This window comes from Athene noctua, chromosome 20 (assembly GCF_965140245.1).
Source record: "Athene noctua chromosome 20, bAthNoc1.hap1.1, whole genome shotgun sequence".
Taxonomy (NCBI): domain Eukaryota; kingdom Metazoa; phylum Chordata; class Aves; order Strigiformes; family Strigidae; genus Athene; species Athene noctua.
The window spans coordinates 6,436,051-6,556,967 of NC_134056.1; the positions used below are offsets into that span (position 1 = coordinate 6,436,051).

General features: G+C 52.0%; 4 protein-coding genes across 8 annotated transcripts; 2 read left to right on the forward strand and 2 right to left on the reverse strand.

Annotated features, from left to right (window-relative positions):
• Positions 1-44,104: 44,104 nt before the first annotated feature.
• Positions 44,105-45,478, forward strand: IER5L (immediate early response 5 like). The gene has a single exon (XM_074923713.1). The coding sequence runs from the start codon at positions 44,449-44,451 to the stop codon at positions 45,451-45,453; it is 1,005 nt and encodes a 334-aa protein (XP_074779814.1). The 5' UTR covers positions 44,105-44,448; the 3' UTR covers positions 45,454-45,478.
• A 10,094-nt stretch (positions 45,479-55,572) lies between these two features.
• On the reverse strand, positions 55,573-83,953 carry PTPA (protein phosphatase 2 phosphatase activator). The gene is made up of 10 exons (XM_074923548.1): positions 83,832-83,953; positions 81,263-81,363; positions 79,869-79,955; positions 74,990-75,115; positions 74,118-74,235; positions 72,488-72,587; positions 71,194-71,318; positions 70,587-70,687; positions 65,989-66,096; positions 55,573-60,312 (listed from the first exon to the last, which is right to left on the reverse strand). Exons 1-10 carry the CDS (start codon positions 83,854-83,856, stop codon positions 60,238-60,240), a joined length of 966 nt encoding a protein of 321 aa, XP_074779649.1. The 5' UTR covers positions 83,857-83,953; the 3' UTR covers positions 55,573-60,237.
• A 229-nt stretch (positions 83,954-84,182) lies between these two features.
• On the forward strand, positions 84,183-98,745 carry CRAT (carnitine O-acetyltransferase). Of its 4 annotated transcripts, XM_074923327.1 has the most exons (15): positions 84,183-84,409; positions 86,703-86,805; positions 88,211-88,474; positions 88,980-89,098; positions 91,327-91,380; positions 92,392-92,557; positions 93,137-93,311; positions 93,803-93,981; positions 95,015-95,115; positions 95,579-95,698; positions 96,174-96,296; positions 96,640-96,775; positions 97,247-97,309; positions 97,828-97,965; positions 98,530-98,745. In XM_074923327.1, the coding sequence occupies exons 2-15, from the start codon at positions 86,776-86,778 to the stop codon at positions 98,743-98,745; spliced, it is 1,884 nt and encodes a 627-aa protein (XP_074779428.1). In that variant the 5' UTR covers positions 84,183-84,409; positions 86,703-86,775. The 4 variants fall into 4 exon arrangements, with proteins under 4 accessions (XP_074779428.1, XP_074779425.1, XP_074779426.1 ...); XM_074923324.1 differs by lacking the exon at positions 86,703-86,805 and having other exon boundaries at positions 84,302-84,409; XM_074923325.1 differs by lacking the exon at positions 86,703-86,805 and having other exon boundaries at positions 84,302-84,409; positions 97,828-97,893.
• Positions 98,746-104,723: 5,978 nt separating this feature from the next.
• DOLPP1 (dolichyldiphosphatase 1) lies at positions 104,724-118,526 on the reverse strand. Of its 2 annotated transcripts, XM_074923328.1 has the most exons (8): positions 118,437-118,526; positions 110,713-110,813; positions 108,986-109,070; positions 108,617-108,716; positions 107,670-107,768; positions 106,189-106,317; positions 105,336-105,425; positions 104,724-104,855 (listed from the first exon to the last, which is right to left on the reverse strand). In XM_074923328.1, the coding sequence occupies exons 1-8, from the start codon at positions 118,510-118,512 to the stop codon at positions 104,819-104,821; spliced, it is 717 nt and encodes a 238-aa protein (XP_074779429.1). In that variant the 5' UTR covers positions 118,513-118,526; the 3' UTR covers positions 104,724-104,818. The 2 variants fall into 2 exon arrangements, with proteins under 2 accessions (XP_074779429.1, XP_074779430.1); XM_074923329.1 differs by lacking the exon at positions 106,189-106,317.
• Between the last annotated feature and the right edge of the window lie 2,391 nt (positions 118,527-120,917).

Sequence of the window (120,917 nt, forward strand, 5' to 3'; positions counted from 1 at the left end):
CCAGCTGGCTCCACCACACTGTTTCTACTTTCAGCTTCTGCTACAAGGCACAGAAGGGCAGCCAGCTTGAGCCAAGCAATGGCATCGATACAGTGGACAAAATTGTCCCCAAGTGATAGGGAAGAAGGCAGAATTTTTGGAAACATGCATTGCCTGGTCATCACAGCTAGCAAAGAGGCTGGAAAATTTGGGATTCTCCAAATCACACCCACACTTCAAGGCAGCACAGTGACAACAGAAGGCAAGGTGTCACCACGGGCTTCAAAGCCTCATGTTTTCCAGCCTGCTTCCCCTCCACCCTCAGCTTGACTCAGCTGTTCATACCTGCATCCCACAGCAGCAGCAGCTCTAGTGGTTGTGCCAGCTGGGAACAAGAAACACACCGATGGGCATCTCCATCTCCAGTCCTGGGGGGGTCCTCCTCCTCCCATCACTACACACCCCCAGACTGCCCCTGCCCTACTCTGCTGCCTGACCTGCGGGTGATGGGCAGTGGCAAGAGCAGGGTCTCCTGGAGGCCAGGAGCATCAGGAACATTTGTGGGAGCATACAGGCATGGTTTTGATTCCTCTGTGTGTTTTTCATTGGCCCAGTTCTGCACTCACAGTGTTAGGCACTGCACACCCACAATCACGCACAAAGGGACCATCTTTGCTCTAATCCATATGATTCCAGCACTGAATAGTGCCTGCAGAGTTCTGCACACAGAGCTCAGGCCCTAGGCACTCTACAAAACCTCCATCCCTGCAACCACATTCCCTCCCTGGCCCTCCCAGCTGGGAGCCAGGGAGCAGCACAGCTGGATTTCACCTGAACCCACCACCCAACCCCCCAGCATCCCCTAGGACAGGTCCCTTAGCCCAAATTCCTTCAACCCCTTTGGAGACTGCCAACTCAAAAGATGCTAAAAAAGGAGGCACATGGACCACAAAAAGGCACAGCTCCTCTCCCCAGTCAGGTTGAATCCCCAAACGAGGGAGGAGAGCCACGCATGCCAAACTTGCTTCCAAAGCATCTCCCTCCTCCAGGAGCCAGGGCACGGGGGCAGCAAGACACTCTGTGCCGTGAAGTGACACACACCAAAGTAACATGTGGCACAGTCACAGCAACTCTATTAATTTAAGTTAATTTCCTGTAGTTCTGTCTTAGTTTTCCAGCAGATTCAGGACTTAAAGGTTAAAGCGTAACCTTGTCTCAGTAGCTTGCTATTCGCTCCATGCAAATGTCTACCTACAGCCTGGTAATTACATGCATTTCCAAAGAGCCAATCCGCCGTCAGCCTGACAGATACTGATCTTCCCGTTTTATTTTTAGCTCTGTGCTTCCCCCTCTAGATGCAAAAAAAAATTCTGTTTGTTCCATCTTTTGCTGCAGCCTCTTTTTTCCCTGGCTCACCAGCCAGCTCCCGTCTCACCCGGGCTGGAGCAGGGAGCAGCGCGGGGCGACAGGCTGGGCAGGCACTGGGCTCCTGGTGGGAGTCCTGCACAGGTCCCCACCACGGTGAAAGTGGGCAGCCAGCTCCTTTGGGGCCACCCAGGGAATATGTCTCCTCTAGCAGAAAAGGGTGTTTAAATGGGAAATTCAAGTGAGACATGAAGAGCTACGCACCCCTTTGCAGGGGAGCTGGATACTTTCTCCTGGGGACATCTCCAGGTCGCACACATCCAGCCAAGTCCCAGCCAAGTGAAAAGGGGCCAAATTTGGTAAAATGCAGCCACATGCTAGTGGATCTGAAAATCCAGGATTTGTCATCTCGCAGAGGTGGGTGGCTTCCCCAGTTAGCCAAGCAAGGCCACCCAGAAAGAGGAGGCAAAGCCAGGAGGGTGGGCAGTGGAGGAAGGTCAGCCATGCAAAGAGAAAGCTCAGATGACTCTTCCAACCCCTAAAATGGGCACGTCAGACCGAGTGTGTGTGGTGCCACTGAGGCCAACAGGCTGTCCTCCTCCATGAGCTGCTCTGGTGGCTTCGAGGAGGAGGCAAGGTGTGCAAATCACTAGGAATTTGTATCCTCTGGAAGTTTAGCCTCATGGGGCAGCCCACCACCTAAGGGCAGGCCAAAAGGCTGGTTTGTAAATCACGAAACTTGGAAGAAACAGGGATCAGGTTCTTCTTCTTTGCCTTTCCTTTTGGAAGGAGTCTGGGAGTGGGGATGTGTTGGGCTTTGAGGGGTGAGGTCTGCATGCCTCTCTCCCCCTCTCTCTCTCAAATGCATATTTTAGATTTAAACCAGAACAGATTCAAACTTTAGTCACATGATGGGGAAAAAAAGACACTCAGCCTCAGAAGCGACATGTGAGGAAAGGGCTGGTTGTCGGCAGTACAGCATGGGGGCCAAACTCACCACGGGCAACGCCGACTGTGGGCCACAGGGTGCAGCTTGGGGACATGAAGGAGGTGAAAAATGCACAGAGCAGAGAAATGAAACCTGCATGCAGGGAAGTCACATAATAAAATACAATAGCTGAAGAGAAAGAGGAAAGAGGAGCAGGATTGGGATAAAGCAGAGGGAAGGATTGAGTGTGGCAGTTGCAACCTCTATGAGACTCCAGTAAAAGCCAGCGGATGTGGGGCTAATGCATCTGCCCAACACTACAGACACCTCTCTAGTGCTCACCCCTGCACTGGCTACCCTGGCTCCAGCCCCGGCCACATCGGAATCATAATTATGTCTCATATCTGCAGAGAAAGGATTGCTTGTTATAATTCTAATCATCCTCCTAGTCACAATGGCATTAAAACAAATAATCAAGAAATTATCCCTACACAGTTTTACATTTCCAAGGGAATCTCACCAGCGATTCCTTTCCTTGAAATTTCAACAGGTGGGTTTAGGCAGTTAGTAGGAACAAGGATTTTACAGAGATCTGGGCTCCATTGTCCTAGTTTTCTCCTCCCACAGCTCCCACCCTGAAGATCAAACACATGACCACAGGAGCAGAAGCCATCCCAGCAACTGGAGCAGTCACTGGATGAGACCATGGGATGACAGAGCAGAGAGTGGAGGGGCAGGTGATTATCCCTGTTACAGAGCCGGGAGAGCTGAGGAACAGAGATTTTGCTGTTTACTTAACAGCCCACAAGCTAGGAATCAAGCTCAGATCCCAAAACCCCATCCTTCTGCACCAAAATAAATAAATAAACCAACCAACCAACCTGCCTCCCATTGAGGAGGAGCTGGGGAACTCCAAGGGAGCTTTTCCACCCTCCACACAGACACAAGCCATGGCTGAGCTCTGCGAGAACCAATTCCTCTGATGCCAACAAGTTTAGTCAAAGGAATTCAGGGCAAGCAATGAGAAAAGGCTGGTGCAAACCTACCCCTTCAGCACGCTCCTGCAAAGCATCTTTAAATCCAAGAGCTTCGCATAATTGTGTTTTAAACAATTCAAACCTGGCACTGCCAGCCTTTCGTTTGAGAGTTGCTTTCTTGCTGCTGGCTCATTTGGTGGTGTGTGTTGTTTTGTTGGTTTTTTTTTTAACCATTATTCAGTCTCCATTCTCCTTTGTGTGATTTGATCCCATCGTTCCCACCTTAGCTTGAAATTTTAAGGGCTGGGCACCCCCAAGACTCTTTCCTTGTGTTTACACCCTTCTTTTATAGAGTACAACAAGAGTTTCTGCCACACATCATTTAACCGAGGACTGCACCCAGGGCTGCAGGTGTTCTCTTGCATCCTGGACACCCCGGCAAAGCAACCAGCAGAATCCAAGGTCTTAACTCCCTTAACCTCTCCTCCCACACTTGTCCCTCAGGCTCCATGTCATTGCAGCGTTTTGCTCCAAATCCCTTCCCAGTGGGTTTACACTCGAATGTCATTGCATTGCCCAGGCTTGGGCACTGGAAAACAGTGCTGTGAGAACAAGCAAGAGAGAAAGAACTAGGGTAGTGTCTCCAGGGCTGTCTGACACGTGGCCTCTGCATCTGTTGCCCAAAAAATATCAAAAGGCAGATCTTGCACTCACACAAGACATGCGCAACAGAAGGGTTTATCCTTTCTGTGACCACAGCCAGCTTCAGACCTGGGTCCCCACCAAGACCATTTTGACCAGTGCTCTCCAGTCCTGTGGTGACATTTATTCCAAGTCTTCCCGCTTTTCAGCTGTTCCACAAGAAGCTCTCTCCCTCTGCATAGCTGTTGCAGTTACATCCACTTGCCATTTTCCAGGTTGCATGGTTATTTCTGCCCTCTTACAGCTAACTTTCCCAGTCTTTCTCTGTATTTCTTTCCTCCTTGGCTTCTCTGCCTTTCTGCATCTAATGAACATGCTCACCATGATCTGGGAGAGGGCTGTAAAAAATTACATGGAACGTACTGAACAAAATCCCACAATGGAGGACATGACCTGATAGATGAAGCTGGACTGGGCCTGCAGTTAGACCCTTGAACGGGTGCTGGGTGCTCCCTGTCACTCAGCCTGTGCCTGCTCATCTATATCTTCCATTTATAGCATCTCACGGCAGCATTTCGACCCGTGGCTGCCTCCATCTCCAGCAAGACATCTGGAGGCACTGGGTAGAACTGGCCATGGAGTGTTGCATCCATTGAGTTCTCTTGGGCTGCTCCAACCCCTGATAAGCCTTGCTTGAGTGCCATGCCATGCTCCTTCCCACGGCCCTGCCATCTCCTACAGCACCAGCTCAGACACCACAGGAGCAAATGTTTAACTGCAGGTGCATTTCTGGGAGCCATTAAACACCGCCTCTCTCCCAGCGCCAGTGCCATTCCTTCGCTAGAATCTCCTACAGCATCATCAGATGGAAATTGCCCAGATCAACCTATTTTTCTCATTCCATGCCCCCTAGCCCCAGGCTCTTCAACCCCAACCCACATTTCTGCTATTGCCCAGGCGAGATGTGAGCTCCCACCCAGTGATGGGGACATCTCCAATCTGCCAGCACAACGTCCCAGGATCAGACACGTGGAGTCAACAGGAGCCTTTCCATTGACTTCAACAACCAGTGGCTTCATTCCCTGATTCCTCTTGGGCTCTCTGTTCCCTCACGGGCTGCTTTTCTATTTGGGAGCCCATGATTGTATCTGACAGGGTCTCCTAATTGTCTCCACTGATTTTACTGGAGACTGATTTTAAAAGCAGCTCAGTAACTTAGTCACTTCAATATCATTGAATAGCAGCTTTGCTGCACACATTAAATATCTCCATTACTTTATTAACAAGCAGTGTTGGAATTTTATTGGAGATAGTTTGGGTTATTTACCTTATAAAGTAAGCCACGAAAATAAGGTATTTACTACCTTCTCCTTAAGTCGGTATGTCCACAAACCAGGTGAACACAAGACCACGAAAACAAAACCCCATGTGCTACATGTTCTTTCTTTTATGAGAAGTAGGGTGGAAGGGGAAGAGGGGAGACCAGCAGTTAGCCTGGCACCAACCCCATCACGTGTTTACACTCAGGAGGAATTTGGATGGGCAATTTGCAAACAGCAATCCCAGCCTGCTTTTATAGCCACAGCAATGACCAGCAAGTGTGAAGCACCACTCATACAGCTAGAAAAAGGTTTTGGGGTGCCACTTCCTCCCAGCCCAAATCCAGAGGTGACAGGAAAGGGGAAATAAAAAAAAATAAAAATAAAAAAAAAACCACAACAAAACAACTAAAACCAAAAAACACAGAAGCAGTTTCCAAGAGGGAATTTTCCATTTTCAATATTTTCATCAGCTTCTCAAAGATGATTCAAACGATGTGCTAAACTGTCAGTAACATTATAATAATCAGAACCACTTAGCAATGTGATCAAAAAAACCCGCTTCCAAAAGTCTTTAAAAGAATTAAAAGAATCTGGATAAATCAAGTCAGTCCTGATGAGAGACCAGCTTCCTAATTCTACAGGCTGGACTTTTATTTATCTGCCTTTCAAATGCTGCCTCAAAGACTCCACAACCTGGGCACCCAGAGACCAGCTCCAGTTCCCTACAGAAAGAACTGGTAAAACACAGGAGATCACTTTAAAAATCTGGTCTGGGGTCCTGTCCCCAGATCTCAGTGTTACAGCTCCCTTAGGCCCCGGTACAAAGTGGATTCCATGGGAGCAGCAATGGGGCTGGGTAAGACCAGCTTAGGCAAGTGTGTTTTGGAGCTGCAGGGTATCTGTGCTGGAGGCCCCAAGCAGAAATTCACAGCATTTGCCTTCCCGATTTAAAGCTGGGGTGGGGAAAAGGGAAAAAAAAGGGATTTATCTCAGAAAACAGAGCAGCACTTAAGCCTCATCAGGACAAGGCTGAGCCCACATCCCAAGCACCTGCTGCCATCACCTCCTGCAAGCCGTCATGATGGTGAGCCATCGCCCTATTTACTTGCTCCCTTCCCCGCTCTCAGCGGACACTGCCCTCCCACATGCCACTGCTATGGAACTGAAGGAGAAAATGCCAAGGGAGAAGCCAAAAACAGGCACTTGGGACACAACGTCTGCCTTGGTTTCCCCTTCTCCAGCCAGCACTAGTCCCCAGAGGGACCGAGAGACAAGAGAGTGGCTGGCACAAGGTGGCCTTTGCTGGACAAAACCCTTCCCCAGAGCTAAGGGAGTGGTGTGGCAATAGGATGAGCTGGAGGAGGAAGGATGGGAAAGAGGGAAAATCCCACCTCTGCCAGGAGCACAACAGTTGGGCAGGGAAGGAGGCAGGCAGCATGTCTGCAGGGTGAAATCCTGCCCAGCACCACAGCGATGGGCAATCTGGGGTGGGCTCAGGTCACTCCCAACAAGGCTGAGGTGATGCGTGATAATGACGGGTGATAACACTGTCCCTGGCTTCGCCCCTGCAAACACTTCCCACCTACTTTTGGGGGGCACAAAACCAGGGGAGTCCAGACTTTCCCCATCACCCTCCGCCTCACTCCCTTCCTTAAATGCAAAACTTCCCATCACCACCTATTTTTAAACCCAGCCCAGTCCAAGCAGGGGCTGAGATCCTCTTTTATTTTTTCCTGGGGGCTGCAATTTTGATTTTAGGCAGCAACAGGGAGGCAGAAGCACCTGCTGCCAGCCGCCCAGAGCTGCGCGCGAGGCTGCCCGCAGACCGCGGTGCAGGCAGCGAAGGAGAGGGAGGGCGGGCGAGCAGGCTCCCCTTGCAAAGTCTGTCCTGTGCTGTCTAATAACACAAGGTGTCATTGTATACCCAAATCAGTGCCTAGAGCTTTATTTATAACAACTGAAACACAAAACCCAGCAGGCCAGAAACGGGGAAGGGAGCGAGAGACTGAGGAGGGCAGGAAAACAGCCGGGCAAAATCTCCCTATTTAGCAGGATTTGCCTTGAGATTTTCAAGCTGGATTGAGGCGGGGGGAGGACTCAGGGGGCCACGGGAGGAGGAAACCGAGATGAAAGGGAGGGAAGAGGGAGCTGGCAGAGCAGCGATGCCTCCCTGGCTGCGGCAAGGCAATGATGCCATCTCCACCACGGAGCCCTGCGTGGAGCAATGGGGGTGCTTCGCTCGCAGCCCCCCGCCAGCCAGCAAAGAGAGGTGGGGGGAGGCTCCAGCTCCCCTGGGACTCTTTGAATTTTACAGCTACTCCTTTTTAAAGGCTGTTTGTGGCTTTTTAGCCACCCCCTCCATCCCAGGAAGAGCTTTGCAGCTCAACAGCTGGCTCCAGTGGACTCCCTCTTGCATTGGAATAGGCTGTATCTGCAAACTTGGCAGGAGCCATCCCAAAGGGACTTGCCCAGCCTGACAGGCAACACTCCCGGCGCACTCCCTCAGGTGCAACTCCTATCAAACCCAGCGCCGGCGGCTTGCACGACCCTGCTCCTGCGAGAGGCTGAGCACCCTGAACTCTTGCTGAACTCAGTGGGAGCAGAGGCGGCTCAGCAGCAAAAGGTCCCAACCCTGCACTTACAGCATCAGGAGATGTGCTCTCCTCGGGTGGGTCCAGATGTTATCACCACCGCTGCCACCCCCGGCAGCTCGTTCATCTGCTCCCTTATGCCGGAGGCTCCTGGTGCGGCATCAGTGGAACAGCTCTCGGGCTCTCCTCCATAGCTCCTGGGCAAAGGCTGGCAGCTTTGCCTAAACCCCCTTTCCCCAGCAGCTGGAAGGAAGCTGCTGCCAGACTTTGTACTGAAGCGGCTGAGGTGGGAGCATTCATGTCCCATTCTTCTGACTCACCGTGGAGGTGGTAGGCAGCAGCAGGAGGGAAATAATAAACAGCTGGAGGGGGTAAAGGGGGAGGTAACGTCTTAAGGAGTTGCAGGTAGGGATGCCGTTTGGTGTTCACCTCCCCTGCAGACAGATATTTAAATCTCCAGGTGCAAAAGCCACTGAAAGTTCAGGCTGAGTCAGAGCTCCAAAATTTGACCCATTAACACGCAACAGAATGGGCCTATTAAGAGATAAAGCTGAATCCTGAGTCTGTCTTGCATCAAGGGCTGCTTTGGTCCAGCTTTGCTTCTGCTGAAGACAGTGGGAGCCAAACCATGCCCCCTGCAAACAAACCAGAACCAGGCTAGAAAAGCAAATCCATAATCCATAAAGGAAAATACTCCCATTAACCTGACCAGGACTTTAAAATCTCCCTTTCCTCCCACTCTATCCCGCTATTGGTCTCAGATGTTTTCTGACTCTTCATTTGAAGAGGGAAAACAAAGCAACACCAAACCCACAAGGCTCAGGGGGAAGCGGCTTTCGTGCTCCTTCGCTAGCAAGCGTTCACCCAGCGCCAACCCAGCTGCACCCGCCACCCTCGGCCCCCCAAAGCCTACCTGCAGAATTACATTTGGAAAACTGTTGCCCAGGAAATGTGCAACTAAAATCTGTGAAATAAGCATGCCTGGAATCAGACTTTCCCACTGTAGTTAAACGACCGTGCCTTGAAATCTGCCTCTACGTTTAGCCACGCTGCCATGTACAGAGCTACAAAACAAAACGCTCGGCTTGTTTCACATCCTGGCCTCGGCACCAAGACTCTTGTTGCCTGCAAACAGGGAGCCCAAACTCCTTCCCCTGAGGGGTTTAGGAGTGTGGCAGCAAGAGGAACCGCAAGATCAGGACCCTACACTCATGTACAAAATCAGTGCAAAGGCTCAAAGCACAGGGTATTGTCTGTGCAACGAGCTGCAGCCGCTCAGGAAATAAAACCCCGGCTGTCCCCATGCAGAGGAAATAGAGAACTAAGACACTGGAGTTCCCCATCTCTTCCACCACACGTGCCTTTTCGCAAGGGGCAGAGTCAGTGAGGACAACATGACCCCAGCCACCTTGTTTCAGCACGATGAAAACAAGAGCTTTCTTGGGGAATGGTGGGACCCCAGGAAATGTCCACCGAGGTTTGCCCAGCTAAAGATGAAGCCTTCAGGGCAAACAAACCATGTCGGTCCCACACAGAGCATCCAGGAGGGGAAACTTGGGTCCCCTCCGCCCACAGAAGGGCTAGAGATGCTGTCACTGATTATTCCAGAACAGGGCTTGGAAAGCCTGAGCCCCACTGGAAATTTCTGACAGGTTATTTCAGAAGGGTTTGTCCTATGCAGTAGGAAGGCAGGATTTTTCTTTTGGTTTTTTTTCCTTTTAAGAATTTTGTGGACAGGAAAACAACTCTCCTTCCCCTCTCTGAGCTTGCCATTCCAATCTCACATCCCCCTACAGTAAATCACAGGCCTTCCCACTCGCCTCTTTTCCCAGCAGCAAACAAGTTATTACACCATTTTTCCTTCCTGGGGAGACTGAGCTGCATAGGAAGGTGGGCAGCAGAAAGGCAGGTCCCCCCGTGAAACCACAGCTCTGCTTCAGCCCCCAAGCCACTCGCTCAGATCCCCAGCATTGCAGGGGAGAGCTCAGGGTCGGGAGCCCCCTCTGAGCTCAGCTGCTTCCCAGGTTTCACAGAGTACCTACACCTGCGAGGAGACACCACATGATCCAGAGGGTGTTGCCTCCCCAAGACAATTAGGTTGTGTTCAAACCACGACCTCGAGGAATCGGATTAATTACAGTGATGTTGAGCATGACTTCGTCTACAGGGACAAGTCATGTTTGACATCCCTGCCAGCTGGTTAGAGGGCTGGAGGATAAGAGAAACCTGAACGGTCCCTCCCCAGACTTGTTCATAGGCACGTGTTCAGCGACAGTGCAGGTTTTGGGGAGAAGAGCCTGTGTGAAAGCCTCAGCAAGCAAAACCTTATGCCAGAGCATCCACACACTGGTCAGATTAGAAGCCACATAGCAGTGTCACGCTGACACACACAATTTGAAATGATGGCCAGGTAGAAAACCAGAAGCTTCCAGCAAGCAATGGCCAAGTTTTATGGAGCATCCAAGACAGGGGTGACTTAAACTGTTGTTTTAGCACACAGATCAGGAGGTGTCGTCAGGGAAATCCATGGGTCTTGCACGTGAAATGGCATGTTCCCCCAGCCTGATCCATGGGTTTTAGCTAGCATGGAAATATCTGATATTATTTCTCACCTGCTGATGGGTCCTGACCATGGGAGAATTACACAGTCAATCCCAAAGTCACAGACAGACCTACAGGCTGGAAAAGCTCTCCCCAAAGGGTCAGTGTCTCCCTTCCCAGCCACCCTGACTGCACCACCCTCACGCTGGAGCTGCCCACCTCCTCCCGCCAGGCAAGACTCTGCCTCAAGAAGTCTAAACCAGTAACAACAAAAAGAAAACCCACCCCAAGCTGATCTTTGAGGCCAAAAAAGGGTTTTAAAGCAAAGGGGAAGGGGGGGAGGTGGGAAAGGAATCTGAAGTTGCATCACTTGGAAATACCCGAGTGCTTTGGAGATGTATGTACATGTTTAGCTTCCTACTGTTTCTCCAGGAACCTACTTGGGAACAGCAAAGTGACACCAAGAGGAGCCCAATGTCATTTGCCTGAAGCAAATAAAAACAGCCTTGAATTTAAACCAAATTAGCCCACATGTAAAATATTCCCTTCCTTGGAGCTAAGCACTTTGGGGGTTTGGAGCTCCAGGCAGATGAGTGGGGTGAGAGATGTTTGAAATATAAATCAATCAAGAACTTTTGCCCTTTGGCTGGGCTCAAAACCAATCCAGAGATGTTCTCCATGGTATTTCAAACATTCCTCAGAACATGGAACTAAAACTAGGATTCGCTTCCTTCGACAGAAGTCACCATGGCTCCTTCATGACAAGGAAAATAAATTGGAGGGGAAAGTCTTTTTTTTCAGTAAAAGTTTTGTTCTTTCAGAAAACCAGGCTACTTTCCAGGCAGCTTTCCTGCAGACGGAAGAACTGCACCCAGCTCCGAGGGGTTGCTCCTGCTGCTGCCTGCACAGGCACACTGACACCCAAAGAAAGCATGTGGACAGCGTTGCAGGCATGATCCCATTCGAGGAACATGATGCCCTCTGGGGAGGCCAGTGTCAATGTCAAGCCAGGTTGGTGACCAGTCTGAGTCCGGCTCAGCTGAGGAGACACGAGCCATTTGACACACTGGGCCAGGAGCAGACCTGGCTCTTCTCACCCAGCCCCAGTGATGCAAAAGGCGCAGGCAGGTCTGCCTGCTATCCCCCACTCCCAGGCAGAGCCAGTTCTCCAGGGGCTCCCTTCTGCAAGGTGTAAGGGAGGAGGAAGGGAAATATAAAAATTATGGGCCTGATGCTCCATTTCCAAAGGCCACTGTGAGCCACCGATCCAGACTGGGAGTGGCCTGACTTGACGCCTGCAGCCGCAGGAAGAAGATCCTCATGGGGGCCATTCCCTCTCCCCGAAGCATCCCCTGGCCCCTGCTCCCACACATCTCCTGGCGAGCTGCCCAGCACTGCTGCAGCGCTGCTCCGGCCTGCCTGCCTGCCCAAAATGGTTAATACGGCAGGCGGGCCAGGTGGCTCAGGTGTGCGTGCCAAGCAGCTCCCGTCTCACCTGCAGCAACTTGTCGAGGGGGAGCTGCATCTGCCCTTTCTTGTCTGGCTTTAATCTGCCTGGGGAAAAGGGAGAAAAGGGATCGGGGAAGGGTAAACACAGCTTAGGCAGCTGCAAGTCCCAGCAACCAAAGGACTAAGCAGGTGATTCAGAGAGCTGGGGGCCTGCAGACACCCTGTCCTCTGCCTCCTGCCGACATCTCCAGTGACGGCAGCAGCCTGGGAATTGCTGAGGGGAACGTGCTGGCTGCCGGGGCCACACGTCCATTGCTAGCCTGGCAAAGGTAGGACGGGGAGTCTGCGCTGCAGGACCTGGGATAAATTCCTGCCTTTTGCTCTGCTTCACCTCCTCCCTGCCACGACTGCTCCCACTCAAAGGACACAGGGCCCAAGACGAGCAAGACAGCAGCTCCTGTACCAGCAAAGCATCCAGCACTGCCGCAAACGCTCTGACCTCCCCTCAGACACCTCCACGGCCTTGCCCCTATAGAAACACAGATGTCCCATTGCCCCAGCCATGGCTCCGGCTTCTTGGGCGTTACTCTGCTCCATAGGACCACACCACCTGTGAGCCTCTCTGCTCGACAGCCTTTGCCACTCACACATCCTCACCTTTGGCAGAAAAAAAGAGACTAGGCTCAATCAGGTTGAAGCTCATTTCTGCCTTTGCTTCCATCAGCCTTTCCACAACCCCCAAAAAATCCCAGTGAATGAAGAAAAAAAGACCGTTTTGCCCCAAAATGTAACTGAAGGCTTTTGGTATGTGAGCTGATGCCTTTTGACAGGGGGTTCTCACACAGTGCCTGGCTCTGTCAGAGATATCACCTCCAGATCCTCTGCTGGGATGCAGGAACCCCCAAGATGGAGCTGACCCCCACTGCATCCAGCCTGGGGTTTACACAGGCTCCAGGCAGAAAGGCTGAGGACCACGGGCATTTGGTCCTCATCAAGCTGCAGAGACAGATGTTCTTGAGAGGAGGGAGCCTTTCCAACTGCAACCACACCACTGAAGAAGCATCCCCAACCTTGCCCAAGACCTGGGAACCCAACCAGCCAACCAGTCAGGCATATTCTGCCCGGGTGAATCAGGTCTCACACCAGTGAGGAGCCCCAGCATAGGGCAGGAATTCAAGTGGCAACAGGAACGCATGGGGTGGGCGAGGGGAAAGGGCCAGACGGGCCAGTAAGGGCAGTGACTCCCTCAAAACTAGGCCACAGCTTGGGAGAAGTCGTGTGACATCTCCCCAGGCACTGCTGCCTCTCCCCTCGGCAGGGAGGGCAAGGAGCTGGGCTGGCCCTGCGTGAGAAAGAGACTTGCCACCCCTGCGGTCCTGGGAGCCACTGGCCCCACACACGATGCAGGCAGGGCCAGGCAGAGCTGCTTTGGGGCAGTGAGAGTCCTTGGTGCAAACCCTGGAGAGCTGTTCAGCTCATGCTTGTGCTCCATCCTTTCTCCACCCTGGAGACTCAGCATCACAGACACCCTGGTGTGCAAGGCAGGGTGCAGTTTCCTGGTGTATACAGGGATTTTTTTTTTTTTTTTTTCAGTTTGCCAACCCTGGAAACAGCCGGAACCCTGAAAATCCTTCCCCTCCCTGCCTGCTCTCTCCTCTCTGAGTCAGGGATAGCTGTAACCCATTGCAACCCCTTGCCTGACAGAGCCGCAGCACTCGGAGCTGCCCCAGGGAGACGGCAGAGCCAGTCTGACTGGCTTGGGGCTCATGAGAGCTCCCTGGGCAAGCAGCCTTCCTAACCTGGGAAGCACTGGGAGACCCAAGCTCCCAGTTACCTCCCAAGCAGGTCAGGACGAGGGCCCTTCATCGCCGGAGCCTTTGGCCTAATTACTTTCATTCCTGTCCCCACACCCTGCCCATAACAGCAGGGATCAAGATGCCTATTACAGCACACGCATTTCAGAGGCGCTGCCCTGTCTGCCAGCAGTTTAGAGGAGGCAAAGTGGCCAAGCCGGAAAGAAAGGGCTTTGTAAGTCCAGCCCAGAAGGTGGAATCCAATTTGGTAGACATCGTATGTATTTGGGGAGAGACAGATGAGAGGGTGAGACGGGGGTCCCTGACTGCAGATATAAACACCCAACTGGGTTTGCACCCATGCATGCCAGCGCACCGGGCAGACGGCTCAGGGCTCACATCCATCAGCAGGACACCAGCACCGCCACAGCAGCAAGGCTGCAGCGGGGAAAACTCTGCCAAAAAAGTCCAATCAATTCACAAGTGGCACCAACACTGCATGTGGTGATAAATGTGCCTTAAACTTTTAGCCTAATGAATGAGAGGGGGATATATAGATATGGGGAGGAAACGTGTGTGTAGGGAGGGAAATATCAGCATAAAAAACCCTAAAAAAATGAAATAAGAGGAAAGAAGGGCTGGGAGAAAACAAATGTGGGTAGAATAGTCAGGCTCTGGCAGCAGTTAAAACTTCCATGTGTTTAGATCCCTGAATCGACGGTTAGAGATGCTACAACAAATGTCACCTTCATGTGAGCACCAGAACTGCAATTCTGTCATCATCCTTTTTATTTTTTTTCCCCCACCCTTTTTGTTCCTGTTTGAAGCCTGTTCAGAGGATAACCTGTTGGGGGCAACCCCGGTACCCAGCAGACGCTGGGTTTTTCTCCTGGGTTCCCTCTCTCCCCCTCTCTTTGTCCTGCGCTCTGTCGCTCCCGCACACACCGACTCCCTGTCAAGTTTCTGGCTGATCCAGAGGGAGACGTCGGTCCTGCCAGCTCCAGCATCCAACTGCTATTCCCGGGCCCGGGAGCTGCAGTAACCATAGAAACTGCATCCAACGCGCAGGCTCTGCTGGGGGGGGGGGCGATAGGATGCTCAGACACATGCACAGGCAGGTAGGGACCAGCCAAGGCTCTGCCAAACCACCTTCAAATGATGCCCAGGTCAGGGAGAAGGGTGAGACAGAGCGGGGACAATCGAGGCTTTTCTCCCCAAAACCTTGCAGAGCAGCTCAGCAGCTCGGAGCAGCGTCAGGAGGTGTTTCGTCTCCGGGCTGAGCGCTGGCTAGCCGGTTGCAGAGCTGACGGTGCATTTTACAGCACGCGGGGAGATCGGTGAGGTAATTGGGAGGATTCTGTTGCAAAGCTTTGTCTTGGTCTGTCCTGCATTTTATCTGCAGACTAGATGGGTACCCAGGGCTCCCGCTGGCCCAAGAAGTAATCAGTCATTAATCCTTCGGTCCTTTTTGCACCGTGAATATAAACAGGCCAAATCCTATCCCCGGCTGTGCTGGGGAGAGTCTTTATGTTGATGGCTCTGGCAGCAACACACATGCCTCCAAGGGCAAGATTTGGACCGGCACAGTTAGTTAATGAGCTGATCCAAACATTGCATTAATTTTACACCCCTCCCAACACAGACATAACCCCCGCTTTCAGCAGCACGACTCAGAACAGGCTCGAACCACAACCACCTCTTCAGATACCTCACGTCAAGCCCTTAAATCCACACACGGCTACGGAAGAGGTGCGATTTTCGGAGTCACTGGGCACAGCAGATGCTTGGTGTCTACAAGAGCCAGACAGCATCCATTTCAGTGCCAGGAAAGTGGATCAGAGGGGGTCTGGTGAGGGAGGACAGGGAAGTGCTATCTGCAGACACCCACACACGCCCCACGGGGCAGGAGGTGGCTCTGGCAGCCACAGAGGAACCCGAGACTAGTGACCGAGATGGCACATGGCGATGGGCAAACATGTACAACGGGGACAGTGCAGTGGCTTCACCAGCTGTGATGGGATCTCTCTGTCCCTCTGACACACCACAGTCAAGGGCTTTGGGGAGTGCTGTGACCCCACCATGGGGATTTCCTCCTCTCTGCCCCTCATCCCCATCACCCAACCATTGCGGCAGCCAGCGGAGCAAACCTCTCCCTCTTGCACCGGGACAGCGGTGCCCGGCTTGTGAGGAAGCGTAAGCACCTACGGGAAGGTGTGGGGCGGGGATAAAAATACCGGCAGTCCTGCCTTTTTAACACCAAAAAACAAACAAAAATAAGTTCACACAACTGCCAGGCTCTCTCCTTCCTTCCCCCCCTCCAAACCATAAATACTCCACAAAACCCCACACACAAACAAGCCGCAGCCTCCGGACAGAGGCCCAGACTCCGAATGGCCACCAGGCACATATTTTGGGCTGTAACTTGGCCAGGGTGGAACAAGTGGGCTCAGCTGTCCTCCCCATCCGCAGCCCGCAGCCAGGCCAGCCGGGCCTCACCCCCAGCTCCAGCCCCTCAATGGCCTCATTGTTCGGGGCCGGGAGCTCAGCTGCGACGGCCGGGGCGGCCCGTCTGGCTCCCTGACATCCGGCAAGGTACGGGGCCCACAGCGGGCTGGGGGCCTCCGTCATGGCCGGGGAGACACCAGCCCCTGGCTTGAGGCACCCCACAGCCCCCCAGAAGGGAGGGAGAGGAGGGGGCTGTGTCCTGGTGAGGCAGAGCTGGGTCTGGGTCTCCTCCCTCCCCAGGGCTGTCACAGGGAGCATGCAGGGCGAGACACGGCTCCCACTTCCTTGCATGGATTTTAGGGGCTTTTTTGGGGGAGGAAGGGGGGGATATGACAAAGTGAGACACATAGGAGTCGAGCTTTCCTCTCCCACACCAGAGACATGGCTTAAAATTTGCCAGCTCCCCTTGTCTCGCTCCCCCACACCGAACCATGGGTGAAAGCAATCCCACAGGCAGCTCCTGTCTCCAAAATGGGGCAAGGGATTACAGGGCAGGCACACACACAAACCCTCTGAGCCGCCAAGAGCAGACCCAAGCACAGGCTGGCGTCGGGGCGGACACACTTCAGCGGATCCCAGATCTGCAGGAGATACCAGCACCCACGGAGCCTTGCCGTGGCTCGGCGCCCCGCCAGCCTGGCGCTGCCGAAAATCAGAGCCCTCAAGCTACAGCATGGAGAGGCCTCAGCACCCTCCACCCAGCCAGAGGCTTCAAGGGCTCTGCTCAACACCGGACACCTTCACCGGGAGTTGAAATTTTCCAAAAGGAAGGTCAGTGTCGACATTTCTTTTTAAACTCCCAGGAGTTTCCTCCTGAAAGATGCAAGCAAAGGTCTGAAAAAAATCCCTTCCTTGTGCAGTGCGAGGGCAGCATCCTCAGCAAGCTTCAAACACCACCCAAGGAAAAATGTTAAAGAGACAAAAACAGCCAAAAAAGCAGCCCAAGGCATCTCTATGCTATTGTTCTTTCTGGGCCAAAAGGGGTGAAGATGCCTTGGGAGCAGCAGTGGGACATCACTTTTAACACCAGCATGACACACGAGGGACTGTGTCCTCTACTGTGTCACATCACAGTGTCTCACTCTGTTCCAGTTGCAAGTGACCGCTGCAGCATCCCGCCCAGGACCGGTCATACCGAGTTAGCCACAGCAGCCAGGGCAATTCTCTTATCAATACCAGCACAGTCCAAAGGGTCACCCACATCAAACACAGCCCCATATCAAACCTACCGAGCCAGCCCTGTGCAGCAGTACCACCACGTACTGGTTGAACTGGCAGGCGATGCCTATCAATACGAGACGTGCCTTCTTTTTGCACAGCTCATTTCTCTCTGCTGAATGAGAATAGCTTTCCTGGCAGCGACGGTAGCCCACGCGCAGGAACAGCTTGCTGTTTGTGCTCAAAGCAGCAGAGCAGCCCAGCACAGGCAAACCCTGCTTTAGCTTTACTTACTGCTTGAGACAACGTTATTGATGTTTAAGTGACCATTGTCCTGGCACAAGGCTGGCAGACCTGAGCAGGGACCAGTGATGGTTTGGATTTTCTCTCAAACACATGTCCCCATGGGGGCAGGGAGGCGCAGCCTGTGCTGATTTATTGGAGGAGATACGATTTAAACCCACTCCCCCTCCCAGTTAATTCTAGAGCTTTTCAAACCGAGCATCTGCAACTCTCATGCTGTCCACACGGACTGTCTCAAATGATCCCAAATGAAGAATGCAGCCAAGCAATCCCCAGGACCAGCTACAGCTGACACATGGTTCCCCAAAACAAGGGAGAGGGGCATCAGGTACCTCTTCCTTTCAGCATGTGTCCAGACCAGACTTAGAAAAAGACAACGCATCACCACAGCATCATGAAGGCTGCACACTCCTGTCCCTCCCATCATGCTCTTCTTGCAATATAAGAGAGTCTTTATACATCTGTACCCCACTTTGGAAGAGTCTCTGTGATATAGTAAAGGAAAAAGCCAAGTAAAAAAATCTAACTGGACCATCTCCTTTGTAGGCTTTCCTCATAAGATTTCTCTCATAAGGGCCTGACACCTCCCTGTGCCACACAGGCTCTTCAACATCTTTCATGAAGGTCATTTAGCAATTGGTTCTTTCCCCTGTATTGGCCTCTTATGTTTTTGGCTGCCAGTGACCTACCTCTCAGCTCACAGAGAAGGATTCACTGAAACAACCACATGTTGCTGAAGACCTGGAAGAGCTCTTCAATGAGCCTTGCAAATTCAGGAGATGCATTTGTGAAGCAAGTTTTGTGGGCTGGTTGCCCCTAAGCCCCACTGGAGACAACAGCAGCAGAGCACGTTCTTGCCAAAACCACCTTGGTTGTCCCTTCCCCTGTAAACCCCAGCTCTGGATGCTCAGGCCATCCCAGAAGGGTTTTGTTTGCTGTTGCTGAATCCAAGCATCCAGGAAACAGAGCTTTAGTAGCAGAGAGCTGGATGATGCTATTTATGTGTCTTCTTCAAGTAGTTTTGCCCAAATAGCACAGAAGCAATGTCACCTCCAGCAGCTAGTCAGACACAGCGATAACCCCGTGCCAGATCTCTGCTCTGACAGCTCCAGAAGATGATTCACCGAAGAAATATTCAACCCAGGGTCTCCCCGTCCAGAGGGAATACCCAGTGATCTGATCTCTCAGGCACTGTATTTTACTCAGCATTTAACACTGGCAAAACACTTGATAGGACCCAGAGGGATTTCTGCATCTGCTGATCCTCTGCCTCTTCTTGCCGTTCCTCTCCAAGTTTTCATTGTTGCTTTAAATTTGACTTCAGCCTGCTACTTTTATGGTATGATGCTGATACGATCACAACATATCTCCCCAGAACTTTTAAACCTACTGACCCACTTCCAGCCAAGTTTATCAGGGCAGGTGGAGACCTCAGAGATAACATTCCTGCAGCCACAGAGAGTAATCGTGGGATGGGCTGGGGTGCAAACTCTGCTTAGACATCGTACAATGCACACAGAGCAAGACACTGATTTCTTTTCCCCTAACCACAGGGAAACAAAACAGAACAAGCTTCAGAATTAGAGCTCGCGGTTTAAAACCCAACTGCTAGACAAAGCCAGAGGAATCGGGCTTTGCAGGCTCCAACCCCTGCAAAGCACCACATCCAAAGCCTTTCATCTACAAGGCCAGGAGTGGGGTGAGACCCTGGGCTTCAGGTGTTTGCTGGAGGAGCTGTTTCAGAAATGGTCACGTTGCAGCAGCCACCACTCTCCCAGCAAAGCAGCCACAGTACTAGATAGATTTAGTAGCAGAGAGATGGGTGATGCTATAATGACTGTGGATACATACCCCACCCCAGAACACCTGCCCCCTGCCCTGCTCACCACCACACACTTTCCCAGGCACTGTCAAATGAAAAACAACCAAGGAGCCCAGTGAATGAGCCACAGGTACAGAGCAGGAGAGATCAAGGACATTGTAAACATCTCATGTTCCTGCGAGAGCAGGGTAAAATTCCCTGGGGATCCTGGGGAAGGGATCATGCCCCATGCTACAGAACGGGTTGCCTGCCAGCATAGCCAGACTCCGGATCAGAAAGCTCAAGTCTCAGGACAACAACCCCACAAACAGGCATCCTGGAGATTTAACATCCCTAAGGTGCATCAGCACGTCCTTCCCTTTATAGCACACCTCTTGCTGTGCCCAATCTCCCTATTCAGAAGACAGAAGAAATGGTTTCAGGTGCTGGCTTGATACACCAAGGGCTTCAAAGAAAAAAATTCCTTTCTGGCAGGAAGCCTGTAAGCATGGGCTTAACATCCAAGATCACCCCAAATTCTTCTCCCTCTTCAGCTCCTCTGGCCCCTATCCTGCACACCAGCTCCTGCATTAGCCCCCGCCCAGGAAATAAGGTGGGAGAGGGGCACAGACTCATGCTAGATCTCCTGGCCTGGAAGGACAGTGCCTGGCCCATACCCCATCCCAGCAACCAGGCCATCTTTGCCACCAATCTGTTACTGGACATCCCGTTTTATTAGGGACAAGTCATCAGCCCGCCGGCTCACACAGCCTCGCCCAGCTGGCTGCCCAATTTACTCCACCTGCCCCAACTCAGGGACACGAATCTATGTCAGACGATCTGAAGTTATTATCTGATTAGCCTATTTGATATTGCAGTACCTGATTCAATACCCATTGAAATCAAAGGCCTCTTGATCTCAACAGGCACTAAATCAAGCCCTGGTTCCCTCCAGCCGAGCGCAACCATCCTGTCTTCACCTGTTACTCTAGCAGCCTAGGCCACCACTACATAATTAGAGGGCATAATGCTGGGTTTAACCTAGTGCACCAACATGGCTTTTCTTATCAGTTGTGAATTTCCCCTTGCTTTGGACTTCCGTTCCAGAGGAGTTAAGTGCTATTAAAAGCTTCTGTAACCACTCGCATCTGAGGATCTCAAAGCACTGCAGAGACACCAGTGAGTTATGTTAGCAACTCTCCTAGGAGAGTTTGAGCAGGGTTTAATACAAGGCAGAAATGGAAGTACCAGGAGATTAAATTGGGTCTATCCCAAAATGTCCCTGGGCCCAATTATCATCTTACTTTCATTGCAGATGTAAGTCAGAAGTAACTACCCCGAGTCGCAGAGCTGGAAAGAGAGCAGAAATCTGGCCCATTGCACACAAGCTGCAATTTGAGATGCTATTTATTTTTCTTTTGCTCATTCAGGAGCAGAGCTGCCTGTGTTAGCAGCCACGTCAGTTCTTGGCTCCAGAGGCTGAAAGACAAAGCAGCAAAGGGAAAAGCAAACCGGAGACCACTCCACGCTGTGTAAACGAGTCCGGGATCGTTTCTGGGAACCTGACGCTTGTGAATGACGCATTCTGGAGCAAAAGGGGACACAAGATCCCAGACTTGCCACCCCCTGGAGACGTGTTCCTCAGTTTAGCCTTTTGCAAAATGTATTTGAGGCAGCAGGAAGACATCGACCAGGATCTGGCCACATATCACTGAGCCTTGAAGTCTGTCAGATCCCAGGAACCCCATAGAGTGGTAACAGGGCATAAAAGGGAGACTCAGAGCTCCCCTCCAGCAACATCCCCCCCATCCCCACCTCCCAGGCTGTCCTAGAGCAAGGGCTGGGAGGCAGCACAAGAAGGGAGTGCTCCTGTCTCCAGCACAAGATATTCAGCATTTGCTGCTCCAGCAACAGCAGCTGAGACAGTAAAAACTGTTTCATGAGCAGGAAGGAGAAAGGGACGGAGCTGGGCAGCGAGCAGGATACAGCCTCCCTTGCTAGAGCAATCACTTCCCGTTCCACTCTGCCAAGAGCAGGAAAATCCCTTCCATAAATAAAACAAACAAATAAATTAAATAAAACCCCGGGGTTGAGGGAAAGGAGACAAACCCATCACTAAACCCAGGCAGCGCATTGGCTGAGTCCTGCCAGTCAGAAGCACGGCTGAGCAGCAGGAGCAGCAAACTGGAGTTCACAGCAATGGGCACTGGGAGCTGTGGGGCAGGTGGTTTATCAGCCAAGAAGTGGCTTTATAAAACTGGATCTTTAAATATTTGCTCTGACGTGTCTTAAGTCCCATCTGCTGTGGCGGTTAAACGCTCCCGGTCCTCACACGCGTCCACCTCCCACAGCAATTTGGGAAGAGGGGCTGCAGCACAGCAGCAAGTCCCTGCCCCTGCCCAGACCCGGGGTCTCCAAGCACAACGCTGACTTTTCCATGCAAACCCAGCCCCTTCCCTCCCAAGCTATAGAGGAAACAGACGTGAAAACCAGTTAATCCTTTCTCACGTCTCAAAGAGGAATGATAATATGAAGTCAGCCAAAAATCCCAGATCTTCTCATTTTGGTGATGATGGAAACATCTCCATCTGAACCAGTCACTTCAGAATTAAGAATTGGGGGATCGCGAATTGAACAAGCAACATCACAAGAGCCAACACTGTTGTCTGCTTCGGGGGTCTGCAGCCTGGACACAAGGACACTCCAGGCCACCTACGGCCACTCGTGGCCCTGGGCAAGCCTGAACGTCAGGTCTCCAAAGGGCAGCAGGGAAAAACGGTTCCTGCATGGCAGATCTGGCATGACCAGCTTCCCAACTGACTTCCAGCACAGCAAAAAGAAACTTGAGAAGACTGAATTCCTCCAGTGCCAGGCCGGATGCCTTTGGGCTTCACAGAGTCCTGTTGAAACCCCACAATCCTTTCAAGCAGCTCCAACAGGCTCAGACAAGGCAGGAGGAGACCTCTGCCTCCCCAGGCAGAAGGGGAGAATTTAAGCCTGGGCACTGAGAAGAAGCTGGAGGCACAGAATAGAGATCCCAAAACACAGGGGATGCAGGTTAGCATTTGTGTTCCTGCCAAAGAAGGGGCAAAGAGCAAGGATTCAGGCAGAACAGGACAGGCAGCACAGGAGCAACAGGAGGCAACGGGAAGAGGGGCAGAGGGATGTACAGAAGCCCGTCCCCTGCATGCCTCTGAACCAGCAGGCCTCAAGGCTCTAGATCAGACCCTTGATGCTCTGTCCAAGCCCACCAGTCCATCCCCTTCCTGGGGGAAGTGTCCAGGCACCTATGTGCAAATATCCTGTATTCGTGGCCCTAGCACTGCTCGAAAGGGCGGTCGCTTGCACCATGTCCCCAGGCTGCTATGGGGCAGAAGAGCCCCATTTCTCACAGGTGATCAGTCACTGCCACAGCTCCATTCCTGGGCTGAAGGGCAAGGGGACCTTTTCCCTGCAAACAGGGCTCAGCCCTGCCTGTGCCACAGCCAGTACAGGCAAGGCTGTGGGCTGTGAACTCCAGAGGAGACAGAAAACTTTCAGAAAAGTTTGCTGCACGAGTGGTGCCTTTTCCACAGGTAACATCCATGGCAGGCAACATCCAGCACCCCAAGCTGCTCAGCACAAGCTGCAGGTCTGGAAACCACGTGTCACCATGCAAGGGAAGCACGCAGCCTGACAGAAGAGCTCATGCACCAGTCATTGTTACTGACTCCTTAGCAAAGGCTTTTTGCTGGATTTTCCACCTGCAAGCTCCATCCTTTCCCATGCTCGGGGACTCCACTCTTCCCCAGCACAGAAACTCCCCCAGTTCTTTCACAAAAGCAGCAGCTGCCGGCATTGGAGAGTCCCAGGATGTCCCTGCGTGGGACTTTGGAGTGGCCAAAGACACTGTCTCCACAGCTGCCCACAGCTCATCTTGTCCAAGGACAGCATTCAGGATTTTGCCTGCATGGGGCTGGGAGGAGGTGCCTGAGCAAGCCCTTGTGGGGCACCAGTCTGCGCAGAAACCTCGCCTTGACGCCTGGAGCAGGTAGGTTGTGCATGCAAGAGGGTCACAGTCCCCTCCCAGGAATGGCTCTGCACCAGGCAGGGAGCAAAGGAGCACAATTCAGGCACAATTTCTGGCTCAGAAATGGCCTGAGCCTGCCCACATCCGAGCTCTTTCGCGAGCTCAAATCACGGGGTTTCTGAAGCTCCTTCGCTCTGGGAGAAGCAAACAGCTGCAGCAAGCTGGATGTCTGACCATGCTGCTGTAAGGCCTTCGTTTCCCAACAACTGCCTGTCTCCGACTGAGAAATGCAGGCTGACCTTCCCCACACAGCACCCAGGCTCACCTGTGCCAAGCTGCCTTCTCTCCCCAGCACCCTTCTGCCTCCTCCACCCTTTCTGCGGCCCCCCCAGGGGTCTAACACGCATATTCGCTCATGAAGAGCCTGAAGGTGCATCTACAGCACAGGGGAGCAGCATCCAGGCTGCTTCATTTTCTGCTCTTTTCCTCCTCCAGCTCTTTGCTGAAGCACGAGAGCCTTCTCCGCACCCCGTGCCGCTGAGCAGCCTCCACCTCCCCAGCTCCAGAAGTCTTTCCTCTCCCTCCCTTTGCACTGGGTCTGCTGAGCAGCTCGGAAGCAGCCTGCATGAAAGGTACTGACAAAATAAAGTTGGATTGTACTGCATTATTGAAAAAGTGACCTCCAGTGGTCAATAAAGCCTTTGCCCACCGTTTCCAGGCAGCGGTGCCTGTTGTCAAGCTCTGCCTCGGTTCAGCAGGACGACGGTTCGTCTCTCCCAGTCCCAGCTCCCATGGGTGGCTCGTTAAAACTCAGAGTCTGCACTTTGGTAACGAGGAGCTCAAAGCACTTTAATGCACAGATGCAATCATGAATGCAAACAGGCTGCAGGCGAGAGAGCAGTGTAACAGTCTGTTCCCCCCATCTCCATCCTTACAGCTCCTGGCTTTAGGGGAAAGCATGGGGTCTGATAAGAGAAGTTGGCAGAAGGCACAGTTCTAGGACAAGGCATTTTTTGGTTTTGCTGCAAACTCTCAGCCACGCTGCGTGGGGAGAGGGAGGGTTCAAGGGACACCATTCCCTGCGTGTCAGCAGCGTTGAGCTCAGCGTCTGGACCAGGAGGGGGCTGATGGACTCAGCACAGGTAGCACACAGGCTCCCCTTGAAGATGCCCTCTTCTGCACTGCTGCATTCCCACCCCTTTCACATTTGATTTCTATGAACAATCGCACAACCGGCTTCCTCCTTCCCTCCCCTACCCCAGCTGCAGAAGGCAGCTCTGCCCCAGCCGTGTGAGACACCACTGGAGGAGGTTAACCCCAGCATGGAGGGGGAGCAGCCCACCGGCAGCACCCCTCTCCCAGGCACCCTGTCCTCCACACCGGAGCCTGAAGGACAGCCCCGCCTGGAGAGAGCAGAGCTGGTTTCCCTTCTCATTACACACAGAGAGGGATGGGTGCCCCACTACATGCTCGCACACGCAGCCCCACGCCGCTGGGAGCAACACGTGCTGGAGACGGCGACGGCCCGTTTGCAGGCTCAGCGGTTCCCGCACACGCAGCAGCTCGCTTAGCGAGCCTGGGTTCTCCCTTATCCATGGATCCAGTCCCCTTTTCCTTCCCTCTCTCTTTTTACAGCCTCAGCAAGGGAAGCAGTGTCCCACAAGGCCAGCTGGGAGCTCTAGGTGAGAGGTTTTTTTACTCTTGTTGGGACTAGCTTCAGACAGAGCCCAACTGCAATAAGCTGAACCTTCTCAGGACATTAGGCGAGGACAGAGGAGAACCAGCATCCCCCAGAGCAATGGAGGGAAGGCCCTAAGGCAGTCCAGCTCTTAAGGATCCCGCTTCATCTCCCAGTGCCACCACAGAGAGGGATGCCTCCCTCCCTCCCACTTTCAAGAGAAGCACAGCAGTGGCTGTCCCCTCCAGGTCCTGCACCATCTCAGGACTAACGCTGCTCAGGAACAATGTCCTCCCACCTTGTCTGGGATCTGGGCCCAGGGAACAGCCCCAACACCTTCACAAGCCAGGCCAGGCTGGGAAGAGCTCCTCACACCTTGGCAGACACTCGTGATGGGAGCTGGAGTCTTTGCAGCATCACCTCCCCTTCCCGCCAGGGAAATCTGTACAGGGCAGATAACAAGCTTCACAGACACATTGCAGAGGGGGTCACCAGCCAGCGGGGTCCAGGAAACACGGGCAGTGAGGAGCGGGGGGAGAAGGGGCTAATTAACCATCTCGTTCCCCAAGGGGATTGGTTTAGACAGCATGAAAGATTAAAGGTCTCCAGGATGCAAGGGGAGGCGGAGGGGAAGAATCTCCTCCCATGCATGGACACAGATAGGCACCACAGCGATCGTAGGGACAGTCAGGACCAGGCTATGAGCCATGGACATGATCTAGTGCACCAGGCAAGGAGATAACCAACAAAATGGTGTCTTCCTAAATTTAGCAGACACCATGCATATCATCTCCCAACCCTTCACCCCCACAGCCCACCCCCAGAGCTGTGCAAGGCTAATTTCCATCAAGGGCTGTCTTGGAAGAGACTTTTTCCATTTCAACCCATCTGCCAAGTGCAGGCAGCCTTCCCCAGATCAGCTCCCTTCTTCTGCAGCATGCCAGCAGCACGGACCAGGCTCCCCTCCCCGAAAGCAATGCACAGAGACAGCAGTTGCCTACATACCACCTGCAAAGCAGCCTCCCCTCACATGGAAATGTGCAAAGCATGGGTGTTTAACAGCAGGATTCCAGCACATTTATTGTACCCCGTTGGTGGAACCGTTACCTCCCTCTGTTATTCTGTGGTTCACAGCCCCAGGATTGAGAGCGAGGGCAAAGCTTGCCGTTCCCCTCTGGTAGGCATCCCAGCAGCTCTCTCCTTCGGCTGTGCACTCACATGGCTCTTGCAGCCAGCAACTGGTACATGGCATCCCTCCCATGAGGGTAGGAGCAGGCAGCTCCAGCTGAAATAGTGATTTCAGTGCTGCTCTCCAGACCTCAGCATCTGGCACGGCTGTGGCGCCAAGGGCAGGACGCCTTCAGACAGAGCCAGGCGACTGCTCTGTTCTGCAGCAGGTTACAAGTTCCCAAAGGAGAAGTGGACCATGACATTCAGAGGGCCAAAGTCATGAGGCTGAACCCTACTGTCTGCAACAAGGGTCTTGTGATGGCCATGCATGGCCAGGAAGGAGGGAAGATTAAGGGACCCAAGCTTTTGGGGACACAGCGCAGCCAAGCCCCAGCCACCTCTAGAGTACAAAGGACCTCTCCTCCTGCCATGGATGGGTGAGCTCACCTCACCAAGTGATGACTGCCCAGACACAAAGCTTGGCATGGTCCTGACACCACTGCAGTGGGCGATGGCCCAGCCATTTGTCCTCCCGAGGAATAGAAAACATCAGCAGTTCCTTGCAGCTCCAGGAGGTGCAAGTATTCTCTGTGACACCCCACAGAGCTTAACCTTACAGGGTGACCACAGAAAGGTGGCTGTTTCGAGGTGCTGTGAGGTCCCACTGGGAAATCTCACACCATCTGATCACAAATCCTCTCCTCTTCCACATGCTGCCGGCATTCAGCCCCTTCTCCTGGTAGGATCACTTGCGGCGAGAGCAGCTCTGACAAGAGCACTTTCCCCTCCCACCCTCCAGAACAGGCTAAAGGATGGTGTCGGGGACTTTTTGCCTCTTTTCATGGCACTGAAGGACAAGATGGACCAAACGTCACTTCGCACGGGTGCAGGCATTGCTCCAGGCTCTGATGGGGTCCAGCAGATCCTCCATTGCTGGAAGGACCTGTCTGGCCACACTCAGAAACACAAAACATTCACTTTTCTCCAGAGAGATGAGGATACACCACACCCTTTGTGCAAGTCAAGCCTGGGTTTTGGGATGTCAAAGGCAGCCAGCTTCAACCTCCTAAAGCTTTCACTTCAAACCTAAAGCTGAGGCTTACAGCTGGGTAGAGGTGAGGGATGGGGTGGGATCCTGTCGCTGCCTTTGCAGGTCTTGTTTGGAGCTGCACCAGCACAACCCACCACAAACAGGCATCACATCCAACTTCATGTCCACCGCTCCATCCCTGGCAGATCGGGTCTGTCAGGTGAATCTGGGCCCAAGTTACAGCTTTGCAGCTTCAAGCTTCAGAAGTTTTAAATAATAATAAGTCACAGCCACGCATCTCAGATCAAGCTCCCTTTTGGATCATCCAAGCCCCAGCTGGGAGTGCTAAACCAGACAGGCAGGACCAGAAAACGTTCCCATCCTACCTCTGCAAAGAGAAGCCTCCACTCCACACCCTTCCAGTCTGCCCCTGGGGTAACCGTCTGACAGGTGGAGCAAGGCTTTGTTGTTTAAGGCAGCCTAATCCTGCAACCTTTACATCAGTGGGGCCAGATCCTGGCTCTCTTGATGCACCCAAGGTTGGGATGAAGCTGGGAAGCGGGGAAGACCGACTGCAAGGGACAAGAGAGGGGACACAATTCAGGGCCATCACACACCAAGCAGGCGAGCACAAGCCACAGTAGCTCTTTGCTTTCCTCCTCTTCTCTCCTGTCTCTGCAAACCCCTCTCGGCTGCGCCTGGAGAGTGAGGCTCAACCTGAAACCAGGCTGCAGCAGGGTTGTACCTGCACGTGTTGGTGAGTCAGAGCTGGCCGGCCAGATAGACACGCACCAAGCCCTCCCCCACAGCCCCTTTTAACTTCTTCCTCCTTGACATGTCCTCACCAGCAGTTTAAAGAGGGCTTCCCCCCCGACACCCCCTTTTTCTTTTCTGCTCTTTTGTGTCTTCAGTCCTGCTAGTGGGTGGGGAAAATCCCGGGTGTCAAACTTCAAAAGGGAAGCCTGAGTTCACATCGCATTCATGTCCAATGCGCTGCCTAACCACAGGCTCCTGCCCGCACCCACACCCAGGGCTGGCAGGATTTCGCGTGGGGCCTTACAAGTCGGGCACTCGCAAAGGATGCAGCAACGCTGCTGCCTCCCCTCCCCGCAGCCCAGCTCGGCTGGGGATGTCCGTTTGTCCATCCATGGCTCAGTGCACCAGCTAAACCAGAGGTGAGAGGAGGGTTTGGATGTGGAACCCTGCTCAGGGGGGTTGCGGGGCTGGGATTCAGCCCCCTGACAACAAGCCCACCCCAAAAGCAAAGCTCCTGGAAATCAGCTCTGCTGGAAGGAGAGCCTTGGGAGGAGAAGCCCCTTGCCTTCTCCTCCCTGCTCAGCACCATGTCCTCAGCAGCTTTGTGGCACAATACGACCCTGCCACACGCCCCATGAGACATCATGATGGCACAGGACAGCCCTAGGATGCTTCACACCAAATATTTTGCTTTGTGCATTTGAATTTCACTCTCAATCTGGGTGATTTTTGCCAGCAACTGTGCCCAGCTGAACAGAGTAGCCAGACCAAGGAAGAAACAGAGCACAGACCAGCACAGAGGCACAAAACGTGCTCCGGGCTGTACAGCCAAAAACCAGGAGGCATGAGGAGGCAGCATGTCCTCTGCAAGGGCTTTGGTGGGGATGAACGGCTGGATGAAGCCATCCACACCAAACCCGCTCTGGAGCGCGGAGTTCAGGTGCTCCCTGCACACTGCAGAGCCACCAACCTCAGCCTCACATTGTTCCTGCCTACAGCAGCCCTGGTCCACACAAGCCACCTCCTTCACATCTCCTGGTTTCCAGATTAACAGAGTAGGGCAGTTTGGACCTGGTGCTTTCATAACAAACCTATTTTCTTTCCCCCAGTCACCTGCAACAAAGAAAACCAGGCACACAGAAAGTCGAAGGAGATGTAGCATCTATTTGATTTTCTATTGTACTCCTGAATAGTAAGTTAAAGTCTATTCACAGCTGATTTGGTTCTGTTTTCGGTGACATTTGAGACCCTCGGGCTTCATGGGGAGATGAGCTCTCCCACAGAAGAGCTGGCAGGAGCCAGCCTTGCAGAGTTAGGAGCCAGGTCGGTCCTGGGAGGTGAGTCAGAAACCCCACACAGAGAGGAAAAGGGAGATGCTCGGAGTAGGAGAGGCCAGACCTGCGACCCTACACCAGGAGCCCCACAGCTAAAGATTGGAAACAGCTTCACTCCCTGCCAGGAGCAGAGAGAAACGTCAGAGCGGCATTTTGTTGAAAGGGGATGAGCAGGAGTGTGGGAGGATGTGTTGATGTTCCCTCCCTGGAGGAAAGGGCACAGTTTTCAGTGAGAAAATGCTGTCCTGGCTTGGTCGCTGTGCCAGGGAGGATGGAGAGTACTGGACGGGCAGCACTGCAGCCTCCCCCTGATACCCAGGGATATGTCAGGGCCACCCTGACACCCAGATCAACCCACAGCATCTCTGGAAACTCCCCTCTGCCAGCCATTGCCTTCCAAGTACACATGCCATGATTTTAGTCCCGCTCTCCCTGTTGGACACCCGGCGTGTTTGGATGCAGTGTCCTGAGCCCTGGCAGTGAGCACTGCCTGGGAACAGGCTTTTACCCCACCTGCACCACCAGGCACACAGGCTCTGGAGCATCCATATGGAGCATAGGATCAGATATCAGGATATACAGGACACCAGTCTACTAAAAACATCAAATAGTCTACTAAAAGCATCAAATAATGATTCCTGAATACAGCAAGGCAACGTGGTTGGGCACCCACTCCCACCACAGATGCCTGCTCTCAAAATACTTCTTGCAGGCTTGGCTCCAGCAAGGTGCTTACCTCCAACGGCTCGCAGAGCCAGCTGCGCGCTGAGAAACAAGCAGTCACGCTTTTCCATGAAGCCCACAATGCCCAGCAAATATTCAGCCTGTGTCTAACCTGGTGAAAAGCCCTTTTTGATTGCATTTGCCCTCTGCTCCCCCCTCCAGGTAAGCAGGTACCCTAGAGCACCCCAACATGCACATGCGGGAAGGATGTTTTGAGCTGCAGCCTGTTGCAATGGAATAAGCCACTGCTCCAGGATTGCTGGGACAAATCTTGATTTTAAGAAAGGGTTCAAACATCCTGGAGTTGCAAGGAGGCTCGAGAGGAGGGACATTCTTGCAGTGAGGCAGCCAAATAGCAGCACCCACATTTCCCACCGTGAGCCCTTCCCAAGGAAAGGCAGGGCAGGAGGTCCCCCGCATCGCCCCAGGGCTGCCCCCAGCAAACCCTTCAGCGCCCGCAATGCCCCTCCAAAGGGGTTTCCACTACAGGGCGCGGGCAGGAGGCCAGGAGCCGAGGGAAGGGGATTGCCATTCCTCCAGCCGGCGAGCCAAGGGGGACGCACGTGACTAGGTGTTGGCTTGGATTTCCAAGCCCTGCAACAGCACCAGCTGCTCCTGCCCATCCCTCTCCCCCCAGAGAGGCCCACAGATCGGGTTTCCCAGGCCGCTACGTCCAGGTGAGTCCCCACAGACCTGGCCGACGTTCCCTTCTCTGCAGCCATTCCAGAGAGATACCAGACCAGCCCATCAGCAGGTGAGCACCGGAGCATCCCCGCCGGCTCCAGCTGACACATGGGCGAGGGAAGCCAGTGCGTCTCACCTCCCACAAGCCCAGGGGATGCAAGAGCTGTGCTGGGCAGGGACTTGCCCCAGCAGAAACCAGATCTGGGCTGCTCCAGAACCAAAAATAACCTGCCAGCTGCCTGGGAAGAGAGGAGAGCCAAGCGTGCACAGATCACGCACATGTCAGGAGGGGAGTCATCTGCATCCATCTTCAGGGATAACGGGGGGAGCATGGGTTTTGGTGCAATTCAATGGATAACAGCAGAGCAGCAGTTCAAAACAACCTCCAGGCTTTTTTGGGCAGCAAAGCAGCAGACGGTCAATACCCCCAGGGCCCCTTCCTCCATCTGGGGAAGAGCTGCCATGCCTGGGAGCTGCAGAGAGCCCAGTGCAGCTGTGCCAGGAGCAGAGACCCCTGCTCGGTCCCTCCTCTCTTCCCCCGAGGGACAGCAGCAGCCAGAGCAGCTGGGAGCCCAGAGAACTTGCAAACTCGTGCCGGGTGGGCGGGCGTTCTTCCACCCGCGGTCACTCCAGCAGCAATCACCCAGAAATGCTCTCTCAGCGTGAGCAGGGGTGAGCGGTGCTTGGAGCTGGCTGGAGAAGCAGGAAAGAAAATCCAGAAGTACAAACCAGAGTAAGGAGGCACCAATGTCTGTTCACATCTCATGCTAGCCTCCTGCCAGAGGCTCTTGGTGCAGCCACACCTTGTGTTTTCAAGGAGCAGCAAGAGCCCTGGATCCTCACAGATTTTGGAGAGGAGGATAAGATAGAGCTTATTGTCCCTTGATGGCCACCCAGGTCTTAGGACTGATGGGGACAGCTAATACAGAGCTGCCTTTGGGGTGAATGCGGGCAGTTGCACCTCCAGGAACAACAGCCCTCTGAGCAGACCCAGTCTGCATCAGAAAAATATGTTTTTCCAGTTTCCATAATTAGACACCAGTCACTACCAGGACTGGGGCATAGGGTTAGGCCGAACTAGAGGAAGCAGCAGGTAACAATTCTGCATCAACCCATACTTCGAGGAGTAACTTTTCCCTGATCTTTCACGAATCTTCCACTTTTCTTACTTCATTCTGTTAGCGAGGCACTCACAACTTGATGTATTTCAGGACCTGTCACCTCAAAGCAGGTCGACAGCTGCCCCAAAACCAAAGCAAGGAGCAGAAAGACCTGGCGCAAGTCACTCGGTGCCCCAACTTCATCAGCCTCCTGGAGGCAGAGGCATTGCTCATCTCCAAGCACCGTTACCACAGCCCAAGGGAGGGCATTCGCAGGGCACACCTGGTGGAAAAGCTCTATGAAACAGGGCCACACCCTCAGCAGGTACAAGCTTACTCGGAGAGCAGAGTTGCAGTGGAGCTGACCTCAAGGGGAAGGCAGGAGCGTTTCCAGCCAGACTTGGGAGGGAAGCTGGCAAGAGCAGTGCGAGTGCGCAGCGTTGCAGGATGCCAGCGCTCACGTTCACTCGCTGCCTCCTGGGGTTGTGCATGGGATTGGAGCTGCTCGTGCTTTCCCCGAGCCAGCCTCAGGCAGGAGGAGACAAGCAGGAGCTGGGTGCTCCTGGAGCCGCCATCCTCCCTGCTCCAGCAGCGGGAGAAGAAAGCAGCATTGAACAAGTCTTGGGCTGTCGGCTTCTCAGCACCCTCGGCAGTGCTGTCCATGCCAGCACGGGGCTCCTCCACCTCCTTCCCTCCTTGGCATTGCTGCGTCTGCAGAGAGAGAAGCAGTGGCTCTGCTTCCCAGCCCAGGGTGACAGCAGCTGGGGAAGGATGGAGCCAATTCCTCCCCGTTTCCCAACCCCAGGGCACAGCACCAGCCAGAGGGGAGCATCTCCTTCCTGCTGCAACAAGAGCCATGGAGGAAACCCACACACAGGGCTGCTACTTCCCCAGGAAAGGTTCATCCACACAGGATGGAAGAGGAGGCTCCTGCTATGAGCGTGAAACCAGGAGGCCCTGGCGCTTCCCAGCTCCATCACTGGCTCCCTGCAATGGTTTGGGCACAGCTGCTCTGTCCAGGTCTTCCTGCCCCTTGCTGGAGGGGTAAAGACACTGGCCCATCTCCCATGCCCAGACTCTGCTCACTATCCTTCACCAGGAAAGCCTCTATGCAGTTTTGCACCAGAGTCTCCAGCTGCCATCAATAAGCCTTCTGGGCAGGAGGTTTCAGAGCCTGACACTGCTCACTCTGCCCAACCAATTTTACTGGCATGGAGAAAAATCCTTAATTCTGCTCTCCAGTGTGGGTTCTCAAAGCACCCACCGGGGATTAAGACCTTGCTGTCCTGACCCTCGGCATCCTGAAGGACTGAGTGCTAACTCAGACACACAAAGAAAGCAGAAGCTCCACACTGGTGCTCTGCACCATCTAAAAGCCTTTTATTTCATTTCACTTGCGCTCTCATTTTAAGCTAGCCGCCAATACCTTGGGAAACACAGGCTAGAGAGACTTAGGATTTATTTTTGAGAGCTTAACATCCATTATGCTCTTAAAAAATTTATGCCCTTAAGCATCTCCACAGTGGCTGCTGAACACCCATTAAAAAAATTTCATCCATTGCTTAAGCCTGACAAGTCTCACCTTCGAGAGATACCCGTAAAGACCTGGCAAGACACTCAGCTTGAGCCCTGGGCTCCTAAGGCCTGACCATAGCACAAACAGCCCTGGGAAAGAAGTTTTCCCCCCAAGAGAGCGAGACACCAGAGGTGACGTTTATATCCTGGAGCAACCACTACGCGCAGGCTTTGCTGCAGACGATCGTGGCAGGACAGCTTGATGTGTCAGTTGGAAATGCAATTAACTTCGATGCGTAAGGGGGTAAAGGGAAGAACTGAGGTTCCTATGGATGCAGTTGCTTGGCTCTTAATTCCTCTAGCAATGCTATCTTAGCGATATTATCCACATTTCATTTCTAGCCTTTCCAGAGCAGAAAAAGTTCCCTTCAGCCTTGGGAATGCCTGCACAAGCAGGAAAGTCATACAGCGCGTAAAGCAGCACTGCACCCAGGAGCTGTTTGCAAACTGCTTCACCTCCAGGACGCTGCTCCCTCCAGCAGCTGCATTTCACCCTTTGGGGCTTCTGCTCCAACATCAGAGCAGGAAGAATCCAGGGTTGGTCTGGGTCTGAGCAGGACTGCGTCAGAAGCAATCAGCTCTGGGGACGCGGAGGGGTGCGCACCTCAGCAGCCTCAGCGCAGGGCTCCTCCAAGGCACCTGGTGCAACACAACCACTGTAATACCTTAGGCAGCTGTGAGGAGCCTGGTATGAGCAGGCACTGGATGAAAAAGCAAAAAAGAACAAGCAACAGATCTAGACAGGCCCACAGGAGAGTTTTTCTGTGACCTCCTGCACCAGAGAGTTCCACCAGGTCCCTGTGCAGAGCATGAACCCCCCCCAAATACTGCATCAAGGTGCACGCTGCTGGGTCCTCGCTGGGCCAGGCACCGGCACACGAACAGGAGCTGCTTGGGAGACAGCAAGTGTCAACATCGCAGCACGGAGGAGCGCAGAGAGCACAGGGAGTAAGTGACTGGACCAAGGTCAGGCAGTGTGGCTGCGGGTTGAGCAGTGCAGCCCATCGCACAGCACACACCACCTCACCCAGCCCCTGAGCAGCCCCCCGAGAGCAGCCAGGTACAGCCAGAGGTGTTAGACTGAGCCCCTTCCCTCTCCTCTCCATCCAGGCAAGACAAATTTGTTCATTCCTACATGATCATCTCCATTCACACCTCGCTATAAAGGATGTACTGGTCACTCTGTACTCCCACACACTGCTGTAGGCTGGTCACAGCCTGGGAAGGACCCCCAGGCCACTTATTTCAGCATCCACGAGGCAGCAGGGTGGCTGGCCCCACAGCACAGAAGCAGCATGAGCTCCCTGCACCCCAGGTTCCTCACTGGATGCAGCAGCCAGCAGCTCACTGCAGGCAGCCTCTCCCACTTCACTGCTTCCTTCTGCACAGAAAATGACCTGGTGCAGATTCCGCTGCAGCCCAGAAGGGTTTTCTGCTGCCCTCGATGCACCCAGGAGGTCACAGCTACAGGCACTGTGATCCAGCACCCAACCCCACGAGTCCCTGCATGCAGGGCAGCCGGGTCCTGGCACTGCAGGTGCCTCCACAGCCACCAGCTCTGATGGGCTTCAGCCCTTCTGCTCCCATCATGTCACTCATGCACCAGGAGCTTTCCGCACCCCAGGGAAGACTTCCTCTGCTCTGGGTATGAATTTCACCCAGACAACCCCAAATCCAAGCAAAACCATCAGTTCTGCCTGCTGCTAGCCATGCTGGGCCAGGCACCATGCTGGAAGCAGCATGGACATGAGCCTGAACTCACGGCATGGACCAGCTGGAGCCCAGTCCCAGGCAGGACCAGGCATGCCCAATGCTCTAACACCTGCACCCAGGAGGGAAAAAGGATTGAGCGCAGCCCCTCGGCAGGCAAGCACCCAACCCCAGAGCTGTGAGGAGGCTGAGCAGCACCCAACAGCACAGGAGAGAAAGGCTTGGCCAATAGCACCGGGCTCAGCCCTGCCACCCAAGCCCTCCCCTTGCCTCCACGCTGACAACACCTCACGGGTGAGCTGCAGCGTGCGACCCTGGGCAGCACAGCAGGCCCGGGCTGCCTGCCCCAGAGCATCACCCAGCGCCAGCCAGCTCAGCTACCCGCTCCCTGCAGCTTCACAGCCTTACCCACCAGTTACGTTTTTGTGGTTACTCCTGCTTTTCCAGTCAGCAAGGTTCCCGTGCTGTGCTCCAGCAGCCCCTCTCCAGCACATTTGCCTGCCAGAGGGATTTCATCCCCCTCCACCGAGGCTCAGAGGGGCACAGAGGCAAGGACTGCCAGGACAGGGCAGCAGGGACAAAGCAATTTGAGGTAGCCAGGTGCCAGCCCGTGGCTGGCTGGCTCTGCTGATGTTTCACAGACACCCTCATCATGCTCCCAGCGCAGGGTCACGCACCCAGCTGTGGCTCCCACCATGCACCCAAGCCAGCCCCGAGTGCCTCACAGTAGGCAGGAGCTGCCGGGGGCTGGATGCTTCGCTATCATCTCCCTCCAGGTTTGCACAAGCTCTCTAGAGGTAGCTGCTGGCAGGGGGCCAGGCAAGCCGCGGTGGCTTTGATGTGGGTGTCTGCTGGGCACATGCCAGGGCCAGGCCAGGGTGTTCGGCTGGAGGCACCGGGTGCCAGACTGAATTATGCCGGGGGGGTAGGGGGGGAAGAAATCTCCAGGTCACGGCTGTGCCACAGTGGCATGAGAAATCAGCATCGCTGCCCACGCCGTCACCGCTCCGCGCTTCACTCCAGAGCTCTTTATCTGCAGGGCTCACGGACGGGGATGTCTCCTCTGCGAGGAAACAGCCGCGGCGCTGATTTTCCTCGGCGTGGAGAGCGCCGGACGGTTTGGCACCCACCTCCTGGCAGCACCAGGCTCTCAGCCGTAGGGTGCCGGGAGGAGGATGCTCTGGAGGGGATGCAGGACCAGAGGTGTCCGGCGTCGCACACGCAGCCCCGCGGCGAGGCAGGCCCATCGCCGTGCCGGGCTGGCGATGCCCAGGCGCCGAAGGAGTTACTGAGAGCGGGAGATGTCATTAATAACGAAGGCCACACGAGTGATTTTTATCTTTAAAAAGCCCACAGCCCAGGTTGTGCGGCTCCGCTAGGGAGCTCGCTCGGGCACAGCCACTGCTCCTTTAAGGTATTTAACAACAAAGTGGGTGAACACGCTGGCTCCTCCCCGAGACTGCACATTCCCTCCGGGTCCCCCAGCCCCAGCCACGAGTGGCAGCGGGGACCCCCACGCCAGGCCCCGGACTACTAGTCCCGTCATCCCCCGGGGGTTTGCTCCCTGCCGGGGATTGTAGTCCTGCCGCCGCTGTCCATCCGTCTGTCCATCCGTGGGGCATCACAAGGCCGCGCTCCTCCCCGGCTGGAAGGGCTCTGCTCGGGGGTAGCTGCAGTCTCTCCTGAAGGCAGGCAACAATTAACCATTTCGAAGCTCCGCGTCAGCTGGCAGCACTCAATGCACACGCCTTGGGTCACTTTTAGAGAGGAAGGGGATCCCCAGCGTGCCTGCGGCCAGGAGCCCAGGCAGGTCCCATGCACCATCCCAGTGTTCATTCTCCCCCGTGCCACAGCTCCAGCTTTAATACAATTTTTGCCCTGCCGACGGACTTGGCAAGCACAGGGAACAGGGAAGGATTTGCTGCTTTGATTGCTCTCAGTGCCAAGCATCACTGTGAGCTCACCCTGGGCAGGTGGCCGCAAGCCCTGGGAAGGTGGTCTCACTGGAGATGGGCAATTCCTATCGCAGGAGTTGCCAAAGGGCTGCCAGCACCAGATGCTGTCTGCGTGGTAAGACAGGCCCTGCCCTGCGCAGATAAACATCTAGAAACCATAGGACAGGGTAGGTGGGAGGGGAAACAGAGGCAGAGAGACACGATTAGCCCTAGATCACAGGCGCCTGGTCTCCATGCCCTCCCAGCACTGTATAACACCTTGCTACCTGGGCTCCTCCAAGAGCCCGCTGGTCCCATCGCTGGTAGGGAGCACAGCTACAAATCCTGCTCGGTCTCCAGCAAGTCCCATCCTGCTCCACCTGGGACAGATGGGAAAGGGATCTGCAGGTAACAGCCCTCATTCAGGCTGGTGCTGGAGACAGACTTTCCAGTCTGGATGAGGACCAAGCCCAGGGACCAACCCTTGGCTACACAGCATAAAGACTTTGGGATACTTGACCTAGCAATTAAACAGGGTCTCTATCAGATACCACAGCCCAGGCTGCCCAGGGCATCTCATCCCACCTGGAAGTGGTGTTCTGGGGCGGCAGGAGTGAGACCCCAAAGCAGCTCCAGAGAGCCAGCTGCCACCAGCTCCTGGGGGAGCCCCCAGCACAGATCTGCTTTCTCCAAGGAGGTGGTGGTTGTTACATCCACAGCCTCCAACAAAACCCACCCCAGGGACCTGGCACCAAATGCAGCGAACAACTTGGGGCCTTTCTCTTGATTTCTTCCCAGGACAATCCACCAACATGCCAAACACCAGCACAGAGAGGCAGCCTGACTGCTCAGCACAGCCAGACCATGGAGACAAAAGCTTATTTCCCAGGTGGGGACAGAGCTCAAAGCTGTCCTTTAGCCTGGTGCTCACCTCTCCGTGGACTCTAAGTGCTATTTGTTCCCGTCCCTAACCCAAGAGCCACCACAGGTCAAAGCATCCTCCCAGGGGCGACTCCACAAGCCGTGGTCACAAGTCCCCTGGGTGAGGGACCTACCCTGACCCCCCTGCAGTCCCAATCTCCAGCTCTGTCTAGCCAAGAGCTAGTGCTGAGCACAGCTGGGTTTCACGAGCAGAAGCCCCCCAGATTTTCTAGCACTTTGGCGCAGGTCCTACACATCAGCCAGGAAATCACCCAGGCAGCTGAGCCCAGCCTGGAGCTGTGCAGCCCTGCAGCCAGGCACGAGCTTTGGTGCCATCACCATGGCAAGCTGCTGGGCTCGGATCACCTGCAAGTCACTACCAAGCAGAGCAGAGGCTGTGGGTACTTTTACCACTGCAGCAGCTCAGAAAATGTCAGGGGAGCTGCGGGGATGCTGCTGCAACAAGTTCCTGGGTGACAGGGTCCAGGGAAGCACCCAGTCCAAGGTGTGACAAACTCAATTGCTGGAGGGAGTGGACACCAGCTTCATCCCCTCTTCCCAAAAAAGCAGCTCCTAAGCTTGTCACACCCAGTCTATCTTGCATCTTTAGCACCCTGCAATGGTTTTGCAGGAAATCCATGTCCTCCAAATGCCAGAAACAAGGAGACAAGGCACCAGCAGAGATCAGCACAGGAGGACAGGCTTGCTAGAGACCTGGGGAAACACCTGTACCAGCAGCTTTACAGTGCTGCCGCTGCAGAGCACCACACCAGTGGCTCTGGGTGCCAGGTGAGCCAAGCAAATCACACCAAGACCAACCGGGATGCTGCAGCCTCCCCATGAACACCCACAGCTCTGCTCACACCATCAGCGACTCGTTTCCCCCCAGCTCTAGCAAGGAACAGATCTGCTACTGCAAACAGATCTATGAGCACAGCAAGCCAGCAGCCAAAGTATGCATGGGCTAAAAAACACCGACACAAGCAGAGGCCCCCTTCTCCTTTGGGTCACATCACCAGCTGACTGACACAGCCAGCATTCGCCCACTCACGGCAGGAGGAGCAGAGCCCATTGCAGAGAGGATCATCAATAAGATCCTGGTAGCAATTACCTCCCCAGTTCTACCCTCCCAGCATTAGTCAAAGCAAGAGTCACGCAATTCCCATCCAAGGGGACCTCCCAACCCTTCGGTAGGAGCACAGAAAGCACGGGGTGAGTTTGTAAGCACCACTTAGGGCACAGGGATGGGGTTAGGCTGTGCTTGGCCATGCAGCAGAGAGAGGCCATGAAGCAACAGCACAGAAGCTTACAGGTTGCACCCATACCCTGCACAGCAGTGCCCAGGGTGCAAGAAATATATGAGATGAGTCGGTGAATTTAGTTAGGAACAGACCAGATCAAAGTACCGAGCACTTCATACATGCCTTGTGCCACAGTGATGCAATGGAGGCGTTACACAGCTCCCCAGCTAAAAGCACAGATGAATAATAATTAAATGAATGAATTTTCAATACGGTTTCATCCTTGTTTTCTCTAGGATTTTGTACAAAGTGACTGCAGTACCAGAGCTGTGAGAAAGAGCTAACAGCTACGACAGTGGGGTGACAGCCTTACCCACAGCCTGCTCGATCAATACGGATGGATGTGCTGCTCCGAGGGCTGCCAGCTTCTGGAGCCAACGTGCCCCGTCCCCCACACACACTGCAGCAGACCATGCGGGTCCATGCTACAGGTCCCCCCAAACCGGGGAGCAAAGCAACATTGTGCCTGCCCAGCACAGAGGAGGGGGTGGCAGAGGCTAGCCCTGCTCCCAAAGCTCAGCCTGAAAACCTTGTTCTGGCTAGTTTTCCCACTAGCTTTGGGTGCCTGACTTGTAATAAGTAAGCCTGAAAAGCAGGCTCCTTTTCAGACATGCCAGGCACCCACAGCTCCAACTCGTAGACGCGTCTCCAGGGAGTCAAGTTCCAGGTGCACCCAAAAAACCTCATGTTTCAGCCAATACCCAAATGCCTCTGCTTCCTTGTCTGAGAAAAGCTGGGCAATGCCCAGGCCCAGGACTCCGAGGCTCAGGGGGAAATTGCTCTATAGCAGCCAGTCTAATTGCACTGAAATTACGAGATCAAGCAGTAAATTCACGTCTGTGTTCGTTGCTCTGGGTGGCAAAGCCCCACTGGCAAGTGCCTGATCTCCAATTGTTGCAACTTCACGTTTCATTGGAAAGGGAAGGAGGGGGTTAATGAAGGAAAGCATTGCCAGTTGGAAGTGCTACCTAAAAAGGGTTTCTCCTACTAGCTGAAGCAAAATGGTTTCTCTTGCCAGCTTGTTTACTCTGCAGCTGAGAGCAGCGGACCGCCAGGTTTTGCTGCTGGAGCCTGCTGCAGGATCGACGGCTACAAAACCGGCCCTGGCACCAGGACATCAGCAGGGCTGGACCGACTGTGGTACAGCTGCACCGTCCCCAGTGCAGGGCCAGCCCCACGGCGCCCGCGCCGCAGCCAGGCCCCCAGGACCAGCAGTGTGGACACTGGGAAACGTGGAGCTCCAACCCTCCAGACAGCAGATCCTGGGCCCATCCTCCTTTCCTTTGGGGAAATAATGGTACTCGCCACTTAACGGCCAGTTAAAAGCTGCAATTACGTTTAACCGAGATGGTTTTAGACCAAGTGTCCCCTACGGCAGTAGGGTCCTCAGGGCCCTTTCCCATGGGAAGGGCACGCAAACCCCAGCAGAGTCCAGGGAATAGGGATGCTGGACAGGACATAGAGATTTGCCTGGGAAAGGCAAGCACCAAATCATCCTGCCCCAGCTTGCTTCTGCAGAGACAGAAAATGGACAGGACTCGTTATCCTCTTAGAAAAGCAGAGCCTACAGTCTTGTGCCAAGACAGGTATCAGCCAGATTCCTGTCTCCAGGAGATTTTGGAGTCCACAGGCCAAACTGAAGCAGCACAGCTTTCGCAGCACACAGCCCATCCCGGCTCTAGGATTAAAGCCATCGTATCTGCAAACAAAACACTCGCACTCTCCAGGAGAGCCAGCCGGGGAGGAGAGAGAACCTGCAGCCACCGCCAGCCTCACCAGCTGCAACGCGGTGCCCGGCAGTCAGCGTGAGGATCAGGCCCATGTTTTATAGCCTTTATATTAATTACCCGGAGTCTAAATAAGATTAAAGCTTTAATTCTGTCTTCATCTCCTAGAGGCTCACGCTGTGCTCTTGGGTTTTCCTGGTGCCACGAAGCTTCTCAGGCAGCTACAGCAGAGGGCACTTCTCCGACAGCCAGAGACAGCAGCATCTCCCACAGCAGGGTTGCCCCACGATGCCCAAACAGCCTCGAGGACACGCCACCCTCTGCAAGACCCTCTGCACCTCCATAAACCCAGCACTGCTGCAGGCAGGGCCCTGTAAAGTCCACCTGATCCTTCACTTAAAGCCACGACCCGAGGCCAGCGGGGCCATGTGATGATTAAAGAGCAGAGGGCGAGTGCTGGGCAGTGTCCCGAGGCCACGCTGCAAGTCCGAGCCGAGGCGGAGGATGTCTGCCAGGGTGATGTTTTGTGGCTGGCACCATCCGCACTGCCCAAGACACCTTGTAGCAGCCGGCCGATGGGCAATTCAGGTTCTTAGCCTGGACCACCTAGGCTCAAGTTTTACAGCTGGAGATGGGCCAGGGAGCAGCGAATGCCAGCTGAGCAAGAGAGGCAATCGCTGCCTGTGCTGGTTGGGTGGAAGGTATGTCATGGGCTGGCAGCATCACTGCTTGTTGCCCTGGTTCCCAGGTGCCCAGGAGGCCACAGAAAACACTGCAGAACCACAGCTGGGGCTCAGCCCACCAACACCCTATGAAGGCAGAGCCTTTCATCTCACTGAGTGGGAGCAAGGCCTGGCTCCAGCCACCAAGGCACCCAAAGCTCAGCACTGGTCTGTGCAATGTGCCCCAAACCCCAGCCCTGCTGCACCCCATATTATCTGCACAGAGCAGCTCCGGGTATCACCTCCCGGATCTCCAGCTGCAGCACTGCCACAGCCATGGAAAAGCCAGCCTGCAGCCAGGAAGGATCACAAGGGAAAGGGACTGGGAGAGGAGAGGAAGGACAGAGCACAGTCCCCCATCTCCAATGCTGCCCATACCCACCACCTTGAGCTACAGACACCCTCTAGGACAGAGCTGTGATCATTTTCCACACTACAAACAAGGAAAGCGGGTCAAGAGAATCCTACAAGAGCTTGGGAATACACAGAGGGTCATTTGCCCCAGTCTGCATGGCTGAGAGCAGATTGTGGAGAAGGCTGCTCCACAAACAAGGTTGCACAAGCGAGGACTTAGCCAGCTGCCACTCAGGGGGCAATGAGCTGCTGTCCCACTGTCCCAAGTGCTCTTCCACAGGGAGAAAATCCTTTGTGGCACTGGGCCTGCTCCCATTCCCTTGGGTGAAGGACATGGGTCAGCTGAACCAGCAGAGTCCAGCCAGGCCAGGAAGCAAGCAAAGCCCTAGTCCTTTGAGCATGCCCCCATAGACACCACCCCCCCCCAAAAGTTGATGAGCCCAGTGACCACCTCGTGCAACTGCCCCTGTGGTTTGAAGGTTGGGCTGCACTGGTGGAAGTGAGGGCTTTGGAGGTTTTGTCTCTCCAGTGGGCTCCTCACAACCCGCAGACTGAAGGCTGCCTGCACTCGCCACCACGGTACGCACACCAGCACGTCCCCAGGCAGGGACTCAGCATGGGGAACCTCCGCAGGCAGGGGGGAAACCCCCCTCCTCTCTCCTACCTTCTGCTTTTGACGGAAGAGGCCATTTCAGAAGCAGCTCTGCAGCTCCCGTGGCCCCAGCACGGCAGTCCCTCCCAGGCTCCCCAAATCACGGCCTCTTTTTTCACCAAGACGTTGCAGCCCCCAGCTCTTACCTGCTGGCCAAGGGCCGCTCCTCTGTGGTGACACCGGCTTTCCTGAGTGCTGCTGCTCCCCGGGCAGACGGCTGGGTCCCTCCGTATTCGGGTCCTTTAAAGCATCATCATCCCCTCCTGCACCCCCCGACCCCCTCCCTCACACAAGGGCCTGCCCAGACCTGCCCCCCCCGCCATCCATACACCCTGTGAGGGGGCACCCATCGGAGCAGGGGGGCCACTGCCCTGCAGATTCACAACCGCTGCGTGTGACAAGGTGGGATGGGAGCCCTCGATTAGCCACAACCCGCGCGCTGGCCTGCTCCCACTTAGGGGGAAAACCAGGTGTGATTGGGGCACTCTCCGAGCAGGGGCTGATGCACAGTCCCGCTCCCGTGTGGGGGGAAACATCTGAGCGCTCTCCACCAAGCGTGGGGTGAGGGTGGGTGCTTGCAAGGCAGGACAAGGGGTGTCCCTGCCGGGGGCTGCTCAGGGTCGGGGTGCGGGGGGACCCCGCAGTGCTGGGGTGTCGCCAGCCCTTCCTGACCTTTGACGCGCCAGGACTGGGGCAGCCCAAAGCGGAGCGGGGAGCGCCGGGGTCTGCAGAGGGGGGCAAGGGGGGACCCCCAGAGGATGCCGGTACCACCAAGGGTGCTGGGGAAAGGCGGAGCCCCGGGGTGTCACGCACGGAGGGGTGCGGGGGGGCCGGTGTCCCCAGAGAGCAGAGCGGGGCGGCCTCGGGGCGTGCCCCCGCCCTCACGGCTGCTCGGGGCCGCCCAGCGGGGCGGGAGCCGCTCCCCGCCCGCTCCGCTCACCTGTGTGAGGGGAGCGGCGCAGAGAGGCGGCGCCCCGGCCCCCCGCCGCCGGCGGCCCCCCGCCGTTCCCCCCTCCCAGGCCCGTCCCGGCCGGGCCGAGCCCCCACCGCGTCCCCGCCGCCCTCCCGGGCCGCGCCGCGCCTGTCAGCGTTTGAACAGCGCCAGGGGCCCGCCTCACCCTTATTGGCCGCCGCGCCCGCCCGTCAGGCCGCCCGCCGCCGCCCCGTTGGCCGCGCTCTCCGGGGGGGGCGGGGCGTGGCCGGCGCGGCGCTATAAAAGGCGGGGGCTGGGCGGGCGGGCGCTCAGTGCCGCTGCGCGACAGGTACCGGCTGGCTGGGGGGGGCGGGGTGCGGGGGGGCGTGGCGCGAAGGGGGCGGGGCAGGCGGGTGCGCGCGCGGGGAGGGCGGGCGGGGGCGGCGCGCGGGGCGGGCGGGGGCGCGCGCGGCGCTGCCTGCGCTGCCTGCACGCGCCGTGCCTGCTCGGAGCGCGGCGGCGGCAGCAGCGGGAGCCACCGGCGCGCACGGCGATGCCCGCTCTGCTCCCGCCGCTGGCCGTCCCCTGAAGACACCCCTCTCTATTCCCCCACCCCTTCTCCAGCGACCTCAGGCTCTTTCCCCCCCTTTCCCCTTTCCCCCCCCTTTCTATTTCCCTCCCCCCCTTCCCCCCCCCCCCCCCTACGCCTCTTTATCCTCCTTTTTTTGCGACCCTCCGCACCCTCCCGGCTGCCGTGTGGATGCGGCCCGGGGTGCCTGGCTGCGCGGGTGGCGAGAGCAGATGCTGAGGGGCCGGAGGAGGATGGAGTGCACCCTCGATGCGCAGAGTTTGATCAGTATTTCCCTGCGGAAGATCCACAGCTCCCGCACGCAGCGAGGCGGCATCAAGCTCCACAAGAACCTGCTCGTCTCCTATGTGCTCCGCAACGCCCGGCAGCTCTACCTGAGCGAGCGCTACGCCGAGCTCTACCGCCGCCAGCAGCACTACCCCGACGGCGCCCCGCTCCTCGCCATGCCCGCCTGCCCGCCGCCCGCCGCCGCCCCGCCGGAGCTGGCGGCTCTCCCGTTACCCGCCGACACGCAGGACCGCGAAGCTCGGAGCTGCGCGGCGGTGCGGGGCGGTGCGGAGCTGCTGGAGGTGCCGGTGTGCGCGGCGCCCCCGGAGCTGCAGCGAGCGCCTTGCAGAGACTCCTCGCCGGGTTTTTACCGGGCGGCCGGCAGCGCCGGTCCCGGTGGTGGTGGAGGCGGCGGCGGCGGCGGCAGCGCGGCCCCAGGGCTGCTCTACGCCGCCGGCTGTGACTTCGGGAGCGGCGGGGCGCCGCACTGTAGCAGCCGCACCACCGTGCTGGATTTGGACACTCACGTCGTGACCACGGTGGAGAACGGGTACTTGCACCAGGACTGCTGCTCGCAGTGCCCCTGCTGCTGCCAACCGGCACCGGGGCTCGCCTCCCCACCGCCCGCACCGGGCACCAAGCGCAAGTATTACCCGGGGCAGGAGGAGGAAGAGGAGGGGGTGGAGGAAGGGGAACCGGGGGGAGGCGGGGTGGCGGGCGGCCCCCCCTTCGCCCCGTGCACCAAACGCGCCCGTTTCGAGGAGTACAGCGCCGAGCACCCCCAGGACTCTTCCAACATCTCCAACTTGATCTCCATCTTCGGCTCCGGTTTCACGGGGCTGGTGAGCCGGCAGCAGGCGGACTCGGAGCAGCCCCTCAACGGGCAGCTGTGCGGCAAGCAGGCGCTGGCGAGCCTGGGAGCCTGGACTCGGGCCATCGTCGCGTTTTAGAGAGGAGCGGGGAGCAAAAGGGGGAGCGGGGAGGGAGAGGAGGGGGGTGGGGGGCGGCGTGGGGGGGCGGGGGGGTGTTTGCAAACCCCGGGGGTGCGATCCGAGGGACAGCGGCTCCGGAGGGGGGGACCCTGAAACAAAGGCGGGGAGAGGGGGGGTGGGGGTGGGGGGGGGTTGGGGAGAAGGGAAGAGGGGGGGTGGGGGGGTGCCGAGGGGTTCGCAGGGGAGGTGGGAGGGCAGAGCCACGCTAGTGTTTTATAAATTGTACAATAAAGAGAAAAAAATCTAAGATCTTGGGACTTTATTTTTGCAGAGATGGGGGGGGGGAGGAAACAAAACAACAACAACAAAAAAAGCAAACAAACGAAAACAAAACAAAACAGCCCCCGCCGAAGCACCTATTTCAGTAATCCTCTTTGTGTCCGCCCGGGTTCGCCGGGGAAGCGCCACGTGAGAACCGGCCCCGCCGCACCGGCCCCGGGACCCCGCGGCGGCGGGAGCGGCCCCGGCCCGGCGGCCCCGGCGGGGACCCTCCGCCCGCGGCTCGGGCGGCTTTGGGGTGCGGGGAGGGGGGGGTGGGGGGAGAGCAGCGGCTGCCGGTTCGCTTTTGTGCGAAAAAAAAAAAAAACCAAACCCACATTTCAACTTTCCTCCCAGAAGAAACGTGTGCGCTGTGACTTCTCCCCGCCGCCTGTGCCGGGGGAACGCTGGAGGGTGACGAGCGCTCAATTTGGGGGGGTGGGTTAAAGCAGGGGCCGGGGGTCCCTCCGGGCTGCCCCCCGCCGCACCGGGGAGGGGACAGCCGCCCCCGGCAGCCCGGAGCCGCCGCCGCGGGGTGCGATGCCGCAGGTAACCGGTAACGCCGCTCATGCCTCCGGGGTGCTCTGCCGGGTCTCTCTCTTTTTTTTTTTTCTTCCGTTTTTTTTTTTTTTTTTTCTTCTTAAGTTCAACTGTTCTGCTTTCAGGCTTCCAAAATCATAAAACCAGCACTGTTTGCCCTTGTGAAGAGATCTGTCTCCTGTAGAGTCTCTTGATTATTTTTTTTATATTATTCTTTTTTAAACAAGAAAAACCTTTTGTTGTAAAAAGGTGGCTTTTCTGGTCGTCCCCCCCCTCTTTGTTTTTTTTGCAGCCTGCCCACTCCCAACTTCACGGTATCAGCACTATGTGTAACTGAGGATGCTTTGCCAAACGGTCTGTTGGGGTCTTTTTTTTTTCCCCCCCCCCCTTTCCTTTCCTCCTTTTTTCTTTGTTTGTAAGCCTGTATTTTTGTGCATATGGAATTGTATATCACCGGGTAAAACTGTTCGGATTTGTTTAAATTTATAATCTTAATAAAAAGTCGATTATAAAGTTGCTGTGCCCTCGCTTTCCTTCACCCCGCAGCCCGCGGAAGCCCCTCGCCCGAGCCGCCGCTTCCCCCTCGGCACCGGGGAGTCTTTGCGGAGTCTCCGACCCCCACCCCGTGCACCCCCCCGGGCCCGGCAAACACCCCCCCCCCCCCTTTGTCCCCTCCCCAACATCACCCGGCTTCACCCCCCAAGCCCGCCCCCCCCTCCACCGGCTGCCAGGAGGCGACACCCCCCCACACCCCCTCCGTGGGGCTGGAGGTGCCACGCAAAGCGAGTCCCAGGTGGGGAAGGGGCCGGGGCTTGTGTCCTTCCCTCGGCGGGGGGAGCCGGCGGGACCCCCCCGGCCCTGCCCCTACCTGCGCGGGGCTGCGCGGCCCGGCCGCCCCCAGCACCTGGGCAGCGCCGCCGCCTCCGCGGCCCCGCGATGCGCTCGGGAAGTTTTTTTTAAGTTGGAGTTTGTTATCACCGCGCGGGGCCGCTTGGTGGTGCGTGCGGGTTTTTCTTTTTTTTTTTTTTCCTCCCCTTTTTGTGTGTATTTTTTTTCCCCTCCCCTCCTTTACACCAAATGAGCGAAGCCGGGGGCGCTCCTCGCCCACCCCCCGGCCGACCTCAGGAGGGGACAATTTTATTTTTATTTTTTTTTTTTAAATCCCGTGCAAAACGCGCAGTTTCCAGCATCCAGTGCAAATCCCGCAGCTGGAGCCGCTCCTTTTCCCCCCCAGCGCCTCAGCACCCCCCCGGGATCTCCCAGCCCAGCCCAACCCCCGGACAAAACCCCCTCCCCAGCTTCGCGCATCACCGCGGGAGCGCAACCTTCCCCTTTCCCGGAGAGGAGAGAGAGGGGGGGACACCACCACCACCCCTAAAAAAAAAAAATAGTATTGCGGGGAGCGGGGGGGGAGGCTCCGCAAGTGTGTTACAGCCGCAGAAGAGCCGAAGCGCGGAGCGCTCCCCCCACCCCGCTCCGCGCCCCGCGCCCCGCTCCGCGCCCACAGCGCCCCCTGGCGCCCGCCTCGGGAGCCGCAGCGCCCATGGGGGGACGGGGGGGGGAGGGACCCCACGTCGGGGCAAAGGAAGGGGCTGGAGGGGGGCTGCGCTGTGTCCCCCCCCGCCCCGGTGCTGCTGCCCCCGGGCAGCCCCGTCCTGCTCTGGAAACGGGACCCGGCTGCGGGGGGGGGAGGGGGGCGGCTGAGCCATGCTCCCCTCTGCCGCTGCTCCTCCAAATAGCCCCAGAAAAATTAAAATTCAAAAAATATAAAACCTCGAAAAGCCCTGCCCGGGTGCAGCAGCGGTGGCAGGAGTGCTGCTGAACGCACAAGCGCTCGGCGAAACCCGGGAGCTGGATGCTTTGACCTGGGGAGATTCACCCTCCCTGTGCCCCCCAACCCCGCACCAGGCCCTGGGGCTGGGACCCCGCGGCAGCCCCCCCCGCGGCAGCCCCGAGGCCTCCCCCGGCCCCATCCTGCTCCCCTGCCCCGGGCGTCGCGGGGAGGCGGCTGGAGAGGGGCCCCGGCAGCGGGGGGAGCAGAAGCAGCAGCTCCTGCACGCGTAGCCCTGGCTGCCCCACACAGACTTCGGGGGAAGTTTTAACCCCCAGGTACTTCGGCCGATGCCCAGAGGTCAGCACAGCCGGGCCCTTGACCCCCCCACCCCAGGCAGCCCAGGCAGAGCCACACGCACCCACTCATCCCCCTCCCAAACCGCTCCCCGGCTCCCAGAGCTTGGGGTGTCCAGGGGTAAAGTGACCATCACCGGGAGAACCCCCCCACCCCGTTCCTGCAGGACTCGACCACCCCCGGCACACCCATCCCTCCGCACCCACCCTCTCCCGGGGGGAGCCAGTCCTCACCCCCACTCGCGGTGGAAGTTTCTGGGGCTTCAGTCAAGGTTTCAAGGGCTGGAACTGGCAAAGACACCTCGGCATCACCGGTAACCCTGCGGGGTGGGGGGAATTGGGGGGGCATATGCCACAGGGACACCCCTAAAACCCCCTGACACTGGGGAACGAGGCGATCCCACAGCCCCACGGAGCCACTAAGACTCAGACGCTCTCGGCGGCGCAGTTATTTATTTATTTTGAGCCCTGGTACATGACATTTCTCTTCTTACGAAGGCGGCAGCAGCAGAAAGCCCATCACACAGCCTCCCTCCTGAAAGCAGAGCATGGAAACCAGTCTCATCTGCATATTCATAAGTACCTGATAAATTAATCATGATGGCAGAAGCATTCAGGCTAGAAGGGAGGTGACAGGGGAAGGTTGCACCCCCGAACGCAAGCCCATCCTCACTCTCACACACGCTCCTCGTCTTCCAGGCACAAAAATGTTTTGATCCCTTTGCAACTTGGCTGAACCCCCTGGGCGCTCACAGGGCTGCCCCCCCCCCTCCCAACACCCCCCAACACCCCCCCCCTCCCGCTAGGCACCCACCGCCTCAGCCCCCCACCTCTCTGGTGAGAGATGCTGAACAGATGGGCTGGAGCAGGGCGAAGGACCCGAAGTCTGGGGGAGCTCAGCTGCCACCACCAGACCCCCCCAGCCCAGCCGTGAGCTCTGCTCCCACGCCAGCGCCTGTCCCCGTCCTCGATCTGTCCCCCAACACAGTTCAACGTGCCCCAGCGCTGCCCGACCTTGGAGCTGATGTTGCTGATACCAAAGAGTTTAACCCTAAAAATCCTTCTGTGCCCTCCCTCCCCCCAGTGCCCCCTCGGCTGGGGGTGAATGGGCATCGCCAGGATTTTGTGCCCGGCAGCCCTGGAGCAGGAGCAAGGCACAGAGGGGTCCTGGGGGGGTGTGAAGCTGGCACAGAGCTGTGCGAGGTGGGAGATGGGGGAGAGCGAGGGGAGTGGGGGGGTCCTGCACCATGCCATGGCAAAGGGAACCGCCTCTGTGCACACACCGCTCGCTCCCCCAGCTGCGAGACAGCTGTGGCCTTCCCTTCACCCAGCAAAACGCTCTCTGCGCTCTTGGGGTGTCCTCACTGCCCTGAACCCCCTTGGTTTGGGGGAAGAATCACCCTGCCCTGGGGACAGATGCTGCCGCGGGTAACAGAGGCAGAAATTCAACCCGAGGGCCGTGCAGCGACTGAGCCCACCCGGCTTTTCCCAGGAGCTGCCCTCAGCAGAGCGGGCAGGAGGGGCAGAAAGCAGCTGGCAGCTGCCTGCAGAGCCCGGGAGTGTCCGGCACAGCCCTTTCATTTATTTCCCTGACCCAGAGGTAATCACAGAGCTGGGCTGGGCTCACCAACAGCAGAGGGTTGGCACAGTCCCCAGCGCCCACCGGTCTCGGGGCTCTGCCCAGCACCAGAAGCACCTCACTGGTGTTTGGAGGGCTCAGACCCGGCGTTAGGAAGTCGTGCATCAAAATCAGTGCCAAAACCAACAGCCTGGCCAAGTCCTCGCACCACTGCAGCAGCTCAGCCCAGGAGAGGCCATCGCTGCTCACCCACCAGGTCCCTCTGCATCCAGAGGGACAAGGATGGATGCGGTGATGGAGAACTGACCCCTTTCACCTCCCAGGCTGCCAGCCCAGCTCTGCCCCAGCACCCAGCTCCCCCAGGAGGGGCTGGGCACCCACCCAAGGAAAAGCCACTCTTGCACCACAAGCCAGGCACTGGCTGCTCTGTGTCCTCCTAAACCAGGAGGGTCAAGAGCAAGACCGCATCCAGTCCCAGCAGCACAGCCCGGGAAGAGCAACACCGTGCAGGATCTGGGCATCCTTCAATCTGTCGGCTGTGAGTCAGATCCCTCCCATGTCATCTCCCCGGCTCAAATACAAATGAGCAGAAGTATATTTTGGGATCTGCACGTGTTAGCAGATGTTTGGAGGAGTCCCCTGCAGAGAGAGCAGTAGGAGAGCTACGGGGACACAGCAACATGGTCGAGAGGCCACTCCCGTTAACGGTGTGTTTAATATGTTGGGTTTGGTCTGGGCCTGGGTAATTAGCATCTGAGCAGTAATTATTCACACTTGGCCTTTCTATATCCTGCTTATAGATTTGATGATTAATGTTGCTCCTTGAGTTAAGCCTACCCTGGATTTACCAGCGCGCGTTGGGAAAGTTAAGAGGAGGCTCTTGTGTGACAGAAGATGCTGTCCCTTATGTCTAACAGCAAAAACAATACGCTAGAAAAATTAGAGTAAGAAGTGCTGTGCACAGAAGCAGCAGACACTAAGCACGAAGCAGCCATCTCAGCAACACACCGCCACCACCATCGACGCACGAGTGTCTCAGTTGTATAGTGGAAGCAAAAACCTCCCCCAGCATTCAGAAGGTGCCGCTGCTGGATGCTTTGGGGGTTTGCTGGCACCACGGAGACACAAGCTGGGCAGATCCCTGCAGCAATGCAGGGGCGCACGGACTCCCTCAGGCACATTTCCACCACATAAACCCAACGAAAGGTCTCCAGAGAAGGACCTGCTATCCCCACAAGCTGGGAAATGGGGAAACGCAGCTGCTAACACCTCCACACCGGGGCTGATACAGCTCAGCCAACAAAATCTGTAAGCCAGCAGCGGGCTCACCTGCTCTCCTGGGCACTGGCTCCTCGGTGTCACTGCTGGCCCCGGGCAAGGAGGCTGTGCTGACCGTGACGGTCCTGGTCCCCCTGCGGAGGGACCCAAGGCAGGTTTCCAGCGCTGCCCGCCGAGGCCCTCGGAGGTTGGGTGTTTCTCCAGCTGCTCCTCGGGGCAAAAGACATTTCCAGCTGAGCTGCCAGGCAGGCAAGATGGCCACAAGCATCATCCAGAATCTTGCCCAAAGCCAAATAGCATGTTCCGTCCTGGCTTCTCTTCCTCAAGGAAGGCACCAACCGACTCCAGGTCCTGGAAAGGAAGGACAGGAGCAAAGAAAGGGATAACCCCCCTAAACCCTGCTCTTATCCTCACTCCTGGCCCCATGATTGGGCCAGCTGGGCAGAGGCACCTGCCCCACACCTGTGGGAACGAGGCAGAGCATTAACCCCGTGCGTGCTGCTGCCCAGAGGAGGGGAAAGGGCTTTCCCTGAAGTGATGAAACCCCCATAAGCCACACAGGATGCTGCTGGACCAACCCTGCTCCTTGCTACCCTCCTCTGGCTGCTTTTATGGGACCAAAGCTGCCCCTTCTTGCCTGGCTGGCAGATTTCCCTCAGGCTGAACCCATGGCCAGGAGGGGAGGGTTTTCCCCCTGCTTCGGTCGTGCCAAACTCATGGGGACTCATATGTGTCAGAGCGCAGCATCTGCACCGTGCCCCCTGCTCCCACCTGTCTGATGTGGGAAACGGGGACGGAGGCTGCAGCGAGAAGCCAGAGGCACTTCTGAAGTTGGTCCCGACCAAATCGGCTTTTTGTTCTCCCCAAGCAGGATAAAGCGAAAAAGTCACGTCTATCAAGCTTGGGGCTGGACTGCAGCGGCCACTTCATGGCCCTGCTTGGGCTCAGCCCCACACAGGCAGGAGCAGCCCCAGGCTTCGGGGCAGCCACGCCTGCCGTGGGTCCCTGAGTATTTCCACACTTTCATCTGGGGGGCTTGTTTTTCTATAAACTACCACCAAAGCAGTGCCTTCCCTCCCTTTTTCTCGCCAAAATAAAGCTTTTTCATTGAAACATGTGAAGCTGTTATTTTTTTTTTCCTTTTCCCCAGGTTTTACAACATGAAAGTGGATGTTGATGTGAATGGAATTTTGAAATCAGACACGGGGAAGTTCTGCTCCAGGAGGCGACTATTTGCTCACAAAATCGTCTCTTTTCAAGCTCCCCAATGAAATTCTGCACAATTATTGTTTTCTTCTCCTCACCCAGCCAGCCCAGTGCCCTGCACTGCTCCAGCTTTTGTTTCTCCTCTGCTCCCTACCGAGGATGAACAAAACACCACCACGATGTGCCGTGCCCGTGCCCACTTCTCCTCCTTGCCGTGGCTGCCGCACACAGCCAGGAGCTGCCCGCGCCTCACGCGGCACTGCCGGTGTTAGCACACACGCTCAGCACCGTTTGGGGCTGCACACCCCGAAGAGGAACATGCTTCTGCTTCTAAACTGTTTGCAAACAGGGTGCCAGGGTGCTCAGGATTCAGGGATGTTCCTGTGAACTCCCCCCTAGCACAGAGCCAGGGCTTTCTGGATGCGCAGCTCGGGGAAGGGCATTGCGGAAACCCACCGTTTCATTTGCTTTGGAGCTGAAGAGCAACCACCAGCCCAAAATCTGTGTGTGAAGTGACAGGCTTCTCCCCCAGCAGCCCCATGCTGGGGTGAGGCAAGAGGAAGCTTTGCAGACAGCTTTGGATGCAGGATGACCCCGTGCAGGGGCAAAGCAGCACTGTGGGTGTGATCCTACAGATGCCACAAAAGCCTGGAGGGGTCTCAGGGCGAGTGGACAAACCCCAGGCCCAGGCTCCAGGGCTGCTCTCCTCCATCACCAATTTCCCCCCAGCAAAAGGTGCTTGTGGTCCCCACAGCACCACGAACATCCTGGTTCTTCCACTCCCATAGGAACTAGAAGGCAAGAACATGGTTAAAAAGAACAAAAAACCGGGACACGAACATCCCAGGTGCCACGGTGCTGTGTGCTGGGCTTGGTCCTCCAGCTCGGTGACAAGGAGAGATAAGGGTGAGGATTGAGCCTTCAGTTTGTCCCCCCGGAGCTGCTGCTGGATTAACTCAGCCTAACATTGTTTAAGGAGTATTTACATGCAGAGCTTCTTCAGCTTGGCCCTCCAGTGCCTGCTGGGTTAGGCAATGCCTCTGGCTTATACCTTGGCTCAGGATCTGTTGACTCTGGAAAATCCCCAGGTTTTGGAGCATGTCCATTAAAACACGCAGCGCTGTGGTCATCCAGACTCTTCCCCTTCTGCCTATGGACCATGGAGACCACGTGCTCCTGTCCAGCATGAGAAACGGCCGAGCCAACAGCCAGGCGGGGCGGATCCGCAATTCCCAGGGTGGTGCTTCTAACGGGGCACGATCTCCACGGCCTCGCTGCTGCTTTATTTGTCCCACAGTCCTCCAACACCAACCGGAGCATCCCAGAGATGCCTGTTCAGGACAGGTAGGACGAGGGCTGCGACCGAAGGCTGGCAGCTCCAGCAAGAGCAGCATGTGGAAATACTGCCCAATGGAGGAAACCTGGTCCTTCTGACCCCCATTTCAATTTATTTATTTATTTATTAATCTTAAATTGGAGTAAACAGAACCGAACCACCAAGCTGGGCTGAGCAGAAATGTAAGGAGCTGCTAGAAGCCATGAGATGCTCCAGCGGGGCAGTACAATGTGTGAAGAAGCCAACCCATGCCCCAGCTCCCTGGATTTCACGTTACTGATGTATTTGTGTCACCTCCTGCCCAGATTTACTGGGTTTATAAAGCAGGACAGTGCTTTTATTCTTGGTCTCCAGGTAGGAAACCGAGGCAGTGTCCTTAGTTGAGGTTACAGCAGGGGTCTGTGGTGGAGTAAGCAACAGAAGCCGCATCTTCTGAATCCATCCAAACCAGTGGGCAGCTCTCTCATGTATATGCAATTTATGATTGACTGTCACCCCAGGGACTCATCTCCTATCTTCCCCCTTTAATTATAAAAATTAGTAGGTTTGAGGTATATTTGAGGGGTTTTCTTTTCCTGTGTTGACAAAGCGCAATACTTGATGACTCTAACCCCAAATTCTCTGTGACACAGATACCCTGGCAATTATAAAATACTTCCAAGCTCGCTCCATAAACCCCTTTGCTGTTGCTATTAGTATGCATTAACATTTTATTGGTGTTACAGGATGAAACATCCAGTCTTGCAGCTCCAGTGGGCTTGGGGATTTCCAGCATCCTGCAATATGTATCCGTGCAGAGGAAATTAAAATGTGGATGGATCAGCAAGATACAGTCAAATCCTCTACAGTAATTTGGAGAAGACTAAACTCTGGTGCTAGTGGAGCATATTCCAAGCTATCTAATAGAGAGCTGATGATCTCTATAACAGCCTTTTTGTAAGTTTTATTCTTGCCTACAAGGGAATTTTTTCAAAGGGGATATGTAATACCTAAACTAATATTTTTAAAGGTATATGCTCTGAACATGGAAAAGTAAGACCCTTTGCAGAGCATTCACTTTCAGGGATCAGCTAGTACCCAATAGAACACGTTCCAGTATCTTACATTCTTGGTGGAATTTCTTTCTAACCACCACACCAGCCCATTTTATGTAGTTTGAAGCCATTAGAGGACATACCGACTCGGGAATATTGGCATGCTTTGCTCTTTTAGCAATAGTACAACATATATTTCCTTCAGCAGCAGGACCACTTGAAACCCGAAGTGCTGTGTCTACACGAAGGCTGGAGAGCGCAGTGCTGGTGTACCTCACCCACTCTGCATGCATGAGGTGGTCTACAGCTACGCAACTATTCACCAGGCTGGAGTCCAGCACTGTAGAACTCACCATCTCCAAAAAAACTCTTCCCACACATAAAACTGGGAGGAAATCATGTCAAAATAGATACTCTGGGTACCTTGACTTGTGCAGCGCAGTCTGCTTGGGTTTATCTCTCCCAGGTGTCTTAGAAACAGAAGAACTGATAAGGAACTGCTCCTCTGCTTTCTCTCCTTCCTCCATTTATAGGCTCAGCAAATCCTTGAGCACATCCTTAATCTATTTAGGTAAAAGAAAGCGAGTGTGTGATCAGGAGGACTGAAACACACACCTCAGTGCCGGCGGGGTCAGGGCCCCACAGCGCCATTCCCACACAACCCCACTCCCGTTTCCAAGGGTTTACACACACCAAGCATTAAGGAGCCCAAATTCTGATGAGGGATTTCAATGTTATTTATTATCTGTGTTACAGTTGCAACTGGGAACATGGGGAGTGACTCGTTCCAATTTTAGTGACAACTGTATTTACGCCCTGTGTAGAACCGGCCGATGTAGACATTCCCAAGCCCAGGCTTTTTATAGCAAGCAGAAGCACCCACTCCACCCCCTCAAAAGCCTTTTCTAACCTCCGAAGCCTGCTCACAGCCTTGTGCTCTTCAGAACGAGCAGATCTCCAAGCTGAAGATGCCCATCATGGTTCAGCCCTCGCTAAATCTGATGTGGAGGCAGCTCTTTTTCAATTTGGCTCATCCTAGTTTGAAGCTTGGCACAATTTTTACAAGATCGGTCCAGGGAAAGACATGTCTGTCCCCGGACGCTCAAGGAGTTCATTCGGATGTCAGTGGGAAGAGTGCTGATCCACCGAAGGGGAAGCAACATTAAAGGATGAAGATCTCTCCTCTTGGCTATTAGAGCATGAAATGACCTCCAAGAGTCCTGTTAAATTCTACATCTGAGCCAGGAGAATCCTTGTTGAAGCAGCAATGAGATCCCCATGAGCTTCTCAACCGTAGAAGGTTCCCACTGGCACACTGGCAGCGGGAGAGTTCAGGTTACGTTAGCAGTTATCGCTAACCACCAATTCCACCTTCTCCCTCTCATTTCTGCCTCCTTCCCTCTCTCAGGAAGGAAGTCAACACAGTTGCAGGGACAGAGCGCGGGATCCAGGGCTCTTGTGTGGTTCAACACCAGCTCCTTGGGGTACAAAGTACATCTTCATCCTGGAAACTGCCAGCTCAGATTCTGCTGCTCAACAAATGCCGGTCCTGCAGTGGGGACTTCTTTGTTTATTTAATAGCAGGAACCCAGCACTACGTAATGGAACTGAGCCGCACACCAGGGACAAGTTAATACAGCAACAATGGCATGAAACGGTTCTATTTTTTATTCTTTTACTACTATCACCGCACGAGGCTGCTTCTCTTAACTCTTCATTTATTACTGGCTGCCATGAATGATCACTTATAAAGGAGGGCTGCAAAGAAAGAGATGCGGGAAGGTTGACGGCGATTTGCAAAACAGGCCTCGTGTAAAGGCAACAGCTGTTAAACAGACACATGAACCAGCCTACGTATTGCAACCCCGAAGGACCCAGTTCTGAAAACTGAATTTAAAAAAAACTGGCTTGGTCAGTGGGCTGAGCGGGAAGGTGGTGAGAAACCCACACTACGTCTGCTTCCCCTTCACTGCGCGTCATGTTCACTAAGGGACACGTTCAAGATGAATTCAAGTGCCTTCAAAGAAAACATCTGTGATCCAAGATGACATTTCTGCTCACCATCCATCCCTCCACGCTGCTGCCGCTTTTAGCAACATGCACTCACACAGTTGGCCTGCGTTGACGGAGAAGATATAACCCAGCGACAAGAAAACCAGCATTTGCTAAGCACATCTATGCTAGCTCTAACCACTCGTGAGAAGGTCCAGGTATAATTTTCTATATAAATCCAACAAAGCTGCTGAGCTAAACCGATGCTGGAAGTCCTGAGTCAGCCCCTACAGCAGGACAGGAAAAACATCTGAAGAAAAAAGGTTCCAGTTCTCACCCTGCCTCAGAAACAAGGCTCAAACGTCTTTTGGTTATGAGAGTCTCTGATCTTCAAGAGGTATTTGCTGGCCTGGGAACAGGCTTCACACATCACCTACCTGCCAAAGCCAAGCTGGGAGAGAGGGGAGTGGGCATAGCAAAAAAGTTAAATAAATAAATAAAACATACTACATGACAGAAAGACACCTAAGAAGGACACAAAGACAGACGGGATACACTTGTTCCATGCAGTTAAATAACGAGTCAATTTTGGTGCAAGAGACCAACCACCGACATGGCAAGTGTCTCCACAAAGCCTCTTCCCTGTGCCGAAGGCTCCAGCCATCGGCTCGGCTGGCTCTGCTCTGAAAGCGGGAGCAAATCCCAGTCTGAGAGAGACCAACAGAGTCACCAGTGCAAAACACAGACACTTTTAATTAAAACCACAATGTTGGAGGAGGTGGGGGAGTGCCGCTTCAGACACCGAGCGGCCCTGGGTGCTGCTACGTGTGTGGACCTCCCCGGAAAGGAGCAGAGCCCCGAGAAGCAGTGATGGACATCAGTGGGAGGCAGGCAGCTGACTGCCACACGACGGGGGCACATCCCAAGCGGGCTGGTAAGACTCAAATAATAATTAGCTGCTTGAAGTCCAAAACTTCCTAGCAGGACAAGTGTGCAGACTCAGGCAAGCAAGAAACAGAGCTCTACGTGAGCCTCCTCGGCAGGTCCCAAGCCCAGGGACACCATCCACAGGGAGCAGTGGCTGCAGCTGCAGGGGAAAGAAGCACCTCCCCATCCTTTTTTGGTGCTGTATTTCACATTCTTGGTGTCCCTCCCATGGATGGATGTCAACATTTCCACCCATCCTTTTGCACGGAAGCTCCATTTCCATCAGATGACCAGGAGAGATGCATTCCCAACCCTTGGGCAGATTTGGGAAACCACGGGCTTTAGCTCAGCCTTTGCCAGCCAGATGCTGCACAGCCGTTTAAAGCACGGTGACACTTGACAAAAGCCAGGCAACAGCACGGGGGGGCACAGGTGGGGACGCCTGGGGTCCCCGCTCCAGGCACTGGCTGCTAAACTGCTGCACTGGAGATGGACTCAAGTCTCACAAACACACAGATCTCCAGCACTGCTCCAGGAGTGGATCCGTTTGGAAAGCCAAGACAAAACACACAACCCACTTAAGAGGTAAAGCAAGATTTAACCCCAGTCTTCCATTTTCATTTAAAATGCAAGTTTATAAAGTTGTTTCAGGCAGGTCAAGAGATCCTAGCCCCCCCACCGCCGCCCAGGGCTGAGTCAGGAGCAGACAGGACAGTAGCAGTACTAGAAAGCTCTGCTTTAGCTCTGCAGACACCTGCATTCCACTGCCTTAATTTAAACTCTTCTTGCTCTCCCTCCCCTGAGCGCCTGCAAAAACCTTTACAAGAGGGAGTGAGTAAGTTTGGCAAAAAGAGAATTGCAGAAAAATAAAATTCACAAGCAGGCTATTCTTTTTTCCCCCTCCCAACAGTAAAGCAATGCAGCAGTGAAAGCCGAGCAGCCGGGCTGGGGGCAGCCCCACTGCCCCTTCCGTGGTCTGCAGGAGTGCCCAAGAAAGGATCCCTGCTGTCCCTGACCCCCAGCAAACACCAGACCAGAGCCCTGTCCCCCCCACACCCAGCCTAGGAACCCCAAGAGAAACATCGCCTCTCCAGCTGCACAGTTGGGGACCACCTTGGTCAAGGCCTGTGGACACAACAGCTCATCCCAAACCCAGCACCAGCCATTCCTGCCCTCCTAGCGATGCTGCTGGTAGGATCTGGACCACGTCTCCATTCACTCACCTGCCTTTGAGATGCTGCTGCTGGTAGCACTGGAGGTGCCCGAGGTCCAGCACAGCAACACCAGCAAGGAATGACAAAGGGCAAGAGCTCTCTGCAGGTATAACCCGCTGTCCTGGGCTCTTAATGCTTTTTCTTTCCAGCACAAGTATATAAATGCATGTAAAGCTGCATGCTTGCCCCCTCATGCTGCCTTTGCTCCAGGGACGCCTCCCTAAAAGAGCTGGAGAACATGCTGCTTCGTGGGGGGAAATCCCTTTGCTATGGGGCTGTCACTACAATTTATGGCCAAGCAGTAGCAACCATGGTCACCTTGTGCCACTGAGGCCAGCCCAGCCCCAGGCAGCAAAGTACAAAGGAGGAACCGGGGAGTGCAGAGGGCAGGTTGGACCCAGCGATGAACGTGTGTGAACATGTGAGGTTTTGTGCCCATTAAGAGGGAACCTGAGCAGGTGCCGCTCAAGCGGTGTCTTTGCATAGCGGTTCCCAGAGAGCCGGGTCCCTCCAGGGACCTCGTCCCCAGCTCCAGAGCCAGCTCAGACCCCGCAGCCCAGAAGGTTCCCAGCTTCACCCCAGAGAAGAGGCAGCAGTGGGAAAGGAAGACCCAGGGTACCTTGCAGAAGAGATGGAGGGAGGGGGCTTTCCTTGCCCAGAAAAAGGGAGAGATGGCACCCTGGGCTTTTAACAACCCACAGACATTCCCGACAACTTCCTTTACCCATTTCAGACCTCCTCGTGCAAGGAGAGGTGGCTGCCTACAGCCACGTGCAGGTTCACACTTCACCACTTTCAGTGGTTTCCCAAACCAAACAGCAACAGGAAACTTCAATGAAATTCAAAAGGGAAACTGCAGTTACCACTGCCCAACACATACACACGTGCCTTCCTCCCCTCCACACCCCCTTCCTCCCGGGAAGGGAAGCAGAGGGCCTCTGCTCAAAGCCCGTTCCCATGCCCAGCGCCGTACGCGGCGGTGGCGCTGCCCCTGGATGCAGCGCAGCGGAGCGGCACAGCCCTGGCTTGGTCGCTGGCGAGACATCCCCGCACTGGGGACGTGCAGGAGGAGCCGCTCCAGGTCCCGTCTCCTGTGCAAGGCCGGCGAGTGCTTTGGATCTGTGGTGGCCGATGAGGATGTGCAGGAATGGATGGGCTGTGTGTAACGGGCAAGGTGACGAGGAGGGGGTGAGGGGAGGAGGAAGAGCGCCGCGCTACGCCTCCGCTGCCTCGGCTCCTCCCGCGGCCCCCTTAGGATGTCACAGGCTGGATGGGGAGCAGGCTGCCGAATTTAAAGTGCTGGATCACAGGAAACTTCTCCAGGCACTGCAGGAGAGGAGATAAAGAGGGGTGAATTCAGAAGACATTTCCACCTTACGCACGCAGCCAAAGCTACATCCTGCCTTGGGAGTCAGGAGGTGGCGAGCTTGGGGCCACTCAGCTCAGCTGCAGGCAGAAGGATCAGTCCCATGTCTCCCCCCCACATCCCTGTCAGGCTTCTCAGGGCAGGAACACTCCATAACCCCATCCCCTCCCCTTCAGCCAGAACCTTTTGCTTGCTGAAATTCAGGCCTGGAGCATGAGCAGAAGAGGCATGTTTGTGTCAGCAGCTTTCTCTCTCACCAACTCTCCTTGCTCAAGCTGATCTCTTTGAAGAGCTTCACCCTTCAAACACTTTGAGAACTGCAGAAACCTCCCGGGGAACAGACTCTCCCTCCCCAGGACAGGGCTCACACTCCGGTTTCAAGGCACCATCCTGCAGCCACAAGGCACTGCCCAAACTGCATTCCAGATTCTCAGCTCTTTGACAGACAAGCACCAGTGACTGTTGCCATAGTTTAAGATATGATCCTATTCCAAACAACCCCTCACCCCTGAAATTCCCACCCCTCATTGCAGAGTAATGATAGAGGGACGGTGGATCACATATATGTCCACTACAGGGCACCTTAGCTCCGAGCTGCTTCCTCCAGCTAAGCCCAGGCTCTGCACAGGGAGAGCCCCTTCTGCTCCCCACCCTGCCAGGGCAGGAAGGGCAGTGACTGTGGTCAATAACCACATCAAAGTTTGCCAGCACTCACCTGGCAGAGCCACTCAGAGCTCCCATTTTTTGTCGTTGCAGATTCAGAGTGCCCAAATCTCACAGAGAGAACAGACCCTCAGCAGTATGTGTACAGCAACCCAGCAGCTGCCTCCACGCTGACACCAGCCGTGGCAGCTGTGAGGAGTTGTGCTAAACAAGGGCCACGGACCCCCTCACCGTGCTGCAGTGGGGACGCACCTACCAGATTGCTTGGGACACGGCTAGTGACATGGTGGCCACCTCTTCCCTGCAGGCAGAGAAGCAATTCTTCCCTGCCTAGACAGCACGATGTGAAGAGGAGAAAAGAGACCCAAGTGCCTTGTGTTTTGGGAGGAATGCCCTGTACCCAGCCAATCCCAACCAGATCCCAACCAGGATCTGCTGCTGGGAGTCTTATTCTACAGGAGGTAGGAAGTATGTACAACCAAAGCACAGCAGCTACCAACTAAAAGGAGCCCATCTAGTCCCAGCAATTCCTCGGCACACTGCTCAGAGCCAGGCTGGATGGGATGCTGTGCTAGGCAGACACCCAGCTCCCCCCAAGATGCAGACCCAGCAGCAGGAGGGTGTCAAGGCCCCACAGGCTCCTGTCTGCAACCAACAGCCTCCCAGGCAGACCCTGGGGACAAGATGCACAGCTCAGTCCTCCAGGCACTTCTTCGAAGCACAGTTCCCTCCTACCAAAGGGAGGCAAGAGCCATGTCATAGTTCCAACTCTCCTTTCCATTTCAAGGAGCCTCGTGCCCTCTGTGGGGCTGAGCTGAACCCGCTGCAGCAGGGGAGATCCCAGCTCTGGGGACGGGGAGGAAGCGGTGTGCTGCAGGCAGCTCTTCATCCCAAGGCAAGGCACAGGCAGAGGCAGGCAGCCTGCCCTCGTGCTGTCGTCATGGGCAAGCAGGAGTATTTGTACTCAGAAGCCCAGGCCTATGGTAATCCCTTTGGAACCAGAGGTCAGACAACTGGTTCCAGCATAACTGAACTGCTCCCAGGCACACTGGAGCCAAAACAAGTTTGGAGGTAGTGAAAGTACAGCACGGCTGTATCCACTTTTGGGGAGTAACAGCTATGCAGAAAACCACAGGCCTCCATGGCAAGGCACCAAGGAGAAGTAAGTCCTGTGACCATCAGGGCACATCACCTTCAAAGCTTCCTAATGCTCAGAGCTGCTGCCACCTCCCCGCACAACCACCGAGACAAACCATCAGAGGAAGCAGTGCTGGATAACAGTGACGTGAGGGAAGAACAGAGAGAAATGAATATTGGAGATGTTGACAGCTAGAAATGTCAGCCTGACTAGCTCTAAGGAGTCCCACAGAAGACCAGGCTGGTTTGGGCTTCGGGTGAAGAGATTTTACCACCAGTGGGAAGAACAGGTATCCATTCCACTTAACACCTCGCCAGCCCAAGAGACAAGCAGAGAAACTTTTCCTCCTCTATCCAGCAGGACTAGCACAGATTTACAGGACTATTAGATGTGCTAATAGACAGGACCCTCCTTGCATCACTCGTGGGTGAAACTGGTGGAGCCAACACTAGCTCACTGGACAGGCCAGGCTTATTTTCTTCTTGCCACCATCTTGATCATGCTGAAGGTCTGCTTGGGACTCAACTGGGGGAGTAGATTCATGCATCAAATCCAACCTTTCAAGATGGAACTGGGACTAGATTAGTTACGATGGAAAGTATTTCCTGACTGACTGACTGCAGCAGTGAAGGAAAGGTCAGGAGACTCAAAAGCAGGCTCAGAGGAAAAACATCAAGGCTGCTGCTTTAACCACACTCTATTCTGTCGACTTCTTCACTCCCCTTTGATGGAGAGAATAAGAAAAGCCCTTGCACTTCCAAGCAAACACATCTTCACCCATTACATTTATATGATAAATAGACACATTTGAGATTTCATAAACACACAGAGCTGAAGACACATTGTCTTCAGTCTACTGCCCATCCACAGACACTGCAGCAAGCACACGGAGTGCGGGGATCCAGACTAGAGCTCCCAACCACATGGAAGCACCCGAGCTTTCTGTTGGCCGTTTAAAGTCATCCCACTGAGGGGACAGAGAAGAGATAAAGCATCCAGAATGCTTTTTTAAATGAACCAGGTCTGGGGACTGCCTCACTCCTACTAAGTGAGAGCAGTTTGTGAGTGAGCATTTGATTTCTTCTGGTCTGCTTCTAGCAAGTGACCCCTTCGCCCTGCTGCTGTCTCCACTCAAAACCCGGTCACGGTCAGCGCCGCCCGGCACCAAGCACTTCTCAGCCCCCCCAGACATGTTAAGGAGTGAAAGCCTCCATCGGAGTGTCTGATTTCACCTGATCTAATTGCAACGGGTGATCAGAGGGGCAGGGAGAAGGGAGGGGGGGGAAAAAAAAAAAAAAAGGAAATCTTGCTCTCACCTTAGCCAGTCAGACAAAAAGCAACACCACAAGCCCAAACCTTCCCTCTTTACTACCACACACTCTGAGCTCTGCCACAGAAAATGCCTGTCTTGAGCTGGACAAAGACCCATGTCAGCACCTGGGGGCTGTTGGCTCACTTCTGCTAATGTTGGCAGGGGCTAATTGGAGAACGACTGCAATGGTGAAGCTACACTGAGCAGAAACTGCTCCAGGAGCCAGCAGCAAACCGACTAGATCTTCAGCAGTGACTGTGGGTGCCTAGCCCGAAACACCCAGGAGGACTTAGTTTTCAAAGGGTGAAGCCGCAGCGACTCTTGAACATTGTGTCATTCCCAGAAAATCAGTCAAAGAGATCCTGTAGTTGCAAATGTTGGTAAAACCTGCATGGTCAGGCACGCCGTAACTGAAAGCTCTACCCAGCCACACTGCCATGTCTGTGCTCCTCATCTCCCAAGCCGAGGAGGAACTGTCTGGGCCAGCAGCAGGGTGGGAGACTCCCCAGAGCAGATACAAGGTACCAGGGAGAAGAACTCAGCAGTGCCCCCTCTCCTCTGCTCATCCAGGTGAACACACACACTGTGCCATGCCAGGAGAGGACACTGCTGCATGAGGATCATGTGCTTAGGATTAGTCCTTTAAGATCTACAAATGTTCTTTGAGGAAAAAACTAAATTTAAAGTGCTTGGTTGACTCAATGTTTTCTACACCTTAGCCTAAATTTGTGTCATAACTCTTCCTAGCAGTTTTTGCATCCTCCCCTTGACACAACTACATCTCTAGATATTTCTAGAAAGCCACCAGTACTGGATCTGGCATTTCCACACAGAATGTCATCTGCTATTCAAAACAGATCAAGGCTTCCAGAAAAGACCGTGTCTGAAGTGAACCAAGAAGAGCCAAAGAATCTCCCAGTCTCTAGAGGAGCCCCGAGCTGTGCTGTCCCCAGCAGGCCAGGGAGATCTGCCAGCACATGGTGGCCCCAAGACATCAGTGGACATGCACACTGCACCATGGGCACACACTGCCAAGCTCCTCCAGCCACGGATGTGGTACGCGGGTGGGAACAACCATAGCACACAGGGCATGTGGGGCACCAGGCAGGAGCACCCCAACAGCGCAGGGCATGGGGGATGCCAGGGGAGCACCCACACAGCATGCAAAGGAACTGGTCCGAAGAAAAGGAAGGAGCAAGGCAAGGCTGTTGAGGCAGCAGCAGATCATGCTTTAGGTTTTAGGGGACCCCTGTTTCACTTTAACAGCACTCCCAGTGCTGGGGTCTTCCCTTCAGACACCCCAGCTCTCACACCAGCACCTCCAGCTCAAGGTTTCCCCGCAGGCAGTGTCTCCAGCCCGTGAGGGAGTTGTCAGGGAGGGCAGTCCCAGAGGGGCATCCCAGGGGCACCCCTCTGAGGAGCAGCCAGTTCAGGGGGTCGACCCCCAGCCCTGCTTCTCCTCTTTGGAGGCTGGGAGGAAAACTGAGCTGGGGGCGGAAGGAGCCAGCGGGCCTGGGAGTGACACCTCACAGATTAGAGAGGTATGTGGCCTGGAACCTAAACACAGGATGTGCAGCGCAGAGGAAGGGCTGGGGGAGGGAGCACGCCAAGTTAGGCACAGTTAACCCCTTTGTGCACTGGGTCTGAGCAGAGCTGCTCACCCAGCCGCTGCCCTACGTCCCAGCAACAGGAGCATGGCTGACCTAAGCAGAGACTACAGGGTATAGGATTAACTCCTTCAAGCACCACCAGCCTCCCTGGGTGCACCAAGAAGGTGCACCATCCCTGCTCCTCCAGCGTGTTCAGCACAGCCACTGCCTCCCTGCAGAGCCAGCACGGTCCCATCCTTCCCAGCAAAAGATGCCGCCCGTCAGCCATTCCCTCAGGAGGCCCAGATGTGGCGGTTCCTGTCCTGCTTCCTCAAGCTCAGGGTTAGCTCGAGGAGGAAGGAGAGATAAGGGAGAGCCAAAACTGCCCGGTTCCCCAGGTCAGGGCTCGCCAGGAAAGCCTGCTGGGGCAGTGCCAGCACAGTCCGGGCGGGTGGAGTGCTGCCAAGCCGGGAGGGAGCTGTGGCCTTGCCGGCCCGGCACACGGCACGGACCGGACTTGCAGCGAGGGGAGATTAGTGGGAAGCGTTCAGCCTGCTCTGGGGCTCTTGAAACATGGGATGATTAAACTAAGTCTCCTCCAGCTGGTAAAATAGCAGTGTGGGGACCAGAAGGACAAGATATCAGCCCTAATTTGGAGACCTGCAACTTGCACAATGGGAAGACGAGAAATGGCAAAAGTCACGTCTGCGAGGAATGGCCGTTCTGGGGGCAAACACTAGGCAGGCAGGAGCCTCCTTCTAGCCAGCAGCACCTGAACTGCCAAGGGCTCCCAAGCCACATTCAGCACAGGGCAGAGACCGGCCGTGCCAGGGCCCCCATGCCAAGGAGAAGCAGGAGAGAAGAGCTGACCCACAGTGCAGTGGAAGGGAGGAGGCGCGTGGCCGAGCAGCCTCCCCCTGCCCACGGCGCTCACCTCTGCCTTGTACATGCGGATGAGGCCCTGGTTGACCTTGGACCAGGAGGGCACGGCACTGATGTTCCAGAGCTGGTTGGAGTGCTCGGCAAAGGGGCCCGTCTTCATCTGAAAGAGACCCAAGAGCAGGGCTAGCCAGGAAGCTCGTGCACCAGCAGTGACTCATGCTCACACTCTCTTCAAGCAAACATTCCCACCAAGCCCTGACCCACGCACCAGCCACCTCACTGCGCCTTCCCTCCCTCCCTCCACGCTCCCTCCCGCTGTGGCCACATCACATGAAGCCGTGGCAATCCAGCTCTCCCCCTTCCCTGACAAAATTAAGCCTTTTCTCTGCCACACTTTCCTAATCAGACCTCCCTCTGCACACCTCCCTTTTAATGACTGCATTAAAAAAGCCCCACGTAAGGCCCATTCTCCCCCCCAGTAGAGCTTGGCTCAACGCTGTTCCTATTCTACCCAGAAACCTCCCAGTGCAGCACTGCTGGGCTTTCCAAGAAAATGACTCATTCCCCATTCAGATCAACAACAAGCAGCAGCGACAACCACCGCTGCCTTCCCTGAATGCAGAGGGCAGCACAGGCTGGCAGCAGCTCCGGTGTCCGCAGCCCACTCCACACCTGCCTCTCGTAGAGGAGGGCTCTGGGGGGAGGTGGGAGCAGGGGGGACACGCTCCAGTCCCGCTCTCCAAACGGGTTCCAGAGCTGCGAGTTGCTAGCTTGCATGCAGCAGATGCTTTACATTTTTTTAATTTTTTTTTTTTTTTTATACTCCAGTGTTTCTCCTCCCAGGGTGAGGGGTTTGGAGCAGGGAGGGCAGGGGGGAAGCTGCAATCAGGGACAGTTGCATGTAGATTCCCTGGGTAGTTGTCTCTCCTTCTCCTCCATGAACAAAAACAGACCCTCAGGGAGAAAAAGAAATACAACGCAGCCACTCTGACTGAGCAAAGTTCCCATGACATCAGAAACCACAAGGCCGGAGCTCACGCTAAAAAGGAGCGTGGGGAGAGAGGAATCTCTTGGACTCTCGTTCTCAACTCGGGGCTCGAACAACTAACCCCTTCCCTCCACGCACGCACAGGCCTGGAGCAAGGGTGGGAAAAGAGCCTCCAAAACCACCTCTCTGCCTACTGCAAAAGCAAGCAAGGCCGATCAATCCGCTTTGGGAACTTGCTGCTGCCCTTCTGCAAGGTCTGTGCGGCACCAGCCTGCAGCAGAGAAACAGAGGGGAAGGGGTGGGGGGGAAGAGGACACACCAAAACACCCCACTGCTTGGAGAACAACGTGTTTCAAACCTGCTGACCTCAGGGCCAGAGCACCAGGGGAAGCGGGTCTGTAGTTTTGCCGGCTGCCAGGAGAGCGCAGACGCATCCCCGCTTCCCCTCGGCGCTTCTCGTGAGCTGGGGGATGAGGGATGAGCCGCTCAGCCGTTCCCGCTCCCCTCGGCCGTGTGCGCTTTCCTTGCAGATACAAGATGAAACGCGCAGATACACAAAGCCCGACGCTACCCAGCAGAGCCGGCGTGTTATTAAGCGCAAGGATTTGGCACCGGCGGGCACCCAAGTTAAAGGCTGCCAGGGAGCTCAGCGCCAGGCGGTTCGCTCAAAGCATCCCTCCTCCTCGTACGGGAGATCTGGCTGCATCCGTTTCGACGCCAAACCTCCCTTCAGCATCGCCGCCCTTCGCAGGGGCACAGCTTGCATCAGTCACCACCACCATGCTTTGCTTCTCCTCCCTTCCCAAGCCGGAGCGAGCATGACGCCACCGTGGCCCTCCTCACCCACAGCACCCAGTGAGGGATCGCTTGGCTATGGTTTCAAACTGGGGAGGGAAAAATAAGGGGGATAAGGGCGGGGGGAACCAAAAAAAAAAAAAAAATAATCTCCTTCCAGCCACAAAGGGCAAAGAGAGAGAGCTGGGGGGGGGAGAGCGAGAGGCAGCGAGTGCGCTGCAGTCCCGCAGTGACCCCAGGGGAACGGAGTGAGTCAGAGCAGCCATATTGAGCAGGAAATTACTCACAGACGCGGCGTTCCTGCCTCTCGGTTCCCAAGAGAATCGGCCTTTTGTAAATGGTTCCTCTGTCAGTGCCGGGGGGAGGGGGACGGCTGAGGCCGTGCTTTCCTGTCAGCTCCTTCCCTTCCAGCCGAAACCCGAGCCCTCCCTTCCCAAACCTCCAAATTTAGAAGCCAGATTGAAGCTGAAATTCCTGCTGCCTGCCCTGGGCCCTCGGAGGAGCATCTGGGCAATCACACGGCTCCACCACAACAGCCGGGGTGTACCCTGCACCCCTTTTCTGCACAAACACACAGAGCCCTGCCATCGCTGCCGTCCACAGCCCCTTGCGCAGCACGCACCGCAGAGATGCTCCCAAACCCTCCTCACCCTCACACCTACAGGTACCACACGCACCCCGCAGCACGGTTTGGCAGCTCAAGTCCCAGCCGGCTCCATAGACCTCATCCTATTCAAGAACCAAACATTCAGGTCCAAAAGCACCCTGCAGGTTTCCCAACAGCAGGCCAGCTTACACAAGGCTTGCTGCCGTGCCTGCGCGCCGTGCGGGGTGGTGCTGCTGTAAGGATGCCTCAGTGGGTTCAGCCTGGACATCATCTTGCTGCTACTTGAAGAGCCTGAGGTTTAAATATACACGTGGCAAACACCACGGCAGTGTATATTCATATCCCCGAAATGTCACCCAGGGGCTGAAAAAAATACCTGCTCAAGAGAATATTCTCTTGGCTGAAAGAAAACAACCTACCACGGTCGTAGCTTGCTGAAACAAAACCTGCTCTCATGTCAGTAAGACGTACCAGACCCACAGTGGGAACTGTTATGGTGATTGCTACATCCTTAACATCTTTAAAGGAGAGCTGTTTCCAGCTGACAAGCTCAGAAGAAAATAATATCGTTCATTTATTAAAGTCTTTAATCCCTTCTATCTCTTTCCCTGCTATTTTGTTTTGTTGTTGATTTTGGAGAGAAAGCATTTGGAGGACACATGAGGCTGTCTCAGCCCCCCCTAGTGGCAGTAACAGCCTTCCCAAGCATTTGGGAGAGAAAAAACAAATTTTAAAAGCAAAATCTTTACAAAAAGGTAACAGCGCCTGCATGAAGAAGGATTGAAAACACCATGCATTTGATAATCCAGGTTGTTGCCTTTCCTTAGCGGCTCACACCAGCAGGGCCCGAGAGGAGGGCTCCTTGCCACCAGGTGGCACTCAGGAACTCAGCAGAAACACTGAATTCCAATATTCTCAACAAATGTGCAGAAAAAGAAGTGAAATCACTTATTTAAAAAGCCTACTAAAAAGCGAACATTCTGCAGGCAAAAGAAGAGTGACCTGAAGAAGCAGTATGGTGCTCTGTATTTTAAACTGTACTGTGTATTTTAAACTTTACTGTGCACTGCAGAATTTTCTACACACATGTCAAGAGATGTATGTTTTTATGTTTTTAACAGGTTAGTGCCCTCTCTGGATATTAGAGAGGCCCAAATTAAAGCAAGTCTTAGAGCTCCATGGCTCCTGCTTTCCTGTCCTCATCTTGATCCCTTTCGTCAGCACCTTTTTACTACCTGCGGCATGGTTTATCTCTGCGTTAAGGGTTAAACCCTGTGAGGTGCTAAGTACCAACAAACCCTACTAGATTCAGCAGGACCTGGCACAGCACCTCCCGGGGTTTGGGCCAAAGACTCCTAGGAAAACTTCCTACATGAAAGGCTAAATTCATATTCCGTAACCTCCCTTCTCATCTAATCACTAAATTAGAGGCAAAGCAGGGGGGGGGGAAGCAACCAGAACAAAGGGGAAGAACCACACTCTGCCCTCCAAAATTAATCCCATCAACTCTCTCTTGCCAGAGACAAGAAATTCCTCACAACAGAGCATGTGGATCTTGCTCCCCCTGCCCAAACAAGGGGGTCAGATTATCCACTGCGGCTGAGGGCAGAAAGCTGTGAGCTCCCTCATTGAGAAACACTGCCCACGGTCGGCAACGACCTGAATAACCCCAGTCCCTCACCCAAGGGCCCTCCAGTGCTTGAGCAGAAACACGGGCCCGAGAGTGTTGCCAGGTGGGTGAATCTCAGCACCATCTCTGCTCTACATCATTTGCAAATAAGGAGCATTTAATGGGCAACTCTCTCGGTAAAATCTGCAGGAGACCAAGCTGCACGGAGGTTTGGGAGCCTGCCCTGAGCAAGGGAGGCCCAGGGCCTGCCAGGCAGCACCCAAAGGCTGGAGGGAAGGGAGGTTATCTTGGCAAGCCCAGTCGTTTTGCAGCTCCGACTTCATCTTCCTCACATACTTGCAGGCACCAGCCTTCTCCATTCAAGTTCCCACTGACTGATCCAAGGTTATTTGTTTGCTCTTGTTACAGCTCCCTTCAGCTGCAATCCACAGCCCATCTACCTTAATTATACTTTCCTCTCAACATCCCTGTCTCAACTCATTCAAGGAGAACACCTCAGACATGCAACAATGGTTCATTCGCACAGTTCCATGAGAGCAAACAAGCAAAGGAGGAAGAGAAAACCACAGCCAGAGCCAAGTATCTAATGTCAAGAGAACCCCCCTGTGGGACAAACCTTCCAGTCCTCACCTCTGTAATGAAGAGGATGCACTCCAGGAACATGAAGTCCTTATGGTTTTCATTTACCACCTTCTCATCAACAAAGTGTCGAGGCTCCAGATTTGGATGGTCTAAAAAGAGCAAGAGACAATAGGAAGTAACCTGTGTGGCACCCCCCTTCTGAGATCAAGTTCAGTCAGGTCTTGTCCTGCCCCTTCTCCAGAAGAAACATGATCCTCCCATCAGAGCTTCTCAGAAATCAGCACAGAGCTGTTCCCTTCCATCTCATCTCCCACTTGAGTACCTCAGCTGTGAGAGCACCTGGTAAACTCCCCAGGGCAGAAAATGTGTCTTCTAGCACCAAAACCAAGACTCTCCTTTTAAAAAGCTTGCAGTCATTGCAATACAGACAGATGTACCGCACAAGAAAGCCTTCCATCTCCCAACCTAACCAACTAGCTTTATTAGGAAAGTTGATTAAAAAAATAAAAATCCAAGCCCCAAGCAAACTTCTGCTCTATTATACACAAATCTGACATATTTGAATTTAAAAGTCAGTCCCAAGCCCCATCATCTTTGCAACCTAGACAGACAGGGCAGGGGGCAGGCTGGGACACGAGAAGATTTTTATTAGTACCTATCAGCTGAGAACTGCCCCATATGAAAGGTAGAAATTGGAAGTCATCCAAGCCCCACACGCCCTGGCTGCCAGCAGGTTCCATCCTGTACGTCTTCTGAAGTTTTCGCATCACTTCTAGGTACCTGAGACCAAAGAGAGAAGGAAGGGTTAAGACAAGGCCGCCTTCTGTCTTCACTGACTTACACGAGGACAAGAACAATCAGTCTGGAGAGGGACACAACTCTCGCTTGCAAGCAGGACCGGCACATACAGCACAGTACACAGAATATATTCAGCTCCTTTGACAGAGAAAGCAGCCTGACAGTACGTATAGTAGCAAATACCAGCACTTTTTAAAAACTGGGCTGTGTTTTGTCTACATCAGATCCACTAAGAAATCAAGTGGCAGGGGTTTATTTTATCTGCAGTGTCTTAAGTTGGTGCAGATCTCCCCCCACTCCACTGTTGTTTGAAAACACTGACATTTCGCTCTCCTTCAACAGCTTCCAAAAGAGCTCAGAAAGCTTTCCACCTTGCAGCAACTACTACTTCCACTTTTCAGGTGGAAAATTAAAGCTGGAAGTACTATTGAAGGAAATTGTTTCCATGCCACCAAACAGTGATACAGCTGGGATTAGATCTCTCGACTCCAAACACCCATTCCACCAGTTTCATCACTACAAACTCTACCTCCTGGGCTGGAAACACATCTAGGAGCGGTGGAGGCTTGCCAGTTTCATAGATGTTTGGGTTTTTTAATGCCTGAAGAGATATTAGATCCTCTGATTAGATCTTCCTGTCCATCACAAAGCACAGAGCTTCACCCACACACCTCTGCAGAGCGCAATAACCTGTGCTCATGTAAAGTAACTTTCCAGAAAGACACTCAGTCTCTAACAGACTAGGTGCTACCACCTCTTTTGGAGATAGTTAAAATGGGTCACCACACAGTCCATTAAAAAGTACATCTGCCTCCTAATTTTGTTTAAATTTGTCTTCAGTTTTCCCATTCTGCCCTTTTTCCCTAGGTCAGCAAACTCTTCAGCACTCACGTTCTCAAATTATGTACACGTTTTTGTAGAAGGCCCTTATTTTCCCAGCTCACACCCCAGGAGGAGCCTCTTAAAATTTCTTACTCCCAAACTGTTGCGAATGGGTGGAAGAAAGGGGGCACAATCAGCCCAGACTACGGGAGGAGCCTGGCATGCAGAACAGGCAGTAACAGCTCACATCTCAGCTGGAAGGGGACACTGTCAGGGACCTGCCCTCAAACAGCCCAGTGCTTCCAGTCCTTCTCCTTCCATTACCTCACCTGTTAAATACTTTAAAGACAATGGCCATCTGGTCATCCACTCTGAGCACGCCGATTTTGCAGAGGCAGCAGAGGAAGGCTGCAAATGCAGCTTCGTGCCCTAGAGTTAAAAGACATGAAGAGACGTGACACTGGTGTCTCTGGTCCCCAGGACAAGCTTTCTGTGGGCACAACAGCCCTTCAGGAACCACATCAGTCACAGCCCCATCTCAAGACCCCCATGCCTATTGTCCCTATTAATGCCATGAGCTGACAATATTTCATCCCCACACAGCACCCACCCAAAGTATACCTTCTAGACACTCATAAGGTGATTATTAACTTTGAGAAAATAAGAAGTTCCTGAAGAAAAACAGCTCCAGCACTGGGCATGCTGGGAGCAAGGCAGGGCCTTTCCCAGGAGCTTGGCACAGCAGGGGAAGTGTAGCACCGCAGAGTCATCTGCTTGGGAGATGCGAGGGAACCTCACATCTGCAAGTAAACAGATTTCCTCCCACTTCAAAAATATCTCGGTGTTGGAAGGATGCAGATCCCATGACGCTGCCAGGAACAGTCTGTCCCAGAAGGTACCAGGATCTCAGGCTGAGCCTCTGCAGCTTTGTCCCCAAGTTAACAGCAAGGAAATGAAACAACCAGCAAACCCAGAAATGTCTTTTAGTGAAAGGGACCACAGAAGAAGGGAGAGTACAAGATCAGCAGCTCCACGCTGTGAAGAAGTGCAGCTCCCAGAGTGGGAACAAAGTGTACCTACGGTCTAGCCACTGTGCTAGGACATGGGCCTCTGGCCTGGGACACACAGGAGGGGAGGAAAGGCTGAATTTCCTTCCCCAAGCTGACAAAACCCCAGCCAGCAGGTCCCTTTCCAAAGACAACATCTCCCCCTGGTGCCAGCGAGCCGCAGCTCTCCTAGCAAGCACTGCACAGCCTCCAGCTCTTCATCCTTTTACCCACGTCCTCCTCGTCCTCTCCCTGCCCAGGTCTAAAGCTGTGTTTCCTCACACCCACAGCCCTGCTCTCCGCCTGTTGTTGAGGACACACCTGCTCTCCAGACAGAGGAGCAGAGCACATAGATGATTCTGGACGTAGTCTAACTAAAGCCAGTGTGGTTACTTCAATCTGCAATTCAGCATCAATTTAGGTGCAAAATGCTTCTACCTTCAGATTACAAAGTCCCTCTATAAACAGCAGTGTCACTTCTAGGAAACACCAGACCTCAAGACACCTCCCACTGAATACAAACTTCTACAGGTTCCCACTGTAGTTCCAATTCAAGCAATTGTATTTTATCCCTCTAAACTGCCTACTGCAGAACAGCAAGTACAGGACTGCTGTATGCGGTAAAGCAGTTCCTACAGCTTATCCCAGAAGGGCTTGCACAGCTTGATTCAGATTTCCTCAGCTGAGACATGAGCAGGGTGTCACAGGTCTGGCAGAGCCCTGCTCCCAGCCCCAGTTCTCTCAGGCACAGCCTGCAGTAGACATAAGGGTGAGGAGGCCCCAGAAGGAAGATGCTTGTTTCAAGCTGGCACTCAAAATACCAGCAATAAGACATTTAAATAAATGCAGCACCAGGCCCCGAAGGGTCACTGCCCGAAGGAGCCCAGCCTCGCCAGCGCGCGTGCCCGGGTACCTGTGCCATAGTCAATGCGGGTGGAGTTCCCCACAGATTCCTTCAGGTACACAGCCACTTCTGGTGCAGCATCAGCCAAATGCTTGGGAATCACTGTTGCCACCAACTTTTCTGCTTCCTGAAAGACACAAAAGAATCCCTCGAGTGAGTGCAGATCTGTCACAGTCCCCAGGAACAAGTCACCCTCTGCTCAGATGCTGTTGCAGAGTGGGAGCTGCAATGGTGCACTCCTACAGAGGACAGAGCCAGCGTGACAGAGGAGCAAATTCTCTTGCTGAAGAAGTCAACTCCAGAGATGAAGCAATTCAGGGAGAGCTTGTCCTGACACTTACCCAGGCCACATGCATCCTGGAGAAAAAAAAGCTTCACCATCCAAGTACATCAACCCAGTTAGCCACTAAGTCATCTCCAGGACAAAAGCACTATAGAGCAGCAGACCACCTGCAAGCTCACTGCTGCTGGGCCTCCAGAGCTCAGTGCAGGGCAAGTGCTCTGAGCTGAAGGAAGTTGAGCAGTTTCACAACCTTCCTCTGATTGTGTGTGTCACCCATCAGCTAGCAGACACAGTGAGCAGTTACAAAGCAAAGGAGTTCTTTGGCCTTGAGGAGCCCTCATGGCTCATCCAGGACTTGGAGACCCAGCCAAGGGCATTTACATGGCCCGTATGCTCTCACAAGAGAAGACAGCACCAGATCAGGGATAAGTGATGGATATCAAGAGGTGGATCCTTCACAGCTTATCCGAGCAATTCCTCTGTAGGCTGCTTGGCTGCCACGCAGTGACAGAGCCATTCTGCTACTCCTGCTGCACACGCTGCCCTTCTGTAGGAGCTGCATGTAGCAGCTTTCACTACACGTGACAGACAGGCTCACCTGGTCTAGTTTGGTGTACCAGGTCCTGAAGGCTTTGTTCCCAAAGCGAGAAGGTTGATCCACTGGTGGGGTTTCATCGATCCATCTGTCGAGGGTGTTCAGAAGAGCCACCAGCTTTTCAATGGGCTACAGAGACAAAGAGGATGAGGGGTCACGGTGACATAAAACAGAGCAGTCCCTCAGGGTCCGACATCTCTGCCCTAGACTGAAGTTGTTAAAGCCCACACCATTCTTCCCGAGGGTGACAAGCAGAAACGGGCTGTGCCAACCCTCCCCAAAATGCAGAGGGGCCAGGAAAACCATCCCTCCCCTCAGAAGATCAGTCTAGTACAAAGCCCAGCCTGAGGCAGGCTCTCCAGTCGCCCACACAGTCTTTCATGAGCTGTAACAGCACTATGCTCTAAAACCTCTGAGAGCTACAGCAAGCTCCTAGCTGTAGGGCTCACAGCGCTGAGAGGCAGGGAAGTGCTACACAATTCAGGGATATGCAACACGAAACTCAGACTCTGCATCTTGAGGGTCCTGCGTTCCCCCTGGGATAAAGCACAGCACTTACCGTATATCCTCACCAGTGACTGATGATGTGATTGAAGAGGCTCTCCTCAAGGCCTCTAATCTTTGTCCTGAAGTGTGTCTTAGGAGTCAGGATTAGCAATGACGGTGTTAGCGTTTGTGCAGCACCCAGCACAGCAGGGCCTAATGGCTAGTCAACCTTCTCACCATGATTCTTGTTGCTTCAAACTCAGACTAACCAGACTGCCATGGCAGCTCCAACCCAGGGACACCCAGTGCACGTGGCAAAATACAACTTACCCAGGTTGTACCTACCCAGGGGAAGAGGCAGCCTGGTTTGCCCACCAGTGGCCTCATCAGAGCAAGCATGAGAAGCTCTTGGCTCTCAAAGAAACGTCTTAATACAAACACAAAGCTGATGGGAACACAAATGCAACTGCAAGACAACAGAGCCACCGTTCTTACCCCTAGTGCTGGAAGGAGGACGTGAGGAACCTGTGTAGGATGTACGAGAGCAACTGGAGGCAATACTGCTGTGGCCATAAAGGAAAAGAAGAGAGGTGCAACAGGCGATACAGCACAATGTCTCAAGCTGTACTGTTATGACCAGGGCTGGCCAGCACACGCAGCCTCCCCTGTGCCTTGACCATACAGCTGGGGAACAGCTACACCCCACACACCAAGAGGCAACACTACAGACACGCTTTAAGCAGCTCCAATCAGTTTTAGGAGGCTCTGCTGACAACTGGTCAAGCCTGCCAGAGGCTCAGGGATTCTCCTTGCCCATCTCCAAGCAGCTGGAGAGCCGTCAGCCACCACAGCAGCTGGCCAGGCCCCGGGCAATGTAGGCTCCTCTGTCTCAAAAGGGGATTCCTCCTTCACGGGGACAAAGAGGACAGCAGAAGCAGCGGCTGGTTTGACTTTGCTGGAGGCATCGACCGTGTGAAGCCGGCTGGTCTCCTGGGCTGTGGTTCAATTCTTCACGTTGCCTGCCGGGAGGACGAGGAAAGAGCCGAGCCCAGCAAGTTTCTAGCCCTTGAAGTGCCACTCGAAGGGGGCGGGTGGAGAGACAGGCATGGCAGAGCCACGCTGCTGCTGAACCAGCTGCGGGTCGCTCCCCATGCCCCCCACTCCCAGGGTCTCACGGCAGACGCAGCCTCCCCCAGACAGCAGCTCCTCTAGAGCCAAGGACACGGTGGGATCAACCAAAGGGAAGCAGGACCAGATAGGGGAGGGATCCACCCACCCCATGGGACCTCAATATCTGGCCACTGAGCCAGGCTAGAAACTGTGACAGAGGACAAGACCTGAGCACACCAGGAGCACAGAACACTCAAGTGCCAAGGGAGGACATGGCAGGTCAGAAGCTCTGGGTGCCCTGGGGAGGCTGCAGGCTGGAGCCACTAACAGGCCAGCGCCCCAAATTCGAGTGGACTGAGGCAGCGTGACCCCTTCTGCTTCAGCTCCCTGCTGCCCCAAATGCTGCAGAAACCCAGCATCTCCCCACTGCACCAGGCCAGGTTTGGACTCAGCTCTACTTCCTGGCTACTGCATTCCCCTCCAATTAAGCAACAGTGTTCCCAGCACTGGGTTGCATTAAATAATTAAATCGTGCTGGTGATTTATCCGCCGGCACCAGCAGCTCATTATGAGCAGCCACCGTATTTCAAACCCCTCACAGTGAGCACTCGGTGCTGCCTGGATAAATGGCTGGCAAGGACTGGCTCCTTCCCCCTCCCCAGATCTGCCCGCAGGCCTTGGGGAGCAGAGAGTCGAACCTCCCCTTCCCCACTCGCTTGCTTTAAAGGGATTAAAAAGCCCAGCCCCACTGAACACGGGAGATCAGGACCCAGCTGCTGGCTCAGCCACGCCAATAAATAATTAAAGAGATGTGGCTCGTTTTGGGCTCAAGCCCTTTGAAAAGAGGGTTGCTAAAGGAGCAGCTTCCCATTGTCCAGCAGAGGAAACTTGTGTATCCAGAGCTGAGCCCAGCAGGGGAGAAGGAGGGGAAGAGCACTGCTTACGGGAACACAACCATCAGCACCACCACAGCCTTGTTTTGCCTGGCTGGGTTTTTAAGCTCTATTTTTGCTTTACCTTTCCAATGATCAAAGCAAGGGCAGCCTCCCCACCCCCACCCCACCCCCACTCTCCTTGCTCTTCTCGTTGTGCTGATTTTGCATCCCCTTGACCCTGAGTCTACCACTGGTCCCAAAGGCAAACCACAGAGCCTCCTGCAGAGCAAAGACCTGTCAGCATCTCTCAAGAGCAGGGGCCAGGCAGACAGAGGTGCTGAGAAGGCATCACCGCAGCCAGAGCTGCTCACGGGGACCAAGCCTGTCCCTGTGGGGCCCTGTTGGAGGGAGGAGCTGCTAAAATTGGGGCATTTGCTGCTTCTCCCGCTCCCCTCCTGGAACCATTGCAAGCCACAAGGCCAGCCAAGATCCCCCACTGCATCAAACTGTTTCAAGGGAAGGCCTGCTCCTCGCATGGCCAAAATTAACCTTATCCTTGCTGCACTGCTCCTCTGATCAAAGTCACAGCTTTAAATAACTGCTTTCAGGCTGCAGCCCCAGCAGTCGTTGCATGGATCCCCCACGTGAAAAACACTCCCTCCAGGAGGAGAAGGCAGGTCACAGCCTATCAGTCATACAACCTTGTGCCAGACATAGCGTCTACACCAGTCCTAAACAACAGCTTCGCTATCACTACTTGTCAGATGCCTCCAGCAAAACCCCAGACAGCTCCATGCAATTTTTCAGTAAGAGCAGAGCAAGCTCAGCAAGTCTCAGAAGGGGCTCAGCCCCCAAAGGATCCCGCTCTCGCTCCAGCAGACAGTTTGGTATCGACACACGCTACTCTGGAAACCATTAAGCTGTCTCTTTCAAAGCAGAGCAGACCATACTTTTTTTTTTTTTTTTTTTTTTTTCCCCGTGGCAAAGCAATACCGGTAAGTCGTGGAGAGGATAAGCATTCAGCAGAAAGGATTCCAGGAGGTCATTTGCCAAAGGAAGGCGTCCCCAGCATTTGATCAGGGAAGAAGATGGGACGGCACAAAAGCACATCAGCAGCAGGTACAGCAAAAGAGAAGAAAGCAGAGCAGAGATGCAAGCAGAGGCCACAAGGGGCTGAGCCTTTAAAAGCACAGATAAGCAGTTTGATCTACAAACGAACCCGCGTGAACAGGCAACCTCATCAACAAGGCAACCCTGGGGATGCTCCACCTGTGCCTCAAGTCACAGGCTTCTGCTCTCCTGAGCGCGCAAGGAATGAGACATGTTCCCTGACACTTCCCAAGCAGTCAGCATCGTGTCTCTTGTTTATCACCCGAACTGGGACCGCACGGACACAGCCCAGATACAGCTTTTCCTAGATAGCTGACAGCTCAAAGGAGTTGGCAGAAGAGGTTTTGTGGGTTTTTCCCCCTTTGTTTTGCTTATTTTTAATGCTTTGTTTCCCTAGAATTGCTCTGTTAATGGTTGGGAATCAGCGAGATCAGACAAAGACAAAACTCAAAGGTGAAATGCAAACAGTAGAAAGCAAGAGCAGCATTTGACAGCAGTTTCTGCTGAACTGAAGGAACAAAAGGTGGACACAAAGCCTGTTAGGGAGGGACTCATTATCCCTCATCCCCCCCATGAACTACAAGCAAGTTTCTCATTCACACACTGGCTGCTAGAAGGGAAGGCTGGGCTTAACACGTCTGCTTCAGACATAAATGACTAGGTTAAAGATCATCGTGGGTTGCCTTCCCGCACCAGAATAAGCTATAAACACACAGGGCCCAGCCTGCTTCCCATTCCACCTGGATCTTTTTAGACCATTCCCAGCTTTCTCGCACAGCTGTGCTAAGTTTGTACAGTAAAAACATACCCAAGAATCTCCTCATTGCAATGCAGGACAAGGGAGGGGGATCCAGCGTGCAAGACAGAAGTGAAGCTGGTGGCCACCACGTGCTCTGCAGATCCCAGCAGCACCCAGAGGCCTCAGGCCAGCAGCAACTCCAGTGAGGATGTCTGTCCTTTCCCACCCAGGGACAGGGAGACAAGTGACTTGCCCAAGGTCCCACAGAAAGGCAGTGGGAGAGCAGGAACAGTACAGACATCTCAGCCTTTTGCCTGCAACCAGGAGGGAATACCACATCTTCAAAACATCAGTGGTTGAAGCCAGACTGAGAAAACAGGGTCAAAACACGGCCTTTCTGCATCCTCCTTTTCACCAGCAGCATAAACCAACTGCATTTATTCTCCCTGTCTCCTAGATAAACTGCCAACTCATTCCTTGCCTAGGAAATATTCACTGTAGAGTCAAAAAAAAAAAAAAAAAGAAAAAAAGAGAAACAAGGGATCCAAAAGTCTTCTCCTACCTCTGAAACTTTGTATTCACAGGTCAGCTTCTTGCCCCTGACACCTTCATTCAGAGTGAGGATGAAGCCCATGTAATCTGCATAAGCCTGCAAACACACCCGAGAGAGCAGGGTGTTAGTGAATGCCCACAGTCTGTTTGAACATGCAGCGCGGCATGGGAGCACTCCTGCACGCCAAGGGAACCTTTCCCAGCACACAACACTGCTTTCTTGGAGACACCCAGGGTGCAGGGCTTACTGAGAGGTTACTGCTATTTTCGGCAGACCTCAGAGGCAGATGGCAATTGCACTAAGAACTCTGCATCACTGTAAAAATTACAGAGAGGAGAATCCTAAAAAAGCTTGCACTGCCTCCAAAATCCTTCCCTCAGCTCCCTGCCTCCTATCAGGTGAAATTCAAACTCCTTGGCTCTGCAGTCTAAGCTGTGAGTAGACATCCTGCTCTGCACTGCTTCTCCCAGACCCACACTGTTATCTCCCCTTTCCTCCTTTCATTCTTCTCCCATGCTCATGCATGATGGAGAAGCGGGAGACAGCCCAGGCTCCTCACTGCTCTTCTCTTTAAATGCACTGCTTTTGAAGCATCATACCCAGTGCAGCTCTAAGTCTTTGTAAACACCAGACTAACATGCTCCCACCTCTCCTTCCTCAGGCCCCTCCTGAACAGAAATCCTGACCAGGAACAAGTCCTTAAACCCAGGAGACTTAACAAAGGAAGCTGCACTCAGAGGTTTGCTTGAGACAAGCCTATAAGTTAAGCTTCTCTTAAGACATCACAGATCAGTCATCAAGCGAGAACTTGCTCCTAAGAGGTGGGACAAGTCTGAGCTAACACACCAATCTCTCAAAGGCAGAGAGGGGAGAACATGCCTGTTCCACCAGCTCCACACACACTGTAAACAAAAATTATCCAGGAAATTGAAGGCCTTGGCCTTTCCAGCACAGCAAGGTGGGAAGGCCCCAGGAACCAACCCAGCCCGATGCTATTAGAGGGCCAGGCAGCAGGGCCATGTTCAAGCCCAGTTCAAACAGCAATGGTTAAAGCCAGTTTTGATATCGTGTACAGGCTAGGTAGGATTAAATAGTCACCAGCTTCTCGTCCAGCTTGTCAGGAGGGAGCAGTAATGATTTTTAAGCATCTCTGGTTTCCCTCAATGTCTGGGCTCTCCCTGGCTCACTCCTTTGTCAGAGCATTTGGCTGCCAGACTCCACACCTCACTGTCAAGTCATTTTCCTACAAACAAGCAGTGACTCTTCTGCTTTAAAACACAAATCAATTAATTTCCCATTGCTTGCCGAAACCTGCTTTACCTTGTGGCTGTTTCCAGACCAGACCTGGATGCCACTGAAGCATAATAAGCACTTACCAGTTTTCCCTGACCCCAGAGCCATACCTGAGAGCGCTTCCACTTGGCCATGTCAGAAACCATGTTTATCTCCTTTTTGGGGATCATGAAGTTCTGCTGGAGGGGAGGAGCCACCTCCTCAGAGGTGCCTGGGAGATGTAAAAAAGAGGTAAAATAGAGGCAGTGGAGAAGAAATCCTCTAGCTTCCTTTCTTAGAAATCAACATTCATTTCTCAGGAGACAGGAAGCAAACAAATCCATCCCAGCTTGCACCAATATCTCAAGTCCTCCTCACCAAACAATATCCTCCCCATTCCCGGATAATTTACTTCTAAGGACACCGCAAAGCTTCAGAAAATGGCATTATGTTTGGTTTCACCACTAAAGATGCATTTCTCATCCAGACAGAGAGGTTGGTGCAGGAGATAACAAAGACAACATCCAGCTAGTTTCATTATTTCTGTCTAGTAAAGACAAGCCTCAGGTTGCTCTGAAGCACTGTGTTCCCCTAACAAACTAACTGTGCCTTGTTTTTAGGGTATTAAGCATTCCTTTAAAGAGGACAACTGCAAAGACAAAGTTGGAGCAATTCAATAGATGGCAGTCCAGAGCCACAGCCCCCAGTCCAGGCAGCACAGGGGCTTGGAGTATGCCAGGACACAGCCTCTTCCACGTGGCAGCCATGAACATCTTTTAATTTTAAAGCTCTCTCAGAGCTCAGGGTGTAATATTTAGTGCAAATGCAAATTGTTAACGCATTAGACGGGCTCTTTTTCCCAGCATCCGAACCAAGGACCCAACCCTACTGTAAGGGTGACCCCTACCCCACGCTCTCCAGAGCTCTGCTCTCAGCTGGCAGTCCCGCAGTGGGACACTGCAGAGCCAGAAACGCTCCATGACATTAGAGGTAATTTGCATTATGCTCCTGTAAGTGCAACTTTTAATAGCAAGAAGCAGTGCAGCAGACCACTGTTAAGGAAACTGGGTGCTAATGTGAAGATATGAATTCTGTTAGAGTCACCCAGGTCATCTTTTTCATCCTACAAAATCTGAAGGCATTTGCTCAGCACCAGCCACCCTGGCAACACCTCAGTGACTGCTCTCCACACTACAGCAAGTTCAGGCACCGGATCCATAACATACACCACCAAACTCCAACTCCTTAAAATATTATTAACTACATTTACATAGAAAATACTACCCAGAAGCATCAGCAGCCTTTTCTGCAGCAGAGCAGCACTGCCTAGCAGGCAGATCAGGGAAAAAGGAATCCAAAGTCCCAGGAACCAAACCACTCAGAATCTGCTACAGACTTGTCACATAACCTTAGAAAGTGTCACTTAACTTCTCTGTCTCTCAGGTTCCCCATCTACAGAGCAAATGCAGTCTCATCACCTGCCTATGGAGTTACAGTGCTTGGTTCATTCCTGCGCATAAGTTCAGGAAAATTTGTGGCACAAGGATGAGAAGAACAACACACGAGGAATTTAAATGAAAGATACGCATCCCTCTTCTGAAAATTCAGCACACAACTCACAACGGCTAGCATCCTAACAACAGAGCTCTTATTTTAAGGAAACAATTTAAAACTCCAGAGCAACGGTGTAAAAAGGCAAATACTGACTTGTCCATTAACACAGATGATGCATAAAGACCAGAGATGCAGCCAGGGCAGTGTCCTGGACCAGGGGGATCCAGGTGTTAGCCCAACCTCTGTCTCATCACAGAACTTATTTAATGTCTTTGCATTTATTTCTGAACCATCGCTTCTGACACACACCGTGCATTTCCTCTTGGGGAGGAGACCACAAATACTCAAGGAAGGAAACACAATGAGGGCTGCAGAGCTTACAAGACTATGAAATTAATACAGATGCAAAAGTCCAAAAGTAATGATGCAACAGAGACAGGAGCAGAACGGGTTAGTTTTATGATGAGAAGCAACTTGAACAAAAGAGACACTTTCAGTCTTATTCTCGTGGTGTGGAGAGGGGAATCAAACTCAGCTGAGACGGACTTACCACACCGGCAACCACCACCCATCTCAGCAACGGGAAACAACCAGAAAAAAATGGGCTACAGATGACAGGGAGCCCCAACTCCAGCTCTGCGGCAGCCTAAACCCCGATCCCCCCGGGAATCGCAGGGCAGACCCCCACACCGTCACCCCTCACAGGACAGAGCGTCCCCCCGCCCCATCGGGGTGCAGATCGCTCAGGGAGCTCCAGCCCAGCCCTCGCCGTCTCGGGGGGATCCGGCCCGCACCGTGCCGGCAGCTCACGGCCCAGCAGGCCTCAGCGCGCGGGGCCGGGTGGCCGCTGGGACCGGGGCTCCCCGCCCCACCCGGCCGAGGGTCAGGCGGCCCCAGGGCCCCTTCGTAACCTCAGCAAAGCCTCTTCCCACCTCACCCCGCCACAGGCCCGGGCGCTCGCTGCCATTACCCCCCCCCGCAGCCTGGGGTCCGGCGCCCCCGGCCCAAGGACCCCCACGCAGCATGAGGCCCAGCACACCCCCCTTACACCCCGGCCCCAGCACCCCGGCCCCGAAGACACCCCTCAAGGGCCCCGAGCCCGGAAGGCCCCAGAGCCGCCCCCGCCCCGCCCCGGCCGCCCCTCACCTGCCCGCCGCTCGCTCTCTGCCATCTTCCCGGAGCCCGGCCACCGCCGCTGCCACCCCTCACCTCTCACCTCCAGACACGCCGAAGCCGCTGGCGGCCATCTTTGAGCAGGGCACGCCGCCCGGCCCTGTGGCTCCCGGTGCTGTCAGCCGGCGGTATGACCCCTCCCGGCCACCGTCGTGGCCCACGCCGCCATGTTTGTACGGGGCACTGCCGCCTCCGCCCGCACAGGACCGCGGGGCGGCCATGTTTGTGTGGGGCGCTATGGTACTGCGAAGAGTGAGTGTGCGCGGAGGGGAGACGAGGTGCGGAGGGGAGAGGGGAGGGACTCTTCTCACCAACTCCCGGAGAAATGACAGAGGAGCCGCCTCCCCGCTCCCACCTCGGCCGCGGCACTCTCTCCCCTCACAGCGACACCCTGCCCTTCTCCAAGATGGCGTCGCGGCGGCCCCGCCCCCTGGCGGCCGGACGGGGCGGTGGGGCGGCGGCGCCCGGTGTCGCCGGTGTCCTTGCGGCGGGCGGCGGCCGGGGCCGCGGGCGGGCGCGGAGCCATGCTGGCCTTCGTGGCGAGGGCTGTGGTGAGTGCCAGCCAAGCTGCGAGGCGGGGGGTGCTGCGGGGACACCGGGAGCCGTGGGGAGGCCTCTAGTGGGTCCGGGACGGCGGTGAAGGGGGGGGGGCGGGTGTGAGATGGCGGACGGGCCGCGCCACCCGCCGGACGGGCGACAGCGGGCCGGGAGAGACGGGGCTTGTGGCGGCCGGGTGGCCCCGGGGGCTTTCCCGTGCTGGGCAGGTGGCACTCGGCGCCCGGCCATCCCCGGGCCTCGGCGGGAGCCGCCGGTCAGGGCACGGCCCCGCCGCACGGGTGTCACAGGCGCCTCCGCCGGCCCCAGTCTGCCGGAGACGTTTGGAAGGGGCAGGGGCCGAGGTGGCTCCGCAGGGCTCTGTCCCGGATGGCAGTGCTGCTGTCAGGTCCGGCGCCGCTCCCTAAAGCCCGAGGAGACACCGGGCTTCCTTGGTTAGGAGAGCGCTTAAGGCGCGCTGCGGGCAAGTGTTTCCCTAGGACGAGGATCCCGGTTGTGAGGAGGGGTGGAAGGGGCTCGGCCACCAGCGGGGAGCCGGCAGAGCGCTGCTTATGCCGGGCGGCAGAGAGGGATGCTGCTGAAGTTAATCCTCCAAGCTGGGTTGGGTTCTTCAATGCTCGAGGGCAGCGCTGCACGGTGGAGCGGCCGCCAGCGCTGTCAGAGATGGGGGGCTTGGGGCTGGACGACAGCAGGGAAGGTGGATGCTGGCCACGGCTGGTCAGGGACGAGGGAAGCCCAAGAAGGAGCCATCTGTGGCCGCAGGCTTCGCCTTTAAAACATGCCTTTCCCAACACACACCACAGAGCTGTCAGCCCCGCGCCCGGTCTTAGCAACTGTTTATTGCAAACACTGATGGATCCCGGGGAGGGGGCGGCAGAGCCGGATGACAAACACCTACGTGATGGTTTTGCTCCTGGAGACAATTTCTGAGGGGACAGGCAGGGCTGGTTGTCTCTGGGCTTGAGGGGGTCTCCAGCTTCTAATTTAAAAATAAAAGAAAAAGACAAACCGCTGTCATCTGACACCAAATATTGTGGCCGTGCTGGGAATCAGACACTGCTCTGAAATTCCTCCTGCCCCCCTGCCTCAGGCTGCAGGTGGATTTCCCACCAGCTTTGCAGGCTCTGGAAAAGGTCATCTGCCGCGTTGGAACGTGGCTTGGGAGCAATGCCAGCCCACAAGCTGGCCCTGTCTGCGTGCCCCACTCTCTGCTAGTGTTCGTCTTCCCTGTTGCTTGTGGGGAAAGGTGGAGTGTTTGCTCTATTTACTGTCAGCTGCCTTCCTCTGTTCAGCTGTGATCGTTATTCCTCCTCCCACCAAACACCGAAGTTTGACCTCAAACCAAAGCAGCAGAGGATATAAAAGACGAAAAATACAGATCTCCTCCACACTTTAACATGCAGTGTTTTCAGTTCAGTTGGTTTGGGATTTTCACTGTTACCCCAAGGAAAATCTGAAACTGTTTGGAATCATCATACTTGATCTTAGCTATGTGGAAGACTCTGCTTGTATGCCCCTCAGTCGATTAGACAGACATGAAGGAGGGGCTGATATTCCTTGGGACTGCACAGTTGTGTTGTTGCCCTGCTTTGGAGATACCTATTTTATTTTTTTTTAAGGGTTGACAACCCAGAACTCCCCAGTCTCAGCTTGCAATGATGAGCACATGTGCAGGGGGTGTGAGGGCAGTTAAGATACCACCTTTTGTCCCAAACTGAATTTGCTCCCATCTCCAGCTAATCTCACTATCGCCCACAGTGATGCCGGGTCACTGTCCCTGCTGGAGAGCCACCCTCAGATATCTGACACCCTCTGGCCACCTTTGCTTGAGCAAAGAGACTAAATTCCCCGTCACCCACATAAGCCCTCCCTGCAGCTTGTCCCATCTGGTGAGAGCCCACAATCTCACCTGCTTCCAGAACATAAATTAGGGTCTCTCCCACCTGATGTTCAGCCTTCTTTCACAACAGCCACTGAAGTTTCAAGGTCCAGGCAAAGGCTGAGGGAATGATGTGCCCAGCACCTTCACTTCTGCCATGGCTGGAGGCCCAGAGCTACTGATCAGAGAGAGACTCTGCCCACACAGTATTGATCCGCAAGCACCGACTGGGCAACGCAGGGCTGACAGTCAGTGGTCGGTGGCCACAGGAGGGCTTCCCAGAAAGGCGCCTTTATGGCAGCTGACGCAACCCTGACTACCCCCATCCTCTCCTGGGGCCTGTGTCTGGCCTTGAGCCCTCTGATCAGAGCAGTCATGTGGGAGTTTGCTAATAAGGTGACGCCCTGCAGGGGCAGCACACTGTCAGGTGGAAGAGGAGACAGGCCGAGGGAGAGGTTTACGATCTTTTCTGTCCCACCAGCCATGGATAGGAAGCCGAAGCAAACAGAGAAGGTACAGTATGCCCACACTCCCATGATTAATACCCTTAATTTTCTCCCAGTCCCACTCTTTGATGCTTCAGTAATTCCTCTTTCTCTCGTTTTTAACATTCCCTCTCCAAACCTTGATCTTGTAGTTCTTGCCAGGTCCTACAAAGAGCATAGGGCATTTTCTCTGGGGGCTCAGCACCACACAGAGGCTTTGTCACCTTGCAGATTTAGCTCTTTCTTTTCTCTTCTCTGTGCTTAACTGCTGGGAGGAGGAGGGGGGCCAGCTACTCTCTCATTGCCTTGGAAATGAAAGGGCATGTTCTCACAGGCTTTGCATTCCCAGTACACTGAGGATGCAAAGTCCAGAGTCCTCTGAGAGCGTCTGATTCCGTCAATCCAATAGAGAGGGAGGAGCAGAAGGAACTGAAAACCTTTAGAGTACAATGTAAACACCTTCAAGCTGAAGGATGTCCAATCCTGTTCACCCAAGACAATGTTGGGGTTTTGGTTGGTTTGGGGGTTTTTTTTGGGGGGGAGGGAGGGAAACTGGCAAGTTGATTTCCTGGTTACCAGCTGGGTTTGTTCCATTTCATTCCCCTACCCAGGGAAATGGTACAGTGCTTTCTAAGGCTTTTACTCCCACATGACCCCGTCAAACCCCAGGAGCCTTTTAGTATCACCCACAATTTCCTGAAGAGCTCTCCCTGTTCCCCCTCCAAAGGGTCCTGGAATTGGGCCAGTCCCATACTGCTACAACTGCATAGAGGTTCTCTTAATATAGCTGGGAGGTTTGCTGGCATAAAGGAGCACTGCCCCAAGGCCTACACATCTCAGCCAGTCCTTCCCTGGCCATGGCTGGTGATGTACAATCCCTGGCCAGCACAAGAAGAGGCATTTTATTCATGCCTCAGACTGAACTAAATTCTGCCTCCTCAAAGCCTAAAGGGTAGTTTGATTTGGCACAAGGCTTCTGCTTAACTTTCTAGCCTTATGCTGTTCTAAGAAGTAAAGAAACAGCTTCTGACAGCTTGTAAGATGAATATTTCTTTCATGACTTACTTTCTTCCCACTTACCAAGGAGTGGAAGGGTTTGACTTTGTCAAACACATGGAGACTGTCAGCTGGAACGTGCCCTGAGAGTGGGAGATAGATCATTATCCTGGCAGCATTTCCTCTGATGAGCTAAGAATCAGTATCTTGGAAGATCAGGTTTCTCTTTTGCAGCTTTTCTGGATGTCCTACAACCATCTCTAGCATGCAATCAGTAGACCTGTGCCTTGTGTTTGCACTTTGTGTGCTCTGCTGCTGTGCTGAGACACCTGTGTGCCCTCAGAGGGGTTGGGCTGGAGACTCCCAAATCCAGGTTATTTTCTACCTCGTGCACATCGGGGAAAGTTTTGTCTCGACATTTGCTCTGTGCTTTGCAGGCCAGGCCCTACGGCCTGCTGAAGCCGACAGCTTTAGGCAAGATCCCAGGCAGATTCCAACTTCACCAGGAAGCGTTGCCCCATCTCCCCGTGCCGCCGCTCCAGCAAACGCTGGACCGCTACCTGCTGGCCCTGCAGCCCATCATCAGCGAGGAGGAGCTGAACCACACGCAGGAGCTGGTGGCTGAATTCCGCAAGCCAGGAGGCGTCGGGGAGAGGCTGCAGAAAAGCCTGGAGAGAAGAGCCAAGAAAACAGAGAACTGGGTAGGTCGGGACTCTGGCCCCAGGCTCTGGTTAGGGAGGGTGGAGGTCTGATGCACACCTCTCCAGTGTCCTGCCTGCATCCACTGGCACCTGTGATTTTATGGCATCATCTTCATGACCAGTCTGCTGCTGACCACCCCGAGCTGTGCAAGCTCCCCACCAGGACTTGGGTGATCAGAAAGATTTGTGGCAGAACAGGGAGTCACTGACCCTGTCTGTGGCTGCTGAAGCCTTTAACCTGTTAGCATCACACAGCTGCCCTCCCCCACCCCCCCACCCCACCCCCCGAGAAGTTGAAGGAAACACTCTGCTCAGGCCCTGCACCAAGAGCCCCACTGCCTTGCTCCAGTCCGCCTCTACCCTTCCATGTACAAAGCATAAAACCCAAACAGTTTGTTCGCAAAGTGTAGGACATAACTGGGGGCAGGATGCTGAGACCGTTCAGCTGGGCTTGGGTCAAAGAGCAGCAGATGCCATGCCTGCATGTTGCCTTTCTCCGTCCCAGCTCTCAGACTGGTGGCTGAAGACAGCTTACCTGGAATATCGCCTGCCAGTTGTGGTCCACTCCAGCCCAGGTGTGGTTTTACCTAAACAGGATTTTCTGGATCGACAAGGTCAGCTCAGGTAAAATCCTTTTGTACCTTTCCCTAGGTTTCAGATGGGATGAGCCATCTGCTGAACAGGGAGGAGGGTGTTCAGGCTGATTGGAAAGGAAGTAATTATCATGTGGTCCTCAAGTTTGATAGCTGTCTGTGCTGTGCAAGAGGGCTGTACAGATTAGGAAAGGCTGCCAGGCTGTAAGGTTGCACTAGACTAAATATTTCATCAAGGGGGAAAACCAAAGAGTCCAGTGGTTCAGGTACTAAACAGGGACTAAAAAAAACCTCTAAGTTTTGGTCTTTGTTCTAGCACAGATCTTCACTGCAAGATGGCCAAATCACTGGCTGGAGGCATTTTGAGGATATATCTCAAGAGTAAGAGGCATTAAGAGTGTGTGTGATGTTAAGAGAGGCATAGAAAATAGCTCAGGCATGTAAGGGAAAACAACCAGAAACACCTTTGGAATTTGCTGATTTATAGGGATGGGGAAGCCACTGCAGGGACCATCCCTTGGTCTGTTCCTGCAGGGGACTGTCCCCTATTGTGTCGTTTCACTTGTAATTTATGGTTTGGGAAACTTAACAGTGACCAGCCTCTGCGCTCTGAGCTTTTCTCTGCAATCAAACCCTGCCATATCCTCTCTTCCCTGTGATCTCCCTTTAATTTTTAACCACCACGAGTTTGTTAAATCCACCTGCAAAACTTTGGCATTGACCTTTATACAGTTACCTTTGCCACAGTTGCCAGTCATTACAGCTCTGGCATATCAAAAGTACCAGCCAGGAAAGCAGCAAGGCCAAGAACAAACTGTCCCTCCCACTCCCTTGGATACACCTGAGCAGAGGTGCAGAGGGTGAGCTTCACAGGGACAGCACAAGACTAGACAAAGTCTTTGGAAGCGCTCTCTCATATTATTCACTCTTAAGTTATCCAAATAGAAGATAAGATCTGGAGCACTACCAGTACTCCAACCAGTGGAATTGAGTAGCTGCATAAAAATCTGGGCTCCCATGTAAAATACTATCTATATCTATGTTTATATAGTTTGTGGTTGCAGGAAGAAGTTTGACAGCATGGCTTGAGACTAAAGCTTCAGCAAGCAGAGGGCGAGTTTAGAAATTGGAGTTCTTCATTCCTTAATCTGGCAACAGTGCTGACTGAAAACAAATCACTGACCTCTCTCCCTTGTCTCCCCCTTAAGCCCTAACTCTGCTCCACAGCTGTTTGCTCTCTGGAAAGGAACAAAGGCGCTCTCACTGTTGTGTCCCAACTGTTTTGCTTCCTCAGGTTTTGCAATAAGGCTGGGAAATTTTCACTGAAAACTACTTTGCAGGATGTCTTCTTTGTTCAGCAGCCCTTAGGTTCCTGGAGTTACGTCCTTTGATCTTCACTAGGGATGGGGAGGCTGAGCAAACCTAGATGACACTGCTGGCAAATGCCAAATGCTCTCACCACTTTAAAGCCTTTGAAGCTCAGCTGACTGCAACCTCTTGTCACAGTGACCTTCTGCCTCCTTCCTCCCTTGCTTGGGTGAGAAGCTCCCAGGTCAGAGTAGGCCAACCTGTCATTCCCAGCTAAGCAGTTTGATGTGGCTTGTCACAGCCCCCCTCCCTGCTGGGAGTTGGCATTGGCAGTGTTTGTGTTGATCCTGGTAAACACAACACCTCAGCGTCAGTCAGCATGTGGCACATGTGCATTTGTTTCAGATGCCTCAGTGCCAGAGGCATGCTGTTAAGAGTTGCGTTAGCAGCAGAACATACATCGGGTGAGAACTAAGTCAGCAGTGGTGAGTCTTGGATGCAGGGAGATACAGCTGCATCTTGGCTTGAAGCTCAGAAGTGGCCCCTGGCCCTGGAAGGGCAGAAATCCCCTTTTCTTGGTGCTGTTTTAATGCTAAGACTCAGAAGTAGGATGTGATAAAATCAGAACACATCAGTAAAAAATGCTGCTGTTAGAGAGTCATTTATGCATCTGGACCAAACGCTGCTTTCTTGAAAGTTGTCCAGAGTTCCTTGATTATACAGTAAGATACATAAAAAAAGAAAGCGCTACATGGTAGGACCATCCAGCAGTTTCAAATCACAGCCCCAGAGTGGCTGTATCAGCTAACCAGAGATGGGCACAATAGGGGCTTGGCAGAAAGGCTGAACTTTGTAAGGAGCAGCGAGAAGCTCTGCCAGCCCTCAGCTAGTTCCTCAGCCCCAGATGTTCTGTGTTCGCATCTCAACTTGTTACACTTAATATTTTTCCAGGTTTGCTGCCAAGCTGATCGAGGGCATCCTAGATTTCAAGACCATGATTGACAAGTGAGTTCACAACCCTCCTGACTTCTGACATGTTCTTTACTGTCATAGAGACGCTGAGCCTAGTCAGTAACTCTCCCTTCCAAATAGAAAGGCAAGAGAAGACAGCACATATTTGAAAAGAGGTATTGTAATCAACATCACTGCTCACTGCCAAGGTCACCACCACTAGAAAAACAAATTTACTTGCTTCATGTTCTTTGTTTACCCTAATACTTTCATTGGCATATGTACATGCTTAGAGGGAGTGAGCCTGACTGACAGTCCTGTGGAGCTACATACTTTTGTTTACCCACAGAACAAGTTACAGCTCAGACAGCAGGAATTGGTTTCTCTCATTTTGGGTTTCTGGTGTTTCTCATCTCCCAGCTAGACAGGATGAGCTCTAGAGAAACTTGTTGCTCCTTACCCTTTTTCTTCTGATCACCAACAAACCTCTGCTGAACCTGCCTTACTTATGTTCCAAAAAATGTGTTTACCAACATCACACCTTTACATCCCAATTCAGACAAGGCTCAGGGCCAGCTGTGAGAAGGGTAGTCAGAATGTGACTGCTCAACTGATTGAGTCCCGGTCTAGTTCACGAGTCATAGATAGCACATCAGACACTCACCACTCAAAATTATAGCCAAAACACCTTTTCTACCGTTGTACAGAAAACAAAACATCTCCCAGTATATTGTGCCCTGGATTCTGCTCTGCAGACAGCGTGGCGCATGCTAAGATATGTAGTAAGTCCAGAGATCTATTTCTCTGGTGTTACAGAGGACAGTGTTTTTCCCTTTGCCAAATGAAAGGCCAGCAAACAGATGTTTTTTGTAGCCCCTACTAAGAAAGCTGATGGGAATGGGGAAGGATGGCCCCTTTTTTGTACCAGCAACACTTTTATGTCTTGCTGGAGTGAGTGACAGCAGCTGCACGGCTGAGCCCGTGCCTGTCTGGTGTGGGGAGTGCAGGCTGCCTCACCCATTCATTTTTCTCTCCTCCCTCCTCCTTACCTTGCTGTGTCTCCAGTGAGACCCTTCCAGTGGAGTACATGGGTGGGAAGCCCCTCTGCATGAACCAGTACTACCAGATCCTCTCCTCCTGCCGCATTCCGGGGCCCAAGCGGGACTCCATTGTCAACTATGCCAAAGGCAAGAAGCAGTCCAGACACATCACAGTGGTTCACAACTTCCAGGTATGGCTGAGCTGAGCTTTTGAGGTTTGTTCAGATCCCAGTGTCCCTTTCAGCTAGCTGTGGTCCGAGGAAAGGGAACAACAGAAAGTCTCTGCCCACAAGGCTCCCTCACCAGGGATTCGTTCTGCTCCCTTATCCCCTTTGGCCTTAGCTGGCCAACAGCTCCATTGCTGTGTGTGAGCAGCAGACTATGAGGCAGAAAAATGCTCCCTTCCTGTTTCTTGTCCCTGCAATTCCTGTCTCTCAAAGTCCAGAGATCACATCTGGAATTGGAAATTGCAAGTGGAAACTGGATAACAAACACTACCACCACAGCTGTGTCTCAGAAATAGGAATTCACGTGTTTTGGCCCTCATTACCATGGTTTCTGAGCTTCTTAACCCTGGACTGTATTTATGCCCTGCAAGGGAAGTTGGACTTCGGTCTCTTAATTCTGAAAGTCTCTCAAAGGTCTCCTTACAAGCAGAGTTCTTAGGTCAGGTCTCACCTTCTCAAAGCGGCTGTTCCCTGTTTCTAGGGCTGCACAATAAAGATCTCTCATGTTCTGTCTCTGTCCTTGCTCATTCTTTTCACCTTCAGTTCTTTGAGCTGGATGTTTACAACAGTGACGGAAGTCCCCTTACTACTGACCAGCTCTTCACTCAGCTGGAGAAGATATGGAACACTTCCCTCCAAACAAACAAAGAACCTATTGGGATCCTCACCACCAACCACCGAAACAGCTGGGCAAAAGCCTACAACAACCTTCTGAAAGGTCTGTAGAGCCCCTAACACGCAAGTGCTAACGAACACCACAAACATTGGAACTACTAACCTCACCGCCGTGCTTTCCTCAGTTCTTTCCTTTGGAAGCTTGTTCTGGACAGATAACATGAGCTTTCCACCTCAAAGAAGCAACTTGATTTCACTGCAAAGTATTGTTCTTTTTGTTTTGGAAGGTGCATGGGTGAAGGTCTGAAGCTTGGTTTGTTAGAAACACTGAAATCCTAGTTTGTTGCCTTGCAAATGAGTGAGATGTGAGAAACATGAAAAAAAGAGGGTGAATGCAACATGCTCACATCTGTAACAACCCAGCTGGCTACAATTTTAGTAACTATATACACCCCTAGATGACCAGTATTGCATGGAGGTACAATGGGAAGCCAGCACACCAGGTCCTTCAAACCTGCTCTTTCAGATTTCAGTCTAATTAAAATGCAAGTTTTTCAACTCCCCTTCCTTACTTGCTGTTCATTTCTCTCCCAGATAAGACAAACAAGGAATCTGTGCGTACAATCGAGAAGAGCATTTGCACTGTCTGCCTTGATGCACCTATGCCACGGGTGTCTGAGGACATCTACAAGAGCCGCGTGGCCGCTCAGATGCTGCACGGCGGAGGCAGCCGCTGGAACAGTGGGAACCGATGGTTTGACAAAACCCTTCAAGTAAGTGCTGATGCTCTAAAGATGCTGAAGACTTGGGTCTAGAGGAGATGCTTTTTTGTGAAACTACAAAGGTCCAAGAAATCTAGCAAACTTTTGCAGGAAAGTTTTCCTCCTATCAAGAGAGCGGAGAAATAGAGGAGACGAGGCGTGGTGGCTGACAGCGTGAGATCATACGGTTTCCCTTGCAGCCACCACAAGCATTCATTCCTGCCTCAGGGACTTTCATTTCTTTTACTGTCTCTGCCCACGCTTATTCAGCGTAGCAGTTATTTGTGTTCCTTGTAAATCAGTTTTCTGCCTGTGGTGAACAATGCCTCATCTGCTTGGAGGCAGCCCAGCCACAGGGAGGTCTGTTCCTTGTATCTCCTCTAGGCTTGTCACTTTTCCTGTTTCTGCCAGAAGCTGCCCTATGGTGGTTTTGTTTTGGTTTTTTTCAAACATAAGCTGCCATCCCACAGCATCCCTCTGATCTCTTCTCTGTTCAATCATGTCAAGAACTTTCAACAGCAGCCACTGTTTGAGCTTCTCCTTCATTAGTTGGTATAGCCTGGCTTGTGGATAGTAGCAATGGTGCTTTAAAAGATTTTTCTCATATCTGCTGAACCTTCATAATGTTTTCGGTTATTTTGTTCCTGTATGGAACTCTTCATTGATGGGATAAAGCTTAGATGTTCCCACTAATTAAGAAGTAAGGGAAAGCAGGCGCACAGTGATATGATTCCTGTATTACATGTGCATCTAAGTAAATCAGAACCATTGAACCACTCTGTATTGCGGGGACACTGAGCACAACAGTGTATCTAAGGGCACACCCTTATCCAGGTGATTTTACAGAGCTGTAACAGTGCTATCAGATCTTCTATGCCTGCTGAAAGGCTTCCGTTGGTGTTCTGCTAAATAAAACCTTTGCATTACCTTTCCAGTGTGCAAGGACAGGATCACTCCCCGTTCTGATGCAGAGCTGATAGGGAGATCTCTCTGGATAGCTCCTGCTTCACACACTTATGTCTGTCCTCTCCTGCCTCTCTCACAGTTCATCATTGCTGAAGATGGCTCCTGTGGTCTTGTGTATGAGCATGCTCCCTCAGAAGGCCCACCTATTGTTGCTCTTCTGGATCACATCGTGGAGTACACGTGAGTCCTGCCTCCTCTACTTTTCTTTAGCATTGGAGGGAGGTTTTAAACCACTTGCTCTCCAAGAACATGCCTCTTCCCAGCTCACCCCCTAGGAATTTGTTCTGGAGGAAGGATAGTGTTGTGCTAATGAGGTATTGCAGTTCTTGTATTAGTGATAAGAACTGAGTGGCCAAGCTACTCTGAGAAGTTTTGCTATTGCTTCCATTCTCAGGAAATTACACTGTTCAGAGTTAACAGGACTTTGGCCTGGAAGAGCTGTTTGTTTTGGGCAGAAGGCACAGAAGACATTTTATTCGTGCCCTTCAAAAAAACACTGTAATGGCACTGTGAAGAATTTTTCAGCCTGTAACTAGTGTCACAAGGTGTTAGGGAAGATCTGTGCATTTCTACCCAGGTTCTGGTGTGCTTAGCTGAGCCTCATGTTAAAGATCTGGTTAAACATAATCATTTCTCTATGTAGGAAGAAACCCGAGCTGGTAAGATCACCCATGATTCCTTTGCCAATGCCCAAAAAGCTGCGGTTTAACATCACCCCAGAAATCAAGAATGACATAGAGAAGGCAAAGCAGAACCTCAACATGTAAGTATGAAGCAGTGGAGAGGTCTGGTGAGTGACTGGGAGAGTAATTCATGTATCCCTCTGGATCATGTCAGTGGTTTAAATGAGTCTTCCCAGTGACTTCTTGGGTCAACAGCATTGAACCCAGCTGAAGAGCACACTAAAGCCACCTGCCAGGAATAAATTCAAAGGTGCCAGAAAGGGGTAATTACCAGCCCATCCCATTTACTGAAAAAGAGCAGGGCTTTACTGGATCTAACTAGGGGTACTGGCATGTAAACAAATACAGAACTCCATCTAACCTGGTGAAAATTTTCAGCATTGGCCAAAAAAAGCTCATCTCTGTGGTCCACCCAAGCAAATGATGGAGCTCTGTCCCTGTGTAGGTCAGATCCAGATAGCCTGTTCTCTGAGCCTTGTGAAAGCAAATCCATACCTTTTCCAATACAAGAACAAGCAACAGACAAAGGAACTTTTCTTCTTTCTTTCTTTGCAGAATGGTCGATGACCTGGATGTCAAAGTCATGGTTTTTCATCAATTTGGGAAAGCCTTCCCCAAGTCAGAGAAGATAAGTCCTGATGCTTTTATCCAGCTGGCCTTGCAGCTGGCATACTACAGGTAAGACCACCACTAGGTAGCTTCTCAACCTCTTCACCATCAGTCTCAAACATGTAAACTTCATAAAGGTGGCACAGACCAGTCTCTGGGGGGCTGCTAGGGCCTGCCTTCCAAGTCCCACATCTTCCCCGTGCACGCTGAACAGCAGATCTCACTTGTGGCAGCTGCAGCAGGAGAGATTTACCCCTCGTGTGTACAATCCTAGCAAGGAGGCATCAGAGGTCAGCTGTCAGTGGGACTCATTGACATAAAGTCTTCCCCTTCCTCCCAGCTCCTCCGCTTCACAAGACGCCATTTCTCCCAGGGCAAACTCACTTCTGTGACTTTCTCCTCCCTCTTCCAGGATGTATGGCCACGCCTGTGCCACGTATGAGAGTGCGTCGCTAAGGATGTTCCGCCTGGGCCGCACAGACACCATCCGCTCCACTTCTGTAGACTCTCTTAAGTTTGTGCAATCAATGGACAGCCCCGACAAATCGGTGAGGATCTCAAAGAGTGGAGCAAGAGGACTCCACTCCAGAAAAAGAGGAAAGCTGTTTATTTGGCTAACCCCCTGTCAGCTGGTTTCAGCTAAACAGAACTGCATCTGCTAGGAAGCTGAGCTAAAATATAGCTTGGAGTATACAGTTATAGACCTTGGGTTTCATTTGGCTTTCCTTTCACATGTATTGAAAGCCTGGGAAACAACATGTGGATATTTCTAACCCCCCCAAAAAGAAGTATGTCCCTTCTAAAACTCTGTTTAGCAAACTGAGTTCTGCTGCTGATGGATGGAGAACCCCATTCTGAATGGAGTAACACAGCCAAACAAAATGATGTAAAAATTAAATCTAGTAAATCTGAGTCTAGTATAGATACACAAGGCAGAAATACCCTCCATCCTAGAGGAACAGCCAAAAGGAGATTTTTCTACTCTGCAGAAAAACTTAAACAGATCTGTGTGTTCTCAGGACCAGGAGAAAGCAGACTTGCTGAGGAGAGCTACCCAGGCCCACAGGGAATACACCGATATGGTGAGTGTCCTCTCTGCAGCCAGACTTGGGGTTTTACCCACCAAGCAAGGGTTCTGGTGAAAGACAAGGCCTTGAGAGCTCTCTGCTGACAGAGCAACGTAGCTGATAGGGCTGTTGCATAGGTCTAACTCCGATCTGACAGTGCTCTTAGGCCACAGACTGAATCCTTTTTCTCTAGCTAGTGGTTTAAGTGTCCCTCGTGACTGACCTAAAGGAGAAAATCAAATATGAAAATAGCTTCCGTTCTCACTGTCCTTGTTGCTGAATGCCAAAGTTGCATGAGGACCCCTTAAACCAGAAGGAGCCCATAAGCAGGAACGGTAAGGTTGGTTCCACTGGTGTGTTTAATTTCACGGTCTTTCCAAACAAGACTATTGGTCCTAAAGGCAAGATCTAGTTTCCTTCTAACTTCAAACCATTAGAGAATTTTAGAAATATTCTTTTCATTAACCCAAAGAAAGAGAGTTTTGCTGGCTTGCCTGCGAGGCAGGCTTTCATCTAGTCTTCCTTCCTTCCAGGCAATAAGGGGCAATGCAATAGACCGTCACCTCTTAGGCTTGAAGCTTCAAGCTATCGAGGACCTAGTGAGCATGCCTGAGCTGTTCATGGACACAGCCTATGCTGTTGCAACACACTTCAATCTCTCAACCAGCCAGGTAGGCCTCATCTGAGCGAAGACAAAAGTGTCCTCTTTCTTTTCATTGCCCTTCTTCTCCACATTTCTCCTTCATTCCCTTCTGCTAGAAGCCAATCTTCATTTGGGGACAAAAGTTTTTAAGCCTGCTACCAATCCCATAAAGCTGAAGATCTGATCTTACGGCTGCCACAGTCCCTCTCAACCCTGTAAAAAACTATCATAACCAGAGCCAAGATCACCAGAAGTGTTTGGTGTCTATATGCAAGCGAGATCAATCGAAGTTAGCTGCCAGAACAGCTTTATGTTCATCTCCTGTGCTGTGATTCTCACCAAGTTCTGCTTGTGACTTACTGGAAACTTATCTTGGGGAGAAGTACTCCTTTGTGAGTGCATAGGAAAACACGTTGCTATTAAACAGTACAATCCAGCATGCAGGTGGTGCTAGGTGGGTCTGATCAAAAAGGCCCTTTTCTAGAGCATTTTAACAAGAAAGCAGCTTCTTCTACTGTTGACAGGGCTGTTAGCATTTGATGGCTACATTTCTCTGACTGGTTCAAAGATTTTAATCACATTGTCTCCCCAGGTCCCAGCAAAGACAGACTGCGTGATGTGTTTTGGTCCCGTGGTTCCAGATGGCTATGGAATCTGTTACAACCCGATGGATGAACACATCAACTTTGCAATTTCAGCATTCAACAGCTGTGCTGAAACAAACGCAGCCCGCATGGCACATTACCTTGAGAAGGCACTGCTAGACATGAGGATCTTACTCCAATCCACTCCCAAATCCAAACTGTAAGAGGCAAACATGATGCAAAACCCCCAACTAAAGGGGATATCCCTCAGGCACCGAAGTTCCCAGTTCCTCAGAAAATGATTGAGAGGACAGCTTCCCCGACTGGAACCTAAGAAGGCATCTACCATTTGTTTCCAGGAAGAGGTTACAGAATAGTCATCCTCAGATATTAAGACTCTGTTGGTGAGAGGAAACACTGTCTTAAGCTGAAGTAGAACTGACGGGTCCTCTCCCATCAATGCCAAGTGCACCTTCCTGTCCTCAAAGAGGACTGAAACATGATTTCTATGGAACTTACTGTAAAGGAATACAGAAAGCACAGCCCTTACCAGTATCTAAATCCATTTGGTGAGGAAGGTAGTTCTCCAGGAAAAGCAGGGAATGTTATTATATGGTGGAACTACTATAAGACCAAGTCTTTTTGCTGGGTTAATTTTCTGAAGAGTGTAACATCTTTCAAACTTGCCTGAAGATTTTTCTGCTGCTCCAGCAAAACTTCAACATTGAACTTTGGCAAAGGAAGAAAGCAGCTCTTAAGTCAGAGCAGATCTAGCCTCACTGGAGTGCACTGCACTACTTATCCCAGGCACTCCGACCATTACAGGCTTGACAAACCTGGGAATGTTCCCTTGCCCTCACTTTAGGATGCTGGGATGTCCTTTCTGTTGCACTGACCCTATTAACAACAGAATATAATTTGCTACAAACTAAGGTGGGTTTTTGTTGTTGTTGTTGTTCTGGGCTTTTCGTTAAGCTTGCTGTTGTGGTCCTAGCCATTGATCTTCAGGCTCAGCATAAAGCTTGTTCCCCACAAAGCTTCTACAAAACTTCTCTCTCACACAGGTTTTGCTTTGGCTTTATGTACCTTAACATTAGCAGAAATGAGAAGGGATTGCCTATGCATTTAGCAGGACAGTTGCTTCATTGTACATTTCTTTGGAATTGAGGAAAAGAAAGAGACACTGACCTGTTTATGAGCTAGAAGGCCACACACCTAGTCTCCCTCAGGGTACACGTTAACCCAATGTGTTTTTATACCTTGCTTTCAGAAACAAATTTGTGCTTAATGTGTTATGCCTAAATCGTGGACAAGTAAGAATGTTCCTGATCAGGAACTCCAGACCATGCTTCTGTTCATGGCCCCCAGAGTTCAAATCTGTTAAGAGTCAAAGAAAAAACAGCTGCAGAATCACCCTTTTTTTCACATCACTCTGCTTTAGCAAGGCAGAAAACCTTGAAAAGCAGGAAGCAAGCTGAGAACACGTGGGCAGTGTTGATGTTTGCACACTGTGGCAGCCATTGTTCCTGCAGTAACAGTACAGCACCTTTTCTGCCACTCTTGAGAGTTTTTTCTTACTGCAGTGTTACTCAGGTTTGTGCCAGCTCGATTCTGTGAGAGAATGATCTCATGATAGTCTTTTCATGTTCAGTTGACAAACCTGAGACAGTAAAAGATTATATATAAACATTAACATACAATTGTAGCATAGGAATTTTTGTAAGCACTACTTCCAATGAATCTGCCAGAATCCAAGCTCCTGACTCTACTTTTACTTAGTAAAACCGTATGGTAATGAAGAATTCTAGTGCTATTTCTGCAACAGAAATTTAATATTTAAATTGCACACCCTTCAAGATGTGGCTGCTGTGACATCACCATACACAAGAAGCATTAGGAGTCTGATGGCCCGTTTTGTTAACAGGGAAATATTTGATCATAATTGCTACTTTTCTGATCATAGAACAGCAAGGGACACGATCAAGTGCCTTGGTGAACATATATGAAGAACTTTGCACTAAACCTGTTTAGAGTAAAAGGAAAAAAAAAAATCATTCTAATTTGCTTCTTGAAAGACAAGTCAACACTACGGCATTTTTTCCTAAAAGGATATTATTTCAAAGCTTCTATCTTATACCTAAATAAACCTTAAAAATTTAACTGAAACTCACCTGCACAGCCAGTGATTGTATGAACTGCCACTTTCACATCATCTACATGGATTTAGTTGATCTTTTAGAAGAATCCTGAATGGAGTGAGATAGTCTAAAAAAACCCAATAGGAGCACTACAAACCTGCAAGCACACATCCTTGCTCCGTTGACTCCTCTGTATGAATTAGACTGAAAACTGCAGGAGGATACTCAGTATTATTAAAGTGTAAGTGACTGTGTAAATACTACAGAAAAGACCAAACCTTGCTGGAATAACATCTGGGTTTATGAAGCCTTTTACTTTGAAAAAAATACTCCTTTTGCCAAAGTAATCCTCCCCCTGTACTGAATCAACCTCTGTTGCTAGGGGATGAGTTATTTTTCTCTGTCTGCAATGCCTTCAACCCTCGATGCTACAGTATTGCCACTTAAGTATTTGAGACTGGCCCTTTTCTACTTCTTTCTCACAAGGGGAAGGCTCTCAAAGGAAAGTGCCTATTAAAGATTAAGCAGAAGTACACACTGCTGTGACTATCTCAGAAGATGGGCTTGATCTATTCTGGATCTAAATCTGGATATCCCATTAGCTTCAGCAGAGTACGGCTGCAAGAAGCAGACTATCACACTGAAAGAGATACAAGACTCGTAAACCACTTAATGCATCCTTAATGATATACACAGCTGAAATTCAGATGAATGAAGCTGATTTTTGAAGTGCTTGAAAGGACAATAAAAATCATTACAAGGTTTTTTCTTTAAAAAGTCTTTTCGTATTATACAGGTTCTAAAATGTGATGTCCTCCTGATTCATACCTTCTTGATTTTCTCGGTGTTGACTTACTGAATACTATTCTCCCTGTTTCTGATTGTTTTATCAAGAGATGTCCATTGTCTTAAAGGCACATTAAGTACAAGAAACTTAAGTTCCAGAAAAACTACTGATTTGGAACAAATAATTTAAGAAACGCATAGACTGAAAATATTCAGATAACTCTTGGGGTATGAGTGCAATTTGTGACACAGCCTGGTAGTGTTGCATGCTTTGCTGGTTAGCTGTGTTAAATACTGTTTTGGTAGTGTAATCCATGTCATGCAAAGGTTTGAAATGTTCTTTGAATAAACTGAAACACAATAAACAGTGCTTCAAAAAAAGGCCTTAATCTTCTTAGACACTGCAGAAGTTACATAACTACCCTTATGGAAGGATGTTTGTGTGGGGACAGCAAGAACAGTGAACCACAGCATTCTGTCACCTTCCTTTTATTGTCTTAGTATCTCCATCCAGCCCCCTCGAGTACAGGGGAGGAAGAGAAAGCATCTGCTTGCAAAGCCACATACTCCAGAGAAAATACTCTTATTTCAGAAAACTAATGGTGGGAGACTTCATACAAGTGCAGGATAAGGCAGAACTCAAATCTTTTTACTGCACAGCACCATTTAGTTCAGAAAATCCATGGGATCACTAAGGAATTTCTACTGTATCAAGTACTGCAAAGATTTCTGGAAAGGTACAGCAAAAGTAGGCAGAAGATGCAGATTACAAACAACTCACAGAGAACAGAGGAGAGTTTATTACAGTGTCTCACAAGAGCTCTTCTTCTCCCTTACTCCTAAGAATTACTGTAGGAAGCTTGGGTTTGAAGGCAACATGAAGTGGAACAGCTTTTTATACTACACTGCTCTCCATGAGGAGATGAAACCTCTTCCCTATGCTCTACTTAACAGGTGCTTCCACATACTGTTTTTCTAGCAGTCTCTCATAACAGCTTAAGAGAGGCTAGGGAAGTGCTAGCCACTCTTGAAACAATCCCTTCTTCAAGCCTTGTCCTTGGGGGGAAGAGAGTTGTGATCTCCCTTCTGGCTTTGTAAGTTAACTTACGAGAGATATAAAAGAGAAAATAAATGGTTTTGCAAGATGTAAGTGATTAGTACCAGCTTTCAAACTGAAACATATGGTACCACCATGTCATGTGGCCTATCTGATGTCCTGTCTCATTTTAGCAGAGCTGTTCTAAGTCAGATCAAATGTCCTTGTGAAAGCTGTAAGATCCCTCTTTATTCTGATGCACCATTAAAGCGGATCCAGTGCTCAGGTCCTTCAGATGTTAACAGGATTGCTCATGTTATGCAAATACTAAACAGCTCTTAAAAAAAATAAAATGTATTTGCTGTAACAATGGAAAACAGTTAGTTTACTACCCATAGCTACTTAAACACAGAAATTTAAACAGCCTCCACTCCTGATCTCCTAGATCAGGATCACTGCTCTCTACAGTTAACACTCTGGTTGTCCATCAGCTTCTACAGCAGCTCCCACTCCATATGAACACACAAACTCCTATGGCAACAGGCACAGATGAAAACTTAAAAAAATAAAAATAATCAAGATGAACAGAAACACATCTCACTTCAAGCAGCTTTATAATGCAGGAGTCTGGTTAAAGTGGAGATAGTAAAACAGGCAGCAAGACCAAGATGTAACAGTCATTTTACCTCTGCTCACATGACTGCATCGAAGGCACACCGATGACCTTTGAGCCAGTTCAGAAGCTGTCCTTTATCTGTGAAAGTTCAAGTCAGTTGTGCTTTGAATAAATACTTCTCCGTAGTTACACTTGAACTGCTGCATTATATACTAGAAATACAGAAAGTGTCCATGCACAGCCCTGAAGCACTTTGAGTAGAGCCCTTGCCAGGTTAACTCATGGATCACAGAAGTTGTAGGCATCACCAGCACACACAGATGGCAGGCACACTCCCACAGAGACACAGCAGCCAGAGAACTGACTGGCCAGACGAAGAATCAGAATGGAAGAAGGATAGAAAGCAAAACTTGCTTGTAGGAGTTCGGCATTCAGGGTTACTAGTGCAGAACTCTGACCAAGCCACTGTAATAACTGGGTAGGAGTCTCTGCTAGGACAAGTTCACTGCTTGAGTTCATGGTTGGATTCTAACAGGACTCTTCAAGAAATAATTCAGACAGCAGCTGAGCTAGTTATTAGTCATTCACCTTGTTAATCACTTATGGTTGTCACTTTGTTCATTCTTAAAAATCCCTCCCTTAAGCTTTAACAGAAAAAAAAAAAATTTAAATCCAGTGCTTAAGACAGAGACTAGCAACTGAATTTTGTAAGGCTTTGGGCTGACTCTTACTGCAGCACAGCACTGCTTATAACCAGTGGGCTTCCTAGTGCCATCGGTAGCACACTCGGTACAACAACAGAAGCTGTACAGATCACAGCAACCCTGAGGTAATAAAAGTATAAAGGAAGAGATGCAATCAACGTGAGATACGTATGATAATCTTGCCACCTAGAAGAGATTTTGAGAAAGACACTCTTGCTAATTACACAACAGGAGCAGCAGTGAGAAAAAAAATAATAGTCAGTATATTTCAGTTTTTCCTTTGTTTTACACACACACTCCTCTTAATGGTATCCATGCAGGCTTCCCTGCAGAACCGTCACTAGTGTTAAAAACCAGATCTTTAGTCTTTCTATCTGTACAAAGTGCAGTTGGAACTGATTTTAATCTCCCAAACTGGTTGCAGAAAGGACAGAAAGTCTTCCTCTCCTTTCCACCTAGGTCACCCCAGCCTAGTTCCCCTCCCTCCTAAGAAGTTTTTTAAAAATAAAAGCCCTAATTAAGCATGATCAACTTGAGATTAGTTTTGTCATCTTCTTCCAAAAAGAAAAACCCAAACAGAAAGCAAAAACAAAACACACAATCAATGCCTCACCCACCCCAAAAACAATAGTTCCATTTAAAAAAATAAATAAATAGTGTGTATATTTCATGCTGAAAAAAAAAAAAAAGAAAAGTCACAGAAAGGATTCGTTTTTGGTTTTCCCTCCCCCGAACATGACACCAGGCATTTTCTCCCCCCTCCCCTGACGTAGACATGATGGTACATTCCAACCGGCAATGTGCATCTGTGTTGAAAATGAGTTTCTACTCCTGCACGGTCCCACATGCATCAGGGAGCATCCAGCTAGCTGCTAAAGCAGAGCAAAGGCTTTCAGGTTTTGGGTATGGTCCCTGCCTGTTCCTTTGGTCCGTCTGTTAAAAGGCTCCTTGCTGCTCCCAGGTCTCTGCTCTTGTCTGTCTCCGTTAAAACGTGCACTCTGGTCCCCACACGTCGAGTCACTGGAGCTTCGTACCCAGCTTGCGCTGTCTGTTTCTGCAACGGCAACACAGGGGGAAGGCTGAGAGAGGTGACCCCAACCCTACCACAGGGTACTGCAGCAAACCAGGCGCAAAAGACAGGAGGATTAAAGTAAGGCTCTGCTTTAGCTCCACACAAAAAATAAAGCTGCCCCCACCATACTCTACAGGGAAACCAAGCCTTCCTACCTCTAACAGTCCTCAAACACCCACCCTATCTTAAACGTGCACAAGCTTGCACATGGATGCGAGATTATTAAAAATTCCTTGCAAAAAACATGGGCTAGGGAGCTGAAATACTATCTAAATGAAACATTTTCTAATCTCACACTCTCCAGACTCACCTTCCAGACGCAGTAGTTAAACCACAACTTGGTATTTCTTTACTCTGTACTATTCTACCCGCAGCAGCTATCTACATATTTGAAAATAAATTAATGACTACATTTGACAAGTCAAACCAGCTGCAGCTCCTCTACCCCCCAGTAAAACTTACCTTGCCTCTGCTCTCGTGACTGTGTATTCAAACCACAGGATGTTAGGAATGAGGCTGGTGTCTCGGATTAAAAAGAACTCTGAAATTGGCCTGGAAAGGGACAAGGTGATGGAAAGCGGAAAACAATCAGACTTTTTTTCCACCACAAATTTGATTTTTAAAAAAAGGCACAAAAACTGCCCTAGATCTAACATTACTGTTCTATTACACTTCAGACTGGGAAAAGGGCTCCTTGTTAATTTAATCAAAAAAACCTCTCTTCTTTTTTTCTGCCTTTATACAATGTTTCCAGACTATATTACATTTAATGCCTTTCCAATTTCACTAGGTCATTAGACGTTCATTAGGAAAGGTCTTGTTCTGCTCAAAAAGCTTCACCAGCACTCTGCCACAGTAGGGCTTCACAAACATTAACAGTTGCTTTAAGTTCCTCTCTCCCCCACCCCTATCAAACATGGCTATATGATCCTTTGTATATGCATGCACAAGAAAACATGGAGGAACAAGTAGGTTACACAACGGTCAGCATGCAAAACTGGAACAGAACCCAGGAATTCTCATGTCTAATATCTGTAACTTTGGTGGCTCATAAAAGTTTGAGCGGCCCATTTACAGCCAGGCCTTGCACAGCTACAACTAAAGTTTTAGAGACTGAAGTATCTTTACATTTGTTTTGCTTCAGATGCAAGGTACAATTTTTACACCCATGGATTAGGAAAATTTTCTTTTGCCAGGTAATTCTACTACACCTGTGTTACCAGCTCATTGCAAGGGACTGATTTAATGAGCATAACAGCAACCCACAGAATGCAGACTTGCAGGAATAAAACCTCCACAGAATAAAGAGACTTACCATGCAGCTATCCTTGGGAAGAGAGGAGTTAATATCTCTTGTGTGAAGGCAAACCAGGCTATGGCCATAATGCTTCCTGCCACACCTCCATATAAAACTTGGCTCCAGGTGTGGTAAAGCAAATAAACCCTGCAGTGGGAGAGAAGAGTCACCAGACAGACTTGAAAACAAGAGGAGACACGACTCAAGGGCTGATGTTTCACTGGACCCTCAGACATTCTGAGCAAGTTATCCTCCAGATGTTAAAAGTGGGTATCTTTAATTTTTTCATTAAAAAGGTGGCAAAAAAAAAGAAGTGGGAAAAAACCATTCTCCCTCCTGTAGCAGTTTCATCTTAGAGCACTTCTACTTTGAGCTTAACTCAATAACCCTCCACATTCTTCTTCATCTACCTTTGGATTAGCTGAGGAACTATTACTGTTGCTTCCCACGAGAGACTTTTCCAAAGCCAGTAATGGGACAAGTCTCCTCCCAACCACCAAAGCTGGGGCTTATAGGCTTTTAAGAACACAGACAGCATTTCTGTTACGATTTTGCCGCTCTCAAATGCGACAGCACAAAAGTCTGCACTACCACAACGTGCTTACTGTGACTGCAGCCATTCACAAAGCTGTACTAATGCTCTGGTAAGTCGCCTGTGCACACAAGCTACATGACTCACATTCAAAATTCTTTTTACTCATATATCATAAAGCTATTAGGATCATCTTATCTGACCCTTTGCCTAGCACAGGCCACTGGATTTCCTCAAAGTAATTTTTGTGTGAATTAGACCATATATCTCTTATGAAATTGCCCCGTCAGAATTTTAAAAATAACCAGGAATAAGGAATCAGCTGTAGTGTACAGTGTACAGTCAACTGTGCCAACAGGTAATTACTTTCCTGTGGAAAACATGGCCTTATTTCTGGCCTGAATTTGTCTGGTTTCCAATCAGTGGAGCTCATTTTATACGTGTATATGTTTGTGTTTTTTTCCTGAATCTACTAAAGGGGAAAAAAAAAAATCATTATCAAAGTTTCATTTCCTTTATTTATCTTAATACAACTAAATCTTGCAAGTCAAACAGCTATAAGTGTTTTTATTAACTAATGCTCAAGCAAAACAATCAGATTGATCGACTGTAGCAACCCACATGCTGCAGATACTGGTGTGTCAAGGCATGGTGCAAGGCTTTCGTGATTAGTGCTGGAAAGAGGGCGAGGCAGTGAGGCTAGAGCATGGCAACGGAGCCGATGGGGAATTGGCACAAGCTCAGCTGATCTTGGGTTTTATAAATGCTCCTGTGAAGCACCACACGTGTAGCACCTTCGCTTATCTGAAGGGTCTCATGGCAACACGGCAACTTCCGCAAAGCTCTGACTTGTACAATGCAGTCGTCGAGAATTACATCAGAAATGCAGGATAAAGGATGACAGGTCTGCTGGCTGCTAAAGGCCACAGGACTGTATGAGAGCATAAGACAAACAGTTGCTCCATACCTACTATATGAGACTAGCAAAGCCACTGTGACGAGGCAGATGGACAGCACATGTCGCCATAGTAAATCCAGAAACCTCGCATTGTTTGTTTGGTGCATTCTGAAAGAGATGGAGAGCCATTAGCACAGTGGCAGGGAGCTGAGCAGTCCTTATCTCTGTTCTCACTATCTCTGAAACCCTAGGAAAGCTCTACTCCAGTGGGGTCATGGGCAGCTCGATACCATCCCAGCAGCAATCTGTCCCACTGGCAGCAGTTAAAGAGAAGCCAGAAAGCCACACTTCTCTCTCTCCAACTGTTAACAGGGATTGCTGTGATGGAAGGCAGAATGCTCACAATTACTGCAACTGATGTGAAAGGCAATGCTGAGCATATGCAACAGGGAGCCAAGACACTAGAGTCCCTCCATCATCCACAAAGCTCGGAGGAACTTTGAGTTTTGTCTTCCTCCACACATGGAGCCACAAGACAGAGCCATGCCCCAGCGAGGATTTCAGAGAAGCACAGCACAGCATGTAAAAACCAGTACTCAGTAAGGGAGATGAACTAAAAGGTCATGCAAGTGGGCAACAGGTATCTAAAAGATTGCAGACAACCCCACTGACAAAACTGAGTAGACACATGAGAAAGCAGCTCTTCTTTCCTCCTCCTTATTCCCCCCCATCTTCCCTCACACTGGTGGATCACCACTGCTTAGAAAAAGCAAATCAGGAGACCTGTACCCAGATCGGCATAGGAGGCCCACCCGTACCCTTCAGTTTTCAGCAATGGTAACTACAGTCCTACATTCAGATTGAGACAGACATGCTTCATCCACCCTAGCCACAGTGAATTGTGCAATTCCTCAGATTTAATTCCATTATGCCACTGAAGTGGCACGCAGCGAGGGAGCCATCTATTTCAGGTGTTTCAACATATTAACAGCCAAAACCTGACATTGAATTTTTACCTTAAATAAAGGAACAGAAAGGAATAGACAGAGAAAAACCACATGAATTGGGAGTGGCTGGACGGCATCCCATATTTTGTGGTCACTGTTGAATGGGCTTCTGGGAAGAGAAGAAGAAAGAGTATGGTCAAGGTCTACTCTGTACATAGCAGCTGGAACGCTCCAGATGTGAAGCCAGACCACTCTGCTGCAGTATGTGCACATGAGTTCACAGGACACGTCTCTGCTCAGATGGCTCTGCCAGCCTTCTTACACCCACACATCCAAAGCCAACATGAGGCAAAGGGGAAAATACCCTCTAACACCCCCCCAGTTAGCATTCCACTCAAAACTCAACCGACACCATGACACCAATGGGCCATACCATACCTTCGCAGGGCCGAGGCTCCCGGATTACATTTTTTATTAACCAGTTCACTCCCTCGTTGAATGCCAGCCCTCCCAAGAAAGAGATCTGTGAAGGCAAGACAACTGTGTCATCCTATCTAAAAGATCCATCTACTTACCATGCTCTCTCTGTTGACAAAACGCCAAACCATATGTTTCTAATTTTCTTTTTTGACTACTAGAGTTAAAACCAATGGCTTAAAAATTGAAAGGAGGAAAAAAAAGCATTTCTTTTTCAGTCCACTTTGTGTATTTGGCAACACATTATGTACCTGCAGCTTTTCAGCAGATGATACACAGAGACAAAAGTGAGACTGTATAGTAATACTGTTCGTATACTTCCACCACCAATTGTAGAAAGTGATGCTTTTTGAACAGGGTGGGTTTTGAGGGATTGTCTTTCTCCGACGACCAACAGGGGGAGTGCCCACACTGTTATTTGGGAAAACAGCTTTTAAAAGGTGACTTTTCAGGCTTTCTGACTTTTCCCTCCATGAACATTTTCACCTCGAGGTCGCTGTCTTCATTCTAAAATGAAGTCACATTCCGAACTGAGCCAGACTTGTAGCATTTATTTTTACTTTTTAATTCCATAGTCCATACACCTCACCTAAATTAGTCCTGCTGCTGTGATCAAATTCCCAGCTGGTGATGATACTCTGCCTCCTTAACAACTCAGTCCCATTCCAGATGATGAAGCAATTTTTCACTCTATGTCCTGAGATACAGGTCAGGCTGCTGCAAGCCAGCTAGAGTCTCTCTCCAGCTGGTGACTTCCCGCATCAAGAACTGGGAATCAACCTCAACACTTCTCTTATTACTAACACCTAACAAGCCCCTGTATTCAAAACCCTATGGATTTGTCCAGTAGTTACTCTAGCTTATTCTCTTTTGGGTCAACAAGAAACCTTTGGGTTCCAAAAACTTAACAGCTGCCTCTCCTGGTTAGCACTGGCTTAATAACCTACAAGTTCCCATTTCCAAGCTACTGGTTCCCATGACACCATGGCCCTATATTAGAAACCTGCTGTCAAAATCCTTTCGCTGGCCCCTATTTTGTCTGTTTACCGAGGGCAAATGTTATAAGACGTTTACACCTCCTAAAGGGAATTTATCCATGACACTGATTTCCAACTACCTGTCAGAGCAGACAGAAAGTAGTATTATGTATTCTTAGAAGTCCCTCATTGGTCATTTGGACAGAAGCAAGTCTCTTCTGTCCCTGGGATTTGATTCACAGCTGGGAAGTAGTCCTTACAGATGGATCCACGCCCGTCAGTCTGCAGGTTTTATTTTGCATCCCTTTTCTGCCTCAGTAGTTCAAAGAAAGCACATCCTACTGAGTTAGACACAATAGCCTACGTATGCTGCCCATCTTGCAGGAACCTACCAGTGCAATGATCCTACTGGATCTTGGGAGTGTTCCCACTCTGCAACAGCATTCTCTAGTTCCTCAGACATCTCCCTTGAAGTTTTTGGACAGGCAATGCCCAAAACATACCACAGAGCAACAGAAAAGTCAGCAAAGGCTAAGCAGTCTTTTAACCTGGTACAGGTGATAAGTGTCTCCTGCTGTTCTTTGACAGGAAGATCACTTCACCCAGGCTTACTCTTTAAAGAGAGGAAAAGAAGTGTGAATACAGGAGCACCAGGTGACAAAGGAAGACTTCTGTCATAAGGAGAAGCTGAGAAGGGAGAGAAGGACTCACCGTGTGAAGCTCTCTCTTGAATATGATGAGTGTTACAAAGCCAACAATAATGAATATTGGACCAAGACTCAAATAAGCTAAAAGCTGACCAGAGAAATCACCTAGGGAAACAAATAAGAGAAACAAATCAGTATGAACTCCACAGGTACTTGCCTGCCACCAGAGCGTGGGTCAGTTGGTGCCCTGAATCACTGAGAGCAGAGGGGCAAACTCAGCACTGCAGCACGTCTCCATTTTGCAGACTGCTGCTGCGGCTCCAGCCCAGAGGAGCCGAGGCAAGGAAGACAGCAGTCCTTACATGCAGGTTCAAAAGCGGGGATGAGAGGAGCTTGGCATCGTTCAGCAGAGATTACTGCCAGCCAATTTACAACAATGACCATGGGTGTGGGCCCAGAGTCACTTTAATCCAACATAAGCACAGGCTGCTGTAAAGAGGCAGCGTCTTTCCCTCCCCCTCATTCACATTGCATCCCTCTGCCAGCAATTACCAGCAAACACTCCCCAAACAAATCCTTTCCCACCCCCTTACTAAAATGGGTTAGTTTTCAGCTGGATCAGCTCCCTAATCTGTCTCACCATGTGTCTGCATGAACACTAGCATTAGCAAAATGGGGAGAAAATAAACAGCTAAACATAGCAGGAGATAAAGGGGAAAAAAACCCCCTATGCTTTCTAACCGGTTGCCCACTTGTATGACACAGAAGTGACTTCGGGCTTCCACCCCAAACAGCTAACAGTCCAGTTATCCCCCAGGGACAATGGGGGAGCAGCAACGGGACCCCACATGAGGTCATAAAGTACTTCAAAACCTTCATCCTGAACTATCACAGATACAGAAGCAGGCAAACAGCTATGTATTTTCATCTAAGATTCTCTTGCCTCTCTTCCCTGAAAAAAAGACACACAAAAGTATTTGGAGAGAAGATGTCAGTATAAATTCCGAGGGAACAGAATATTACCAGAGTAATTTTGCTCCAAGATCGGCAATACACATCTGGAGAGTGAGAACTAGCTACCGGAGAATCTTTAAAGACAGTAGTCACTGCAAAAAATGGGGTATAAACCCAGCGAACAACTTCAGAGGTGGGGAACTTCCTATATTGGTTCTCAGGGACTAGGTCTTCTCCATCCCATCACTGAATACAAAAGGATCAGCCTCCACATAAATTTATCCTTCCTCCCTCCTCTCAAAAGGAAACAGGATGCCTCTGCAAGGCTGAGCATTGGACTCATTCCTAGATCAATTCCACTGCAAGATACTGAGTCTCCCCAGCCCACGCACCCACATTTTAAAACAGCACTTGGCAAAATGGACTTTAACCTCAGCCTCTGAATACTGGAACTGATGAAAAAAATTATTGCACTGCTACAAAGTTCACGCTGCTGATGTTATTGCCACATAGTTATGGTTACCTCAGGTGCAGTACACAGATCCCTCTGGAATTCCAGACTGGGTTCGACTTGGGAACCAGCAACATTGTCAGCAAGGATTACTTGCAGGAGTTTTAGTTTGCAACACCAGTGAAACTGGGAAGAGTTGGAGGACAAAACCCACAAGAATACTGAGTTTTCACTGAAGTGAGGTTCTATTTTGGTTTTAACTGGAAAAGTGTTAGAAGACACTGAATTTGAAACTTTTCTTGCACCATATGGCAGGTTTGCCTTGCATCAGGTGGGTTCCAAATGCTCCCAATGCAGAACAGCAATGTATTATGGTAATGCAAAGTGGATGTGACAGCATCAGTCACCTGGCAATAGAGAATCAAGCCCCTTATGGTTTTGCATAAATCACACACTCAACAAAATGAATCCTGTCTTAAATGATGAGGGAATTCATGAGACAAGCCACCAGATAATCAAAACTACCCTGAAAGCCTTTCGTAATACTTTCCAATAACCTCAGTTCCAGTGTTACCAGCTGAAGGAAGCTCATCATCAAGGAATCACCATGTTTCAGATCATTCACTGTTAATCCATGGTACATAAAGGCTTAGTACTTCAAGACTAAAAGCCGTAATTTTGTCAAGTAGAAACCAAACGAGATTGTTTATCTTCTCAGGGGGGTTCTATTTCTTCTGCAGATGGTGGAAGAATACTTAAAGAAGTAGTCTTTTAATTTAAATAGCATCAGCAGCACCAAACTCAAGATCCTCCATTATGTTACATGATGACATACCCAATAAATCAAGCCACACAGACTTCACCAGCACACAACACACACTTGAACCTGGAGAACCAGAAACCATCGCTCCCAGATGCTGCCTGCAGGCAGAGTACCAAGTCCTTCACTCAATCTTAACATAACAGCTCCCTAAACATTTCAGCTGTCCATATAAAATAGAACAGAGATAGCATTAATAATATTTCATATTACTGTGGCTAAGAGCAATCAAACAAAATCATATTCTGGAGCCACTTTTTCTAGGGGAGGAGGGAAATAAATAGCTGCGCACTAACTGAAGGCAGCACTTCTGCTATGCCCTGGGAGCTACACCAGGAACTCACAAACACCATCATAAATGCACTCACTAGATTAGCGGTTCAAGGCAGAGCTGCACTAACTAAACCAGCTCCAAAATGACTGGAAATCCCCAGTGAAGAAGGCAAAGCAAGCTGCGAGAGAAAGGCCAGCGCTGATCGCCGCGCAGTGCTCCCGGGGCCTGGGAGCGTGATTACTTGTGTCACTCCTATCCATGCTCACGCTCCAGTGCACTCACAGACTTATTCCCAAAGAAAGGGGACTTGCAGGAGAGCCAACAGTTTGAAGTCCAATCAGATCTAGCAAGATTCACCCCCACTGCCTTTTTATTAAAAAAATTTTTTATTCATTTTACTAAACTTGGGAATTTTAAAGCAATTCTTCCAACCAGTAAGAACAGAGACAAAACCTGTGGGAAAAAAAAAAAAATGCAAAAGGAAAATCTATTTCATATATAGCCTGGGTTTTGTTTTGGTTTAAATTCTGCTTTTTCAAAGTCCAGCCTTCCCTGAGCATCATTTGGGGCTCATGAGGCAAAAATAAAGAACACAACTGCCTCATTTTTAGGCACCCAAGAGACAAACAGGTGAAACACTATACATAGCTCAGAAGCACACTATTTTTTCAGCGTTCATTCAGCATCTACTTCTGCTCCAATTCAACATTTTACCCAGCATTCTTTCAGTGGAAATATCCCAGCTTTACCACATTAGCTTAACCTGTATATAATGTAAAAATGTGAATCAACAGCACTCTAACCACATCCTACCGCAAGATCTAGCTTTACCACCGCCACCACTGCTTCCTATCGAAGCATCTATTTGTGGCACTGCTGCTGGTCGTATGTTCTTGACTAAATGCATGAGTGCAAGTTGCACAGACAACATGAGGTGTATGCGTGTCACAGGCATTTACACCAGTAAATATTCATGATGGATCATCATTTCCCCTACTTGCGCATATCCTGATTATCACAAGCTGTGGGACAGTAAAAATATCTCCAGGAGGCTTTAAATTACAGCATAAAAAGCAAACATCGGACATGAAATTCCTGCAGGAAGATTAAACATAAAACCTTGCATTACAGAAGCCAAATGACTGAGTGGCTTCTTTCAACAGATATTACTTAGCTACAAAATGAGCCTTGACTGGCAAGCTACCACCCTAAACAGAAATCACAGTGAGGGTTATCAGAACAAACATTCCTATAGGAGCAACACGTGCTGATAGCGAATAGCAACGAGAACTGCTGAGCCAAAGTACACACACAGCACGAGCACCTTTGCTCCGAGGCACCTTTTCACCAACGGGTTGATTCTGCACACCTGCCTCTCCAACGCTGTCCGACTGTAGTAAACACCCTTTTTACAACTGAGAAAACAGGAAGATTCTCTGTCACTCTGCAGAGAAAGGGTTTGGCATGCCAGGTTTCTCTCCTTAAAGAATTTGTCCACCGTGAGAAGAGGAGGTCCAGAAAGTCCCAGAGCATTAAGAATCCCAGCTGCACTGAAGAGAGGAAGTTTTTTTTTTCCTTTTCTCCAAATAATAATAAAAAACCCAAACAAACCAGGAACTCAGTGTTTCTCCAGTGAAACTCACCCTACAGACAGGAAGTCCCTGAAGATGAGTTTTAAGTCTGCAACACAAAGTCATCCCATGCAAAGCAATGCATATGGGAAAAAACAACCCTAATTATACACACAACATGACATGATTTAGTTGAGTTGTTATCAAACAAAAACCCTCCGGCTTAGTGTGAGCCAATACCTTCAGAGTAGTATCCAATGCTCTGCAGCAGTCAAAAAGGCAAGAAAACGTTCTTAAGAGCAAAACAGAAGTTACTGTTACAGCACTACAAAAATTTACTATGTAATTCTGGTGTCACCATCTAAAAAGGCATAGTAACGGCAAATAGAAAGGGGACAAAGATAACAAGTATGCCATGGCAGCCATTCAGAAAACATTGAGTAACTCAGACTTTCAGCTGAAAAAGGAAAATGGAGGATACACCAGTTCTACAAAGTCATAAACGTTATGGACAAATGGACAGCAAACACTTGTTACCTCTCACTGCACTTGAGAGAGTGATGAAACTACTGAGCAGCGGACTTAAAAGCAGAAAAGAAACAACCAACCACATTAAGTTTCAAAGCTCGGTGCCAAGGATACTGTGAGATCCAAAGCAGAAATGGGTTCAAAGAGCAATTAGACCTATTCAGGGTATAGCTTTTATATATCCACCAAAGGACTTAACAATCCTGATGCAATCACCAGCTGATTACTGGAAAGACATACAGAAAAAGGATTATTCCTGCCTACCTGCCAGCAACCCCACACTACACCAGACCATCCCTTGGTCTCACCAAAGTACAATTGTTGATATGAAAAGCTCCTGGACCAAACATTTCTGAAAGCAATATCGGAATGATATTTTTAAAGACTGTCCTCTTCAGCAGCATGCTTTAACACGCTGCCAAGATACCACTGCTGGTTTCTTCCCCCCTGTTTGATCCTGATATTTACTATGGTCGGTATTTCAGTTAGGTCTCCAAGATCCCATTACTCAGATCAGTTTGCAGTTGACTACTACAGCCTTCATCTGCTGTTTTTCATTCGATCTTGCTCAAAGTTGACATTGCAAAAAGCCCCGGAGAACTGAGCAGCCCCACAAGCAGTGTGGATGGGTGTTTGGCATTTGGCACTATATAGCTATTGATAAAGAAAAGTTAGATAAAGACCGGGAGGACGAGCACCCTTCTGTAGACACTTCTCCCCTTCACAATTACAAGCAGAAGCCCAAAACCGGGCTTCATCTGTCAGACAGAAATCAGCAGTGACTGCTTTTCACCTGGTCACAGCAAGAGGGACCATCACTCTTGGCAGATGAAAGTTGGGATGACAGCAGTTCTGCACTGGAAGTCTTTAAAGACATGAGATTTTACGAGCTGGTTGCCACAGAGGCTCAGCACACTGCGCTCCAGACCAGCAGCCTCTGGGATCAGCCAAGAGCAAAAGCCAACATTTGCCACACAACAGTGTATGACATGCCAGGAGAGCTTAATAATTTATGTTGGTAAAAGCAGGATCTATTTCTCATTCTGACCTGTCTCTATCAGTACAAGGCTACATTAAGTCCACTGTGCTGAGCATACTGCCAACATCACTATTTTATAAATATACATTATCTAGCAGCTTTATGGACCTGTACTTAAGCTGTACACAGAACATAAGCAGCTTTCTAAATAAAGTTAGAGAACTCTCCCCAAATCCAGGTAAAATTATCAGACCTACCACATTACTGCAACTTATTTTTCTAGACCAAAGTAAATTAAAGAACTTTTGAACCTCCAGCTGTTCTAATGTTTTAGTCTTGTTCTCCCATTTCCATAATCCTTTTTATCCAAGGCAAACACAGCGTTTGTCCCCTCAACACATAACCCTAATCTCAGTGGTGATTTACCCCTTCCACACGATCATCTTCTCCATTTGCCTGCATAAAAGCACTCAATGCTGAGAGAAAATAATCACGTTATGTTACACTCTAAGATCCGACAGATAACCCTTGTGCAGAAATTTCAGCCACCTCTATTTCCCAAACCAATCCCACAAATGGTCCAGAGGATGCTCTCTGTATACTGCCACGTCCAGATAAAGAGATAAGACACAAAGATGAATGTATCAGCACTACTAGAAAGATTGTTCCCCCAACTCCCCCAAACTGTCACATGGATATATTTGAGAAGAGGGATAGCAGAAGAACATACAGGATGAAAGAAAATGCAAGACAGAAAAGGAATACTTTACGTGAAAGATGGGATCACAGAAAACAGCTGGGGGGGGCGGGGGGGCAGGGGCAAGAAATAATGTATTTCCAACACCAGATCTTTTCAACATTATCACATTTCAAGTCTTCTGGCTAAATGGGTACTTTCAACTCAGAAGATCCAAAGCATTTTAGAAGCTTTAGCTATCACACTACTGAGAGGAGCTTTCACCAGAAACTAAAATCAAGCTATTGAAACAGGACATACAGCAACACTTCACGGCAAGTTAGGGACTTGCTAGGAGAACTACTGAGAACAGCGTTAACACAAAATTTAGATTTTGACCAGATTATCAATACTAACTCTGAGACGTCACACCCTGCTTTTTCTATTATCTTTGAATACAACAAGCAGCTAAAAAAATAAGTTTTTCTATCTCACCCAAAACCAGCCCAGGGCAAAGCACCTGAAGAGGAGCTCCTAAAGACCAAGTTACTGAGACACTACCTAGACAGTCACTATCTGGATACAGACCCACTTGCTCTTGCACACTGGTAGGTCAGGGATTCATCTTCTCCATTTGCCTGTATAAAAGCACTCAGTGCTGAGAGAAAATAATCACGTTATGTTACATTCTTTAAGATCTGACAGATAACCCCCGTGCAGTGCCACAGGGACACAGCACAGAACCTTAGCGGAGCACAGCATTGCCCCGGCTAGAAAAGCCCATCCTGCACACAGGCACTCGGCACTGCACCCCGACTGTATCCAAATCCAGACGCTTACCAAGCGCTGGCCTGCAGGACGCCCTGTGCCTGTCCTCCTCCGGGCATTTCCCACAGCGCCCTCGGGGGTCGGGCCGCCCTGGCACTGCGCAGCTCCCTGGGATGCCACAGGGCGCACCAGGGCCCGCTGGCCCTCCGACACACCAAGTCAGTCCTCCAGCATCAACCCAGCCACCCAACAGCAGGGCAGGGAGGGGACACCCGGCCCTGCGGGCTGGCACCGGGGCTGTGGGGAGCGGACACACCCTGGGCGCGGCCCGCACCTCGAGGCCCAGGGGTTGACACACATGGCCAGGCATGTGGGGGCTGCGGAGGGGGGGTGAGGCAGCGGTATGGAGAGGGGAGGCGAGGGCTGGCCCGGCCCCGGGGCCCCTCAGCGGCGGGACAGGGCCGCATGCCGGCCCCCCCCCCGCAGCCCCCCGCCCCGCCTGGGGCTCAGCAGCCCCTGGAGCCCGGCGCCTCGCCAGGGCGCATGCGCAGTGCCGAGTCCCCCCGCGGCTCACTATCCGGCAGCGAGTCCCCCGCCCCCAGTGCGCAGGCGCGCCCGGCCGCCTCAGGGCGGCCGCTCAATGGCTCACTATTTGGCAGCTGCCAGCCCGGCCCTCGGGGGGGCCGTGGAGCGGCGGGCGGGGCCCGCCCGGGAGAGCGGCGCGGCGGGCACCGGGGAGGCCGGGCGGGGGCGAAGCGGAGCTTTACCTGCGGGATACTCGACGTGAGTGAGGGAGACCGGCCGCCACGGAGCGGGGAGCGAGCACTCTCCGACTGCGGCCATCTTACCCGGATACCGGGCCGGGCCACCGCGGCCAATCGGAACGCGCTTAAGGGGCGGTGCGACCAATGGGCGGGGGCGCGGAGAGCGGCGGCCCAATGACGCTGCGCGGCAGGTGAGGCGCCGGCCAACCCCCAGCCACCCAATTAAAAATCCAACCCGGGGAGCGGCGGAGCCAATAGCCAACTAGCATCGGTGCCCAATAGTAGGAGGGCGCAGGTAGCGGGGAAGCCAATCGCAAGAAAGGCGGGCGCCATTGCCCTTCGCCATTGGCGAAAGGAGAGATGCAGATTCACCAATCAGCAGCTTCCATTGCCGCCAGCTCTTAGCCAATCAGGCGCGGCGCTGGGGGGCTGAGGCAGGGGCTCGTTGGCGACTTGGCGGGTGCCGCGGCCGCTCCTGCCCGCTGCGAGCTGGGGAGCGGCGCCGCGGGAGGAGCCCCCCCGCCTCCCCGCGGCGCCCCACGGCCTCCTGCCGCGGTGCGGCTGTTCTGCCGCCGAGGGCGGGGAAGGAGGAGCCGCTTCTTCCTCTGGCCCCCTTGTCAGTGAACAAACCAAGCCGGCCTTCTCTCTCGTCACCCTTTACAAGGGTGAAAAGATGTGCTTTAAAGAGAGAATCATTTTATAAATGGCATTACTACAGATACTACTACATAACAGGATTATTGCACCAGCCTAAGCATAACATCGCTACTCACTCACCCCTGCACAGGAGTGATTAACTGACAGGGCTTAAGCTCTGTTAAAAGTGCCTTTTTTTTTTTTTTTTTATAATAACATTAGGAAGATGATGGATTTTGATAGCCACATTTTTATAGCTCTCTAAAGGACCAGCAGCTCCTGTGTGAACATGGACATGCGAAAACAACACATGAAATAACGTCCTTCCAGAATCTCACGCGAAAGCGGGATGCTGCTGCTGCGACCCTGCACGTTCTTTCAAAGGTGCTGCAAAGGCCAGGCCCCACCTGGTCCCGGCAATACCCTTCCTTTTTCTTCCCCCAAACTACCTCTGGCCACTGAAAACACCCACTTTGAAGATCAAACCAAAATTAATGTTCCCACATGTGAGCCCAGATAACAATACTCACCTGGAGAGCCTGAGGAAAAAGCAGACAACCAACAGCATTTCAGAAGGGAGGGAAGCGAGCAGCATTATACAGAAAAGCTTGTAGGAGGCAAATACACCTTCAGACCAAAACCTCATAGTAAATTCAATTTTGGAAGATAAAACTTACAGAAAAATAAATATGCAAAAGCAGCGCAAGAAGTGATAAACATAGGCAAGGGGTTGCCTTTAATTTTTATACGTCAGGAACGCACAGGGACTAGGATTTCCATCCCTTAACAAATTCACCATAGAGTAAAATTTCAGAACAGGGAGAACGCTCCTTGTTCTGAAGTTGTAATACACCTATTTTCAGATACCAATTATGACTATGTCCAATTAATTTCAACAGCCTCTTCAAAGCTGATACTTTTCCTGGCATTGCAGGAAGAAAAAGAGCATTAAAGTCGTCTTATTTGGAAAGAGCAAATATTTATTGCAGAAGTTCAGTTCATTGCAGAAGACTGCTACAAGGTAGCATGAGTGATTTACTGCTTTCATTATTCAAGTTAAATAAATCTCCTCCTTTCCCAGCTATTGAATATAGAGTTATGCTGGCAGAGTGGATTACATTTGATCTATGTACCATGACAAGTACTGAAAATTGTGGGCTTCATTGCTATATTCACCCACTCCTTCCTGAACAGAAGAAGAAAGTGTCAATACACAGAGCAGCCTTTGCTCTGTTCCTTCAGCATAAGAAAGCACAAAGCTGCTCTGGAGATGTAATGAGTATACAGTCTGACACCATGGAAACTAAGATAAACTCCTTTTAACTCTTTTCAACTAACGTTCAGGGTGTGGCATGAGACGAAAATTTTCCTATTCATGAACATTTTATTTGTATATATCATAGTTTGACAGGCTTGCATTAATGCTAACCGAGGCTCTTTTTTTTAATTATTATTTTAAAGAATATGGATGAAATCTTAATCAGTGTGGAAGCAAACAGCCTATCTGATTTAATCTGGTTTCTGTATCATTTGAAAACGAAAGTATTTAAACAAACTGTAATTGCTTCAGAAGAGTGAGAAGACGAGTCTCCTGCATTGCTCAGCAGATGGGCATCTCTGATAACAACCCACAGTCTTTACTCTGGGTTTCCTTCACATAGTTTGGGAGGCTGATAAGTATTGCTACAAGAAATTGGACAATGTTTAAGAAATTCTGCTCCTCATTGGGATTTCTGTTACCACTTCATCATAGTCTGCTAGCCTACCCACACCACACCCAAACACAATCAAACCACCACAGAAAGAGAAAAATCTGGAAAATGAAACACCACAGTTTTCAACCACTGC

Excerpts from the sequence above, each read along its gene's own strand:
- IER5L (XM_074923713.1), top strand. The coding sequence starts at position 44,449 with ATGCTGAGGGGCCGGAGGAGGATGGAGTGCACCCTCGATGCGCAGAGT.
- PTPA (XM_074923548.1), bottom strand. The coding sequence starts at position 83,856 with ATGGCAGAGAGCGAGCGGCGGGCAG. Across the intron at positions 72,588-74,117 it reads CCGCATTGACTATGGCACAG|GGCACGAAGCTGCATTTGCA; the intron begins GTACCCGGGCAC and ends TTTTAACTCTAG. Across the intron at positions 71,319-72,487 it reads GTCTTTAAAGTATTTAACAG|GTACCTAGAAGTGATGCGAA; the intron begins GTGAGGTAATGG and ends CTTTGGTCTCAG.
- CRAT (XM_074923327.1), top strand. The coding sequence starts at position 86,776 with ATGGATAGGAAGCCGAAGCAAACAGAGAAG. Across the intron at positions 93,982-95,014 it reads GGTTTGACAAAACCCTTCAA|TTCATCATTGCTGAAGATGG; the intron begins GTAAGTGCTGAT and ends CCTCTCTCACAG. Across the intron at positions 95,699-96,173 it reads GCAAAGCAGAACCTCAACAT|AATGGTCGATGACCTGGATG; the intron begins GTAAGTATGAAG and ends CTTTCTTTGCAG.
- DOLPP1 (XM_074923328.1), bottom strand. The coding sequence starts at position 118,512 with ATGGCCGCAGTCGGAGAGTGCTCGCTCCCCGCTCCGTGGCGGCCGGTC. Across the intron at positions 108,717-108,985 it reads GGAGCCTCGGCCCTGCGAAG|AAGCCCATTCAACAGTGACC; the intron begins GTATGGTATGGC and ends TTCTCTTCCCAG. Across the intron at positions 107,769-108,616 it reads TTTCTGTTCCTTTATTTAAG|AATGCACCAAACAAACAATG; the intron begins GTAAAAATTCAA and ends CATCTCTTTCAG.